Below are 144,179 nucleotides of genomic sequence, written 5' to 3' on the forward strand. Positions count from 1 at the left end.
GTAATAAATGAGAGAAATAATTTTTGGCTAGTAAAATGTTTATATTTATTAATATTATACGGTACAATATGTAAAAAAATACAATAGTTCATTTCATATTATGAACAAATATTATTTTTTATTCATTCGTGAAAAAAAATTCTACACTCAGACTTAAATAAAAGTATAGATATTCGAGTTATGTCATCGCTAGTAAAAATAATTATTCAACCATTAGCTGAACGTGAAGATGTATAATGTGTTACGTTATTCGATTAATAAAAAATTAAAAAGTAACTTCTATTAGATAAAATAAAGTGTTATTTAGATATATCATGTTATATTTATTTTTTTGCTAAAAAAGCCGCGGATGTTAAATTAATACTATCGTGGCTTATATACTATTAATATACTGTCGGTATTATTACTGATAATACCAATTATTATTATACAGCAGTTTAATATAGTACTATGGCGGCAGAATAATATTCATTACAATTATTTTAAACTATAATACCCAATAAAAAATAAAAATAAATATTTATGAAAAAAAATTTCAGCATGTACTTTAAGCATATTTGACTTTTGAGTGAAAACGAAAGGATATGGAAAAAATATTATTTTCTTTTTTTTACTAAAATACAGTAAACAATTATATGATTAAGTTGCAGTTAAATTTATTAGAACTAAATTATCGGACATACGTAAACTGCGCTCAAATTACTTTTTTTTGTATACTGTGCCTGAATTGTTATTTATGTTAAAATATAAACTGCGCCCAATAACTTAAACTGTGTCCTGTTTGTAAAATATACAAAACTTTTAACTTTTTAAACATTTAAACTCTCTATGATCATGCACTCTTTCAATTATATCACAGAAATTTTATTTTTGTCTAGAAATACCAACACGTTATTGAATAATTATTGAATTTTAAAACAAAAAAAAAAAAAAAAAAAAAAAAAAAAAAAAAAAAAAAAACGAGAAAAGTTACAAAATTTAATTACTAAATATAATAGTGGTCAAACTCCAATTGATGAATATCTAACAACAATATGTTATTATTTGTAATATTTGTAATTACTTTACTTTTTAAAATCATATATATTTTTTTAATTCTTAATTTAATATTGATTTTAATTATTCATATTATATGGTTATAATTTATAACCATATAATATTTAATATTTATTATAACTTATAATGAATATTAAATATACAGTAAAAATAATTTTTCAAAAATATAGCTATTGATTTTTAAAATTTTTCCCAGACGTAGTTTGCATGTCACCTTTTTACATTTGATAAAAACTCGAGCGCAGTTTACATATGTTATTTTGGGTTTATCTGTATTTTGGACTCAGTTTACAATCGCCGAAATTATCTATAATTTAAAATTAACAGTAACTAAAAAAATATTTTTTAATAATTTAATAAAAATAAATATAATTATAGACAATCATTGAGTTTTTTATAGATTATACGATAAAGTTCACTGACTAGTTAGTGGCGTTAATCTCACATATTCTAATTATATTTATTTTAACATCGATTGTAAATACGACATTAATTATATTAACGCATTTAATTGATATCTATAATTTATTGAAATCTATAAATTCCGTATTAAAAGTTTACTTATAATTGTTATTCGTTATAAACGTTGATCATTTATATTTTTTTTCGGTCATTACTCTGTTACCATTACACTACGATTGATGATTTATATAATATAAAGTAAACGCTACCAATATGATAATATTTCAATTTTAAGCTTGTACGTATAATATTGAATCTCGTTAATAAAATGATTTGAATGAGCGTTTTTGCGAGAAATTTTACCATATTGGAGATATAATTTTCATAAATTAATATCATATATGACATTCCATAAGGCACAGAGAAGATCGACGACGCGAAACCATTTGATACATAAAATATTATAAAGCCGTAATGAAAATATCGCAATGGTACACTAGTAAATAAAAAGATGTAATAAGACTTACCGATCGGAGTAAAGATGGAACTGTAATGTCTGTATGTAATGGATATACGTGGTATGTAGTTCACGTCGGCGTAGACCGTTGACCGGGGGTTGCAGATACCTAAAGATCGTAGCACTGTTCGATCAAATCGATCGTCACTGGAATACTACTGCAATGTGTAGCACCACCGATATGCTGCAAATAATAATGGCAATCGGACCTTTCAACAGTAGATGAGGAAGCATGAAGAGTAGAAGGGACTGCAGTGGCGTCGCCAGCGGCGAACAACAGTGATGGTCATTGGTCGTATCGGTCGAGATTTGTTATACACTTATATGTAGGTTCATGTCTAGGTAGACCGAACATGTTTCAAAACTCCAAACTCCCCTCTCCGAACACCCCCAAACCAACCCTACGCGGGACCGACGGGTCTCGTTAAGACTGACGGAGACGGTGCATTATGTATACAAACAATACGTATGTATGCCGTGCACGTTTTAGTATAGATGATTAAAATTTTTTGACTGGAATAATAAGTTTTTTTTTTGCAGGCTGGGCCGGACACCACTGCAGTATCTCTAGCTATAGTAGAATAATGGTTGGTATATCTATTGTCATTTTCAAATTTTCGATAGGAAATCGTTTCGGCGAAAAACCCGTGTCGACCTGAAAATTCCCATCCCATCAATTCCCACCAGATCGGAAGACACCATTTAAGATATTATTGTTATAGTGCTATTGTCATTATTGTAATAATTATATTGTGTTGAATGGGCAAAGGGATACAACGCAGACGCAAATCATATCCAGAGTTTATTAAAAGTTAACAATAAGGTGCAATAATAAGAACCATGAGAAATCGAAAAAAGAGCTGTGGAATGGTGTTAGAATAACATTTGAACGCATATATAATACATATTTAAAATTGTTGACCAAAGGATTAGTTTTGGAATAAAATAATTATGTGAACACCAAAAATACTGTTCAACGATTAATTCAAACATTAATCGACTAACTATTCGTGTGCAAAAACTTTTCTAGGACTTTCGTGTGGGGATACGACGACAATGAATAAAAGACGTTATTCATTGTTTAGATAGCAAAACGATTTATAAGATTAAATTTTTGTTTAACAATCGTGGTGGTCGTATGATAACTATAATATTCATAATAGGTAAAAGGACCAAGCAAACTGCGTTAACATGAGATGTTTATGTTGAAATAAATTAATAATATACGTACATTATTATTGTTCCGGTTGCTTATTGATTTTGAAGCCGCTATAAAATTATGTCTGTGTCTGATCGATTTAATTTTGTTTGGTTTAAACAACAATACTATTATTACCAAATAAAATAATATAATCAGTCGATTGTTAATAATAATAATGAATAGGCTATAAAAAATCTATATGAAAAAAATCCATTTTTTTATTATTACCATTTACCAGCGACCAGTGTGCAGGTGGAAATGTAGGAACGTTTGAGTGTTTGATAATCACAGAGTCGTCGAATGATCAAAATGCATTTTTTCACATTGATCATAAAATATTACAACGATTTTGATTATATTTTGTTTGCATAAGGTATAGAGACACTCAATACAATATTAATACAGTGGCTATTGAACGTATAATTGTTATTATATTATACTGATTATACTGACAAATTGTATTATTATTATACAAATGGACAAAATAAACACGTGCACAAAGATAATTCGTTACAAATTATGCAAGTGAGTTTATTTTTTTCTGTGTATGGATTAATTTTATTATGGTTGGTATTATTGACATTTAATTTATATAATGGTCATCAGCTGTAGTGTGTGTTGTTAACATTGTGAATTGTTGTAATACTGTATCGTAATAAAACAAATAAAATAATAATTAATCAGATTTTATGTTTTATTATCATATATTATTCTTCATCAAAAATTTGTTTTTAATTAAACATTTTACAATTTTGTTTTTCGGTAAAATATGAAAATACATAAAAAAAATGTCTGTTTTGGAAATAATAATAATATAATAAACAAATACAAATCTATACAGTTCATGAGATATTATGATAAAGGTTGAAAACACTAAGTCAATTAAAAAAAAATTAAAAAAAATATGTTCTACTAACTGAAATTATAAATAATAAGTAAATATGTATATTATACAGTTAAAAAATTGATACTAGATAGTACATTGCGTGACGCATTGAAATAATAAATAACAAAATAAATTATAGTCATAATAATATTATGGAATGGAAAATTAACAACGTTGGTATTAAAAGAAAAAAAACCCAATTAATTTTATTAATATTACTAAGTCTATAATAGTATATATCATATATTATTATTACTATAACATAATATATCATAATATTTTTTTCACGTGAAATCGAACTATTTCCGTATGGTATAATATTATTAAGTGCACTGCGAAAATATTGAATATTTTGATTAATTGACATGCCATTTATTAAACGTGGGATAAAAACTAGACTTTTTTTATTTTTATGAAACAATCTTCTTTGCGTTACTTACAAATCGTATTATAATGCGTATATTCAAAAAACGAACATATCGAATTATTTTCTAAAATTTGACTAGATTTAACGCTACAACCTTATAATAATGATAATAATAATAATAATAATAAAAAAAGAAACAATAAAAACAATAATTATAATAATAAAAACACGTAGTTACTAATAATTCTCGACGGGTACGACGATATTGTGTTGTTTAACACGGGCGACTTACCCGAAACGACGGTACCGCGATCCCGGATGCCCTATTTCATGAAATTATAATTGGTCTTGGAAATCCAACGAACGGATTGAGCGTGCATAAATACACATTTTGTGTACATATTTATTGTTCGATGTAACGATCGACAGTACAGAGGAGATAACGACGAATGACTATGTAATTTCGTCATCGTAAATTGGGCACATGTACGACGATCATATTATTATATAATAATATAATAATATTTCGCGCTATTTCACCTAATACGTAACCTATATAATATTGTTAATAATAATATATTTAACATTATAATATTATATATCGTAATTAAAACGATTTTTTGGCTCCGACTTAACGTTAAAAAAAAAAAAAAATAATAATAATAATAATGATAAAACAAAACAAACAAACTTGAGGCTTCGTCCTATACACTCTTACCTAATAATTATTTGTACATTAAAAATAAATCGATAGGTTTTATTTCCTCTTCCGTTTTCCGGTTGGTTTTCTGCCAACGGAACACGTCGGTCGACGCTCGCCGACACCTAGTCGGGACCCGCGGACTCGACCGATATTCGTCGTCATGGCGAGAACACCCGGAGGCTGCGCAACAGTTTCGCTAACACATTGGCCAGCCCTTCGGCGTGTCTGGTGAGCGTTTCTGTGCACACGTCTGTGTCCACTAACAGGCCGTGGAACGTGCGCAGCACGTCGGCCACCTTGAGTATGAGGTTGCGGGTCTGCAGCGGCGACGATGTGTGCCTGGTCATGTTGCCGCTGAGCACGGTCATCCGGCGCAGTTGCGTCACGCACTGTGACAAGTTCGTCTGGAATTCGGCGCTTTTCGGGTTCATGTAGCACCGTATCAGGATCTTCGAGGACGTCACCAGCTGCCTGGCTTCTTGGCACAGTATGTCCTTAGCTTCCTGAATTTGGGCCGCGCGCAAAATAAAACAAATTAATGCCATGCCACATTACGTATATATCGTGTTGTACAAGTTAGTGTCGGAGAGGAGTACCAATCCAGACAACACCCGTTCCACCCGTCCTCCACATATATAACTCTGGCGATAGCGTGTAAATGCCTCACCACCCATATTCTGCTAATACCTGCTCGAGAGCTTGCCTCGATAATAACGTTTTGGCGAACGTCCACAAACGCTTTTAGACCCCGAGACACTTAATACATATTTTTGCTCTATTTTGGTCTATATAATATTAACACGTAAAGATTAGACTGTACATCGTTTATTGTACACAATGACATTTAATTAATATTAATAAACCTATGTTGATGCGTATTTGTATAAAATATTATTAAAAATGATTTTGTTCGATAAATTGTGCATCTGTACTTAAGGGTTTACAACTTATAATATGTATTTAATTAATTAAATAACTCGTCCGTTACGCAAGTTTAGAGATGAAAACATACTATTAATTATCATAAATCAAAAGCGGGCTAAAAAATATTGCAGTTATTACTGTTTCGGTACCAAGACACGTCGAGTCCGGAAATAAATGATAAAATGTCTGCAGATTAAATTATTTCATCAGCATCATATTTCACACACACAAAAAAAAAAAAATGCGTGAATCCAAGTGATATTACTCGATTACAATTACAACCTTTTTGCCCACTAAATAATGAAGTAAACTATTCTGTGTTGTTAATGGTGTCAACATTTAAATATAGTGGACGAATTAGAATAGCGCAATGAACGGAGACATTAATATTATATATGTGGAGTAAGTTTAAAAATTGCTTAAAAAATTAAAAAAACTCACAAATACGTCATGAGTATAATAAACTTTCGAGCGGAATAACATAATATTTTAATGATGTTATCATTTTATAATAATATGTGTATACGCAGAAAATGCTTGGCGACACATCCACTTACACATTGTGTGTAATATGAATAATATTATATATACAATAAGTAACCTCCCCCCCCTTATACTTTATACACAACTTATTATTAACCAATAATCGAATACCTCATAGACATTTTCCATCAGCTCTTAAACAAAAAACATATTATGGAAGACGAAAACAACACTCAAAACTTAGATCTAACCAAATAACTATAATTAGTTTAAAAATGATTTTTTTTAAAATTTTTTTTTTATGAACAACTTTTTGACTAGGTATTTTTTTAGGAGATTGTTCCAATTGGTAAATTATTAACAATTTTTAGAAGAACATTTTATTTGATTGAAACTTTTATGAGGACATTAGCGATAAATGCGTAGCCAAATAACCTATAAAAAAAATGATGAAAAATATGATTTTGAATAAATCGATTTTTGTTATCTTTTAGAAATTCTTAAAATAAATGATTTTTGAATTTTTAAATTTACACAGAATACGTGATTTAGTATTTTATTTATGGTGTTAGAATGTTTTATTGAAATTTGAGTGTTTTATTCACTAAATAATATTTATTTCTACATTTGCGATGTTATATTACATAATTATATTTAATACATTACTAACATTAAAAATTATGTATATTACATTGAAGCCATGCTAAAAATCGTTTTATTGAATATAATAAAATATCAATGTTCTAAACAAATCGTAATACACCTATTATACAGTGACCACCTAGTCAATAGTGAGGTATATTTTTTTGAAATTTACAAAAGTGAAATATCTCCGGTTTTTTATTTTCAGAATAATTGGTGATGATAATTTTTAAAAACAATTTATTAACTAAGTCTAAGAAATAAATATTGACGGAAACAAGTAAGGTTGAAATTTAGTAAACACCTACATCTTAAACACGCGCATAATAATATCATTCGTTACCTGAAACTTGGTCTCGTCTAGATGCGTACCGCCGCCTTGAGCTTGGGCTACATTACACTGTTCGCCGAACTCGTTCAGTCTGCCCGTCAGTTCGTTGATAACAGCCACTGCTTCCCTGTTGGTCGAATAGCAACCATTCCGCATTAGCGTTTCCTGTATCACGTCATATAAACCAATTCAAGTCAAAGGCATTTTAATTAACATTTAAAGGGATTCGGGATGAACTGTTTCTTGTGGAAAAAAGACTTATTTTCATTCCGACGATATAGATATTGGAAATACATTTGGATTCCTTACAGTTTCATATTACAAATAAAACTGATTAGCGGCGATTGATCTACATTCAAAATCATAGATCGTACACACAATGATTTTGTTACACATAACTACATACCTGTGACGGCATCGGCGGCAACGGCGGTTTCGTCGACAGCGTCGAGTCCACCCTAGGCGGGACCTTGGGTTTGACGCGAGGCAGCGTCATGTTCTGAGCCCGGGTGGGCAGGCACGGCGGTTGAGAGTCCGACCTGCTGTCTGGGCCTCGAACAGCACGAGAAACCGGGAAGCGTCTTTTCGCTGGTGGCAGCGCACGGGCCGTCCGGCGTGGTAGCCGCGCTGGCAGACGCCCCAGCCGCGACGGTCCTCGTCTGGCCGACGCTCCGGCGACGGCGGTCATCCGTCTCGTCGCCGGAGTCCGACTGTCGGTGTTGGTGATGGTGTTGTTGCTGGTTTTCGGTGACGCTGTCCGAAGCTGTCGACGTCATGATCGACGACGATGCCACCGATTTTGGAGGGGGTGGTGGTATTATGAACGAAGATATCTCTTCGGACGTCAACACCGCGTTGGACCGTTTCTCTTCCAGCCGCCCGTCACCGGAAGTCTGTTGCGCAGGCGGTGGAGGCGGTATGGTCATCGTGGCCAGAAACGACTCTAAGTCCAAACTCATGAGATTCGTGTGGTTTTTGAACCCGTTATCCAGTACAGAGTCTATATTACAAATAAATGCCGCTCAGTATGAAATTAAATCCAGAGATATACTTATACATATTATATATCAGTATATACATAAACGAGATTGTCTTGAGTGACTAATTCGTATTCAACGCAAAGCCGAACCTATTAGAGCTATCGATTTGAAATGTTGAGGGTAGAATAACATTAAAAATTTAAGAAAGGATTTTTCAAAATTTTGATTTTAAGGAGCTGATATCGGCAAAAACCAAAATTTTACGTGTAATTTGTATACCTATTTACATTGATGAGTTAGCGTTTATAAGCTGTGAGCCTCTAGTTTACATTTTTAGACTCGCTTTTTCATATGGAAAATTGTATGTGGCATACTCCAGAGTCAGTATGCCCACAAGTTATGTAATTTTGGCACCAAATGAAAATATACCAAGTGTAGTTTATAGATAATTTTATAATAAAATTATTGCCATAAATTACTTCTTTTTATTATATAACAATTAAAATTTTGCGGATTAAGTCGCGACGGGTAACCCACTAGTTTATATATATATCTATATATAAAGTAATGATGCAATGTGATCTTTATTTGTTGTATAGATAAAAAATAATACAATTGAATTTAAATTAACAAAATAAAATAATATTTATTTATTAATTTTAAATTGTAAAAAAATTAAAATTGTATCATAAAAATAAAAATGTGTACTAAACGTGTGCTGTTAATAAAAGAATATGATATAACAAACTGTAGTAGGCATACCTAGATATACATATAGAAATACGTAAAAAAGTTTTTATGTATACTATTAGTACAATTTTCATAGTATACGCTAATATACAGTTTAAATTATATAAAAGTTGTTTTTGTCTTCAACAGTAAAAACAAATTTGCAAGTCTAAAAAAATAAATATTTTTTTAAATTTTGTGGACACATTATTTTTAGAAATCTTGAAGTTAATTATCACTGATTATTAAGCGTATAACTTGTTTTATAAATCTACACGTACCTAGAAACCTGTCCGCGTTCTGTTGGTGGTCATAGTCGGCGAATAGCGTAGGCGGTAGACTGCATTGGCTACCTGCGTTGGAACCGTTTATCTGATTGATTTTCGTCTCTTCAATAGGTGGCGGTATCAAAGTCAAATCTATCAAGTCTGGTTCTAAGTACAGACTGCTTCTAGGTAACGACCGGTTGTCCTCTTGCAGGTTCTTCCACAGTTCCTGCGGTCGATACACAATTATATTATACATATAGATATATACACGTCTAAAAGCGCGTCCCGTTCATCGCCAACCTATCACTAACCTGCAGTGCTTCGTGTCCCGAACTCGCGGCCAACCCTTCCGGACTGTGCAATCCGAAACTTATGTCCGAGTCCCTGTTGCGATTCCGTTCTTGGTGCGAAGGACTGGTTGAGGGTGTATTTATTGACTCAGTGTCGCTCTCGAGATCCCCCAAGTTCAACGCTTGGACCGCGGCAGTTATGCTATCTTCGGTGCCCTTCTATACATATGCACAAATATATATTAAAAATAGGCCAATGGTTATTACATTTCGACTAGCCAAAAGATATTACGCACTTGAGCTAACAACAGTAGCGAATCGCTGTGTTTAAGTTGACCCAGGTTGGTCGGAGGCGGTGGCAACGATACCGAACCGTCGGAAGATATATGAGAACCATCCGAGTCGCTGGATTCGCGTTGATGTCTATTCAGATATTGCTCAGAGTTTTCCACTAATTCTTGCATCTCGGCCACTCTTCTTAGTACTTCTTCGTTATGAGTATCCACAAAGCTATTTTCACTTTCCAATATTTCTATGGAAACTACGCTTTGAACATCGATTCCTGATTTATCTTTTATATCACCGTTCGATTTATACCCTAAATTACCGTTTTCATGTTTTTTCAAAGACCTACAAAAATTATATTATTATACTAAGATTACATGTTAATCTTTAAATTAATTTTAAAACATAGGTAATACAAAAAAAACACTTACATTGTATTCATATTGTTGTCTACATTTCCATTTTGCATACCAGTTAATATTGTCCTGTTTAAAGATCCGTAGTCATTTGGTTTGAGCTAAAAATAATTACAGTTATAAATTTTATAATTTTTTTTTTTTTTTTTGTTTATTTATTTATACCGACCATTTCGTGTTTGAATGGAGTGTACATTGGACAAAAAGCAAAATTAGTTAATTTTTCTTGTTCTTTGGCGTACATAGCTGATGGGCCATAACTCCAAAGTGTCGGTTTCACAATATGATGAGAATAATATTGTGGTGCTAAAATAACAAAAAACATAATTTAGTCAATTTTATTGGCATGTGGTTATAGTAATTCGCTATTTAAGGTGTGTATACTATTAGTTCTATTTAATATTTTATTATAATATATAGACGTTTAAAAAAAAAAAAAAAATATACTAAGTTTTTGTGTCATCAAGTAATATACTTTCAAAGTGAAAAATGATAAAGGTACAAAATAGATACTAGTAAATAAGTATTACTAATCATATTAATAAAATTTATGTTTTATCTGAATGTATATAGTTATAGTGATACTGATACACGATTTATGTTATTTTTTATAAGTTAATAACACAGTAAAATACATTTTATTTTATTCAAATATCAATTGTTATTTACCACTGTCAGTGTGTAATAAATCACCTTCCCGATCGATAGGCAAATTCATAGACATCAAAAGTTTAAAATAGCCTTTTAAAACAAGTATAAATTCATCAGTATCGCGGTCTTCCATACAAAAACTGACTTCCTAAAAGAATATTCATTGAACATTAATACTAAAATGATAAAGTTTTTCAATAGCTATTGTGTTTACCTTTTGTACTGTGTTTTGTAAATACAACGTCACCGTACTTGAAATTTGATCGTCTTTTTGTACTTTTACCATCGTTACTTGTTCAATATCTGCCAAAGGCACTGGCTGCAAAGAAAATCAATAATATTCAGTAAATAAAGGCGATAATTTTGTAAAAGTTTATAAACTAATCCTTATTTCCACTTAACATTGATAGAACAATACGTAGAAATAAATTAAATTTTGTTCATATTGAGCGAACTGTTCCGGAACTCTATCGAGTATAACAATATAACTTTATCATATTAACGCGTAGGTATATCAGTTTATGTTTTATACCGACATGTATAAAATTGCCAAACGAAGCGATAATACTTTTTTATAGCCGACATATTTTTTTGTACGCAAACTATATAAGTGAAATTATAAGATGCTTACCATACTGTTACGTAGTCCCACGATCTGACTAATTCCCATTTTAGGACTAACTAGGATCACCGTTTCTAAGTTGCAATCCTATAGACACACAATATCATTATCATTAATTTTATATTAAAATTGAATTTACCCGATCTGTTGTTAATGCACTTACCCGGACATTGGTGGAGAAACATTTTGCACCGTAACTGGGCAATTCAGAAATGATGGTCAAGTAGTAAAGTTTTGCTTGTAACGCTGTAAGTGTTTTGTAATTGGTACCCGTCATTGTTTGGTTAAGTTTCAATAAATGTGTTAGTAACTTCCGCAATTCCTTCCGTTTCATCGACTCCATGAGCGATATGGGTACAAACTTTTCTAAACCGAACTCCCGTCTATTTAATAAATAAAATAATATTAATTAACAATTATTATTGATACGATGTATTTAATTTAACTTTTTTAATAATTTTATTAATCTATAACACCGTGAGTAGTACTTACTCGATAGCTTTGACCGTGACTTTACAATAGGGAATATTATTAGCCATAGCATGTTGATGGATATGTAACGCAGCTAATCGTAGAGCTATGTCATACTTGAGTTCCGGGGCATATCGTTCTTGAACTACGTCATTACAACACTTCAGAAAAAAAAGAATGGCGTCAGTCAGGGGAGTAATCTCGAGTATTAACAATTGGGCTGCGTAAAACTTACTTGTAAGTACAAGTACTCAAATGCGTTCAAATCTTTTTGAGCCAAGTCGCAAGCATCTCTAGGCACGAATGCCACTCGGAATAAACATCTAAGATTATGGGAGCCTGGCCTCGACGCAACCTTTTGGCATGAAATTATCTATGTATTAAAATTAATATATTAAAATAATTTTATCGAGAGACGCTTACCCTAGCTAAAGTGTGTTCGGGGTCCAGTAACGTGAGTTTATGTCTACGAAGGCTTTTGACTTGTTCGAGAACTAACGCAAAGTGTTCTCCGGCTTTAATACACAATTTGTTTTGCAACGAAGCCACGACATCTTTTACTTTGGTCGTTGAGTCGTATTTAAATGATTTGGTTTGTCCATTTTCCAGGAACACTTTGAGCACATTGGGTAACAATGCTATGTTCGGGTCACCTCCACTGAACGCCGACACCTACATAATAACGATACAATGTTGTATATACATAAATATTATTAAATTATTTATAAATGATTCTCTACGTTTTCGAAAATATCACTGCGATGCTCTTACATAATACATAATTTTTGTACTTAATCATGCTTATAAATCATTTTAAATCATTCTCGTAAGTAATGCTATTAAATTATATTATTGTCGATCGATTTATTTAAAACGACCTAACTGGATTGGAATTATAATCTTTGTGTATAAACTTTATATTAAATTATGCTATCAAAGTAATATAACTCACCGGACATAATGGAGAACCATTTACGAGAACTCCTTCTGCAAAACGCACTCTAGACGGATTAGATTTGAGCTTAGCTTTTTTTGCTGAACTCAGTAAAGCCGACTTCCTAGCTGACTGCAATCAAATATAAAACGATTATCAATTAACAACAATATAAATAGTGAAAAAAAACTTACATTATCGAGGGGAGGTTGACACACAAGTAAAGTGATTGTCTCGTTACAAGATCTCACTAGTTGTATTACATAATCCCTAAGACCATTTTGAACATCTTCATCGTTAATCTGAAGAATTTGATCACCGGGTAAAAGTTTAGTGTCACTAGGTCCTCCCTCGGTAACGAACCTGTAACCAAAAAAAAAATAAATAAATACTTTTAAGTACAAATAATTTAATCAGTATTCAAATTTATTGTTGAATAAAATTGAACACAACAAAAATATAGAAGTTTTACATAAAATTTAACTGCAATTATTAATTAATAAAAGGTCAAATTGAATAGGTATTTTATAATGCTTTCTCTATTAATATGTATGCGATTTCATTTTAATTTTAGTACCCAAATGATGAACTGCGTGTGTTTTTATTATAATAATATTTATATCGATGTACAATTTACTTGTTCAAATATTATTCTGATTATGAATCAATATTTTTATCTTCGGTATCCTCGAATAGTATAAAAGACGAAAGTAATCATATTATATTTGATTTATTAATATTTTCATATTAAAAGTCGTGTTTGTTGAAAAGTTAGTATATATATACCAAATAAGATTTCACACATTAAAATTCCGTACAGCTATCGTAAAAAAAAATAAAAGTAAAATAATTAAACGAAATTCGAGCTATATATTTAAATTTGAGTTGTCTCATAAATAATGTATATGCACGTTTTCCCGTATTAATAAATATTTTTAAATGGAATACGTTTTTAAAATTAAAATCTTCCGATCGGACTTGCTGAAATTTACTGTACAGAAACAAATGCATGAATAGGCAACAATATTATACGAATTACCAAGTCGACGTAAGGATAAAACGTAAAACACCTACAACAATAAGTCATGTATACATACAATAAATGTCACATAGACCTTCGTATTATAGGTGCGAATATTATTAATTATTATCACATTATGAGTAACGCACGGCCCTCAGAATACGCACATTTGGACGTCACATAATATATTATGTTCTAGTCCATTTGCCGATCCTAGCGAGTTATAATATTTGATAATTTGATATTCACAGAACACAATCGGCCGGCGAGCAGCAATTTCTATGGCAAAGAAAACGACCATATGGTAATAACCAAAATAATAATGGTAATGATAATCAAAATAAAATCATGACATATACCGCATTTGTTGTTCTGAGTATTTTAATGATTGGATTCATAACGTAAATATAGAATTTCGCCACAACCATAAACGGTCGGGTGTCTGTTTGTACGTGTTTAAATGGAAAACGTCACTGCTAATACCTATTATCGTTCTTCGGTTGAGAGCTTTTTCGCTTATGTCGTGTTAGCGTTTAGTAAATTAACTGTTATTCTTGTAACTATCGTGGATTCCCAACAATTCTGGCGAAAACGATTCCAAAAATTGTTCTCTATTGGATATTTATTAAAACGCACGTACTTCTATAATTTAGTATTACATTATTACAGTTGGGCGTTTGTGCGAAAAGCGGCGAGCGGGACAATCAACCCTTTAGACTGGAAAACTTTTTTATTTTATGAATATTTATATATTTTATCATTATTTTCGGCCAATTTATAGTTTTTGCATGAAAGTTTATTGAGCTGTTAATTAATATACGCATCGACCTTTAGACATATTCTAAATATTCCTATCTGCGAACGACAAGTTTTAATACATTTTCCAGAAACAAAAATATTGATTTAATTTAGCTGAATTTGTTAAAAATATTAACCTATACAAAAATAAAATTATGTCCGCAATAAATACGATTTTTGGTTTTTTAACACCAATCAACTATTTCTAATATTGTTAATAACTGTGAAATTTTTTCGCGGAAAGACAAGGTTTTTTCTTATGGAAATTATTTTTACTGAATGATGTCTACTGGTGTATAATATAGGTATTAATTTAATGTGCCGATTTAATTATGTCGATTACTTTTTAATATATGCCATGTGATAGTATTTAATGTGATTTACTATAGTATAGTGATAAAACGAAATGCAAATATTTAAATATGACCTATCACCTATTTATTCACATTATAAATTATTATTATTATACTTACAATGCTGTCATATATTTTTCTGTCTAACTATTATAAAAATAATAAATGTTATATTATTATAATCTGCCGCACACCTAATTAAGTAAATAGCTGGTAATTAGTTAGTAAAAATTAATTTTGAACACAAAAAATATATTTAATGAAAATATGATAAATTGGATAAAGTATAATATCATTTTTTTTTTATACGTTTTGCTTATTTTATTACTCTATAGTGGGTAATTTACGTTGAAATTAATTGAATAGATAGTCAGTTTTAACCACCCTTAATAAATTTTTTTCGAAATTTTAATGAAGTTTTATAATTAAACTGCATAGTCAATTACAGTTTTTATTATTTATTATTTGGTATATATCACGGTAATCTATGTATATTACGTGGTTTTCAAAAATGCTGTTTCTTAATTTGAAAAAAAAAACCGAAACAGCAAACGTATTAATTTTATATATGTTTTATTATGCAGGAGATTGATTAACGGGCAACAAACAACAATAATAAACAAACAAAAATAATAATAAAAAATGAACCTATTCAAAATGACAACATCAATTGCAATTGCAAAGTCAAAAATGCGATATTTACAACTATTAAAATGGTGAGATGCCTAATTACGCGATAAATCATAAGTCTATATATATATACAATGGAACAAAATACTAGATAACTAAAAAGATTATAACATATTGGAATAGTATTCATTTGGTTTTTTGCACGTATTGGAATAGGTACTTATATAATACATGATTGACATTAATTATGAGGGTAGCAACGTAATTATTATACAGACATATAGTTATACAGATACAGAAATAAATGTATATATTGCGTATTAATATATAATATACAAAATATGTACTGCTATTCAATCACGAAAATAACGACTAGCCGGTAGACGGGGAAAAAAACCCAAAAGACAAATCAGAGGAAAAAACTCCCCAAAACATCTAGCGGAAATAAAAGTCCATGCTATTGCCATATATAATTATTCTATTTAATATTTTGTCAATTATAGGTACCTACTGTAACATAATATAGAAAACTGATAATAACCATAGTCATTACAACAATAATAAATAATATTAATAAAATAGTAATATTTGATTTGTCACTCATTAATCAATTTTCGATAATTCATAAAATAATTAAATAATTAAATGATCAAAAATTGAATAATTACAATTCTGTCATTATCTCTTAGAATAAATATCATTGGATTTTGATTCGGAGTTTTTTTTTTTTTAAGATCGGTGTATAATTCTTCCATGCATTTCATCGTGGACTTCTTTCAATGTACTTTGATATCACTATTGTATCATAATTTTTCACAACTTTTATTTGATTTAATAATTTCCATAGTGTGTATAAAAAAAACAGATTTTTTAACTCTAGATTTACTGTATCGTAGGACGTGTAGTTACTACCTCAACAACCATGGGTAAACTAATGGAGAACTACATACTTTCAAGTACTGGAATACCCATTTGAATGGATAAAATACAGTCTACTTAATTTATACTGGTTAGTACCTACCCAACAATATAAATTAAATAAAACGTCAAAATATTTATCAATAGTCGGGTAATAAAAAGAAAAACTAACAAATATTAACGCAAATGAAATGTAAAGCTCATATAATTTAAATTTATTTTTCATGGGTTTTTTTCCTCAATTTCGATGCGAGCGAATAACCACAGTAGTAAACGAAAACGGTTTATATTACGTATAAGGCCGTCAGAATGAATTTGAAAACATCTCTACTTTCGTCGCGTTAAATGTGTAAAGCGAACCAAGTAAACGATACAAATCCTATTAAACTTTTGTAATATTATGATCGTGTTATTTTCCATCATAATAGTTGTGTTGTTATTATTACTATTAATATATTATTATATTTTACGAGTATTTTGTTGAACGATGCAAGTCTTCGGTGAATTATCACTACTTGCGATATTGTATTTAACCTGTCATCCACCCGGTGTTATCAATTTGTTTTATAATATTTACGGTATAGTTTATCATTAATAATGATTTTATTTTTGACAGAAAACAGCTGCTAATCGATTATAGAAATTAATTGATAGACACGGGCACCCATTGGAGAGGAGCAAGACAGGGCACTTGCCTCCGCTGAAAAATATGATAGAGGAATCTAATATTTGGTATCAGTATTTAGTATTGGATTGATAAAAGTTTGGTCTAATCCTAGTGTGATGAAATTTTGTTTATTGGTTTACTGGCTCATTGTGAATATTACCCTTTGATTTTTTAAATACACAAAGTTTTTATATCATTGTCTCTAACAACATGCACATTAGAAAGATCAGTCAGTGCATTAAAAAGAGTAAAAAGTGACTTAGGTCGACTTTTTGTGAAGATCGTTGAAATGGGTTGTGTATGATGAGCCTTCATTACGAAAAAGTGAACATAAATAAGGATATTTTTATTTAGGGTATCATTAATGTGTTTGGGATGAAACGAAAAAAAATTGCAGTTCTTATTAGACTACTGTTCTCGAAAAATAGATTTGATTGTATTATTTGATTTTCTATTTTTTTTTCTATACTAATTAAAATGTATTTTAACTAATTATACGTATATTGTATATATAACAGTACAAATATCAATTATTATTTCATTAATAGTTATACTTAGCATAACTGCATATTTACATTTATATGTTAAAATAACATTAAATCCTTATTATTTTACATTTGAGAATTTTTTTCATTTTGCCCTTCTCTAAAATTTTACGTATGGGTATAGGAAAGTATGTAACAAAGTACTCACTTGTAACAAAATGGAAAATTGGGTTTATCAAAACATTAACGATTATATTAATAAAATAATATCTCTAATAAGTTATTCATTTTTCTTGCACTTAATTGATTTACAAGAAATACAAACATGTAAATAAAGTAAAATAAAATGATTATTTTTTTCATACTTAAATAAAATTCATTTTTATCTTGGCAAGTCTATAATTCTAATAAATCGTCATTTGTTTTCTCGTTCGTTAAGAATCAAAACAAAACGAGCATCGATTTGTATTCTACTAAGTAAGAATCTAATAAATACCTTAATAATCGTAGTATTTGCCTTTTGGTGACACATCGAATTTATTTACCAATTTCGTTGATTTCGGTATATAGGTTTATATATTACCTACTCTACATTAGATTACTTTTCGATACCTACGTTTAAAATGATGACATATACCAATTAAAGTGACCAAACGTCACTATACGAGTATATCCAATTTAAATTGTATGCACAATGTAAATGTCGATTAAAATTTACAACATTTGAATATCGTATTATATTTTAGGTCTCACGATGCACGTGATCATAATATGTTTACAGCAGATTTAAAAACAAGCATTATTTTTGTATCATATATATATTATAGACTAAATATGGTTTTCTACCTATACATTTTCAATAATATTCTAAACAATCAATAATTTAATTTGTTGCGAAGAATAAGTATGGTTACAGTTCTTGCCGTTGCCATAAAAACGTCAAAACTAATGACGATATATATATATATATATATATACGACGCGCGCGTTTAATACTTTCCGAACTGGGTCAATCACAAATTGACATTCAGTTATTTACGGCCGTGTAATCTATTATTTTGTCTGCGAAATGTATATACTAACACTCGCACACACACATTAACGTGTATAAAAATAATATAGATCCTTTTCTGCAAATCGAATTGGACACGGGGTATGTATAGGAAAAAAAATCCAAATGCGTATACAAGGCAGAAGAATTTTTTTGACAGCCGAGTGTGCTGGACCGTGTGTGTTTTCCAATTTTTTTTCCATTATTATTATACTTGGTAGAAACCATATATAATAGCAATAATGGGGAATCTCGCATGTTTTGTAGACGACTACCTGCGCCAGTGTGATCATCTTAGGGGCGGGGAGGAGGGAGAAGAGGATCCCATTGAAAACATACACACAAACGACTTAAATATATTCTTCTTATTATTATTAGTATTATATTATAGTAACTCCAACTGAATATAATAACAACACGCCGAGAAGAAATATATTATATCTTCGGCGGATTAGCTGCACGATACAAGCATAAATATATTCCGTAGGCAAAAAAAATTAAACTATTATCATTATGATAGATATTATATATTAATTTATAGAAAAAAAATATTATATTGTGTTCTATAATATTATTTCAATCATAAATCACGTCATATTTATACAAAAATACGATTTTATTGAATAAATTAAATAATACTGTATAAAAACCCAAAGGACAACAAAACGTACAATTATTATTATATTATATAATTAAAATTAAGTGTGTGTGTGTATATATGTGTATAGAATGTAGTATTTACTATACAATTACTTATAAGCAACTACACTAACTTCGATAAGGTATTTTTCTATTTATATTGTTATTATAAAATAGATTTTGAGCATAGGATAATTACCTTAAAACCTTAGAGGGATGGAGATTATGCTAAAAATTTGGCAATTTACTGGGTTTATTTGTTTGCTATGATATATAAGTATAATTATTGTATCTATTAATAAATTCATATTCATACAATTTATGACTTGAATATGAAAGCCATTCTTATTTTTTTCTGGTTAAATTTATAGTAAAATAGTAGATAAAAAAAAGTAATTAATACAAAAAAAATTGAGACTAAAAAATAAGTTAAAACGTATTATAGTCTCGGGTAATATTTTAGTTTTAAATTTTAATTAATATTTTTGAGAAATTAAATATTTGTTACATAATATAATTCATTATATTATTTACTCCAAACTGTGTATTATAATTTATAATCCTTCTGTATAGTATTTTGTTATGCAATTATCATAAAAAAAAAAAGAATATATGGGTTAGTGAGTACTTATCATGGTTAGATTAGAGATTACCGTGTATTTCTACCCGGGGAGATTATACTCTATTTTACACATAATCTGTCTAGAGCCAGTTGTATTCATGTAAACCGCAGGCATAACTCGCTAGTTAAATTATAATAAATAATAATATATCGCGCCAACACATTTTGACGCGTGTGCGTGCTTGTATAATAATATGTATTCTAAATAGATCGAATACTCCGTCATCGAAAGATCCAAAATATAGGTGGACAGTAAGACACTACGAATAGAAATATATAGGTATTACAAAACGGTGGGTAATATTGGTGGAGATGGTGGTTGAACGGCATATTATATAAGCGGAAAAATACATTATTAATACTTCGTGAGACGTTTACAAAAACTACTTACGATTTTTTACGGGGAAAATCAAAAACTACAAATTCTGGCATCGTGTCGAATTGGTGTCAGTCGTTTTTGATTTTATACGTGATTGATGTAGGTATGTACAAGATAGGTATTGACAGTATGGTAGGTAGATATAGAGTTGACAGTCGATTCAGCGGATATTAACGAACAGCGTTTTGATAAAATAATAATAGAATACTTAGTATACGGTATAATATAGGCAAGTACTTCATGCTTTAATATTTCATATAATTATAATAGGTACTCATAATATGTACGTCGGCGTGTCGTGCGATCCTCTAATTATCCGTGAATTGAATACTAAAACAATATAATATGTGCTTCCGTATATTTGATATATTATGATATAATATCGTACTACACTAATTTGACGTATCTACACCAATATGCATGAATATGTTGACGTCATACATAATATTATTGATTGTAAGGGTAATTAAATCCGTATCCTGGTATCAGCTGTTATAAACCTACTGCAGGCTACAGCTATAATATTATATAGCTGACAAGCGACCACCTACTATAAATAATAATATAATAAAATAATCAATAAACGTATCGAAATTTAGACCGAATTGATATTATAAATAATTATTGTAATTTCCATATTAAACGCAAAATCAATTAAGTATAATATTATTACCGCTGGAGAGCTAAAATTACGTTAAAATTTTAGGTTAATAATTCGTGATTTTTTCCATTCAACTATATCGAATTTATCTAATATACACTTCTCCTTTTCCTTCGGAAAGAAATATCCTAAGTTGTTACTCATTTTAAAAATCAGAATAATTCTTTTGCCGTTCGAAAACATTAGAAGTATCAGCCACTGTACGATCACATAATCAAGATTCAGATCCATACATACAGAATTTTAACCATGATAGCAATCATAACTTAAAACATTACTGTCTATATCACTTTAAACTTTTTGGTAAAAATCGCAATCAAAACAAAACATAAAGAATATATAAGCAAAGTAGGTAATTCAATAATGACGAATACACTGCACATACGTTATCTCATGCATATTACGGTTTGAAAGAACAATCGACTCTTGTTTATGACTTTAGAACAGTGTTTTAAAATAATTGTTATAAACATATTTTTTATGTTTCTGCTCATTTGCCCATTAAATAATTATTTTTAGATAATTCTTAGATATAATATTGATTTCATACTAATAATTAAAGTTATAGGTTAGGCAATACGTATTTTTCTTATAATATATACATTAATTTTTGTATTAATTCTATACAAATTGCAAAATATATTCGTCTTATATAATAATAAAAAAGTATTCAAAGTTTAGATGAGTGGAGTAGTGAACCTGCATTTTGCGTGGTATGCCTGTGCCAATCCACTCCACTTATTTAAACTTTAAAAACTTATAAGTCAGAAGTTTATAACTTTATTCACTACTCGTTTGAATTTTTATCATAATAATTCTCAGAAAAAAATTATACTCTATAGTAGGAAATTAAAAATGTATTTTGTTTTTTAAAAAAGTAAAAACATAAAAAAAAAATAATAACGGTAGAAAGAGATAAACATTATTTTTATTATTTATTTATTTATTTTTTTTGAGAATTTTAGTGTTGTGTGTTGTAATAATGACTTCAATCATGTAAATAACATAATTTCATAAACGATGGTTAATAATCTATATTCATTTTATTCATTTTTTATCTTCACAAGATTATATATAAATAATTTAATTTAGAATATTCTTGTGTATACACAATATGTACTCATTTGTTATAAGTCTACGTGAAATATAAAATAGTTCAAAAGCTGAGCTAAAAAACCTAGAAAAAAATGACTTCAAAGTAATATTATATTAAATGTACATACTTCAGAATTAAATTAATAAAAACGAGTGTATTTATATATTGTGTTTATGGTTAAGAAACGTATTATTTTTTAAATAAAGTTAATATGCAATATTATAATATATTATTTTACAATAACTATGGGTAAACATGTAAATTATTGTTATTCAACATTAGATTTTTTTTTTTCATATTTTAAATAGAAAAGACCATTTTATAAAAAGGAGTAAATGAGATAAAATAATAATCTCTAAAATAAATATACTCGTAAAAAACATGAATTAATGCTTTATAATTTATATAAATATATAGGTAGTACCTTTTAATGCAAAAATGTACACTAAAAGTATAATGTATATATTATACAATACCGAATGAATAAATTATATACGAAGCGCAAGATATAAAAGGATAATGAAGGTATATGTTTAATATTAATTATTAATTGCTTTATATTTAAACATATATATATATAAAGTATATAATATATATATGTATAAATAAATGTAGGTATTGGATAATTGTTATAATAAAAATCTAGTACCACGCTGTTGGACGTGTATACTTAAGTGATTAATACGCTTTATCTCTCTCTCTCTCTCGCACACACATACATATACATATACACACCATAAACCTCAGTATTATACTGACGATAGTAATTAGAAGCAAGTCTCCATTATATCATTGCATAAATGCAATTATTACTCTAGTAGATCAGTACGTTATAATGTAATAATATATAATATATTATAAGTAGTAATTGATATGTGTAAACAACACCGATCGTGCAGTAGCGTCTACAATATAAAATAGATAAGTTGATGTAGGTACCTACCACACATATCATTACAACATGATTTTACGTAATTATTTTATCTACTACAGTCATTGATGATATAAATTCAAAATCGAATTATAGTCTGTAGTGCAAGATTTGAAATTTTAAAAGTGCAATACCTTCTTTGTCAGTTGAAAATGGAAAATGTTTGAATTTCCCTTGAGTAACCGTCAAAATATTGCACTTAACAAATAGACGCTCGTTACATTCATATATACGTATTATATACATATAACTTGAAGAAAAATCGTTTCAAGCTAATATGTATGATGTCGAAATACTAGCATATAATATACACACACACACACATATATATACATAGATAAGTCAACGAATAATTCAAAATATAATTTTCTTCAATATTATTCTTGGACGCAATACATAGCTACAATCATGATGATTATAATTTATTTTGTATAATAATATGTGCATCTAATCAACTATACTGAATTTATTCAAGTGTACGTTCAGACGGACTTCGTGCACTATATGTTATTGCAGTTACATCGATTTTTAAGTTATTATTATTACATGAACGTAAAAGAGAAATACAAGAAATTACAAGAAATAAAAATAAATAAAACAAATTATTATGTATTATATAAAATATGACTATTAGAGATCGGTTGTGTTTATTCCTTAAAAAAAAAAATTGGTTTTAAAATAAAATATTGTTTTTGTATATCCGAGAGTAAGTACTTAAAATTGTTTTTCCTACGGTCAATTTTTATTTTTCCGTATGCGAGAAACGTGATTGTAGTATTTACTTTTTATTTGTACAGACTTGTACACCTACCATTTTTATTCATTTTTTTTTAAATTATGCAGAATTTAATGCTACTTTTGAAAAATAAAACGTAATAATTCAATAAGCAATCAAATATATAACTTTAAAAATTGTAATTAATTTTATTTTTATATATTTATTTGAAAAACATTATGTACGGCCCAGGTGGCCAAGTTTAAAGTTTGTACAGACGAAATGAGCGATGACAAGTGAGCACGAAAGTAAAATATAATTTTCTCAGAGTGCATTAACTAAGGAAAAAACGTATTTAATTTGAGATTTTATATATTACTGCAGGACTCTTTGTTCGCTTTTCAAAAAATTGTGTTCGAATTGTTTGCTGTAGATTTAGGCGTTCAAATAATACTATAAGATCTTAGTAAAAATTAAAAAAAAAAAAATACCATTTCAGTAGATTTCATTAAATTTCCTCAAGAAATAACGAATAACAAAATTCAGAAGAATGATCTTTAATGTAAAAAGTAAACGTATAAATCCTTTAAGCCTAATCTCCTCGTTGCTGTGTAATGTGTACGGTTGACATAAATAACGTAATTTATAGACCAAAGTATTTTATATTATACCAATGACGTTTCTGAAACGATACAAATTAAAGTTATCCATGATATATTATATTATAGCTTTTGTTTAAATTATATTATAATATGATATAAAATAATACGTTTATCATATATTATACAAATGCACTATGCGCAATAAGAGTATTCAAATAATGATAAAACGAAATGACGGCAAACTAAATTTTGTTATCTTGTTTAATATTTTACACAATATTGAGCATTATATATGGACGTTTAGTTTATATATTATATTTATGAAAACTTTCACGCTTCATGGTATATAGTGTTATTTAGTATAAAAATTGGTGATAGGTACGCACTTCTACTTCTTAATCGTGTTTATATATATATATATGTGTGTGTGTGTGTATATAATATATATACTGTATATACTGTATATATAAAAACATATTTATATATATAAATGTGTGTACTGGTATCGAGTATTTGACATTCGTTTTTTTTTTTTTTTTGTTAAGTGACGTTTTCAATGAAAATAACTGGAATACACAAAGGAGAAAAAGTAACAAGAAAAGTCAGTAAACCAATCACAAAGTAATCATATAATCTCGAAAAATTGTAAAGGACCATTCAACGTCTGTTGTTGATAGTCATAAACAAGTATAGGTACCTAAGTTCAAATAAAATCGTTATTAAAGAAATGGTATAGAAATGTGGAATAGTACTTATATAGTATTGGTCATTGGGATTTTATATTTTATTTTTTCCTCAGATAAAACATGTTACAAAACCATTGATTGTATTGAACCCAGACATTTTTAAATATTATAATTAACGTATCATAAAGATAATAAAGCACAAAGATATATAGTTAAGTACATTATTAAATTAAATTTAGTTTTAATTCATACTCCTGTGGTGGAAGACGCAGGTTTATAAATGAAAACTAACTTCAATCCTCTTTTTGAATTTTCGCAATTAATTTATTTGTTTGAATAAATGTCATTGTAATTGATTATCAGAAAAAACAATTTAATACCTATAATATACCTATACTAAATTATTAAACATAGTTAAGGTCGTCTTTTGTTTTACCATAAAGTGATGACGATAATAATTTTAATGATTGTGTTTAATATTTTATGAAAGTAAATTTAATGAGTTCAACTATATTAAAATTATGTCTTTATTAACAGTGGGTATATTATATATCACGTGAGTTATATAAAATACACTTTCATATCAATAATTATTATATTCACTTCGTTAAAGATTATTTAGAAACGTTTCTTAAAATGTTTAGTAATGTTTTATTAATAAAAAATAATATAATTGGTGCAAGAGATTTATCTTTGAAAGAAAAGTTTTGCGAAAAATTCACGGATCTGTTCAAAATTATATAATGGAGAATAAGAAACGAAAAAAAATTATCTAAAGAGGTTACACAACTATAAAATAAATATCAGTTTGTTTTCAAAAAGCAAAACGACGGGAGTGGACTGAGAAAAGTCTAATATTAAATGTCCTGATCAGAAATCTAACAAAAAAGGAACCAATAAGGGGAATAGATATCTCGCCAACGGTGATTAGACAGGGCGAGTAAAAAAATCTCAAGTATAAACACAAATACAAACAATACAAACATATAACACAAATGGAGAAGTTTAGTGAAAACGTGCAAAAGGCTACAATGGCTTGTTTAATATTAAATAATATATACATACATAACTAGTTTAATTGTCTATTTTCATATACTAAATACGTTTATAATAGATTTAAGATAAAATAAACCTTATTCATAAAAAGCAACTCGAGGTTAGCTTAGATAAAATTAATTATAAAGTAAAAAAGTACTTTGTACATAGAATAACTTTGTATAATAATTTAAAGTACGTCAACAGATACAGTATATTGTATTTGTTCATCTAGGTAGCTATTTATTTTTTTTGACTTAAATCCTTATACACGATTTAAATTATGAGTTTATGACATATATCTCATAATTTGTATAACGTATAATATGCATTTTTTTTTATCATTTTATAAACGACCATTGCAAATATTGTACAAAGTTAATCTGTAACCAATTATGGGTCGTAAATCATAAACGGGTCTATACACGTCAACAACTTGCTGCCTAGGAATATTTTCCGTCGAATATTTTTGTTTTCGACAAATTATCTCTGGCAAAATATATTATTCACTTTCGTGTCTTGAGTGCTTCATGATAGCATTTAAACATATGTATTATGCATACTAAAAATAAAAAAAAAAATAAAAAATCTGGTAAGGTTGATTGGTTTAAAATAAAAAAATAAAATATAATTACATAATCAAACTATAATATCGTTTACGACAATTTTATACGTTTTAAGTTTTGCAAGTCTTTAAAGTACTTCATTTAACCGTTTAATAAAATACGAGTTTAAAATTACTAACAACAGCTGCTGCTGTTAAAAAAGAAATAAATGGAGCAAGCAAACTTAATGATTCACAAAAAGCTTAACGAAGTGGAAATATAATATCTATAGGTACTATACATAATATTTTATTTTTTTATTATATTTTATTCTATCGTTCAGTTATTATTTTTCAATAATAAACAATGAAAATAGTGTGCGCCCATTGAGATGGGGGGGGGGATTCGGGAAACTTGTCCTTCTCTCCTGGAAAATGATATGAACTAATAATTTAATAAATATTATGAAATAACATTATAAATATTTGAGAACATTTTTTATTTTGCCATCCTTTCTAAAATGCTACTTATATGGATAATTTGATTTTTGAACACCTTAATTTATATTTGTAAACATACATGATGCATGAATGATAAATGTAATGTATATAATATTTTAACTTGTATAATATAGTAATTGAAGCGTCACTTTAGTCGGTAACCACAAATGAGTGATTGTTTTTCTTAAATATTGTTATAGATTGTGTATAATACATATTTAAATATATATATATCATATATTATGGTTCTAACCAATATTAGCAAACTTAAAAGCGGACAGACTTAAAATAATAAATTATTATGATCTTAGTATTTATTGGAAATTTTATATTATGTACCTATATGGCAATATACTGAAATTATTAATTTAAAAACAACGGTAACAATGACTAACATTCTATTTAATACCTAAAAATAACTATTAAAAATAAAACTGTATAATAAAATATTATATTATGTAATATGTACGTTATATTATTTTTATACATAATAACAATATATAAAATCATAAACACGTTGTAATGAATTTCAATAGAGTAACACTACGGTATGGTTTGCATAAGTGCAATTTGGGGGGAGGAGATTTTCTTCCATGAAACTTTTTTGCAGGCGCAAATATATATTCTATTTTAAGTTTTAATTTATTATAAATTACAACATGTTTTCTTTAAAATTATGATTTTTTGTTTGCGTTTGATGAAATTACGTATATACTATTAATAGTTATTAGAATATTTATCAAAGTGGGAAAATATCTTGCGTAAATAAAGTTATGTTAACGTTATAAAAAATATTGAGGTATAACTTAATAAAATGATCAAGGAATATGCTAAATTCTTAAAGTTTTAAGTTAATGTAGTAAAGATATAAACTTTGCACAGTTAAAATAAAATAATTTTTTTTTAAATTTAAATTTAAATTTATCATTTACAGCACACATTAATATATTGCGTCAGACGTTGCTCAATTCTAATTTTTTTTAAATAAATAACTATTTTGAATTAATTTATCTTATTATTCCTTCTTATTATTATTGAACATTGCATTAATGGTTTAAGAGGTTATACGTTTGCGCTTGTTAAACTATTGAATTGAATATATATTTGTTTAGTTTTGTTTAAAATTATTATCAACAGTGTGAACAAATAAAAAATATAAAATTAATTTAAATGTTTCACAGTATTTATCAATTTTTAAAGATAAATTTTTTAAAAATATTTTTGATGGTGATTTTAAGACTAAAATAATCTTTAGAGCATTATCTCTTCTTTCTTTATGCTTTTACACACAATAAATAAAAAGTATTTTTTATATTTTGTTTTCTTAAAGAATTAACACAAATTAGTTGGTATGAAATACATTATCGAAGACATTTGTTAGTGTTTTTATTTTCACTATTAGGCTCCTACTACAAGAAAAATGGTACTGCTATGGTGCTGAATAGTGAATATAATATATTCGTGGAATTTAGATGTAAAGGAAATCATACAAATTGAAATTGTTATACAGACATTACATTTTAGACTCTGAGTACTAGTGGAACCCGGAAATCGTTATGAAATGCACGTAACTATAGAGTATAGGTTAAAAAAAACGGAGCGTCGAGATAGGAATATAGTCAATGATTATTATTATAAAAGACATTGCGAAAATAATGGCTAAACTCATTAGGGTAAATAAAATGTTACCAATAAAATTGTTTAATAATATACTAATGAATAGTATTTTCTTTAATTTTAACGTGTTACAAAATTCTCCAAGTGTTTAAAGGGTTCGTGTTAATAACAGACATATTTTGGAGCCCTCTTTTTTAAAATCAAAATTAATGCATAATGGAATTACATTTTTTATTTTATTTAACAGATTGTTTTTTGTCGTTGTTGTTGTTTTGAGCGTTACTCGAGACATTATGTCAAGTGTCTTGTAAAAAAAAAAAATAATATACAAATTCTAACACAAGTACCTATGGTTTTGTATATTTAACAAGATAGAACAGTGTAGACGCGCCACGAATGTACTCGAAATCGAAATTCTTGTGGAAACTAAAGTCATTACTCTCCAGTGAGAAAATGTCGATGTATACACTACATATATATATACAAATACATATTATATATAGGTAGGCGGTAACGTGCTTTGAAATATATATATATATATGCGTTGTAGATAAAGCCGAACAAATGTATTCAAAACCTTTGAGACTTTTACAAACCATTACCGTGTACCGACGTTTTTCATTTAAAAAATATAAATTATTTACATTCAACATGAACAATAATATTCTCCGATGACATACACCGGATACGTGTACTTCCATTCGCGTTCCTATATTAGAGCACACCGGACGACAAATAATGTATGAATAAAAGACTTAAGTCGCCCCATGAAGTAGGTACTTTGCCTAAAAACGCCGGACACGAATTTGAGTGTTGACTGGTGTGGTGATGTGATTGGGTGAAGGGTTGCCAAACGCATCCGTAGCACAGGAAAATCGAATTGACGACAATTTTTATTATTCGAAATTTATATTTATATTTAACTCGCGCCTAACCACATCAATAGCGATTGAAAACGGCTAACTGATTATTACACACACAATGTGTCTGTAATTTTGTGTTTAGGTTTAATCGCAAGCGATTTACAATAGCCTCGCCTATCAAATGTTAATGCGTGATGTAATTTAGATATGTGCGCCGAAATAATTTATACGTCGTTTATTTATCATGGTAGACTATAATATTATAATATAGTAGGTAATGTAATAATTATTATATGGTTTGCGAGTTTACGAGAGCCCGTCGGCCGTCCGCAATAACTCCACCCTGACCACTCTGTAGTTGAAATCTCATAAAATATACATGGAAATATTTTTCAAATATTGTTTACACAGTAAATAACATCTCTGTGCGCACAATACTGTACACTGTACAGCTTATTATAGTTATAACCGTCAGTATTATATACCTAATATACGTTTATTGTTATTTGTATAACGCTAAAGTTGCACAACTACATTACTTAGAATATTATTATACGTTTACACAAAGCAGGTAAATTCACTGAAAATGTCTGTATAAAATATCCATGTTTTAAATTTAATTAGACTTTAATATTATTAATATAAATGTAAGTTTTGCTTTATTTAATTTATTAGAGTTTTTAATTTAAAATTTTAGTGAAGCACGTATACCAATATACGTATTATATACCTCGTAAAACAGTATATAATAGTTTTTAACTTTTGAACAAATTATATTTTGATTTTATAACCACATTTAATCATATTATAATATATATAATATGTCGTTACCAAAATTATATATAGATAAAAGTAGTTTTAATTAAGTATTTATTTCACTTTGGTAAATTAAACAAGTTGAAAATAATGTTAATATGATTTTGAAAATTAAATTAAACACAGTTTATTGTTTCTTAATAACTTTTTCGGTTTATAAAATGTTATTCTGTAGGTGTAGGTACATCAAGTCAATAATTTTGTTATTTGCAGAAAATGTGTATGGGTGCATGTCTTACTTTATATATTTTTAAACAGCAATAACACGATTCTGGAATGTGTCTAACTGTCCGAGACATACATGTACGAATAATACAATTTAGGTATTTATATAAAACAATCAACTTAAAGTCTCATTTAATGAGATTTATATACATAAAGAATGATCTCCGTCATCTGATTATTGTAGTTTTTTTCGGTTTTTATAAGACTATTCAAAGATAGTATAGAAAACGTATACATAATATTTATTTATTATACTCTTTCGGTTTAATCCGTCCATTACACGCCTTAATGTATAAGAGATTTGAAAAGATAATATTATTATAAAAGACGCAGAGTGGAATAGAACGCGCTCAAATCCTTTTGTTTTGAGTATTATACGTTTCCATGAAAATGATGATAATAATAATAATAATAATAAAAATAATAATAACAAGAGGTCTTTGCTGCAGTATGTAATATGTATGGCCGTTTTTGTACAGACCGTCTCGATAAAATTGTATTACATCGACGAACGATGATGTATCTACGCGAAATCAATCGTAACACGATATCATCTGTAATCTGTCTGTTCTATTCATTCATGACGCCTACTATAATACCATTATCCTACACGAGTATATATAATAAACCTAGTTATGTACGTGACTAAACATTTCGCGGTCTTTGCGTGATTTTTCGACTGGGATTTCGGAGCAGCATTATTCAATAATAATAAATAATGATAATATTAATTATAATATTGACACACATTTTCTTCTACTATTCCACTCACTGGGTTTACCATTATAATAGCCGCTTCAAAGTAGATTGATTTGTCGTTTACATATTTATGCTCTTCATTTATTTTCGATTTAACGTAAATACTAATTATTTGTTATAATCCTATATATTATGTCCGTTTAATTCGCTCGCGATCACAGTGACCCCTCGGGACGATCATCAATGTACGATCACGTGCGTGTATTATATTATTATTTTATTACATTTTAAGTACAGGCATATACAAGAGAAAGAGAGAGAGAGAGAGAGAGAGAGAGAGAGTCTGGATTAATGTATAGCAGATAATCGGGTAGTGTGTAAAACACGGAACGTCGTGGAAAGGAAAAATATAAATCAGTCTTCGGGGATACTGTCAGAGCAGGCGGATAACGTGGTTCTTTCACTAAGAATGTCTGCAGCGTCGAGATAATGAAAGTAGGTAGGTAGACAGGTAGTAAGGTAGGTCGGAATATAATAATACGCTCGTGTATAATAATTTGTGAGTGCGTGTGAGTAAGTTGTAGAGGGGGTGACGACGGCTGTCGTAGTGGGGTGTGGGGTGACAAATCGAGTCGGAAAGAAAACCCGAGAAAAACGCGGAGACACGCGACCTTTATGGAAAAATTATGTTCTGCTTTCGATATGATAAAAAATAAAAATAAATAAACCATACTTGACGTACGTTTTAGACGTGATGTGATAGAGCCCAATCTGTATATTATATTATTTATATTATATAGATCCTATATGGCAATATAAACCTTCATCCATCGTATATAAATCGCTGAATAGACCTCATTCTTTATTTTTATTTTTATATATATTTATATTTTTTTTGAGTCAATTATATCTACATATATACACACGAGCGAGTATGAGGTAAATGCATGGTATGGCTGGTAGACGACGATTCGTGATTGTATTGTGGAGTGAAATGTCTATGAAAAAACCATGTGTATTGTCGGTTATTGAGCTATATACAACTCACACACACGATAGAACTGTATTTATATTTTACACTACACGACACACACACACACGAATGTACGATACAACGACGCTACGCGAATCTTATATTTTGTCGTTGTTGGAAACAGTCAGATGGATTTTTCGGTATACAAAACTCGCGTGCATACCTACGTACTAAACACATGACGGTGAATATACGTTGTATTTCGCGTAGGAGGAGGTAAATATAATATACTCGGCAATACGATGGGACTAGAAAACGCATTAGGACTGATATGACTGGTTATTTGTATGCGACAGGCGAGAGAGGAAAATCGTGTGTCAGTAAGAAAACCGAAGATGAATTGAACGTCCCTGAGACTATTCAAGAGCAAAAAAACTCCAGGGATCTCATTCTGCTGTATAGTAAGATGCCGAGTTTATCTAGTCATTGTGATGGACGTGTGAAATTTGAATTTAATGATAAACAGTTGTATACGAAACAACAGTGCTAAACGATGAAGGCGGATGGGTCACCATCTATTTCTATGGATAGTTTATTAATATTTTATTGATTAGGTATGTTAAACAAATTGTTGGCGAATATCGATTATTACTCAAAAGTTAATAAACAACTTGTTTATAGAATGGTGAGAATAATGATAAAATATCTTAAAACTAGGTTTACTAAATATTTCAGCATACCGACTATTATATGTAGAAAATGATAATACATTATAAGACATTGTGGAAACTAGAAAGTTTCAACTGTTTCAAGTTTATATGATTAAAATGTTTTGAATAATAACAAAACATCTAAAATAGTTTGAGAATAAATCGCAATTATTTATTTAAATAACTAATTTTATAATAAGTTAAACACTAAAAGTGTTTACATAAAAATTACACTTAAATATTTACAAAAAATACTAATATACATATTTGACGTATTATCATATTGAATGTATTATAATAAATAATACATATAAAATAATAATAATTTTAATACATAAAATATATTTGTATTCTATATTTAATATATAATAGTGCATATACAATATATAGGTATGTATCAATTAACTATCTAACAATAATAATATAATATAAATTGACTTACCTAACTATGACGGGTTTTTCACTGCCAGCTACAAATCCAAATCCTAGTTCGGAATGCCTTTTTAAAGTAACCAGCCTAGGTTTTGGACTTTCCTCCACCAAATCATTTCTGGGATCTTCGTAGCTGGTAGTTTTTGTGATATGGCTGTAAATAAAAAAAGTGATTTATTAGTACAATAGTAAAGTTAAATTTATGTTATTATTTGGTCTGGTGAATAAAAAATTGATAAAATAGTAAGTCAAAAAGGTCAAGGTATTTAATGAATTAATCGACGAAAATTAAAAAATAAATATATAATACATTAATTATTATCTACATATTATATTATATACAAATATAGATTTGTTTGAGGAATAAATACAAAACTAATGCTCATGTCAGATATTTTAGATTCATATTTGATTTTCTATATTGTAGTTCTAACGAAACAATGCGTTAACATAACTGCTAGTCATAAATAATAATTTTAATATATATATATATATTAATGAGCTATTAATGAAAGATAAATATTTTTCATTTGTATTTAAATTACAACTTGGCTTTTTTATTATATAAAACGATAAGTACCAAAAAGAAAAAAATATAACTTAATAGTTTTAATGACTTTTTAGTTGTTATAAAATAAAAGCTAAGTAAAAACATCGATTTTAGAATAAAAAATGTTTTATAAAATCAAAAGTAAAAATAAATGAAGTTTAAAATAATATTTAATTTAAAAATCATAAAAAAATAGTATTATAATTATTTAGCTATTTAGATTGGTTTTTGATAACTTAACTAAATGGATTTAAAATCTAAGTAAAATTTAATTTATGAGTGAAGAAGTAAATTTAAAAGAATTTAAATGCAAATTCAAGTATTATAAAAGTAATAAATGACGAAGGAAAAATAAAATGAATTTTTATGTAAACATTTTAACAATTTTATAAGTCAATATAAATTATCATATATAATTCCGGGTTTTTTTTTAGCCGTCAATATTTATGTACTAACTGTTAAGTTCTCCAAAATATAGTACAATAATTAATAATATAATACAAAGAATTTCCAAAATCATTTAAAAGTACTGTGAAAGTTATTGCTGCAATAATATTTTGAGAAAAAATCTGTCGGAGTAAAGATTGATTTAATATGTTTTATTTAAATTTATTTGACAGTATGAGCGACAAAAACATAGTTCAAGAATAATGCAAAAAAAAAAAAATATAAAAAAATGAAAAAGAATGATAGCTACGTACAAATCATTTTGCAAAAGTGTTAGCTGGGACTCGGGAGTGTACAATAATGGAATCAAGATTTTTGTGTAAAAGCTTCTAGTCTAAGAAAAATGTATACGATTTTTCTTAAACATTTTCCCCACATTTTGAGCATTATTTCAAATGTTATGAAGAAAGTCGCAAGCTCTTTATTTTCTAACTCTTTGAATGTCTAACGTCATATAACTATTGCAGTGCAAGCGTGTTACACTGCTGTACTATCTGTAAAAGATAAATGGTTCTATTTTTTTTTATTCTATTAAGACATCGCCTTACATGTAAATCAATGGATTTCAATTTTTTATGGAATTATTCATATTCATTACAAAAAAGGTCATGTTTTGTTTCATATTTTTTTTCAATTAATAATTGATTTAGTTAAGAACGCATTTTTGTCTTAAACTAGTTTTTTGTTTAAAATTTAAAACTATATTATATAGTATGATTTTTCTTGAGTATATTTCACAACACGTTTTTTAATACTACTGTTAAAGTAATTTATTTCACTATTAATATGACGGTAGCCGGTAGATTAATTTAATTTTAATACTTTAATATTATAATAGACAATATAGTATATTATTTGTATTAACTTTTGAGTCATCATCACATTACGGTACCGTATAATAGTGTATATAAGTTCATAGTATAAATAAATATCTAAGTACCAAAGTATTAACTAAATTCAATTTTCTACCAGAAACCACTCCAAAGTTGAAAATAAAAGCATTTTTACTGTCTTAGAAGGTGATGACAGACAAAAAAATAAAAAAAATAAACACATTGTAAAATCAATACATTCACTGTTTTTTACAGAATCTAAAAATGTTTTTCACAATTATTATTCTTTGAGAATTTATACAACCATAGATGCGTTAAAAAAAAAAAAAAAAAAAAAACTCAAATTTTAAAATTTACTTTAAGAAATGAGGTGAATAATAATAAGTGGGAATATCGTTATCCAAACTTGGAAAACTTTCTGAATTAAAACGCATTACTAATAATATTAAAACCAAACTATGATTATACATCATTATACGATATTAAAATATGAGTATAAAATTATGTACAAACTACTCAGCACTCGTTGAATTCTCGATAAAGTATAATTAGAATGTTTAATTAATTCCGAATAACTTTTTTCTGATAATATTTTTATTTATTTTTAAACGAATAAAATACATTCCAGTAAATATAATATTATTCAATAATTTCCATTCATAATGAAGCCTATAGATATTAATCTAATATTGATTAAATAATGAAGCGCGATAAAACCAATCAACCTAACCAACTAACCCATATATATTATATTATACCTAACCGATAGGTATATACTATATAAAGAACTCGTATAAGCATAACATAGGTATATCTATTTTGAATTCGATGATTCCATGCAACGAGACTTGTAACGAAGTGAATTCGATTTGGTAATTATTATTTTTGACACATTCATCTTGGTATATAAATTTACAATGGTGTCTAAGTATCTATTCAGCGTCTATTATACATTATTCTTAATTCAAAGCTGTCTACAATCTATACAATAATAAATTATGTTTAAATAACAATAATAAAAGTGTTGTATGAGATACCTTCGATTCATGAGTATTTTCCGTTCAGGTCGTATACATCTCGTTCCAATACTGAAAACGTGAAGGTACTTAAGGTACTAACTAGGTGCCTAATTATATTAATTATTACTTTAATATAAGTTTCGAATTTATATTTGCATATATTTTGCAAATTGTGGACATTGGTTGTAGACATGTAAATGCATAAAGAATCCGAGTTTTATCGTGCTATTATAATATTTTTTACAAAAAATTAAAAGATAATAAACGGTTTTAAATTATTTGAACATTTCTATTAATATTTTTGATATTAATATTTAATACAACAGTCCTATATAACTATGTTTTGTTATTTATTTACTTTTTATTATTAAAAGCTACACAATGTAGGTAATTCGAGTTTTCCGGGTTTACCTTTTTTTTTTCAATTGGTCTTCCTTCAGAAACTATGGCTATTAGCTTTATACATTATATTTTACTTATTTATGGTAGCAGTTTAATTACAATAATATAGGGATGAGGACCTAGGTTTTATAATTAATTGTTTGTGTTTTTCTTAAATGTATTTATCCATTTCGACGATTCTGTAGTACATTCCATTGGTGGTTAATTTTTCATGAGGTATCCATATGCGAGTTGGGTGTGACCAATTCTCAGTCGGTTTATTATTATTTTTGTCCAGGCTGGATTTAAAGGTACCACGATGGCTAGGCGTAATCAGGTTTTGTGTATAGGATTTATTGTTTTTAAAGCTTTCGTCTCTTACTGAGGAGTATATTTTTGCGTTGTATTCCAATTCTGATCAGATAAGTATTTCATGTAATTTTATTAGTAGTTTGCTTTTGGAACCTCAAGATATGTGAGTTGGTATTTTAATGATGTTTATTTTTTGAGATTTCTTTTTATATGCGTTTTAAAAGTGGTACTCATGATGTGAGTAGTTTTGTGTCGAACGAAGCCTAGAATTTTGATTGTGCCTTTGTTTGGTATTATTGGCTTATTTATTTTGAAAATGGGTGGTTATTGATTTTTTTTTTTCGCAAAACAGATGCTTTGTAATTTATTTGGTGAAAACTTGAACCCGGTTTCCGTGGCATAATATATTGTGCTTAGTTTTGAGATAATTCTATGTTTCTATATGCCGTCAAAGGCTTTTTACATGTCAAGGCTTAAGAGGCTCATAGATTGATTTTCGGAAAATGCTTTGTTTATTTTAGTTTAAATGTACCCTAAGCTGTTGATTGAAGATTTATTTTTTTGAAATCCGCTTAAGAATATTGATTAGTAATTTGTTTTTTTATTTAGCATATTAGCTTTGAATTTGCTATTTTTTTTTTAGTATTTTATTAATAATATTGTTTATTTAAAAAATTGGTCTGTAGCCATTGAAATTTATTTTTATTTGGTTTCGAAAGCGGGATTATTATGTTGCTTTGCCAGCTTTCGAGGATGTAGTTATTTTTTCTAGATATTGTAGTAGATATGACATTAGAGGAGTTTTCCGTTGAATGAAAGATGATAGATAAATTAATATAGTATTTCTTCTGGACTAGTGCTTTATACTTTTGAACTTGGATAAGACACGAAATATTTCATCTATTGAAATGTCTTCGTTAAATTGTATTTGTAAGGGATTATTTGGATTGACTTTGGATTGGATCGGTGTATTTTCAGCATTGAGTTTTTTATTTCTAAATTCGATGGTACAATTTGAATTGCTATTTACTATTCTTTTGAAAGTATACACTTAGTGTATACTAGGAAGGTATACAAATTAGTGTATGTTCCTTCTAATTATACGATGATGGTTTTGTTGTTAATTATGCTAATTCTATTGTTTCGTTGTAGTTATTTTAATGATTTAATTATATTCTAGACACTGGGTGAGTCCACTTTAAAATTTAGATTTGATGTAAAATCGTGCCAAAAGTTTATTTTGCTATTTTTGATTAAATATTATTTATGTGTCCAAAGTTTTAAAAAATAATAAAACGGTTGAGAGTTTTGGTCTTTTTTTAATGGTTTTATTGCTGCTTTTATCTTTTTGTTTTACCGTGACACTTTTGATTTATAATTATTTGTGAATTTGCCGATTGTTATTTTTGGTGGTATTTAAAATTCAATTTATAAAGAATTCGACTAGTTGTTTGGGTGTTGAATTTTTGATTATTGAATTTTACATTTATATTCTATTTTCTATTATGTCTGTATAAAGAGACCAATTTAAATGCTTTAAATTCTATTTTATACCGGGGTTGTTTTTATTGGGTCACATTTCCTTAGTATAACTAAGATAAAAATTGGTATGTGGTCACTGCTATAGATTTCGGTGTCGAACTGTCGACTGTCCAAAAAATTCGATGGGCTAATGCTGCATTAGGGAATGATAAATCGATTGCTGAGAAGTTTCCATTATGTGGATTTAGTCGTGTGTTATATCTTGTATTTAAAAGGGTTAAATTATCGTCATTTAATATTCATTCTATTGTTTTACCGCATTTGTTTGAATTTATCTTTCTTTACCTTATATATTTATTAAACTATAGTTGTTATACTCTGCAGTTGTTTTAAATCATTGAAATACTAAATATTAAATATGTACATTAAGCGTTTAAAACTGCTATTTTCAGCACAGACGTTTGATTGTTTGATCCAATCTTATTGCTTATGATAATATTAATGTAAATACTATAAAGTCAATATCAATTATTGAATAATTGGTAAGTTGTTCAACAGTTATAGTTTGTACTTTTATTTGTTTATGTACGAACATCCTAGATTCCTTGTCGTTCATCAAACTACAATAATTATTAGTTAAACTAATTTCTATAAAAAATACGTAACATATGTGAGTTACCGTAAATAGTATACAGTTAGACATCATAAACTAATAATGTTAGCAAGTATATTGTATGTATAATTAATTTATGCCTTTATTAATATAATATATTACATATATTTAATTTCTTAATTTATATTTATTATTAATAGATATACCTACATTGAGATGTTATTCATAATTCATTAGCAATTTTTTGTTACAAATCAAAGTTTTAAGTCAACATAGTATACTTTTGTATATTATAATAGAAAAAATACGTATTCAGCTAATTTGAAATTACCTATTTAAAACATTTTATACATTTAAAAGTTTTTTTTTTATTAACTTCGACCTTTATAAATTAATATTAAGTCAAGTATAATTAATATTTAATATAGTTAATTCTGTATAATTATGAAGGCGATAGAGTCTATAGAAATAAATAATTATTTATATTAATGAAAAATTTAAATTCAGTAATAATTAAAACTTAAATATAGGTGTTATAAAAACATTATAATATACAAGATGATATAAACAGCATGCTCATCTCCATTTTTTTAAAGGTACCTATGTATTGTTTGTTTAAATTTCGTGTAATTTTTTAATATACTTTAGAATTTAGACTTAAACATAAGACTTAAATATTTATATATGTTTTGTAATGTAAGGAATATAAACTTATTTTTTTCAAATGAGAAATCTTTCTTTACTTTAAAGTATAAATAGATTATTTTTTTTTTTAATAACTGATGGATGTATAACATAAATTGAAATTTGAGCGAGTTCATTCTGGATTATCAAACTTTATGTATTAAGATAATGGTATATATAGTCATAAGTTTAATGATATAGGAGTTATATGTTAATTTCAAAACTATACAATTTATATTTAACATTAATATATTAGGGTTTTAAGTTTGTGAAAATTGTCTCAGTACAACAACAATAATATTCGTTGATATAGTATTATTAGTAGTTAAATAGTAATTTTTTAATTTTTTTATTATTGTTTTTAAAAATAAAAAATTAAATAGTTAAAATTTTTCTTATTAACGTTTTTATAAATATATTGTATATGTGATTTTTAAATTACTATTGTACATATCTTTGTATATTATTTTAGTTAAAAAATTTTAAAACTTAGATATTAAACTTAAATATACATATTAGGTACATACGTAACAGTAAGTAGTATACTGTATTATGCTAACTTTTTTTTGACTAGCGAGAAATGATTTCAGAAATAAATCCATTTATATAAAACCATTTTTTAATTTGAGTTTTTAATAGTATCCACCGAAAATGGCAATGAAAAAATAATAATAATAATAATACAAATTTTTTCTATTAACCAAATATATCACAACGTATATAAAAGGTACTTCTAAATATAATGACAAGTTTTTACACGACTTATTTTGAAGATTAGTCGAAGAAAAGAAAAATAGTTACTACCTACCAACAAGTAATGAAATCGTTTATAACTAGACATATAATTGGAAGTTTTATTTAATATAAAACTAGGTCACAAGGAAATCACATTTGGTTTCCACGAACCACATATAAAGAATATCGTTGATAAAAAAGAGATTCTTTTACCAATCCAAACTCGTTTACTGACGATCGGCTGCGTAAGACTTTTAGGTTCTCAAAGTTAACCACGATTTGTAAAAGAGTTTGAAAAAGTATATAAAAGGTCTTCAATTCCCAAAGTTTAAATTTTTCAAAATATAAGTTACTTTTATATTTTAGATTGGCTGAAGATAATATTTTAAGATTAAATTTGTAAGAAAAGCATTATTAGATTAAAAAAAAAAAAAAAATTGATATTACCTATTTAAATTGATACATTTGAAAAACTCCGATAGAGGCGTTATATTTACCCGTCAAACCTTTTACGAATAAAACACTCTTCCCGTAAAGTTTTCTTAATTTATATTATTTAAGTTAAGATACAATACAATGAGTATTTATATTCCTGGACATTTTTTTGTATTATGGTATAAAGTTTTATAATTAAAAATGTAAACCATAACTATATTCTCTACTATTGGCGACGTGAAGTATTTAAATTTATTATTATGATATTTTAGAATCTAAGTTATCTAATTATTTTGTAACAAAGTTTAAATAAGAATAATAATAAATAAATATATGTACATTTATATTTATAAACTCACAGTTGATATTTAAATGTACCAGTTGAATTATGAATTAACGAATAACAATCTCTTTTACATCACAAATTCACAAATGTATGTAAAACTACAAAAATTCGTTTTAAATCACATTTCAGAATATTATACGTATTTTAACATACCATTCGAATTGTGTTGTATTCGTACACAATATGCCACAACGGTAGCGTATACGCGTGGTACACTCAACATATTAGGTATAATGTATCTACCTATATACTATCGGTGGGCGACCTAGTTTTTGTTAATACAATTATAACTGTTGTATTACATACGAATACAAATCATAAGAACATTGTATGGATACCATTGTAAATATTTAACGAACAAAAACATTTGAAATCCCGACGGCGGTAACCGGTGCGCGGGTAGCTCACGAATGAGAAATACAATTATTTGTCGGATCACTTTTGTTTTATTCATTTAAATATACTTTTCAGCCAGTTCTCAAATTCATATAAGTACTGCGTTCATATATGCAACAATACGCACAAATAATGACTATTGCGTCTCTTCGTATAAATGCGATATGATAATAATAATTATATTATTGATATTTGTATTAACACATACATCATAGCATTATAATTTATAGGTATCAACAGACATCCACAGTTTCATGTGCATTATTATCCCTTGTATTTTAGACCGTAATCTGTTTTATTCCAACCGAGTCAGCAGTTTGTGACCTGCGCACTTAATTTAATCTATGTATTGTAATTTTGTCAATTTTCACACGTAATTATTAATATTTCTGAATAGTATATATTATAGTGTTTTATACTTACTGATACGTCATTATATGCGAGTGTTATGCCATTAATTAAAATTAAAACATTGAATATAAAATATTTAATACGGTGTTTAAAATATAATACCCGCCTAAATTCATAAATAAAAATAATTTTTGACAATTTATATAATATTATATAGCAATAAAATTTACTTGTCACGGAAAATCAATAATTGGCAATAATTAATAAACTAATATAAATTAATAAGGTATTATTTAACTCGATCCGAAACTTCAAAATATGCGAGTAAGCATTATACGTAGTCCAATAGTAAAGTACAATAAATACAGTAGGTACCTATCTATCATGGTAAAATGCATTATCTGAATTTCTCAATTCATAATACCAATGTAATACCATAGCAGTACTGTGGAACATCGATAACTCGAAAACATTGAAAAGTCGAAATAAATACCTATATTCTTCAAAAAACATCGGTTAATCGAAAAATATATTACATAGCAAAATATTATTCTAACAGTTATAACATATAATTATAATACTCATATTATCTTGGAAAAATTAACGTTTGTGAAAATATTTTTTTCATAAAATGTAATTCATCACATAAAAACATATTAGAAGAATAATTACACCGTTATTTTTAAAGATACAATTACTTAGGTATTTAAGTTTTTTATGACAAACATATATTTATATTTTATGTTCCGAAACAGAATATTTTTTTTGAATTTTGATGATGTATCGAAATCGAACTTAGTTCGTCTAGCGAATTCGTTATATGTATATATTTTAAGTTAAAAGTTACATAAATTTTGAGATACGAGTAATGAGTGTTTACTGTTCAAATAATCACCCGAGTATAGTTGTGTAGTAAATGTACCTACATATAATGGTGTGTGGAAGTGTGTAAAAAGTTTATCGCGCGTATAGGACTAGTCCTGCAGGACTTCCACAAGCGAGAAATGTACCACCCTCATAATAAAATTCACTGTTCTTAAAATTATTATTATAAAATTTTTACCAATCATTTTTCGACAATATAAATACGGCCATTCTGGTGTTCTGGTTTCCTGTCATACGCAAATCCTCGATTACTGTTAAATGTCATTTTGTTTAACATGCATAAATCCACGTCCATCACAGCAGTATGATATTAGTGTTGGAGTTTAAACTATATTGTGAATACCCGCGCACCTGTGTGACATACATACATACATACTCATACTAAAGTACATAATATACGTGCAATATGTGCACTGAAAAAAATTCGTCCCTCTACAAAAACGTTTATAAATACACGAGTACATTAAAAAAAAAAAAAAAAAATGTAAATATTCCGGTGTTGCTTTTATTTTTTTGAATAACTTCCGTTTCCAAATTTAAATTAAACCATTCCCGGTGCACCGTAGTCCTTTACAGTTTGTACGCGGGTCTACCACTCGTATCTTTATAGATTATGATGGTAGTTTTCGTAAAATAATTTACGCGCACACGTGTAAGGATCGAGCCAGAAACAGTAAAATAGAAAGAGAGAATGGGCACGCGCGTGTGTTCAGTGTAGGTACAAGAGTGAGGGAGCAAAATGAAACTCATTAAAAAAAAAACCCCACCGCTCGTACCTATACGCTATTATGACAAAGTGGACGGAAAAATGTTCCCAGCTGCATGTGGCATCATGAATGTTTGATTACGCGAGGTGCACTGTATATACATGCGGCGTATACATACATGGTGGAACTATATAATAATATTGTATAGTTAACGTTGACTGTCTCGTAAGAAATTAATGAACGATTATGAAACTATATATATATATATATGCATCGGTAGGGGATAAAAAAAGGGCAATGAAAGTTTGGAGAGCGTGATGCTTTTTCTCTCTTGTTTTTTACGGTTGACTATGTCATTGTTATTATATTATTATTATTATTATTATTATTACTAGGTATATAATATTTATACAAATTATGTTTTATTGTATGATATAATAATATAACACGTTATTATGATATTGTTTAATGCGTATAATGTATACCATTCCACGACGACGACCAAACTATAATCGATAGTTTACGATTTCAAAACACATTAAGAGGGTATGATGAATCGTTTAGCAAAAAATAACCTTATACGATCCAATACGCGATAATTAAAACTGAAAAGGATAAAGGTTCTTAACTAATGTAAAAAGCTTTAATTTTTACAGAGTATTACGGGTAACACACGCCCAAAATAGTAGGTATAGGTACATAATTAAATATGACATACAGGACACTTATTATATTTTAAATAAATAGACCGATTAACTAGGCGAGCTACATTAATAAGAGCTTTTTTTTCACTAGTCTATGTTGAAATGTTTTGAACATATTTTCGAACTCTATCGTATGTTTTTATGTGATAGATTTTTTTTCACAGGATAACAAGTTTTAAATCCGCACCGTCGTTCTACCCGAAATGGGCTATTTATGAAATGGAAATTATTCTTTTATAAACCGTCTGAAGTTTTTGGGAAAATCTTAGACGACTCGTTCATCCGTTTTAGCCAGTTGTTGGTCAAAAGATTTATAAACTATGATTTCTGATCACGGTAAGTTGAGTGGATATAATTCCGATTGATCAAATTTCTCGGGCTGCGAATAATGATAAAAGCCATTAGGCTTGTAATAAAATTATTATCTACGTATATTATACAAAAAAAATATTTATATAAGACTATATATTGATTGTTTGATGTATTTGAATAAAATAATTATAATATAACATATCTGAAGCCAATTCTTTTTATTTGTCACTCATTAACTAATTTTTTTTTCATAAATTTACATATATAAAATCAAATTCAACTCGAATGGAAAACAAAGTTTGACCACAAAAACAATAACCTGTATAGTCCATTATATAGCGTGTATAATAGCTAGCCAACACGCGTGTAGTACCAATCGATATTTTACTCGTACACCTAGGTTTGTAATTTTACATTTGATTTTTTTTTTCATTATACAATGAAGATCGTAACTTTTTTCAGACTGGCGAAAATCGTAAAATCCTATACACGTCACACCTCCCACTCATATCCAGCAACGTACGTTATGCTCGATAATGTATTATCGTTATAACGCCGAGCATGTCACGTCGCCGTTTTTTCAATAAAAATATGCAATATATATGTGGGTGGCACGAGTATTTCGGACCGATATATTTGTCTGCGGCTGCAATATTGGTGAATCAATAACGACGACAATGGTGATAATAATAATAGTGAATAATAATAAAAATATTATCTATTTATCTAAGTGTCAGAGTTCGTAAAATAATAATGATAATTCGATTTTTATTTATAGGTTCTGTTTGCTTGGAAACAATTGTGTATACTTATAATCTATATACTAATACTTAATGTTACATATATGTCACTATATTCTATGTTAAGATTTGGATAGTAAAACGGAACGTGTATACGTCCTAACTCACCTAACCCCTTTTTAAGTAATATTCCAACAACAACAGCAACGGTTACTAAACATAAAATATATTATAATATACACTTAATAATAATAAAATTAATGTTTTATTTTTGTTTGAATAGGTCACAAATGTTATTGATGATTGCAAAACCAGTTTATTATATATAATGTAGGCATTTATCAAAGACGCTAAATAAAATCAAGTATGAAATAGTATACCAAAAAAATAATTTTATTATTGTGAATTAAAAAAAACCTTTCATTTACAATTTATAATATTACGTAAAAAGAGCGCTATACTTTCTATTATATGATAATCTCTGTAAATAAATTGTTATAGATCAAAAGCTAAAAGTATAATGTGAAATAATAAAAAACGAAATTAAAATTAATCATACTTAATTCCACATAGTGCTCATTGACATTTAATAAATTCATTAAAAACGTTCCTGCATTCACTTGATGGCTGTGTAGTAAATTATTATTTTTATTTTGTTTTGCTGACTATTATATTGTGTACCTACCTCTTATTCTGAAAATAATATATATATAATTTGAACTTTTTTTTGTATTATTGAATAAATAAGAATCATATATAGTAAAGTTCAGTTAAGGCGGAAAGAGAGGCGAACAGCTTACTTGCCCATTACAAAGACATCGATTGATAAAAATATTTAATAATATATATTGTATAAATATTTATATTATGTATTTTTGTTTTGCAGTAAGTTTAATAATTATTTTTAAAAGTTAATTAATCAAATAAGAAAACATTATCTATAAAATAAAGTGCTATATGTGTTTTTAAGATATAAGAATTTTAGTATAACTAATTGATCTATCTACCTTTATTAGCTGAGCAAGCAGTTTTTTATACCAGTACAAAACATAATACAATATACTCGTACACGCAAGATTTGTTGTCTGATGAGTGGTGTACTGACCTATAATATAATATATAATGTACATTATACGGGCAATATATATAGCACCCGTAACATATAATCAATACTGGTTTGTTGTTTTTTTTATATGTAACAGTAAAATTGATCTGTTATTGAAGCATCAAATTTAAAAAAAATTAGATGTTTTATTTTAATATTTGAAATACTTTTGCCACCACTAAGTGCACATGAATCATAAACATTATAATATGAGTTATATTAAAAAGCACTGATGGCTGTAATACATATATAATAATATATAAATAATAATATATAAATTTGATCACTAGTGTAGTTGAAAAAATAAAAATAATGTGAACTATTATGAGATCAGTATGAGCACGACGGGAAAATCAGAGTTACTTCAATATTTTTAGCGAGAGTTTTTTTTAAATTTTAAATGTTCAATTTAATTCCCAGCAAAGTGTCACCAATGGGTGATTTCTTAATTCAAGATATTCATGTTATTATTATAATATCATTTATACTTATTGTGCTATGTTGTATAGATTGTGTATTTCAAATTGTAAAATAAAAAAAAAAAAAAATGTTCAAATGAAATCAAGAATTCAAAAATTTAAATAGGTAATGATGTAATAAATTGAATAAACGTAATCGTGTAATAAAATATGCAACGATTTTTAGTTTTTACACTACTTACATTATATAAACTATAACACAAGCGTTAGTATTGTAAAGGATTTGTTTTGAACTTAAATGTAGGTACACTATTACATAATGCATTGTCCATACGTTACACAACTATTTATATACAACGCGTACGTAGGGACATGTACGGAAATGTACCTAATTTAATTCGCCCTAAGCACATTATTGCTAAATGAGCTTTGTCTACATTTCAATGACTCTGTAAAATATGCCGGAACTTGGTAAGTCACCCGGTAAATATATACTCGTAAATTTAACTTTTCGTATTTTTCTGTGTTTCAATGCTGACTATTGATCAATTTGAATATTGTTATATTATTATGATTAGAAATTCTAGTTTATTTCAATATCTTGTTTATGTAAACGTTGAATAATACATTACTTTGCAACGTTTAAGTAAACAAACTCTGTAGATATATTATACACTATATTATGAGATAGTTCAGGGTTATTATGTTTTGTATTTGTACAAAATACAGTATTGTGCTTCTTCAACAATGCGGGGAAGAAATATTAAGCATCTAACAGGTTATTTCATATTAAATGCTACCCCACAAAAATAAAATGCATATAAATATATGATTTACCGATGAAAAAACCACTTAATATACTCGTATTATTAGGTATGTGTTTCAGCGTTATTTACAATAGTTGAAAAAACTAATAAAATTGCCTTATAGAACGTAGTCGTTACTTGCTAATATATTGACTATATAATATATACGGACATATTGATTTACAATAATTATTCTTAAACATAGAAATATAATATATACTTAAATGGTTAACTATATTATTTTATTTAAAATTTAGTATAATATATTACCAATATATCTGATTGTTTTTATCATTCAGAATAATATTACCTTTGGCTCGAAACAAAAATATGATTCAATAATAATATAATTGTATTTATATTTTGTATAAGTAGTATCTGAAGATAATGGAGGATATATGCCAGTAAACTTGTCAAATGAAAAAATTACTTTGACCTTTGATGAATAAATAGCACTTTAATCTATTCAACGGAACGAGGGTAAAATATTACACTTAATTATTTGTTTTCCATACTATATACATAATACATATTATATAGGTTAATTTTATATAGCGTGTCTCAAATTATGCAATTTTAATTGCATCTGAATTCATAAGCGATTTCACGAGAATCCACTAACTGAATTCAATTAAAACAGATTTCAACGATTAAATGCAGACAAAAATTGATGAATAAAAGAAAATATTATATTCTTTCAACTCCTTTACAGTTCATTATTTACTATTTAATTCACATTATTTAACATTTTTTATTAATAAAATACATTACTACCTAGGTATAAAAATTATAAAATTTTAAGAGAAATATTTATAATGGGTAATTTAATAAAAACGATTCGGGAAAAAACCAAATGGTGTAACTCCGTACTTGATATACTAGCTGACTATAGAGAAAAAAGCTTAAAATATATGTAACAATTAGAGTTATTAAAAACTCGTTTTATACGAATTGTAAATTGTAATTATGCAACTGTTTCAATTAACAATTAACTTTTTTCCAACATATATGCTCAAGGGCGGTTGACTAGAAATCTTCTAAAATTACTAAAATAATAAATCATTGTAACATAATATCTATAATAGTAGAGAAAAATAAAAAAAACTTTTAAATTATTTACTATTTTTGTCATATGACTCTACATAAATAGTATGCATGATGCATATATGTATCAGACTTAGTAGAAAATTCTCACACCAGGTATATAATTAATAAATATACATTTATAAATACACATTTAGTTATAGAAAAACACGCACACGCTCTTTTTGTTATGTGTTAAAATATTAGTACATAACGTATAATCACAATAATAATATTATATTATTATGGATGTACACGTAGAGAAGGCGCGTTAGATAGACAATTCAACGACATTATGGTATTGGGAACATAACAACATGGTTGAAAGGAAACGACTGAATGAACAGTTGTTGTTAATGTTATAGTGCTATGTTTACTGTTATTTCTATTAGTCCATCACTCGGAAAATTACATTAAAACAATTTCATACCTTCGATTGAATTGGCTTTTAAACGGATTACACAAGATATCTGGAAAACGATTACAAGTGTATATAATATATTGTAACGATAATAACATGAATTCTGTACGTGTGTAGATATCCCATAAATCACGTATTTTATTTCGATACATGGAGTTTTCAATCTTTGGTTTTTCAAGGAATGCACAGTAATCATTTGAATATAACTTATGTGCATACATTTAATTCGGAATTTTAGTTAAAATTTAATACGTAATAACTCCACAATGACTATTATGATTGTAGGCGCATCATATTATTATAAGCACATTTTAAAATAGTTATAATATGCTATGCATATTATTTTACAAACCCTCGGAATAAATAGAACGTGGAAACTTACCCGTGTAGACTCATTTAATATCTATTTATACTTTTGAAAATTAGATTTATTGTTACTGACTAAATTTATAAATTTGTAAAGATTTATATCAATTAACGTTGGGAAACATGTCGGACCGTCGGGTATGAATATTTAGAATGTGATATATCGACTTGACGAATAAACACCTCCGCAAACATCACCTGACCTGAATATTAGTAAGACAAATGTGTTAATGTTCTCAAATATTTTCTCTGTCTATCAACCACTGCATGGATAAATATTAATGGAGAATATATTTTTCATTTTTATTTTGAAAATTAGTCTAAACGGTGCATAATTGTTGTAAATTTTAATAATTTTTTTGAAACATTAAAACAATTGTGTTATTAAATAATATCTAATATCTATTTATTTATAATTAAAAAATTATTATATATTATAATATCTCAAACTTCACGTAAATATTTCTAAAAAAACATAATTGTTGACAAAAAATTAAAAAAAATTATTCAAATTGCGTGCTTAGTTATGCATAATATTATATATATATAAAAATAAATAAATATTAAAAAAAATAAATCATACGCTTATGAAAATATTACAAGATAACAAGCACATGGCACAAAATGTTGGTACTTTTTTATAATTTGTTGATAATATCATATATTATTTGAATATGATTATTTATAATTATATTATTTTTTATTGATATAATATAAAAAATATAATATTATTATCAAAGAATTGTACATGATCAATACACTTTTAATGTATTGACATTATTAGTTGAGTTTTTAATTTTAATATTATAATTTATAATAGAATTGATAAATAATATGGAAATAATATGTATAGGTAAGTTAAAACATTAGATATTAATAATATAATACGCATCATAAATATTATAACAATAATATTCTATATAATACTATAAATAAACTATGCAAAAATGCACAATTGTTGGTAAGAAACCTAATAAAATATGATTATTTATAAAAAAATTTAAATATGAAACGATCGTTACTATTTTTTGTCGGTGAAAAATTATTTATTTTTTTTTTATACATGTACTTTTTATTGATTTTATTAGGGCACGACCTCGTAATAATTTAGGACAGCGATACCATATATATATATATATACATATTATAATATAATAATAAATAATAATATATCGAGCAAAGCGTATACATTGTTTTCAACGATATTTATAGTTTATACGCAAAATTAACGCGTTCGATGCGTAGCAATTATTCCGTAACGATTTTTATTTTATACTATAATAATAATATGAATAGGAATTAGAATAAAAAAAAAAAATTACACTGTCGACTTTTCGCTGGAAGATAAATTTCGGTCACTAATTATTATCGAACCGTTTAAATGACCTCATGATTTATGAACGCTGTAGCAGATTGATTGCAGTTTATTATTTTCGATGTGCTTTCGTTTAGTTTAACATTTACAATGTGTATATTATTTTGTATACGCTTTGAACAGATAAAAAACGATTAGTAGTAGATGAGTAGACGCAAGGATTTTGTTTATATATATTAAATAAAATGGTCACTAAAAAAGTTTCACTAAGTTTCGGTTTATTCGGTTCAGTAACTATTAAGATTGTTTAACCAGCTGAAAAAATTTTCGAGTGATTGAGTTGTCAATAAAATTTCTTATCAATTTTTATCGTATTTAATCACATAAAATATTATTTCAAAACATGATTTAAAAAAAAAAAAAAATATGATTAACTTCACTGTGCACGAAACGTGAAGTTCGTTGCCCATAATCAGTCTGTATCTACTAAATTAAAAGGAGAATACAGACTTGGAGTCTGGGATTTAATTACAGTATTATATATCTGGAGGGTCAAAGGAGTAAAGGACTGATATTATACAATACAGTATAGCCCCAAAAAATCCTGCCCAATGAAAAGAGTTTTTTCATACTTGTTACCTATCCGGCTTGTAATAACAGGTCAACGATAATTTATTTTTACGCTCGTGGGTTGTTAAAAAAGGTAATATTTTTTTTAGCGCTTATGAGTATTGTTTACATTTGTTCATTTGATGGGTTTGCGATTGAATCACCTTTTTCGTCCATAGTGCGGACTTCCGGAGCTATATATATCTAACATAAGTATTATTATTATAGTCGGGAATTTTGGCCAACAACGGACAAATGTTTCGCTATAATAATATAGTACGTGGGTTGTAATGCTCACTTGATAAAATAAGGTCTTCCATCGCTGTCTAGCGCCTGCTCCCAGCCGTACGGCAAAGATTTGGCACCAGGATCTTTGGGCCACGCTTCTACAGGCGGTAACCAAGAAGCCGTTTGTGTGACGTGACTGTAAAAACGAAAAGAAAAATCAAATTAAAATAATTACATTCTACTATTGAGTTTTGGTTAGAAATTTCAATTTCCTTTCAGAATTCTGCACGCCTTCGAATAGTACCTAAATTGTTACAGAATGCGCGCACGAAATATATTACTATTATATGGATCAAAACTATACGTATACTATGGCGTAGTGTAGTATAATATTCAAATATTGTATGGGTATATAATATGAACTTAACGGTGTATTATATCATTTGAATATTATATATTAATGTGTAGTTGTATAATGCATTTATAACCGTCGTCTTGTTTAATTTCGGTGAAACATTCACGAATCCGAGTGATCACTCTAGAAGTTCAATGCAATTATGTGTATTTACTTTAAATTAATAACTGGGTTATCCAATTTACTTGGCTGTTTAAAAAGTTGACTGATAATAATGTACGTTTAATTTTAATATATGCATTCTACTGTTCTATATTATTTTTATACAATATACATATTTTATAGGGTTTTTATGAGATAATTTTTTGAAAGTCGTAGTTAAACATTAATAACAAGTTTAAATAAAACGTATATAATTTAACAAAATAAACACTAATGTTTAATTTTATTGTAAATAAAAACTATTAACTTTGTTTACTTAGCAATGCCCGGCTATAAGTCCATAACTTAAGTTTGGTCGGTGTTTCATAATTTAGTACTAAGAGTCAAAACATCGAGTTAACGTCTCAGATAGCAGAACAGTTATAACTGTTGTAACTTATTTATTTAGTAAATAGGTCAGAGAAAATTATAATGTATATTTGAAGTATAAGTTTGGATAAATATAGAAGGAGATAACAACAAATTGTAGACAACGTATAATAATATTAATCAAGGAAAAACGAAAAATATAAAAGTACCTATTATTATAATGATAGACAAACGCATTATCCTCTACAATTATTATACACCAAAATGTAGATTAATATTAATTATTAATTTAAAATTGAATTACATTATTTTCACAATATTTTCTTTTATATACGTATAAATAATATCGAACTATTAACTAATTAAATCACTGTTTTCATTAAATATAACATAGTTACGTTAATAATTAATATATAATATATTTTTTTTTTAATACGAACTATAAATTATATAGAATCAGTACCTATATAATGTACATTGAATATAATATAAATATGTTTTTATGAATATTATAGAAAGACCAAGGATTTTCCATGCATTATTTTAAATTATGATAAACAAAAGTACAAACATAACGCGCCTCGACTCTTGATTTAAACAGTCTTATTGATATTTTCAGAAATATTAAATGTGTAATTAGAAGTGTTATAATAAATTATCGCAATGACGTGCTGACAAAAATTTTAATTAAATGTTTGACATCAAACGTGTTGACAAGATAATACTTTTAAATAGTCAACTCAAAGCACGTACATTTTAGAAAATATACGTTTGTCAAAAAACATTTTCATTTCGACTTTTCTGCCAAATGAATAATACCTATAGCGTCGTATGTTAAATAAACATAAGGAGTATTTTTTTATTTTATTTTGTTTTATTTTTTACTACCTACTGTAAATTGTATAATTTACATACCTCTATATCGTAGTAATCATAAAAAAACTAGTTAACAATTTTGTTATGTAATTTGCTTATTATTATGGTGTATAATTCAAAACCGGAATCGTTTGCGGGTTTCACAATCGCTGTTTAACAAAAGTTTCGAAATCGCGTAAATACTAACAACGATTTTGGTCAATTGAGGTTCAAGATCGTCGATTAATATTTAATGCCATTTTGCTAGTATTATTATGAGACAATATTGAGTATGCGTTTTCAGAGAGAGTTCAAAAATGCAGAAAAAAAATCATATAAAAATTTTAATTATAATATATATTATGATTACGTGTATTACGTATTTTGTCATATGCATCATATTAGATAAGTGCCAACCGTGTAGTCGACCCTGTTGTTTAAGCTCGAGGAAAAACTTTAAAGCGATGCACAACAACGTTTTATTGATCGCACGCACTATGGTGACATTACTATGCAAATGTGTGCAATTTACCTTTGAAAATTATTATTAAAATGTCGTTATGCACGAGAGGAGATGGCCGCCAACATGTGAATATCATAATATACGTAGTACAGACACATCTGCAAGAGTGCCGACGACGTATTATACGTCTATAATATAGGCTAACCTAATCGGAAGAAAAAGGGTAAAAATAATAATTGAGTATAGACGTCTAGGTAGAGATCTACACATAAGCTCGTCGATAGATACATTACAATATAATATAAAAATTCGGATCTTCGTGAGATATACGTATATAAATTAATTTACGAATCAGCGTAAATATCATACACATTTGATGTCTTCTTTAGTTTCAATATTTCTTTAAATATAATTATTTTATAAATTAACAATATCTAATATTATAATATGTAGTTGATCACTATAGATCGGATTTTTATGATTTTATATATTTGTTTTTAGTGTATGCAGTTAAATGAGATTAAGATATTAACGATTCATAAATCACGGGATTCGTAGAAACAATTTTATTTTTCATAAAAAAGCATATTTTAAGGATTAGAGAATATTCAATTTGTTGGAGAATAATAGAGAATATTTGTGAATAAAAACAATATTTTTAGTTTTGTAAATATTTTTCAAATAAAATAATTTATAATTTATTATTATATTGCATATCATTTTTATGTACTATTTATGCACTGATTAATTTTTATAATTAAAAAAAAGCAATAAGATAAATTTAAACTTTTATTTTAAACCAAATTAATTAAATATATTTAAATTGAACTACTTTAATAATTTTTTTTTTAAAAAATATTTATAGAATACGTATTTTGCGTTTTTAAGAACATAAAACATCATATATCTGACATTTAAAAAAAATATATTGCTTATATTTTTAATGACATAAAATAATGATATTTAAAGGATTTTAAGAGAATTTAAATTCGACTACTAATGATCACGATTCCAAAAATATAATGCTTTCGGCTACAAGTCATATAACTCATATAACTCAATAAATTTACAAAAAAAAAAATATTAAAGATTTTTTTTTAAATTATAATATTTCGATATTAAATAAAATCGACAAATTTATCTTACAAAAACCGTTGTACCTACAATAAATTTTATATAAGTGCATTAATGTAATTTCCCATTAATGCGCAGAGTCATGTTTTTTTTTTTTATTGCATTATAATATCTAATATATAGTTAATTTGAAAATTATTTCACGTTGAGCTGTATATAAAGAGCCTATTTTCCTTTCGGATAATATTTAATCGTTTTTTCCGCAGTCAAAGTTATTAAATACGAATAATAGCTTTTATGTTCTTTGGCTGATCATTTATGCCAACGTTTATAAGATTACATATGATACTATATATCTTCTTCTTCCTCCTGAATAATTATTGTTACCCCGTGTTCCGTTTTATCACCATCCGGATTTGTATAATAAAACATTGTTACACCATGTCAAATTAAACGAACAATTGTATAATTTATTTAACTTTCTCTAAATATTAGTAACAAGTAAACATTTTATGTATCAGACTTGTATGGAATATAATAATATAATAAACACATAATAAAATTAATACATGCGATTTATTATATATAATGTTAGTATGTTACTCACGTACAATCCTACTGCGATAATATTAAACATAGTGCCGGGGTGACTATTATTGTCACTTTATTATAAACGATGTACATCGTATAAAATCTCGATTGACATGTCAAAATTGAAAAATTCCTATTATTTTTCAAGACAATTGCAAAAGAAAAAGAGGGAAAGTAGGTAATCGTTCTGCTGTACAGTGTAGGAGTCAGTTGTACCTCGTCATTGATTAAGCATTATAATGGATGTGTTGAATTTTAATTCAATGAAAAACGTTAATGAGTGAAGACTGCATAATTTTTAGTACCCAAGGTTGCCAAACAATTATTTTAATAATAATTTTAAAATTTTAACAAATTATCATGTTTTGTTTTATATTTTCCCGATTATTTTAAAAAGTATTAACTAAATCTAATTTGCAACAAAAAACCTTCATTTTAGTTGTAATCAGAATATTTTTTCTAGTAGACGTTTTTTAACCAGACGTAAAAGTAAAAACCACATAACTATAAAATTCATATTTAATACTCTTATTGCTATACTTAGTATCTAATATATATATATATATATATTATAATTTATTCTACAAAAAAAAAATAGCATTATTCCATAACGCGTACATGTCTTAGGATACATCAGTATTAAGTTTAAAAATACACTACTCCTATTCAATTTTAACATACGTACTTTACCCTAAATATGACCTATGCAAAATGTAATACCTCTAAAACGCAAAACTAAACTATTACAGAATCCAAGTAACACTAATTTAACTATAGATTTTAAGCGGAACAATATATTGATTTTATAATGATAAATGTGATTTTTTAATATTCAAAGACACTTTTTAAAGTAGAAAAATAATTTAATTTTTAACTTCAATAATGTCTTTTTTGGTAGAAAAGTAAATCTAGTTGGTACTTTTGGAGGTTAAAATTAAATATTTTCCAGTGCTTTTCTTAATAACTGGGTAAAACAAAAAACAAAAAAAAACAAAAAAATTAGGGTAAAACGGGAATTTGTAAACAAAATTATTATTAATTTAATAATAATTATGATTTTGATAATCAACGAATAATTCAATCAGTGGTACCATTTAATTAAATATTAAAAACAATATAGGATATACGTATATTATTATATTAACAGAAAAAAAATCGTGTGTATTTTAATTAATTTTAAAAACTATATCAACACAAAAGATTTCCATAAACAAATGAACATGTTAGTTATTCAAAACTGAAAACCAAGTAAATTATTTAACAGTTTTTAAATTAAAACACCATATAATTTGTTTAAAAAATGTTAATGATGTAATAAGTTTTAAAACAAAATTTATTCAATGCACTTTTGATTACAAATGTCTAGAATTCTACATTATAAGTAAAGCTTTAATTTTGGTGTTTTGTTTTAGTCAGCAAATTGAGTGGAAATCTTTTTCACGGTGAACCAAAAGTCCAACAATATAAAGGTACATTTCACTCTAATATCGTTGAGTCTAACTAACCATAAAACAATCTTAATTATTGTTGTTTAACGTCAAACTCTTATTTAAATCGATGAATATATGCCATTTGTTAGTAGTTTTAATTTAATTTTTAATGGGGTATTTAAAATTGCGTCACGTTTAAAACCAAAATATATTCCGATCTGGAGATCCGATGGATCTTTGCCAAATAGACCTTTCGTTATTATTATTTCTGTTTGTTTTTTAATTTTTTCAGACAAGGCGCCAATTTCCACACAGGCCTTTATTTACGGTCAGTTTATCCGTCTACTGCTTAATAATAATTTATTACCACTAGTTGCTATTTTTTTCAATCTTTCTCCTCGGCAGTAAAAAAATAATTGGTTCGTTTCCAGATGATCTAAATATTTCGTTTTATTAACCATACTGCAGTAGTTACTGGAATAATGAGTATGAGTAGCGACGGTAGTGAGCAGGCATGGTCTAAACCAAAAAAATTGGCACAGTCAAATAAAGCGAAAACCTATTGGTAACGACGTATTCATTTGTTATGGTAATTATTATTATAAAAAGAAAATATTTTGACAGCAGTTGGACTTTTTTCAATCGTCTAAAGTTATGGTGGTTTAGTTTTTTATGAATTTATTGAATCTAATGTTGTTGTTTTTATGTTGTTGGATATTTAACTTAATTTTAAAGATAATACAGAAAGATCAATTAAATTAATTTATGGTGTTTAAATTATCTGTCACAACTACAGCAAACACACTTAATAATTACTCAGCTGTATGTTTATTTGATGTATATTATAATTTATACTGCATAAAAAGAAACCTTTAAGTCCAATCTAATTTATAATTTTAACACTTGAATTTTAAAATACAAATTATTTCCATAAATAATTAAAATATAACTCAATAGCTTATGTGTATTTAGAAATGTAAAATATAATACTTAAAATAATATAATATACGATTATTATGAATTTCAAAACTAGCGTTAACATACTTTTCACAATACTTTCTAGGCATAATTGGTACGTAAATAAAAATAATGAAACAATTTTTATGACAAATGTATAAATGTAATAACAAATTTGACTGTAAAAAATTATCTTAACTATTAACTTAATAATTTAAATCATTGAAAGGTATATTATAGTTACTATTATGTATATCATATTCGAATAGGTGATGATGTCCATACCGTACACGTTCAAAACTTAAAAACGAGTTAGACCAAACAAATCTCAGGGACTGATTTGTGTTGTAACACTGCGCAAGAAAGTAAGCAAACCAACACGTGGATTAAGGATTATCGTTTCATATTTCGATATTTTGTCGCTCGAATGCGTTATTTGATTTTCGTATGTCACACGAGTACTATACACATACACACACACGCACACACGCACTATATAACCACTAAAGGTATTTATATTCACGGAGAGTGCGAGAGAGAATTAATTATTTGTGGTGCCTTGGAGGTATCATATTATTATATTATTATAATATTATACATGGTAGGTATTTTAGTTTGCCGGGAATTTTAGAACTGTATGGTTACAGCACATACGCGTCGTCTCCCCTCTCTCTCTCTCTTCTAACTCTCTCTTTCGTGTATGTCTGTAGTGTGTGTACCCACAGAAGACTTACAGTCAAAAAGCATTCCGCAGACAACGAAGTCGTATAAAATCACGCAGCATACGCATTCCAACCGTAACAAAATAAACGTAGAGAGGAACGAGGGGGTGAAAAAAACCACGACCGCGTGCAAATATCAACACGTCATATAGTATTATTTATAAGTATATGTTTGTTTTAATTATATTTTATACGGAGTTTAAATTCGATATCGCTTCGACTCGCGTCTCGTCAACAACTACTGTTGAAACTATTCATTGCGTCGGCATCAATTAGGGGTGCAAATAACGTTTTCGCCGCGTTTCTCACAAAGACTACCGCGGTAGTGGCAGCGGAACAGCTCATCCGGTCGCCATGGTAACCAGAGCTTTAGCGTCATCGTCAGAGGGGAAAACGCGTCTACCATTATATACACATATTTCTCTCGCGTAGCGATATCGGAAGAACTGTGACGGCGATTTTCCGAGGAGAATTGCGGGTGAATTTAACCATCTGCGGTATTTTAACCTAACCGTTCATGGTATGACATTTAAACGATGAACACAAAGATTTGACGGATTATAGAGTTGTAATAATCATGAGAAAATAACATTTCAGAACCGATTGACTTGTTATTATCATTAATGCAGTAGACGATACTAAGTAGAGTGAAAATATAATAACGGTTATTATATCGAATATTAATTTTTTCACGAGTTATAACAATCCTATTAGATTTAAATTTGTAATTTCATACAACACATTTAGGTTTTTTTTTGCACAGTTAACATTGTTGTTCATATTATGCGGATGCAAGACACTCCGATAATTTTTGTTAACGGTCTTTAAAATTCTGAAGTAACTGTGATATTGGCGCTCTATTGGCCGATACGATTGTCCGTCGCTGCCAAGTGGGTACACTGTTAGAAGTTAAATCGATGAGCTATATACTTCCATGTAAGAAATATACAATCCACTTTTTCGAATATAACCATAGACCTTAAGGTATAAGGTCTACGAATATAACGAGCGTGTATTATAGTGATATATTATTTATAATCGATAGACACGATTTTTGACACACAGAAGTTTTTTTTTTATACGAAATTATGTACTACGTACCTATTTATTAATATGAATGTGATTTGATAATTATACCTATAATTCAATTTTATTATTTGACAACTACCTACAATTATCCTTTATGCATATATAAATTCATCACATCTATGATAACATTATAATTAGACATAATAATTATAAATTATAAAATAAAAAGTGATTCATTTAAATGTCTACATAAATTATTTCGAAGTCTTAACATTTTTTTAATATTATTTTTACACACTTAATTTAATAAAATTGCTAAATAACATTTTGGAAAAAAAAATTGTATTATTTATCATTATTATTTCTTATATTTTAATTTGTGTACTTTTTTAAATGACAGCAAACATGTTCATTTTTTGAAGTAAACTATGCCATTGTGTCACTTTACTCTGCTTAACAAAACTTTAAATACATTTAACATGTAACTAATTAATTCTGCTCGTCAGAAATTTGTTTTTTGTATTAAGATACTCAAAAAAATATTCTGCTTCTTAAATGATATAAATGTAAGTTATTGTTCAAAAAAAGAAAAACTTGAAAAATTATGAAAAATATTATTTAAATTAAATCTGAACGAAAATCTCAAAGAGATCAACTTTTATGAGAGTAGGGTGTAGAATTTACCTATGTAATAAACCTAACCTTTGAAAACTCTATAATAATATACATAGCACTTATATCTATATTACAGGATTCCAACCGGGTTAAAATTAATTTATCTAACTATAGTTTTTTTTTTTTTTTTACTTCAGATGAAATATAAAATACAAACACTGAAATTACAATGAATAAATTTAAGATTTTTCATTTATTAATTCTGGAATTTTTTTTATGTAAACGCTAACAAAATTGAGACAGATCCAACGAATGCTTATAAGCTGATCTAAATCTAAAATTATTAATTTGGTATTCGTTAGTATATTATATTTATAAAAAAAGTATATCTAAAATTAAGAAAGCAAGTCATAATTTTATTGTAAATCATAAAATTAAAACCATTCAAATTAACAAAATAATATTAGATTTTCGTGAGCCAAACCCAATTTATATATGAGCTACTCTATAACAACCTGTAGTTAAAAAAATAAGCTATGAGTACTCTCCAATCCTTGAAAATACTATATTAATATAAAATGTATTAAAAATTGTCCAGTCGTTTAGAAGTTACACTATTATAATTCATAACAAACGAAAAGAAGAATTATATAATAGTTTTTTTCTTGGATAATTTAAAAAATAACTTATGGCAATGTGTAAATTTTTTTTTTGCATTCATTGCTTACATTCGTCTTATACACTAACTATAAATACATATTAAATGAAATTCTGATTTGTAAAAATGTTAAAAAATATTTATTTTAAATATTAAAATAAAATAGCGTTTTCATAAAAAAGATTCAAAAGAAATGATTTCAATTGTTTTTAATGTAATCTAATTCACAAAAAAGAGATTGACATAACTATAAAAATAGAGATGCAACTCTTGAAAAGTCTGTTATTTATAAGCCAAAAATTAAAAATAAATTATAAATACGACTAAATTTATGTAAATTTTAAAAATCAATAATCCATGCTGACTTGAAATGTATTCTTTCATTAATATCGAGAATTTTCAATTAAAAGAGCTTTGAATTTTTTTTTTATAACAACATGTACCCAAAAGTCAAAAATTTTTATAGTTTTATATTGTTTACTGCGTACATCGTTATTCGTTTTAATTTAATTGAAATAATAAACCAATCAAATATAAGTTTTAATTATATTTATTGACAAATTAAATATTTACAAAGATTTAAGCAAAAATATTGAATAATAATTGATTTTATACAAACTATAAAAAACTTTAAAATCAGTATAGGTTAATTTATTTATTTAATATGAATCAATACTTTCAAGGGAAAAAATAAAGAACTTATAAAGAAGAAAATTTAATATTTTGCTATAACTATTTAAAATAAATGTTACAATTTTATTTATAGTATGGGGAGAAAACCATACATTCAAAATAGTATTGCATTTTCAGTAAACGTATCACTTAATTTTAATAAATTGAATTCTGGATCAAATAATATAATATTACAAATCAATCTTTTAATTTGATAGAATAGTTTAACTGAGATATTCCTAAAAAACTATATATAAAATGAAATATTTATTTACTAAGTGATTGTTTCATCGACAACACTCATTATTTTATAATCTTTTAACTTTTTTAAAAATATTATTACATATAATTTCCAGAAAAAAATAAACAACATTAAAAAAAAAAATTAATATATTTTATCATTATTATTTTTTAAGTTTTTACTTTTTTGAATGATATTCTAAAGTTGAATGTTTTTCAAGATATTTAAGTACGTTAAAATCGAAATTTGGACGAGTAATTTATGACTTATGAATATTTAAAATATAGAGGAGCGAAGTACAAGAATAACATTTTGCAGGTTTCCCTATATTACACCATCTATTCACCAAACTATAAATATTTTAATATAAATTTTTATTGTTTTGATTATTGTTTCATTTCGATTATAAATTATGTATATAAAAAAAAATAGTTTTAAAAACATTAAAATATTTTGAAATAATGAGTGTTGTTTGATAAAAGAATCACTCTGTATATATTTAATTTTAATGTATTTTTTTTTAAATTAATTTTATGGAATACAATAACAGGATTGATAGAATGATAGAAGGCAGATAAAAAACCACGGAAGTAAAACCCCCAAAAATAATCTGTCGAAAAAAAGAATCCAAAAAAATAATCATATCCCAGAAAAAAACCCACGGAAATAAAAGTCCACGCGAGTAACATATAATTGTTTTATTTAATATGTTGTTGATTATAGATACTATAACATAAAAAAAAAATAGCAAAGGACGTGTATTAAGCAACCAATTTTACGCTAATGGAGTACTGCATACCTATTTACAAGTACCTACTGAAATATCCATTTGAATGAATAAGTACATTTACAATATTTTCTACTTTTATTTAACAGCGATATAAGATAAATGCTGAACTAGATTTGTTACATGAATTACTTCATAAATATTTTATAGTTTTATTAAACAAATCATCTAAAAGACTTAACCACTTGAGTAGACAATAATAAACAAAAAGGTTGTTAGGTTTTAATTTCTTTTTGCGAAGTATTTATCTTATTGATTGTGAATTTTTAAAAATACAATTTATTAAAAGAACAACTATGAAAGGTTTTAATTTTCGAGCACTAGAATTTGTAGAGTTGTATATTTCATATATTTTTTTTTCATTAAAATCGATTTATTTAAACTTATGTGACAACAATAAACATATAATAAATAACAATTAACAAAATATCTATAACATTTACATTAAAGTAAAATATTACGTCATTATGATGGAAAATCTCACATATTTTATATAATAAACAATTTAAGTAATATTACTAAAATTTGAATTTTATAAACTGTATAAAATTTCAATAATTTTATACAAGAGTACTTATTGAAAATAATACCACAGTAATATTTAATACAATTACTGTTAATTATTATGTACATTAAATATACAAATAAAATTTAATATTTTTTTATTTTATTTTTACGCAATCGTATCTAGAAAATATTCTTTAAAAAATATCATATAACTCCATTAACATCAAATTATCGAGATGAGAAAAATATATTACAAATGTGTTACTTTTAAATTATTAATTTATTGTCTAATTTAGAAAATTTTACGTATTTTTACATTTTTACAACTCATGTATGAGAAAATGGGAAATGTGTAAACCAATTGAGACCTTTATGCTTACGTACAAACTTAATTGATCACACTCAAGGACGTCGACGGTAAATGATCGACAGTGCTATATAACGTTGCCATGTCGACCAGTAACGGCGAAACACAATCTCACAAAACAAAGCAAAACCTTCTGGATAATATTATGTCCATAGCAAAAAGAAAGGCCTCTTTTTTAACTTTTGCAAGAAAATTTATTTTTTACCATAATTTATTATACCCAAAAACTATTGTTCCAAATGCTTTACCACGGTTTCTTTTCACTCTTTTTCTGCTGTCTCTTACACGTTTTTATATGAGTATAGTATACTACATCCTTTCCAAAAAACCATTGTTGAGATTATTTCATTAACACTAATGCACTGATAACAAGAGTAAAATTCCTTTTTTATTTTCCATCCAGCTGATAAAGTATATGACACGTCCTTTACAATTCATAAGAATAGTGATAAACATTTTCGTGAACTACCTACTTCAAAATCAATGAAACTGAGTATTTAAATTAAAACTAGTTAATTTTTATTTAGATAAAAGGTCTATTATTGTAACAATAATAACAAAAAAACAATAACAGTAATAATAAAATTATTTTAAAAAGTAACACGCCTAAATATTGTAAACTAAAATTTGATTTAAATTTGCTTTAATAACCCTTTGATACATATAATAAAAAGCTTTTTTTACTATAATAAGTCTTAAACCTAATCTAACCAATCCTGTCTAAGTTATAAAATACAAACATTTTATATCAGCTGATTTAATTAATGTATTATCTGCTGTGCCCTAAAGTTATCACGTATCTCCTTTACTTTTTTCCTTATTCATTAATAATATCAGTACAATTCTAAATTACCTACTTGAAATGTGTTATTCGCTGATAACATAAAAATATTGAAAACAATTGAATGTATTAAAAATTAATTGGAACTTCAAGCTGATTTAAATACTTTGTATAAATAGTGCAACAATGAATATCGTTAAATGTAGATAAATGCTCCATTATATCGTATTCTTTTAAAAAAAATAAACTCCTTATTTCAATTACGCTGTTTGTAATACAATTCTTGTACGTATAAATATTAATTAAGAACAGGAAATGTATCGGACATAAAACTATCTTTCAGCAATCATGTATATAATATTTGTAGTAAATCTTTAATGCATCTGAGAATAACTTATGTGTAATAATTGTAATGATAGTTCAGCAGTCAACATATTATATTATTATTATTTAATATGTTTCCATATTGATTACGCTTTTTAAACTTAGAGTTTATCTAGTGTCCAAAATATTTTGTAAGATATTTATCTTTTAAATATAAATTTGAAAAACGTCCTCAATTCAGAATATAATAATATTAGTATTTTTTTTTTAATAGTTTCAATAAATAAAAGATTTAAAATGTTAACCTACCCTTTAAACTACTACATAATTTAATTAATTTTCCTGAGCTAAGAATGAATAAACTTTAAAGTAAATTTAATTAATTTTAAAAGTTAATATAAATACAAACTATATATCGTATTATCTCACTACTGTTTAAATGTAAATTAGAAAATCTATCAATAACTATCAGTAACCTATTTAATATAACCCTGAATTAGTTAAATAATTATTTTTTAAATTATTACATGATTATTAATTTTATTTTAATCAGTTATTCCATTGTTCATTTATATTTCTACTTAGCACGTTTTTGAATTTTTATTAATGTAACACATTATACATGTACTATATAATATAATATATTATAAATTATAATATATAAAATTATTATACATTCATAAATTAGAATTTTATCATACCTTTAATAAATATTATTATTATTATACATATCATTCTAATAATTTTGATTTTTGGAGTGGAAATCGATTAGATTTTTTTTAAATTAGATAAGCTTATAGTTACATATTTCTGTATCATTTTTTTTCTTTTTATTTATTGCTTTTTTCTTACTCATCATTGACAATTTTTTCTCACATTTTTTAAGTATGTACTTTCTGTGTTTAATACATAGGTAGATGCTTCATGAAACTTTTTGAACTTAATTAATTATATACTACTAAAACTTACCAAAAAAATAATCTCTATCAATAAATTAAAAAAGTAAAAAAATGTTTATTATTTCTAAAATAAAGTAATAGTCTGATAGATACTGAAGTTTTATAACACATTTGAATATTTTATTATCTCCAATATTATTTTTAAGAACCAATAATATAGTTTAAAAGTCATACATGTTTTAATGTCTGAGATAAATAGAAGCCTAAAATATAACTCTAAAAGATGTTTAATGATGTGTTTATTAATTTTAAGCAATATAATACTATCTATGCAGTATACTGTACTAAAAAAAATTAACTTTGTTTAATATCTGAAGTAAATATAATATTTTAAATGGACTGTACTACTAACTATAAAACACATTTTTGTAAAAGTCATTTTCATTTACCTCCTATATTTTTACTCGACAGTTATTATAACAATATCAGTTTTATTTTCCTGCGTACAAGCGTCAACACATACCAACAGACCGGAACTAGCGGTAAAATAATATTAATATATATATAATACATACTCGTAGTACATAGACACACTTATTGTACACGTATGCACGGTATACATGTGCACAGTTTTATGTCCGTATGTCGTTTGTCACTATGTTTAGACAACTTCCCGTCACTATACAATCGTTGTATGTTCAAAAATAATGACTTAAAAAAAAACTGATGATCAGAAGCACACGTTTAAATTATTAGATGCTATTTATGGGACGCAATGTTGCAGATTGTTGACCATCATGACATATAAAAACCTAGAATATTTATATAACAATGCGGTTGACAACTTCCAAAGTTTGAAGTTACCTATGACATGTATTTTTAAAATAATAAAAAAAAATATACTTCTATAGAATATAAACTTCGTATAACGGAAATCCAAAAAAAAAACACAAAAAAACAATTTTTAAATATTCAAATGATATGTTGTTTATACGTTCAGCTGGGAAATATAATCAGAAGACTTCTAAATAAAATTTAAACATTGTACAAATATTTTATGGGAGTGTTACTAAACTTATTTTTAAATAAATTTATTTTTGTTTAATTATCAACAACAATCATATTTAATTTAAATAAATTATAAAATTTTGGAATTTAACCATAACAATTTACTATTGAACTTGTATTTTTGTAAATACACAATATTTATACTAAAGTGAAATTATGGATATATAAAAACTCATAATAATCTCTAATAAGTTTAAATTATCATAGATTATATGTATAAATGAATAGATTATTTATAGATAATAGAAACATTATATACTTCATATGTATTTCATACATTTTTAATTCTACTTTGAATTATGTTAAAGTTGTAAAAGAAATACACATGGAACCTAATAAATAATATTGTAGTCATATTATGCAAATTATCCAATATTTATAAATAAAAATCAATAATAAATATTCATAACTATGTATGACAATTGTATTGTGTTATTAAGTTTACATTCCACATTACTATGTAATTATAATAATCTCAAATAATTATTACATTGAGGTATTATTTAAAATATGAAGTATGTTTGATGGACTCATAGAAGCAGTTATGATGTAATTTGAATTAAATTATATATATAATAATTAATAACCACCAGTAAGTTTTTAATTAAAAGATTAAGTCAAACATAACTTTTAAAGCATTTAAACTACTTTAAAAAGCATTACAATTGAAAAAAATCATTATGAAACCATTAACCATTATTTTTTACATACAATAATCTAAACTTAGTAATAATAATTTAATTTTTTTTTTTTTTTTTCATAAAATTGTGTATTTATTTTCAAAGTAGGTACACAATTTGTACCATAATAATAAAAATCAATTTTATTCTATGTTTTTATTTGTCTGTTATAGTAGTTTATAACTGAAACTTACTCCTGAGTTTATTATCTTATTTATTTTATTTTAACTTATACTTAAATGTCTCAATAATGTTATTTCACCTATTACAAACATTAATTCGAACATAACTATTGAATATTATATTTAAATGATACAAAAATTATTTTTATTTTTATTTCATGATGAAACCATTGGAAAAAGTTTATTAAATTCATATTTTTGAAATATATAATAAATCATAATATTTATAAGCAGTATATTATTATTTTGATTTATGTATTTAATGTTATATTAGAAAAAGTGTTTTTTTATTCATAAATTTTTAATAGTATAGGTAAATAATATTGACAGACAAAATATACATATATTAATGTTTGTGTTTGGTCAATAATAGCGGCTTGAAATCGAACTATGTTTACAGTCATGTCCATAATACTACACTAACAAATTAACATAATTTATACAGGGCATTTGGCAAGTATTACGTCCAAAATAAATATTTTTTTCGTTGAAATTTCAACAGTCATGTAATAACAAATCACTATAGTGTACTCTTCAACCTTTCTTTTATGTAGGTAGTTTTGAATTATTTTAGTATGAGAAATAATTTTTTTTTAAGTGTCTTCTATAACGATCGTTTTCCCGTTGTCCGTGACCCGTCGCAATGCTTCAATAGCGCACAAAAGTAACTATTTATTTGTCCCCTGAGCCGTCATGCCTAGCTGTTCGGATGATTTGAATTTTGAGAGAGTATAAAAAATACGAATTTAGAATCTGCTGTATATCAAACGGCATTTTTAGTACGTCATATATGGAAAACCGTTGATAATCTACAAAATTAGGGGAACAAAAAAACATAAAGGAAAAAAGCATTTAATTTGATTGTTATGATCATTGATGTAAAACAAACAACGGCAATTTTCAAAATTTCTATTAAGTTCAATATAGCTCCCTTGGAAATGTTTATACAGTGAAATGGTATTATTCCGGTTGACCAGATTGTGTCTAATATGGAATATAATCTCTTAACCGTTCATATAAATCACTGCATTTGATTTTTTTATGAAAATTAGATTACCGATCTATATTTATATTTTATCCATTTCGAGTGGTATTAGTATTCTTTATAAGACAGTTAAACATATCTAAAATCTCTAAACTTCAGGATAATAAATGTAAAAAAAGTTTCAAAGAAGATAATCACTTGAGAAAAAATACTTTTTTTTATAGGTCATAGATCATGGTAGGTACACGTTAATATAATTTTAATAAGTATCACTCTTCTTCCAGTTAAGTAATAGAATCTAAAATAATATTTTATTTAGAATGAATTTGAATTGCATTTTTAAATTTATAAATTTTTAATAAATATTAAATATGTTTGATATACAAAATTTTTTTTCATTTGTAACAATCAATATTCAATACATAAATTCATATTTTACTACCAATCATAAGTTAAATCACATTAAATTATTTGGAAATGTTAGTAAAATATATTTTAATTTTATTGTCTATAAGTACCTATCACATTAAATTATTTTATATTGAAAATTTAAATAAAATTATTCTCATTAACGCGAGTTCAAAATTAAATAAATTTATAGAAATTTATAAATAATAAGTAAGTAATAATGTTCATGGTTAATAATAAAGTTATTCTTAATAGTTATAAATCTTAGAATATATCAACTTTTTATTTGAAATATATTTTATTTTTATTTTTTTGACATACTTTATTATTATCGTAATGATTAATTTTTAATTATCTAAATAACTAACATATTTAAAAACCAATTATTTCTTTATCTTAAATACCAGAATGTAAATGAATACTTTAATTAACCTTGGATATAACTTTTTTATGTATATTTTTATTTTATTTATACATTGCACAAAATTTATAAATTATAACAATATGGTAAACAAATATTGCAAGTGTTATTAATGTTTTAAATTACTCTAAAACTGAATATATAAAATTCAATAATCAATTTTTATCAATTCTATTAGCAGTGGCATCTATAGTGACAAAAAAAAAAATAACAAATACTTAATGGTATATTAAGTATTAAATAATAAATTTAACGTAACTCTAATTTAAATAATATAAACTATAATAATAAAATTTTTAATATTAACCAAAATAACGAAATAATCAAACAATAATGTATAATATGAAATCGGAGTTATTTATAAATATATAAAAATATCTTAATGAATCACCTAACTCCGATATAAATCATAAAAGACTAATCATTCAATCCTTAGTGTCTAATTTCCACGATAACATCGAAAATATAAAAAAATTCTATAAATTGTTCATAGGCTAATGGGAATTTTGACACAAAATAATACTACATAATATATGTTTTAAACTCGGCATACCTTATAGGTTCGATTCTACCTTTCAGCAGAGGACTCCTTTGATTGTTGACAGCCACACAAGCGATCGCACCGAACATCACCACAAAACATAACAAAATAAACGCTCGATATTTTTTATTTGAAAACAATTAATTTTTAGGCTTTACGAACGCCGAAATTTACGAACAAGTGACCGCGACGCGAACGAATGGACGACTAGCAAACCCGGTAGTAGTGGGAAACTGATGGGAAAACGGTAGCCGTGTCGAGTCCCGTTGCACAGCGACCGAGTGATGTAGAGAAGGAAGAACTCGTCAAACACTCGTTGCGTTTCTTCAGAATCCCTAAAATGGACTTATCGATACCGAGCTGGTTTTTTTCAATACATCCTTGTGCTAAGGCCGTTGTACTGTCATTGAATGTTGGGCACATATCTTTCTCGAAACTCTCTTTAGAAAGCCATTCAATTGTCTCGCGGCTTCCTTTCTTTTTGTCCATCAGTTTCTGGCAGTACTTAACGAACCGAAATCACACGATTTTAAGTCCTTCTACAAATAGACTGTAAGTCAAAATTATCGAAGGTCATTTTTTCAATTTAAATCTCTAAAGTACCTAATTATGGATAGATATTTAAAACACCTAAAAATAAGATAAAAACCAGGTGATTTAAAAACAAACAACCCGGTACTAAAAGATAATTATGTCATTAACATTATAATACAAACTTACAATTTGTAAATAGTTCTAACGGTATTTAAGATTCATTAATTAGTTTTAATTAAAATGTTAGCACTGTAAAGAAGTGCATAATATATGTAGTTACTGTTATATTTTTAATATTTAATATATTGATCAATTTTATAAACATAATATTTTCATTATATTTATACATTTAAACATATATTCATTTTTCATACTTAAATTAAAATAATCAATTGTTTCAACTACTTCCAAGTGTTTAAACAAATGAGTTACTAAAATACCAAGTTAAGCAATTTTAAATTAAAATAAATTCATAATTGATTTTAATTAAATCTAGTATTTTATACTCGTCAATTGTGTTACAAATAATCTAATCATTAGTTTTGTTACTTAAGTGTTTTTGTATTAATACAGCTACTAGATTTAACACTGGGTGTACTCCAAATTGATCCAAAATTTGTTTGCAATATATCGACTTCAAGTTTAAAAATAGTAATTCTTAAGTTCAAAGAGCAGTAACCTTTGTTTTTATAATGAGTGTTACTTAGTCTGGTTATACAAAAGGTATACATCTTTTAGAAGCCAAAACCAATATCACATTCTAAAATCTGATTACTTGCCAAAGCTACTTTCACCATAAGTTTATAATTCACTTAACAGTTGCCTTTATAAATCAACGGAACTTATGATTTTTGACTGAAATGAAGTCAAAATTACTAATGAAGTGTTAACAATAGTTAAAAACAAATAAACATAAACTACAGTAATACAGTATATTGGTATATAATCACTCAAAGCAATGAGTTTTTGGTTATTAATTTGTACAAAAACTGTATTTAACAATATTTAAACAAAACAGCGCTGATAAACTAGATTAGTATATGGTTTTAAAATTACTAATTCTTACTTAAATTACACGAGTATCTGTTTAAAAGTTTACAAGTAAAATTATAACTTAAAAATCAAAAATCAAAATAATAATGTAAGTTTTTAATGAGAACTTACGTAATTTATTAAATCAATTAATTCATATTAATACATAAAACAAGTGCTGGAAAAATATTAAAAGACAAAATTATAACCGAAAAAAAAGTTTTAAAAAAAAACTCGATAATAAATTATAATTAATTCTAATAAACATACGAAATAAATTCATCTGTTAAAATAAAACCACAACATTGTCATTTAACCGCAGTTGAAAATCTTTATTTATTAAAAATAGTGCGTATTTAACTCCAATTTCAATATGCACATTAAACACGCCTTGCTGTACACACGTATAATTGTGTATTTCTTCGTACGTAACCATATATAGCTACCAAAATTACTGACCACGCACCTTACGCGATTTCCAATTTAAAACAGTACTCTATTCAAAACCGCTAATGTAACCCCATCACATGTATTATGCCATTGCTATGCGACTACAAAACCGTGATCAATGAATGTTTGGTACATTCAACGGTCGTGTTATGGTTAATTCCTACTGCTCTCGGGGGTCGTACGCAGAAAACGCACTCGTGTCTCATATAATTAAACACGCAGGTCAATACTACGCGGTGTTATGATATTTGAGTGTAGTATAATAGTAGTGTTGCCGTTGAACGAACGAGTAACCTTCCGGCTGCCACACATTCATACAAACAAGTCTGAGCACACACCGATAAACACTAGTAGATGGTGCCAGTTTTCTTTTAAATTGATTTCAATAATATTAAATTTATACTTTAATATGTTAACACCTAAACCTATCATATTATTTTTATAGGAGCATGCAATTTAATCAATCGTATTACATTTTGCGATAAGTTAATTATTACGAATAAAATTCTTAAGTAAAAAAAAATGAAGTATAATTTAAAAAAATAAAATAGATAATTACTACGGATATATATTTGACGAATAACGGGAGATTAGTTTAGAATATACTATTATATTCACTGTTCAGAATTTAGATTTTAAATAATTTGAGTATTTTGATGTATGAAAATCAATTTTTGAACGAGTTAAAAGTTATAAGTATTGATGGATTGAGTAGTGTGAAACTAATTGTATAAACTACTTGTTCGAAATTATATTTTTACACATTACAATTCTTATTCTGCTTCGAAACTTGAAATACAAGTGTTTGCTGTCATTCAAAAAAAAAAAAAAAATTTAAAAAAATAATAACAATACAAAAATAACAAAAATTCATAAATGTTTATATAGATGTATATATTTTTAATATTGTTTGTTAATAATTTCAAACTATCTAAAAAAAAAAAAATATATTTCAAAAAACATTAAGACTTTTCAAAAAAGTGAGTGATTACTTTTAAAAACATTTAATACAACAAATACTGGCTTTATAAATTATAATTTATATTTAATAAAAATAAAAATTGATTGTTTTTGTATTATAATAGCTTCACATATATCCAAGTATCGAGAATATTAAACACTACTAGAAGTTAATTTCACAAATATATAATAAAATATATTACAGTTATTAGTATCAGCCATAATAATTATGGCTCATGATTATCAGATTTCTTAAGTATGTATCAGTATTGTGAGTATTTAGTTTAAATAAAAATGAATTAGAACTGAAATCTATATTTATTATTTAATTAAATAATAAAATAAATAATAATTTAAAATTTAAATATATTTTAATGTAACTAATTATTTTTAAATTAAAATATTTAAGTTTTTATCATAATATAAAAGATTTAATTCTTAGAGATTTTAGGAAAAGTGTGTTAATGATATATATATCATTCATTTATACATACTAAATACCAACGACTTTACTATCTCTACTAACAAAAACTGAATATTTGTCTCACATATTAAATTTTATATTATATAATATTTAGTCTAACGAAGTTCACCTAATGTTAAATATAAATTATACATTCAATTTTTAGAAGAAAAAAAAATAGTTTTTAAATTAAATTTATCAACTACCATAGTGTTAAAATGAAACGAATTTATGCTATTTATTATATTAAGAGTACAAATAATAAATAACATGTAAGTATAAATCACAAGCTGTGTTAAAATGCATTCACAAAACTACTAAAAACAATACTTTGAATATTAGAAAGCAAAATACTAGTAGGTGTAATAAACATGAGTACAATTAAAAATTATTAGTTTAATCCTATTTAAAATGTATATATATTTTTATGTTAAAATAATAACTGTTATGAATGAATAATTGTCTACTTATAATGTAAGTAGATCAATACGTATTAATTTAATTTAATACTATATAGCAGGGATGGGCAACTCAAAGTTACTATAGGGCCAATTTTTAGAAATTTAAAATATAGCGGGCCAGAACATAGATAGCAAAAAAAGGTCATTCAAAATATACATTTTGAATAGCATTATTTTGTATATAAAATGAAATAGGACATAGGTTAAAATTCTATACCTATACCTAATGCAATTTGAAAATTTAGTGCGGGCCAGATAAAAAAGGCTCGCGGGCCGCCAGTTGCCCACCCCTGCTATATAGTATTAATTATAAATTATTATTTAAAGTATCAATTATTGGTTATTTATAATATTATAAAGAAATTAAATAACTAATATATGATACTACATTCATGTTAATTTTTTAAAAGATTATATTAAAATACGAGTATTTTTTTGGTATTTAAAATATTTTAAAAATACTTTTCATTCGTAATTTTTTTTTCCAGGATACTAAATACTTTTTTTTATTTCATCATTGTTTTTTAATTTCTAAGACCAATATTTTTGTAATTTATTATTTTAAATTTTGTTTCTAAAATAATATTTTATAATGGTTCTAAGAATTAATAATAAGATTTCATCAAATAAGCAAATGACAAATAACCAACATTTACATATCTGAAGTTAACCTTGATCTTAATAACTAGTAACTATATTATAATATGTGACATCTAAACTTCTTGAAATAATTAAAGTATATATCTAATACCTTTTTTATTTAAATATTTATAAATAAGTTTAAGTATCTATTTATTATTAACGTACAAATAGTTAACTATCAAATTTATTGATTTAAAAAAAAATTGTTTTAATATAAGTTATACTAAATATTTAAAAGTGTATCCTGAATGTATTTGTAAAATATTTTTAGTAAGACTAGATGATAGAAGTTAAGATTTATTACTGTCTTTAGTTTAGTAACCTAAATGCCTAAAACAAGGAAAATAAAAATCCCACATCGAGCCAAAATATGTTTTATTTGTATTTTTAATTTTACCTTAATAACAAAAAATAATAAAGGTATTTTACATTAAAATTAAAATAGTAAAATATTATGCTAACAAAAAGTCTACCAAGTTTTAGGTACATCAACTTCAAAATATGAACAATACAAATATATTAATGAAAAAAATGTTAAACATTTAATTATTTTAGTATTTTATGAAAATATAAAATTAAAATTAACTTGAAGTAATCGTAATATAATGTCATAATTATTTTTAAACAAACTTCTAATTTGTTTTTAAGGATATACTATAATATGCAGATAAATATAAATATAATACCACTGTCACTTCCCACTAAAATAATAATTGTTATGAGTCTTGTTTTTATGGGATAACTTAGGCATGACTTAACTTAATGATCAAGATTTGGAGAAATAATTATATCTATTTAAAATATGCATTATTTGTATGAAACTATAATGTAATGGATTAACTATTTTTCATTTTTATTTTTTAACGTAAAACTATCAACTTGAAAAAATTAATAATTTAAAATACACTTTTATTTCAATCTTATTGAGTAAATAAATAAAAAATAACTAGACGAGCCATGTCCGAATAATTATTATAGTTCTCTTAATAAAGAATAATAAATTGCCGTTGATTTCGTTTAGTCATACTCATACGTCACGGTGATGCTTCTCAGTTAAATTCAATAAAACACGGTATCACGATTGATAGACTATATTTTTAACTATAGCGTCTCCAAAAAATAACTTAAAAATACGATTAATATTCTATAAGAAAATTCTAAAACCATCATAACTCTTTTTAACTGTAGCTATTAATATTAAAAAAATACAGAAAAATATTGAAAATTTATTTATCTTATTAATTGTTTATACACATTATACTCGTACCTATTAAATTTTTATTCAATCTAAGCAAATTAATTTATAGGATTTTAACATATTCATCTTTTTTAATACAGTTTAACAAAATATTTGCATTTTACATGCCTCTATTTGACTTTAAATAGTTTTTTTGGTTCAGCTAGATAAACATATCCTTAAGCTTCTCAGTAAAATAAAATTCCATATGCGTTATTAAATAATTTTACTGTACCTACTCATTTTTTTTTTTTCAAATTATACGTAAGATATTATAGATTTTAGTTTCCATTGTTATTATCAAAACTTAAAATAATTTATATTTTCTTCATACATAATATTATACAATTACAATGTCCAATTTGTAGTTTTGCTAAATAGTGTGTGTAAAACTGACAATGACATAAAACATTTTGTGCATTGAGATTAATATATATATTATATATTTATCATTATTTAAAGCATAGCATATAGTTATAATAGGAGAAGCTTTGTGTGACTACCAATTGTAACACTTACTTAACATTATTAACATAACATCACTTTATTATAAGTTTTTTTTTTTTTTTTTTGGCCCAATTTCAATGTCGGTGGCGAGTAAAATGACAACAGAAAAAAACCGTTACAGCAATATGTTTATCAATTATTCATTAACATAATGAACATTGACTAAATAAACTTATACTTAAATAATTTTAAATTAGCAAAGAATTATAAATCGTGGGTCATGATAATATTATATTATATACATCAAATAAATAGAATTAAAGATATTAAATCGTATCATTATATAATATTTTACTATTTTGAACTTAGTATTTTAAACTAAAAAAATAAATTACCGAAAAAAAATTCGAAATACTTTAAACAAATTAAGTTTTAATTAAAAAAACAAAAGTTAATTTTTAGTACATGATCAAACTGGTAATTTCAAGAAAATATATCTATTTAGATTCCGAGTAATTAATAATAATCTAAAAAAGTATTTTAAAAAAAAAACTTAAAAACTTAACCACAGAAATTATTTGGATAGAAAATTAAATTAAAAATTGTTTCAACTTCAAACTCGCAATTTATTCAGTCTCTGAGTAGTTTTTTAGTAATAGGAAAAAAATACAAAATTTAATACAAAATCAACAATAGGTAACACAAATATTACATAATCTGGCTGTCAAAAATAAATTAATAAAATCAAGTTTGTAGATAATAATATTAATAACAAGAATTGTGCTTTTAAAGAAATCAGAATTTTAATAAAACAATTATACGAAATTATTGCTTACTATTTTAAGTAATTACCCATTATGTTTTATTGTTATAAATTTGTTGCTACTTAGATGTTTTATAATTTTTCGATATGTTCTAAGATAATTATTTAAGCAAAGGTAACATGTAATGTTTTTCATTAATATTCATAATGTTATAAAATTGAATAGAAATGACTTTTTTATTTAAAAGTTCAAAATATACGAGATTTCTTTTTAATTTGCCCATAATAATATCTGATTATGGACCGAATCAGAATCTGGTGGAAAGGAAGTTACAAGACAAACATAAATGTTTATATGTGTCGTGTAAGTGGAGCCCGCCGTATCCTAGTCTACCATTAGATTCCGTATTAGGACGCATGGAATGTCACCTTGTTAGGAATGCAGATCGCGTTTCATCGTCGCATTATTATTCTCCGGGGTTCGCAATTGAACGCTCAGGTCTTATCCGGCCAAGCGGCAATTGACAGATATCGGACGGTCAGCCCAAAACTAATTGTCAATCTGACTACATACCAATTTCAACATTTTTTTTTTTATTTAAACGCAGAATTTGTAAAGGTAAAAGTCTAACGATAATTATTGAAGTAGGTTACGCAAAATATTTAATATATAAAACATATATGTATATAACACAACAGTAATTCTATAATAATATAAATTAACTCTTTTATTTTAATCCCTTCCTCAAAATTATATCAGCCAAACACTATAAATTATACAATGATTTCAACACACTTTTCACAATAACAAGTAACTGCACATATAATGTAATCTTATAACATTTGAAACTATATTTAAAACTATGCTAAAAACAATTTCAAAAAGCTATAAAAATCACTTATGTCTTTAAGACATTATAAATATTATTCAGATATTTTAATTGAAAGAAAATTAAACAAAGAAAACGTATAGTATGTGAAAGAAAATACATCAGAATGTGAAATAGAACTAAATAAGTTAGATAATTTTTGATGAATAATATATAATTGGTATTAAGGAACAGGTTTATTGAACAATGCAATATAAACTATACAAAATTTAGGTTTGGAAAATTTCAATAAAAGGTATACTTCTGACTGAGAGATATACATGATAAGCATCTCAACTTTTAAGTTTGAGTCATAACTTTGTAAGCTAAAAATGAAAAACCGTGAAAATCGCTCTACTGTATATACTGTTTCGATTGTACTTCAACATTGAGTAAATCCCTGAAATGAATATTTTAAATTAACTATAGATATTTGCATACAAAAAACAACCCTGAGTGGCATCTGACACGCCTCTATTTCTATTTTCTATGGATATGTTTAAATTTATTGTTATTACTATTACTAGAAGGTGTTACCCGGTCTTTAGTCAGATTGTGATCTAGTTTTTTTTAGTTTAGTTTATTTTTCTTCAGTAGCAAAAAAAAAAAAAGATTTCCAAAAATAATAATTTTGTGTCATTTATCATTGGTTTTCCATATTTAAAAGCACTTTCACACACTTTGAAAAATCATGTATAAAATTCCCATTTAAATAAACCACACACAAATAAAAAAAATATAAAATTATAAGACATAAAAATAAAAAATTTTAACAGTCAAAAAATTATCAATTATAAAAGAAAAAAATTAAGGATATTATTGAAAAGCTGCTTCTGAACACTTTAAAATAGTTAACACTATAATCCTATTTGGACGAATAATTCTGTTCATAACGGGCACGGAAGAAAATGGAAAAATCCTATGGGTTTTTCCAACACACCTGATATTCCAGGAAGTCATTTTAAGTGTAGTATAAGTAGAATTCGACTTTATCAAAGATTCGGCAAATGGCTATGAATTTCAAGTGAATCAATTGAACAGTTCAAAAGAACCATTCATTTTCCATAAAAAAGTGAACATTAAATTTTATTACATAGATTAATTTATTATTCTATTAGTAACACAGTAAGTTAAATTAATTGTTGATAAAAACGCTGTATACATTGTTATATAATAATTACTAACTTATAAGTCAATATATTGACGTACCGTGATATACGACAAAAATATCACGGTTAAAAAAATAGCTTAAAATTAGTATAAATATTTTGAAAATTTCTTTTTCAGTAGAAAATAATAATTCCTATATAAGTGATGTTAAAAAGTCCCAAATATTTTTTAAATTACTACAAAAAACATTACATTACGTTTAAATATCCAATTTCGTTGGAATTTGAACTTCAAACACATATAAAAAAATGTGTATCTAGATTTTTAATATTTTTAAATTTCTGTAAGAAAAACTTAAGAAGAACCTGTTATTAAATATTAAAGCTTTTTGCCTAAAAAAATTTAAATGTTTACAAACAGTTAAAGAGCTAAAATATTAAATATTTTTTAAATTATATTATATCTACAAAATTCTAGTGAAAATGTTCTCTGAAGTTTTTCTTTTATGAATTACTCTACAATTACTCATCAACAAAATATTTAATATCATTTTGAAAAAACACGGATTTTTCAACTTTTGACAAAGTATACCAACTAAATTAAATTTACTAACAAAAAACCACACTCAATGTTGAAGATTGAAACAATTTTACTCCTTCAAAATTTAACGTGATGAGAGACACAAAAAAAAAACATAGGAACTTTCATTGTTCTGCTCAGAATCTAAAATATTGATTCAAACTAATAATAATAATTATAATTATAGTTATAATTATGTATAATTTATTTTTTAATTTTTCTATCAGAATTAAAAACAATAAATTCCATATTATTATCTATAAAAAATTTATAAAATGTTTTAAATCAATTTTCTTGAGAATATTTTACTATTAAAATATATAGATTGAAAAGTATAAATCATGAATTCATATATTATTATTTATAGGATAAAAGATATTGCATAAAAAATTCTTATTTTATTATACTCAAGAAAAAAATAGAACAAAATAATCTTATAGACCTCTAGATCTCAATTCAAGGTTATATCTAGTATAATATCGGCTATAAACATATTGGGGTTAAGATAGTTTCTGTATCTTTTTACAAAATAAGAGTAAAATTTTAACCAGATCTACTAATGAATACTTCAATAATTGAAATATAATTATTGATTACTAGTTTAGAACTAGGAATAAGGATGGATAATTCTTTATTCAATAGTCTTTACGCATGCAATTTTCCATATCATATTATATTATTCATATTAAAAATAATATAAAAAAACATTAATTTTTATTTAGATATTTTTGTACTCAAAATATGGTAATAAAACATTTCGATAATTTATTTAAATCTTTCATAATTTTATGATATGAATAATTTTATTTCTTACTATACATATCTAGTTTGTATAACAATATTTACATTAAAAGTATTAGTAAGAATTCATCAGTTATTTACATATAATAAAACTAGTTATTATTTTAATTCTATTTAATTTTTACATCAAAATTATTATTAACATAAAAAAGTATTAAATTTATACTATATCAACAATCAAAGGCAATAATAAAATCAATACTCATTCATCAAGATTTATAAATGTAATGTACTGTATTATATAATTTAGAGACATAATTAAGTTTACACCACAATTATTAATTAATAAATAATGTTTTTAATAGATTATCTAATTGTTTGAATTATTATGCTCCTCCCATATATCCAATAAATATTTAATTATCCAACAAGGTCGTCATATAATTAACCCCTTGGTCGTTTTTATTATTCCACAATAAATATTATATACAACATTTATTTTACTTTTTATAATTTTATTATTCCTCATATTTCAATATTATCTGTTTAATTATTGTTTACACTCATTCAATAAAGAAATATTCCTTAAAAATTAGCTACAAGACAAATAATAATGCTATTTATTATTTTATAATGTTTACTTTTTACCAAATGCGTTCAAGAATGCAGTATTTATAGGAAATCATAAAAATTAAACAGTTTTATTAAATATTTTATTATTATTAAAAATGATAGCCTCAAAGATATTTTACGTTGAAATAATATTTATTTAATAAACTATAAAAAAAGTAAAAATATATTTCTACAAGTTCAATGTAAATATAGAATAATTTAAAACAACTTATCGTAGAACCTACGTCAAAGAGAAAACCATTCACCTTGGTTTCGGTGAGTTCAGTTCCCTTAATGTATAGTGGTAAATTGGGAATTTGAAACCATGGAATTAGACGAATATTATTATTGGATTACTAAATATTAGAAAGAAACAGCAAAGTTTTAAAAATTTAAATACACATTTTCTTAATGTTTTTTTCGTAATATTTAATAACATTTAAGGGTCGAGGTATCATAATTTATACACAATTTTAGAGTAGGCCAGTTTAATACAGTCTATTTTTAAGGGTGCTCAAGAAGTGAAGGGGTAAAGAGAGGGCAATGGCAGGCAAGACATTTCCCAGGAAAATTATGACTCACCTTCTTGGTACATCCTTGGCGCTTGTGCTTGTGTTTGCTTAATACATAAAATAAAAATTGTTTAATATAATATTCTACCATAATTTGTTATAATATAATATAATATAACCTTTTTAAAGTATAAAATTATATAATTAAAATAAACATGACCTAAAAACAATATTGTTTGTTTTAAATTTTTATGATTAATATAAATATATATAAATTTTACATTATAATATTATATGGACACATTTTAATAATAAAATACCTAAAGACAATTTTAAATTGTTCTTAATAATATAATATTTTAGGAACTTTTACGACCCTAGTAAGTTCATGTATTGTGATATTACTTATAGAAATTATTATCTTTTGACTTGAAGTATTTACATGTGATTTCTGCAATAAAAAATTATATTCAAACATCATGTATTTTGATTCACTATTCATTCATTCAATAATGCAAGCTTCTATATCATTATAATTTGTTTACACCACACCTATACCAATTATTAACGGCCAAAATTATTTTAAAGTATATTACAAAACCTGTTGTTTCTAATATTTTTATCAATTTTTTTTTTTTTTTTTTGATGCATATAAATTTAGCCTATTTAACAGAAAAATAACGATAAATTTAATAAAATAAATGGTCTTGGAATTAATAATAAAATTACTAACAATGATTCACTAAATTAATGTACAATATACGGGAATTAGATTATATGTTCCAAATTTATTACTTTAAACCACTTATCATTATTTTAAATATGTATATGACATATCATAATAAAAAATGTAAAACTTCTATAAAAACTAGACTTTCATAGTAAAATAACAAAACGTAATGCAAATATCAGGCAAATAAAAATACAAAACATTAACCGTAAATTGTAACATAATATGAATATATTATACACAGAAAACACATTGTGTAAAAAAGTTTGAGTCTTTTAATTAACATAAATATAATTTATTTAAATTTCACTCATAAAAATTTTAAATTTTATATTACATTATTTTAAATTAATTTTATAATATTATCAATAAAAAAAATAAATAATTTTCTACATCTTTAATTTTTCTAAATAATTTACCTCGGTATTAAGTATTTACAAAAATATAAAATAAATTATCTATTATGTTTTCAATTAGTGTCAGATGAAACACAAAAGTAATTAAATATATATTTGATAGATTTTTAATTCTTGTAATTTAATTATATACCTACATTATATTAAAATATTTATTTTATTTATAAAATGATAAAATGCAGGATTATTAACGATCATATTATTCAAATTTTTTAAGTGAATTTTATTTATTAGTTATACTTTATGCATAATATTCTAAGTACCTACCATATTTTTACCTACCAATCATATTGTAAAATATTTAAGGTATTAATTAATTTTATAATATAGTTTTAGGTACAGAAAATATATAATCTACAAAACCTTTTAAAATAATAATAATAATATTTATTTAATCAATTTAAATTTATATTATACGTATGATAACACTCTCTTATGAGTGATGTTCAAAAAATAATATAAAAATGTATTTCTTTAAAAACTAAAAAATTTTATCAGTAGATACTGTATTAAATATTTGTCCTAATAATTAAATATTTTATAGATCAAAATAACTAAAAATCTTACAACAGGAACTTAAACCATTTACTAAATAAATGAAGAGAGAAAAATAAAGCGTACTTAGACATGGCATACTCTACCTATAGAACTAATGAAAATACGCAAGATTAATGATCTTGTCCTCCGTTTGTTTATTTTAGATAGTATAATTTAGTAATTCTTCTATGGCATATACGTACTACCTATATAAATAATGACAAGTTTTATTGAAAATTATTTATTATTTTTATTATTCATTTAAAGGTATATACAAACTGTTCCAAAAGAACAATAAGAATATGTGATAATATAATTAATATTTTACATAATATGCATAATAGAAGAAGTCACTCAGTAGTAACATCATCCTAACTTGTTATTATTATTTTTTTTTTTTTTTGTTAATTTAAATATTTAAACATTAAATCTTAAAAAGATCATAACACCAGTTATTTTTTAGCCTTCTTAAGATATTTCCGGGAATTGTGAGATTAGCAAAGTTATATGTGAGAGAGTGGGTTGATATGAGACGAGAGTCTGGAGTCTTAAATAAAAGGTTTTAATTTTTCATGGATGATTTAGATTTTTAGATCGGTATATAATGTTAGATTTGAGACATAAAGTGGTAAATTGATGATTTTACGAAGGATATTTGTTTGGGAGGTTTAAATTTTGTTAGTGATTGATTTTTTTAGCATTTACCCAAAGCTGGAGAACTTAGGTTCATATTAGCTATTAATTATTTCGTATTTAATTAAGTGTGTTTGATATTGATCATAAGAGTTTTAAGTAAGTGAAGACGTGCATTAAATTTTTGATGTGGTGTGATCAAGTGAACAGATGATCAATAATTAAACCTAAGTATTCAGTCGATTGAGATTTAAGAATTTAATATTAACTAGAAACATCACAGGACAACAAGGAATGCGAAGAATGAATGTAAGGTGTAGTGATTTGGATTAGTTGACTTTGAACGCCAATTTTTATATCAAGATAGTTTTAGAGATTGAGCCGATTAAGGAAAACAGTATGATAATCTTTATGAATAGAAATAATAACCTTATTTTCTACAAACTCAGTAGGTTAGATGAGGTGGGTTAATCAGCAACGTAGATATTGTATAATATAGGAAAGACACGCTGTAGAACTCTGCACTTATCTCAGCTATACCCGAATATGACGAGTTAATTTTGATTTGAAAATAACGGTCGGAAAAAAAAGACTTGATTAGCAAATAGTAAGTTGAGGAGGGGGTATAAGGTTTTAATTTGTAAAGCAAACCTTTGTACCATACCCTATCAAACGGGAGCTTACTAATTGCATTCAAAACATTTTAAAAGACCTGGTGAAAACTTATTAATTATAGCTATATTTATATAATAAATGAATACACTAATCGATTTTTTTGCGAGTATATATACATGATATAATATGAATAAATAAATATAATCAATTATTCAAAATTAAAGTTATATCAGTTACATAATAATTCACATTTAAGCATTTTTACAATTCAAACTAATACTAAACAACAAGATATAAGTAACGGCTATCATAAATGTGTTATCCTATATAGTATTACTATAGTTTAGTACAGTATAAATTGTGCAATCAAAAAATTAGGATGATAAGTATCCAACGATAATGAAAACTTATTTCCATCTATTACTCAAATTCATACTTGCATAGGCGCAACTAGACCACTAAAACGTGGGGTGCTAAATATGTGAATGCATCATAAACCCGTAGGGGGCAAAGCCCCCCACACTCCCCTACACATAACCCACATCAATCAATACCTCAAAACTTAAAACACATATTAAAACATTTAACAAAAACAATAAACAAAATTTATAATTTTTTTTAACCTTTTTTTTTACTACAATATCAATAGGTAACATATTGGAATATTTTAACTTCTTAATCTTATTAAATAAATAATAATTTACACATTTTAAATCAGCATAAGTTTTCTGGGTTTCATGCAATATTTATTCAAAATAGTTTCCGTGTTTATCTGATTGAATAAATCTTTTTCAATATTCAATAAAGATAAATTGGTAAATCGTTGCTGAAGCATGCTTGATCTTAACCAGTTTTTTTTTCGTCGCATTGTTGAAAAACTTCGCTCGCATGTAGCAGAGCTTACCGGAATTGTGATAGCAATTTGCATTAGTTTATATAAAGAATCTTTTTTTTTCTCTTTCATATCTTCTAGTGTAAAGTTTGGTGCTAGGCAATTATTAACAACCATCATTTCGGCTTTTAATACATCAAGCTTTACACTTAAAATACCCTATACAATTATAAATCATTAACGCCTATGATATTTTTTGACGTGCCCGACGAACATGGCACACCTGGGTCATCTAAGTCTACGTTTGTAGTTTTTTTAAATAAACTGAAGATTTTAAAATAATAATAAATGTAAACGTGTTAACCGAATAACGCAAAAAATAGACAAAATGTCTGACTAGTGACTTGACGTCTTGACAGTTGACGGTCAACAAGATTTGATATTAATTATTAATCATTAATGTATTATGATTAAAGATTTACCCAATAAAATGTTATTATAAAATTCATGCGGGTTTACAGTAATATTGCAATCCACTGCAGTGTACGAAATATTATATAATATTATATACAAGGGATTTTGATACAATCTATTGGCTAAAAATAGCTCGTATGCAATATATCCGTAATACTTTATCGTTAATTGTCAAACAATTATAGAAATATCGGAATATGGAATTAATTATAAGTTATAACGAATTATATTATACGACCAAAATAGTTATACATTTAACCAGGAAATTGTCTATCATTTAAAAACAAAAATTCATAGTATTTCACTAAAACAATAATAGTTAGATATAAAAAAACAGGGGGTGCTAAATTTTAACTTGGGGGTGCTAAAGACCTTCTTGCACCCCCCTAGTTGCGCCACTGCATACTTGTATGATCAAATGTGTAAAATAATAATTTTTCAAAAAATTCCCGATATTATTATAAAATATATTATAACCAGTCACTTAAACCAGTAAACAATTGATCAATATATAAGTTTTTAATTTTTAAGCATTTTTGTATGTAGATTGTTTATGAAATTAGATTGAACAACAATATTCTCATACCTGAAGATAGGAAAATTTAAATACATTAAATACATTTAAATACTGACCCTAAACAAAAACTTTGTATTAGGCAAAAAATGGTATAAAATGGCTCTTTTTGTAAGGGATTGAAAATCATGATAACATTAAACTAAAAATTAATTTAATTTTAATAATAATGTTCGTGTTACTTAAACAATATGCGAATCAAATATTTAACAATAATATATTTTTTTAATATCGCTAAGAAATGTAATGAGCAATATTCCAAATATGTAATACAATACAAATACTCGTACTATTGTATTATTTTTTTATTATTTAGATTTCACTCCACCTTTATGTGTGTGTGTTTATATATATATATATATATATAATATAAATGAAAAAAAAATGTTATCGCTTTTAATTATTATTTATTACCATAAGTTATTCTACGGTATTTAATTTACCTACTTTAGTATATAAATGAAAAGCCTTATATATAGTATTTTGAAAAAATTGAAACGAATTTTCTAAAACAAAAATTCAAATGTACCTAATAATACTTGGTTTTTGATAGGTGCACAATATTTTCATCTCAAAACCCTTTCATTAAATATATATACAATATTATTTTTCTTCCCAAATCAAAAATTCAAAATGAAAACCGATATCTTTTAAGTATACACTTGTCACCGCCAATCTATAACCCCTTTTTTATCATGGTAAGCTACAACAAAGACATTTTTATCGTAGTACGTGTTCGTAGACATAAATCCTTAAACTGATATTCAAAAGTTCTTAGTAGTTAATGAGATTTTGAATATTACAAGAACAATTAAAGCATATATACATTATACTTTATATAGAATCTACTAAGAACAATCAATAAATAAATTAAAAATGAAATAATAAAACATATAGTACTATAGTAGATATTTAAAGTTTATACAATAAAAATATAAGATTATAAAATTCAATTGTTGCAAGCGATTTAACTTTCTAACATAATGTACGTTGACAAGGTTGACGAAACGGAAAAAAACAAGAAACCTGATATTTCTTTGTACTACCTATAGAGATATGTACGTATATAGAAGCCACAGAATATTATACTACAGTATATTTAAGTACTAAATTTTAGAACATATTATTAAAACGCAAAAAACATTTTTATTTAAAATCATTCAACTAATAATGGAATTCCTACCCATGCGATTTTACCTCTTATTATTTGAATAATAATATAACTCATAATATATTATAATGTATGTTTACAGCCTTATCAACTTATAATTCTAATAAATTGAAATAGTTTAAATTTTAATTATTTCTTGAATTTTTAAATTGTTTAAATACATTTTAAAATACTATTCCAAAAATACTTTTCCAATATAAAATATTTAAATTTTCCGAATAATGAATAATTATAATAAAATATAAATATTTGTACGTAAAAACGTACAAAAAACGTACGTAATTTTTATAAAAATTAAAAATAATCACTATACCTTCACAGAATAAGATAAACTTTTATAGTAAAAAAAGAAAACATTTTTTTTTTAAATTAATTAATTAAGAAAAATAGAAATCCAAAAATATTTTAATAATTCATACATTTAAAAAATATTTTATAGATAAAGGCCAGTTATAGACGAAGTCTAACAGGTAAAGAAGAGTTGTCGTAAAGGGTGACGTCGCAATCGTGCTGGTATTCATAATAAATTATCTACAAAATATAATACATGTCTCATGCTTATCGCTGATAATATTTTTCATCACCACTCGACGGTCATTCCAAGAAAACTGTATTTTATAGCTTTGGTTTCAATATTAAACAGTAAAAACATTTTTTGTATTTATTTTGTTTAGAGATTTTTTTCTTCTATGCACAAATTATTATAAGAAGATAATAGTAATAAAACGAGACAAGAAGAGTTATGTTTGTAGTTAAGCAGAAAAACAGGATATGGTACTCAAAAAAAGTACAATCTCATTTAAAGAAGACGTATCAAAAACTTGTGAAAATAACTAGGTTTTAAGTTTTTACTAAGCGTATTTACGTATCAAATAATATACTTATTATAGTAATTATTAGTTTACTAAATATTAATTTATATTCATGAATTTATCAATTTGAAATGTAGGTAGGTACGTAGAACTATATAAATACAATAGTCAATTTAAAATTTTCAATTTACTTACTTGGCAAGTACAGATATATATATATATTAATTCAATAAGTATTTTTTTTAAAACTAGAAGTTATATTTTAAAACAATGATGAATATAATTTGGAAGGATGATATAAGTATATAAAAACGTTATTTATTTATTACGTTAAGGTTCAATTTATGATCTATCTCTTATCCCCGAGAACATTGAAAGTCATCAATATTTCTACCGCTAATGCCAATAAAATTATAATATAGTTCACTACATGATCTATCTACTCCCTCTAAGAGTTTTTAAACTCCGTTCACAATGTTTTGACTTAGATTTTTAGACATATTTAAAACCCTGTGTTTTACTTCAAGAAATACCCATTCTTTAAAAATGTATCAAAAATAAATTAGATAAGTATAAAATAATGGTATATTGAGTACCTACCGATTTTATTAAAAATTAAAGTAAAAACGATTGAAAAAATATTACGTAACCACTAACCAGTACTAAAAATCACCAATAAAAATATACAGTTAAGTATTTCTTCGTAAAAAAATATCAAAGCATCAAAGAATAATAAAATATTTGTTTGATGATATTAATGTTTGATTTTTTTTAAGTGTAATTAAATCAATAAAATTACAAAAACATTGTTATGTAAATATTCCTATAGCAATAAAAACGATAAGAAATAAAAAAATCAGAAATTATAAATAAATATTAAAACCAATAAAAAAATATATATATAACTTAAATTATATTATAATAGTGATTTTAACTTTTAAAATGTTGTGCTAATTGTATAAATTGTTTATGTCAAATAAAAAAAAAACTTTTAAAATTTAATAATGGGTATCTTAACGATTAATAACACTAGAATATTACTATTCAAATTGAAATGCTGAATATTATAATTTATAGTTAGATATTAAATATTAAATGTATTATTATTAACAATTTAAAATAAATGTTTATTATATTATAAAATAGTTCAGTTTTAGCAGCTCTATATTTTTTTGGAAAACATCCCATTTGAAATTTTAATTTGATTTTTAACTGAAAAGTTTATAAAAGTTGAAACATTGGTACATAATTCATTCAACAAAGCTGCTAAATAATGATAATTAAAACTTTATTTTAAGTCATAATTAGTGAAATAATATAATTTGAACTCGTATAACTTATGTGCAAATTTCAAGACCACGAGCCAAAAGTTTGATTATTGTATTATTATTAATATAGGTACTAATAAAAGTACTAAATTAATTTTAAAATTTGTAATTAGTATTGTTCACTTTTAGAGGCCTAGAGATATATTTTCTAAACAACTACGGTGAATCACAGTATTTTCGAAATGTCTTCAATCGTGGAAATATATTTCCATAAAATGTCCCTTTCTTTTGATATAACTATTGAATGTAATTTCGAGAAAATTATTATTAGAACAGCCCCCTCCGAAAAAAATCTTGTTATATAATATACACTTCAATACTTGTTTGTAGGTACTCGATTTAAAAATAACTCAACTTGTAAATTTTTGTATTGATAAAATATTTTTCAAAAATTATAATATATTCAAGTCGATACATCGTATTTATTAAGATAAAAATATAAATTGGTATTAAATATATATACAAAATTATGTGATCCATAAGTAAATAGGTGCATAAGACTTATTTCAGCTCTAAAATATAGTAAAAAAATTATAATTTTTTTCGTTTTTAAATGGCAATATACATTTTTAAATCAGACTATAAATGTAGAATACTTCGATACATATAAATCACATTTTGAACACTATTTGATCAATTTACAATGATATAAAATTACTAAAAAAAAAATATTTTCAAAAAATTTAAAACTTTTCTAAATAGCAACAATTATTGTAATATTAAATGAATACACTGTCATATTGTATTATGTGTACGTGTATCTTTGTATTGCTTTTCACTACGGAAACGAATTTATAGGTAAGTATATTTTGTATGTATGAGTGCGTGTGCGTAGAACATTAAGTCGTGTAGTGGAATTGACAGCAGAGAAACGACCTACGTGGATATACCGAATGTAGTGAAAACGAGCATATTACTTTTTTGATGGTCGCTCTTCGTTCGCCCGCTATACACTGCCGCTACCCCAGTATAACACCGGAAACTGATTCCCGGACTTAAAGGGTGCGCGACATTTTCAGATATTTCGAATTTTTTTCCTGTCCCCGATATATACCGCCATAGTGACGAGACACAATTTATATACGCATATATATATATAATATACATGTGTCATAAGAGTCGGATGCTGTTGCTGCTGCTACAGTGGCGGCAGCCAAGGTGTCACGCGTGTGATCTATATATAGGAACCATATGGTTGACACGTGCACGGCGTTGTAGTATACGATAATAATATGTATGTAATAATGTTACGCACAGAAAGATTATTTGAAACAGTCGAAACATGGCGAAAGAGACACGACGCATACGGGCCGCACCTTGCGACGGATTTTCGTCCGGACGCAACACTGCGGCACACTTCCGTGTTGGCCATGTATGGACGCCCGCGCGTCGCTCTACGTTTCTATCATACACGTCTCCTCCACAAACTCTCATACTCTCTCACTCTCTCACACACTCTCTCTCTCTCACCCTCTCTCTTTCTCTATCTCACTATCCTCTTCACCCAACCCACTAAAACATGAGCACCGCCAACACACGCGCTCACACGTGTGTTTTTCCTCTCGTTTACTGTTGTTATTATTATTAATATCTACTGGACCGTCATAAGAGTAAAACAATAAATATAATATTAATTATAATATTTCTATTGCGAATTTTCAAGCGTTGCGTTCGGCGATCATTTATATTATATGATTTCCGTTTATACATACACCTTCGTAAAATATACGCAAAGCGTTTGTTTTGTAATCGCGTGATAGAACAGCTGGGCGGTCACGTGGGTGTTTACTTTCACGATTGCGGATTGATGAAACAAAACGACGAGGCGCAGAAATAATAGTTTGTATACATACCTATGTACGTGTACATTTGAAAAAATATAAAACTTTATGAAAAGACCTATATATTATATTACTGGGAATTTTCTACGATGTACGTATTTGCTACGTAAAATGTAGAATATACGAAAACAAAATCTTGGCGTTATAATTTTTGTCATTCATCATAGTTTAATATTTTATTTTTCACTATACTTTAACGCTACACAAACCACGCAATTTTCCCTATCTTCGACATCAAAAGAGTAATGATTTTAGTTCTCAAACTTTTGTTGAAAAATATTTTCTTTATGACTTTACACTCATATTGAAGTTTAATGAAAAATTATTTTTTTTTATACAGATTACCAGATTTTTTGATTTATTTATACTTTTATTTTTCATTGTACATGAAGTACATACACACGATCTGATATTTTATTTATTCTTTTATAACTCGTTACTATTGATTCGAATATGGACAAAAAAAAAACTTTAAAATATGTTTAAAGTTATTTTGTTTATGGTGCAAATGTTAATTAAATAAATTAAAAATATATTTTCAGTTATACAAAAGAAATTTAAATAAAATCTCAATCCCATTTTCGTTAATTATAAGAAGAATCGTATGGATACTTTTTAACGGTGTAATTATGATAGACATTTTTAAGAAATTGATAATAATACTTGACATATCTTTAATATGTACCTACTTCTCAACACGAAATAAAAAATGCTACTATTCTTATATTTTTTTTAAAAAGAATCTTATAACTCTAAATATATTATATTTAATGCTTGTTAAATTTTATTTTTGATGATTTTATATTAGGTTATATAGGTTATAATAATATAGATACCTAATAATGAAGATCAAAATAAAAATAAAAAATACTGTTTAAACCGTTGATATAATAATTGTATAGATAATTATAACGATAAAATATAAATACTAATTTTATGAAAATACACGTTGAAACAAACTTTCAATGTCAGTTTTCAGATTTTTTTGTCAATTTTGTATACAAACATGTTTAATTATTATAATTACATTACTTATATTAGAACTCATAAAACACCTCTGATTTTATTGAAATCTAAATTAGTCAATACTGGTTATAGTTATAGTAATTATTTATCTTTCGACCTAAAATAATTGTAAAATGGATAATTGCTTGTAGCAGAACCTTTGACAACATTTGTTAACAATAAAATTTTAATTTTATTAAAATAACAATAAAATTTTAATTTTATTGTTTGATCGTTTATAAGTTAATAAGTTACAACTATTTTTTAATATTCAGTTAACTAAGTTAGTATAATTAACTATAGTTTTTACAAAACTATATATTTTACACTATACCCTCTAAAATAAATCATTTTTTTCTCTTATAATCTATACTAAATAATACAAAAAGTAAATTTGATGAAAAGAGAAAAAAAATTACAAGTGGAAGACACGAGTAGAGATAATATCCATTGATCTCTATAAATAAAAAATATGTATGCATAAGTAATAATAACATTAATAAATTATCTAAAATCTAAGTTCGATCATCGATTTTCTTTTTTTGTATAAACTTGAGTAAAAGTAATAATTAAGTTAAAAGACCTCTGAACCATTTTTTTTTCGGTCGACGTATTTATTTGTATTTATTTTATCGTATCGGATAGATCTAGAGAAGATAAATTTTATACGAGAGAATTTAAATGATTATATAGTTTATCATGGAATCATTTGTAAAATACAGATACTAGAATAATAATGGTCAAAATAAATCATAGATAGTAATATTTCTTTTAAAAAATCCTTTCAGTAATTCGTAACCACATTACTTCAACACAAAAAAAATTCGTTATATTACCTTGATTTTATAAAAACATAACTTATTCTGATTTAAAATACTTAATTATGTTATTTTCATTTTTACTAATGGTATTTATTTAATATTGTAATGTATTATACATGTGTACTTTGTACTTATATAGATACCGGGTACATACTCGTATAATATCATTAGTACTTAATATAAGTAAAAACCATAGTTTTGACATGTAAATTATGTACCAGTATAATAACGTTAACCAAAACTTAACATTTACATTTACAGAAAAGATTAATTATATATGTATACGTTGTAGACAGTAGCATAAATAAATACAGATTACAAGCAGGATGTGTAGTTTACAATTTACACCGTAAAACCAATATGAGTTAATACAATAGAAACATTAAAAAAAATTCATTGGATAATGATTTACTTTAAATAATTTATAAAATTATTAAATATACAGAAAATAGATTCATCAACTAAAAACTACAACTTAAAAGAAGAAAACTACCTACATACATGATAATTAGGGCTCGGAAGTTGATGACCTTGAAAATATTAAAAAATTATCTAAAAAAAATGCAAATATGACTTAAAAATGACTTAAAAATGACAAAAAATAACCTAAAAAATTATAATTATTTGTTTAAAATTAGTAAAGATATATTTTTTTTTAAAAGGAATATTAATAATAATAAAAATTATTCAAAATTATTACATTGGTTTTGTACTATTAAAGCATATTTTATATTGTCAAAAGTAAAAATGACAGCAAGCAATTGCCTTATTCTATCGAATCTTTGTCTTTATCTAACCAATATACAACTTGTGTAAAATATAAATTTGATGTATGCACTTAAATACAGTCTATGTAAAACAAAAACTATGCGTATAAAGATGTTAATTGATAAAATCTAATTATAAATACAATAAATTGAACTAAAAAGGAAAATAGGACCTAAAAATGACAAAAAATGACTTTAAAAGTAAAAAAAGCCAAAAAATGTAAGAAATGCAAAATAAAAATTAATAATTTAGATTCACGTGTTTAGAAAACACATATGTGACCAGGAAAACATCGTCTAATAAGTTTTAAAAAAAAAATGCAAAATGCATCAACTTCCAAGCCATAATTTTAATAAAGTAACCCCTTACAAAAACCAATGGATACTTCTCTCATTCAGTATCAATTGATATATTTGATGTATAGTTAAAATATTAAACATACTTTATTGGTTAACGGTTATTTTCTTTAAATAAGAGTTAACTTGTAAACATACAACTATCAACTATCTAACTATATATTTAAAATTCAGTAAATTTTATTAACGATATTATAAATTTTACTGTTCATTTTTCCTACATACACAAGTCATTTTTAACAAAATCAATAAGATTATGATCTAATATTTTTTATTTATATATTTATTTATTTATTTTTTTTTTTGTTATATGGTTATATATCACATATATATGTTTTTGTTAAAATATATAAAATGGGTCTCGCAGTTGGTGGTTTTATTAATCATTGAAAAGTCGGTAGACATGACAAATGATTACCACGGACAAGACTATAATTCAAAGTTTGAGTAAAAAAAAAGTATTATAAAAACGTAGAGATTCATTAAAACGAAATGAATGTCCGACAGTTGAAGTTCAATTTTTCATTGACATTCTACTTTTATGGAATAAAAAAATTGTTTAATTCAATTTGTATTATACAATATAATATATATATATATATATTACGGATAATGGAAAAACTTTAAATAAAACAGTAACGTATGGTTTCAAAATATATTAAAATAACTTTAATTGTATGTAAGTAGTCTTAAACATAACAATCTCTTTATATTTTTATCAGATCAGTATTTAAAACCCAATGGCCACAGTATTTAAAAATAAACACTTCTAATATTATTAATCAAATATTACGTTTGAAATAATAACTAAAGAAATAAGAAATATGTTTCAAATATGTCTTATTATTTTACAAACATAATTTATACATACTAATATAACATTTTTAACTTGATAGTATTATATTATTGTTAGAAAAAAGTAAAATAATAGATATGTGTGTTTTTAAAAGTTTAAAACATTAAATTCACAAAAATAACATTTAATTTCAAGTACTCCTAGTAATTATTATAGATATTATGGTAGAGCTGGTGGTTGCGTACTGGTACAACATTAGAATAAATCAAATTTATGTCCGTGTCAAAAGCAAAACAATCAAAAGATGTCCGCCTACTCAATAATTTCTTGGTCCTTATAATTTATCTTTACACCATATTTATACATCATCACTCATCATTATACATTTAGTATTGATAATACTTATCATGAATAAACAAAACTATAAAATTGTTTAAAAGCAAAACATAACATAACATTATTACTGTAAAGCTGTTTCATGTACATAAGGAAATATTTAATGATATTCATATATATACATATATATATATACACTGAAATTAAGACGTTTCTACGAAAGATTTGAAAGATTTAACACATTTTTAATAAACAGGGGGATATTTATTTTTATTTTTTTAATAGGTAATATTAAAATAGTACTACTGTATGATAGTATAAGTATTCCATAAATTTTTCATTAAAGTCATTGTAATGGTTCAATGCTTAAATTTAAATTCAATGATAAATCATTTAAAGTAAGTTATGATGGTGAAAAACTCATAGATTTTAAAGAATATTTTATTAAGTTATATTTTTTATTCTGGTATTTAAGTAATTTATTTTACTATAATTAATACATATTATATTTTCAACCAATTTTTACAAAAACATGGCATATATTTTATATTATTAATTATTACTACATTATTTTTATTAAATTGATTTACAAAATCAATACCAACGTACCATAATGCGATGTAGATACAAGTATGTGTAGCATAAATAACTTAAAAATATTTTAATATTTTAATAATGTTATTTTATGTAGAGAATAAAATTATACCTACGTAATAACAAGAAATACTGAATTCCTACGTATAATATTTTTTTAAATTACAGTAAAATAACTAAAAACGTTATTTATTTTTAAATTTATAATTTCGTAAAAAATTAACTTGAATTGCCTATAAAAATAAATTATGCATTTGTATTTTTATACATTTAGGTTTCTATAAAAAAATTAGGTGGGATCTTGTATTAAAATTTTGAGCTTTTTATCCAATCATAAAAATTACTGTTATAAATACTTGAAAAAAAATTTGAAAATGTTTATAAACACCTTAAATTGGTCTAAATATTATTTTTTTAATTTGAGTAATAGTTGAATGTTTAAGTTTCTTCGATTGAAGTTCAACAAAGTAACAGATATCATTATTAAGTACGTTTTTATTCAATATTGTCTAAATCAAAACTTTAATCACTCATGCAAATATTTTATGACTTTACGCTAATTTTTTTTCTTTTAATTTAAACTTGAAACTAATATGAAAAATTTTGAATTTAATTTTTAAGTTTTAGGTGTTGAAATTAAAAATACTAAGAATTTTTAACAACAAAATAATTTCAGTTCACATGTTTAAAATTTTGATAAATTTCGTAAAAAGTTTAAAGTAAATGCTATTATGTATTATATAAAAAAAAAAAAAAATGTTACAATGTTTATATTTTTAATATTTTTCAATATTAATAAAAACAAATTGATCTTTTTCAGAAAACAATGGCTATCGCTGTTGGATAAGATAAGAAAAGATCAAAACTCGTTTCACCGCTGCACAATTTTAAAATATTATGTCTTTATAATATACACTCGCAAAAACAGTCGGTTTTCACTAATAAATTATTGTGTATTACAGATTTCTATGTATCAAGATTCGCAGCTGGAAATTTATCACATTGCATATCTAACAGTTTTAGATTAACACAATATAAATTTGCCACTGCACAACATTAATTCAATACATATTCATAGTTGCTAATACAAATAAAAACGTAATCAAGAATAGAACGACCAAGACGGAGGTTAGAAAAAGTTTAGACAAAATAACCAAAACAATCGCTTTGTAGAGTATAAGCAAAGGAAAATATTTCAGTAATCTATTTACTATACAAGTTTAGAACTATACTGAATATCACCAATAAATGTTTCAGCGAAAACTTTCCGAACACACCAGTCCATTCTATAATGAGGCTTTTTAAACCCTAGGCACAGATCCAGAACATATTTATGTATTTTTATTTTTATAAAGAGAAATTTTTTCAAATACTACCAGAGATCAGATTTAAATTTTATCAAAACATTAGTATTCATTAACCTTCTCGTTAGATTATATAAAAAAAAAAAATTAACGTTTAAAATTTCATAAATAAATTATAATAAATTTAAAAAAAAAAATTGTTTTAAAAATAATAAGACTTATTAAATTAAAAAAATATATTTTCCTTACATAATCTAGAAAAAAGCTAATAAATTCATAAAAACATTCAAAACACTAAACGAACACCGAGACGTATATAAATTAACCTTCCACTTAATATGATCTAAATAAAATTAAAAATGATATTGAGTATTTTAACAGCTTAAATACAATTGTTTTAGACCTTCATAGTATACAGAAAATATTTAAATTTAAATCAATCGATAAATGTATATCTACCATATAATAAAAAAAAAAATTGATAGAGTAACATAGATACATTTTTTTTTATATTAATAATTGTAATTAAATAATTTCAAATTTGGCACTTCATATGTTTTATTACACCTAAATATCACGTAACAATATTATTTGGTACATAAATTATTACCTACAAAAATAAAAATAAATTTAAAAAAATAATTTTTTTAGTTTATTGTAATATTTTCAAGTAGGTCCAAATGTACATTGCCTATTTTCAATAATGCCGACGGACATGTACAATGGTTGAATGGTATAGATTATAGAATATGAATATTGTAGTTATACAAAGTTTATATAGTAATGTATAATTCGTGTTGAATAATTTGTTGGCCAAACCACCTAAGGGAATAGTTTAGTAATCTTGTATATTACATATATTTTATTACAATAATTGGTAGAATTAAAATATTGCTTTAATTCGTGACTAAAATATAAATACTGTAAGTAACTATTGATAACACTCGATGACCAAATACAATGTAATAAAAATAATCAGTTTATATGTGCAAAAATTAATCAACGGAATAATAATTTTATGAAACAACAAATTTTTCAAAACATGTTTCTGGACTTACAACATTATAAAATAATATATCAGATTAAACTATTGTAAAGGAATTCATAAATAACGACAAAGAATTATGAAAGCTTATGTATTTAATATATTATACAATTTTAAAACTCGAAAATGTATTATTAAATTTTAGTACTTTAAAATTACTCAATGGATGTTAAGCAATATAATTTATCTTAAATATTTAAATACATTTTAACGAACTTTAATCAGTTACTAAACTTTATTAAGCTTAATGATATGTAATTTTACTTTGAGGAAACTTTATTTCATTTCTTTTTAAAAACAACAATAATTCTACCTACACATAAACTTTAATTTAAATGTCAAAAATATTTATTAAGATGCAAACATAACCAATTACTAATTTCAATTACCTATCTTTATAAAATGCATAAATCACATTTCTTTGTTAACCATTTTAAAAATGCAAATAAATAATTCATATTTAATAAAATAAATATTTAATCTTAACCGTCAAATACATACATAAAACTATAAGAGGATGATAAATAAATAAAACAAATAACAATATTATCAAATGTTTCGTCCGATACCATTTAAGATTATTAATTATTGTATGAAGGGTGTACCTATACTTAACGTGGAATAAACTCAAAGCTGCAATGTGTAAATTGTTTTTTACTCAAAAATGTGTAATCATAACAAAACGTTATCAAAAGAATAAGTTTACACCGTTATTGTATGTTGAAATTACCCGTTTAAGAGTTTGATAAATATAATATTATTTTTTTTTAAATACACTGCAAAGATTTTGTTGACAGTCGTCTCCACACTTTCGTAGTGTTTATTTATTTTTAACAGAATAAGGCTTTCAGAGAATCTATCTACAGTAAAACGCAAAAATGCAAAACAAAACTAACCATTAAATATGCAAATCCTGGTCTTACATTTAGGGGTCAGCAATTGTTTCATATATAATACGTCTGCATTTTTCAAAATATTCGTTTATGTACTATCCGATCAATTTAAAGTCATAATAAACGATTTAAAGTCGACCAAAAAATCGACAAACGAAAACGATGATACAAACCGTTTAAGTTTAAATGGTTTTGAAAATTCTACTATACTATTATATTCGCTAATCAACAGTTGAGACTTATTAACATATGATAATATAGAGTATTATGTACGGATGTATCACTCACTTGCAATAGAAGAGTCTATTGTCGTTGGCCAGATGCACGCTCCATCCTGGTATCAGCCTATTCTGTATGGACTGTAGGAGATGTGACGTGTTCTTCTGGCCGTGCGCACCTTGTCCCTGCTGGAGCAACATGAGTAAGTAGAGTCCACTGTCGTCAACATGTCAACATCGAGCTAGAGAACCGCCCGTCCGGCAGGACCGTTGCGGTGGTGATCGTTGCCACCGCAGTAGCCACCACCGGCATATCGCGTATCGTCGTGCAGCAATTTTTTTTTTTTTTGTTGTTGTTCTTAATCGGACGAGATTAGTAAAACAACGATGTAATAACAGTTAATTTACTCGCCAGGTAAACAAACCGGTAAAACGAATAATTATCACTCGCACGGTTTAAAATGCGCCCACAACTGATATTATTATTAAAAAATTATTTTGCGATTTCGAGCGATTGCGAACCGTATACCTGGTTATCGTCGCGGGATCGGTATCGGCGAAACGGCGAAAACGGCGACGGCAACGATAACGACAACGATAATATTAATAGTAATATTTATGTTGTTATTATAAATACGCGACGACGGCGGCGGTGGCGGGACACGACGAACAATGCTTGAGCGGATAATGAGCACTACTATCACGGGGGACACACGCCGCGCACGACGAGGAGTCGGAATCGCGTACGCTCACGCACAAGCGCCGGTGCCAAGGGTCAGTGCAGACCGGGGCGTGACTATACGGTGGGCAACGTGCGCGCAGTGCGGCCAAATCGTCGGCGAAACACTGATGAAAAGCTCGGAAGCGCCACGCCGCCACCGCCCCGGATGGAATATAAAGTTCCGCCGACCCCGTCCCTACCGTGCAGACCGAAGCTGACTTGTTTTGTTACGCCAACGTTAACCCCGCTGCCGACCCGACCCGACCCGAGCATACAATCGCCACTACCGCTGCTGATGTATTTTTGACGGAGGAATTAACTTAATAATGTTTCACAACGTTCGTTCGTTAAATATTTAAAATTATTATAATTTTGTTCAATCATTTATAATAATGCATCCAATACATTTCTTAAGTCCCAGTTACTTTCACCTCCAGAAGTGAAAAAAAAACAAACAACGTCTCCTCGTTATTCTGAAAAACAAAAAAAAAAAAAACTCTTAAAGATTTTGCAACGACTGTGAATTTTTATTTTTCATTTTGAATTCCTTCATTAAATTTTAAAACTATACCTACATGCTTTATTAACAGACGAGTAAACATTAAAAAATAACTTTTATGTAAGAAAACATTCTTTGACAATTGTGCATTAGTAAGATTTTTTTTTTTGTCTTATAAGCACATTACAAATGATAATAAGCAGTAAACACATATTATATGTAATAAATATTTAATAGGTACTAAATAATGCAATGCCATGTTCATTAAATAGATATTTTCTAAGCAAATATAGAATTATAAAATCTAAATTTTAGGTAAAGTTATTTATTGTCTACCGGAATATACTATTATATTATATTAACACTACAATAAATAAAATCATTTAATACAATTTTAAATAAAATATTAATAATAACTATACAACGTATTAATATACTAATATACATATTAACAAAACAATGTATACAACGATATATAATATAAGTTTATAAATATATTTATGTTATACATGATACATCTCATAATAAACCTGGAAATAGTATAGACCATGAACTGTTTAGAGAAATACTTTCAAACAAAAAATACTAAACATTCTCAAAACTTATGGCCTCAACTTCCAATATATCAAAAAGTACAAAGTAAATATTGTTATATTAAAACTTTCAGATTTTAATTTAGGGAAACAAAGTTTTTAAAATAACATGCATTGTTTTTAAATCTCCTATACTCTTAATTCCTTAACTTTTAATCTACTCTAAGTTTGCGTATATTCTAGACTATCAACATATTAAGTTTACATAATAATATTATAATTTATAACTAAAACATGAAGTATAGTTTATAAATTAAAACTCAACACGATATGGTATTAATATTAAGCCAATTAAGACAATGTTTATTACGAGTATATGTAATTTTTGTTTAGATATTAGAATTTTACAGTATCAATTTTAACATTCTTTAATTATTCTAAATTCTGATATTAAAATTAATACGAAGGTATATCGCTTCAAAATACTGATAAAATCTTAAGAGTAAAAAATTAATAACTATTAGTATTTGGTTTTAATAAACCCCACTCTCTATGATGTAGCTCCTATAAACTCCAACATTAAAGTCCTAAATTGTTTTTTGGTAAATAAAATCTAATAAATTATTCAAGCTAATATCAGGATTGTATTTTTTTTCAAATATAATTTAAATTTTAATCTTTTAAATTTTAAATTTAACATAAATTACTTTAAAATTTGTGTTTTTTTTATTATTATTATTTACTAGTTAAGATTATATCAATCAATTTAAAACCTACAGAAACAAATAAGAACATAAAACATTAATTTTTAAACAAATATGATCATTTATTAGGCAAACTAAAATCGTTTTAGAAAGATTTGATTCAAATTTAAACATTCTTGGCCCAACATCCAATGACCTACTCAAATTGTATATAGCATAATATTATGGCAGGGTTTTAATTTGTATAAGCTTAATTTGTATGTGATTATATTTAAATATAAGGAATTAGTACTGTACCATTATCCCTATAAAGGATGTACAGAGTAAGAGAAAATGTGAATACTGATTTATTAATAATATATTATTAGAACACGTTCTTATATAATATAATGTATACTGTATAATTATATGATAATATATAATATGCTGTGTAATACCAATATTTTATTTAACTAAATAAACTTGATAATTTTTGAAATTTCAACGTATTTATTGTTTTAGGAACGCATTTTTTTTTTTTTATAATAATAAAAAAACTAAGTCAACCTTGACCGAGTTAAAACATACCAAACTGCCTATAACTATACCTAACTAATATTTGGGCGTGCCATTGAATTTAAAATCTGAATTAAGCAAAGTAAATAAGTGCTAATATTTTTTCGTAAAAGTAACTGTAAAGAATGACATTTTATTTAGTCGAGTACATAGTATAGGAAGTTTATAGGAGTTGAATAATCTTTAAATTAAAATAATCTAATCAAAAATTTTCAAATAAAAATAATTCTAAGTAGTGAACAATGAATAAATGTTGCTTGATAATTAATTGTTATTCTACACTAATTAAAATATAAAAACGGCTTGTATTATTCGATAAACATTTCAAAAACATAAATGAAATTTATTTTATTTTAAATTATTTTAATGTTAAATTCATAAATCATAATTTCCATTTGCCAATAAATTTTAGGATATTAACACAACTATAAATAAATAATATTTTGCACAGAACATTAGTTACATTTTATTTAGTTTATCAAATGTTGAATAGTAATAATTAATAAATGTGTAGGTACAACTAAAATATGTCATCGCGATATATTTGCAATATTTTTAACTTTTAATAAATAAAAATGTTAATCACACTATTTTATTAACGCAAGTACTTAAAATTTAAAGACCAATACAACAAATATATATTTTTTTTTTAATGTACTCTACGTTATAAATATAATGAACATATTATGATAATCGAAATATTTTAAAGCCATAAATTATTTTTAAAATAAAAAACAGTGCAATATTGATTCATAAACAAAGTACCAATAACTAACTTTACTTCAATTTATTATATGTCACGTGTTTTATTGATATATCGTTATACATTAGTCCAGATAAATGTGCGTAACCCACTGCTAAATTACTATCTACCCAATGATTAAACATTGTATTGTAATTTTTAAGTATATAAAAATCCATACATATTTATGTTTATTATATTATTGCTATAATATTCAATATAAAATCAGAGATAAATTTAATGACCAATAAACCAAAAAATGTATTATTAAACAAGATTTATTAAATAAAATATCATGTGATTTTATTGATCATAGTTCATATAATTAAATTTAAATCTTGAGCGGAGTAATTATTTTCTGCTTGTCATAAGTTTTTGGAGCAGCAAAAATGCTAAGTACTTTTACTTTAAAAATTATTTTTATTAGCAAATTCGATTTAGTTGGTACCATAAAAGGTTAAAAGTAAAAAATTTCCTGTACTTCGAAATAACAGGTAAAAACAAAAAAGGGGTGGTAATCAATTTGCTGTATAATCACGAGCTGAAAGTAGGTACCTCATAATTTAAAGTAAATCACTTAAATGTGTGTTAAATTTTAACTCAATGATAACTCATGAAATACGAAAAAACAATTCTGAACGAATACAATCTGTTTTAATGAAGTCTAAATTACTAAATGCATTTTATCATATGATCATATTTTTGTCAAAGTAATTTATTTTACTGATAGTTACACAGGGGGTTGAATTAATTTTTGCCAAATATATTTCATATGAAACTGCCATGACGTGAATAAAATATAATTACACGTTATATAAATGGGTACATTTGTGATTATAACCTAATTATCATAATAATATATTATGATATAATAAAAGGATGCTAAGTGACTGGAATGATCAAGAAAAACATTTATAACATTAGATATCAAATATTTTGTTAATTCAATTTATAGCATATCAAAGTTCAAAATCGGTACACCTATATAACAAAATATCATTACATTAAAATCATTGTTTTAAATTTAACATCCCATCTAAATATCATATAGCCATAAAGTTTCCTTTATTTTTATTTTTATACTCTGCAGTATTTATAATTCCTGAACGTGTATATAATATAATATAAGAGAAAAAAATTATAATCACTATATTTAATCCAAGATTAAAGCCTAGAGGAAACAAAGAGGAGCCAAGAGAAACCCCTAGAGCTCACATAAATATAACGGTTTTGCCGTCAGTCTAAATTTAAATCACGTGGTTTATACCCTTTCCAATATAAAAATCATTAAAATAGTTGTAATATTATTATTATTTAACAACTTATTTTAAAAATCTATTGAAAAATAAATATAAATAATTTAATATTATAAGTACTAAATACTATTCATAGATAAACTAATTGTATTGATTAAAATTCATTATTATGTTAAATTTAAGTTAAGTATAATTAATTTCAAAGATTTTCATTGTATTTGTATATTTACTTATTTAGGTATATAAGAACCTACTTATAAGTTTTAATACTTCATAATGCTTATAATTAATAAACAATTTTTATTTGATTTCGTATGTAATATTAAGTTAATTACTTAAGTATATAGATATTAGCTACTGGTCAGTTGTACATACATTTTACAATGTTCAAAACGTTGATAAAAAGTAATACAAATTAGATATTTTTCATCAAAGAGATATCACAACCAAGTTTGGGTTTAAAAAGAACTTAATACGGTCTTAGTCAACTTGCCTATGTTTAATATAGTTATAGATACTAACGGTATTATATATTTAACATTATACTATTAAAGTCTAGGGGTTTGAAAAAGTATAGACAATATAGTCTTTCTTCAATCTAACAAGCAATAAGTATACTTCTGTAACTATTGTAAGTAAAGAAAATAATAACGGTTTATAATTTTATATTTATATTTTAGAAAATGATGTATACAATAAAGCGTGATAAAAAACAAAAACGCTTACCTTTGGTCGAAGTAGTAATTCAAATTACGTTCTTAATACAAAAAACCAAAAAGTTAAAATTTGTTCTATTAATCGTGTTAAACAATAAAATTACTTCAACATGACTAATAAATCGCAACAATATGTTTGATAAAGAACCATAAAAGAATAGTCTGAGAAAAACTGATGATCTATAATATATTCTGTAACATAAAAATATATTTTCTTATTACATAATAAATAGTAAGATAGTACTGCACTATCGCACTGGTGAATTTTATTAAAGAAATAAATAGACTTAATTAATTATATTAATTAAAAATATATATTTAATACCTATATGGTTACCAGTAATTGGATCGTAACGCGGACCTCAAATCTCAATAAGTATATTTTATTTTCTCGTTGTAAGCGCGTTTGGACCTTAGATTGTATTTATTATAATCTATAATCTATCTATCCTATAACTACGGTTAATAGTTTGTACATCAAACAGCAGAACGTATGATGATTGATGACGACAATGAGTAAAACAAGCAGCGTCAACATTAGTGTCGTAATAATTGTACAGTCCACGGTAATGCAGTATTATACACGTATAATATTATTATTATTATTATTATCTATAAAATATATTATTTATTATTATAATAGTCGTTATAATTTATCCAGTGCACAAAAATATGTTAAATAACGTTACTCGTGTTCCTACAACAGATTATAACCTATTGGTTATTCAGCTATTGGTACCTATATACTACCTATATTATGATATATTAAATGTATAGGTACCTACTACCTACATATATTATACTAATAGTTATAACTAACTTATAATACAGGTGTGTCGGAAGTCTAAGCCACATGTTTGCCTGTGTAATAGCTGTATGCCCTTAATTTCCATTAAAATATTACTTACTTTAAAATAGAATGTTAGAAAATAATTACTTTTTTATAGATGTCCACAGTACAATAATAATGTTACAATGTAGAATACTTGCTAATTAACAAAAACATATAAAAAAAAATATTAAATTGTTGTTTCATGTTTTTTGTTATAATATGAAATAAAAACTTTTTAATGAAATTGATTTATGTAAATATTTAAAAATTCTAATAGCAACACCTAACATGGAGACTTATGTCCATAATATTATTTTAGATTCGGAGCCGAGCAATGAAATTATTGATTTTGCAATTATCTGTGTGTGTTTGAATACATGATAAATAGTTAAAAAAAACTTTAATATTGAAAGTAGTTTTGGGTAGCAAATTGAATGTAATTTTTACTTAAAAAATTACCATCCTTTCTCAAAATTAAAAAAAAAAACAAACAAAAAAATTAAAGAGAAAGGAAATTTTTACATCCATTTTACGACGAAATCAATTTTGTTTTATTGGTGACTCAACAACGAATAACTGTAGAGTGTAGATATTTAAAATTTTCATCAAACGTTTATACTATTATTTCCTATTTATAAAAAAAAATTTCAAAATATTTTAACTTTTTGAGCTATTTATAGACATTTTAAATTTTCTAGTTTTTAGTTTTTTTTTAAATTCCAATAACAAAAATTTACATTAGATAAAAATGCTTAAAAATTAAATATAAGATTTAACATAGGAATAAGTTGATAATTTACCATTTACAAAATATCGAAAATGTCTAATTTCAAAAGTTATTATATTTTAATATAATATAAGAACGTTTAAATTTAGAATTTCAACAAAATATTAAAAATTTTGAACATTTTCAAATTATTTTGTAGTAAAAATTCATAAAATTTGTTATTTTATAAGTTATAACTAACATTTAAAAATGTAAAGTATATTCTTTTTAAAATTTTTAACTTACATTAAAAAAATCTGCCAGTCAGATTAATATTTTATGATCGTCTGAAGTTCAAATTTTTATAACGTTGCATATTCATCCGTAACATAAATTATTTCTCCTCAAATAATTTTCGAAATTTTATTATTATTCAATAATTATTAGATATTATGATTATGTGTGAGATATAAGCTCTGGTGTAAGCTTGGTCTGTTGCCCCTCCCAGAATCTGTCACTGGGTAACACATAAACAATTGTTTTAGAAATGTTGAGTTTTCAATAGTTTTTGTTTAATCGGTTGTACATAATGATTTATTAATTACCATAATACATAACATATAATATATGTAGTTAAAGTAATTATTATAATAATTTATATGCTATTATGCTATCATTGCTCTCAATAAAATATATTAACGGAATGCCAACGATTTTAACATAATCGAGTAGCTCTCTAAATCTTGGTATAGTATACACTAATACACTCGTTTCAATATTTATACCTTCGGTCCAAAACTCCAAACCTTGAACAAAACAAGCAAATTTTTACTTTTTATAATTAAATAATCTTATCAACATAATATACATATAGTATAATATATAACTATAATTATTATAATGAACTCGATCTATTGTAAATACTATAACAGTGTAACTAATAATAATTATAGTAGTATATTATCTAAGGAATTGTAACTAATGGGCAATGGCCTTTGCAAACTTGTAATAAAGACCAATAAAAAAAATAACAAAATATTTATACATTGTTTATATTAATAGATACCAATATTAGTGATTATCCAGGTACAAATATAACACCAATAATATAAACTACCTACTTAAAACAATTTTAAGTTAAAACTATTATTAGGTGCCTATTTATTTATTTATACCTAAATTATTAGGTAGGTATGTTCATATAAATAATTAATTAAGCTACCAAAAACATAATGTATATGAAATCATGGTTTAATCATTATACCCCAGTGGCGGATTTAAAGGTTCAAATAAAGTCGGCAAATCCATAAGAGGTGCCTCGTAAACTATTTCAGTAACATACTTACCCCTATTTTACCAAATCGCTCGCGAAAACAATGCCCAACCAAAATTTTTTTTTTATAAAAGTAATAGAAAATGTTTTTTATTTTTATTTTATAAAATATAAACTGTACACAAAAAATGTTTATTTACTTTTTATTAAAGGATAAAAAAGTACATATGTTTAGGTATAATTTGATTCTTTAAGTTAATCGATCAATTAATAATAAAATAAAAAGTAAAGCATGAACGCCGCAGTGTAGCAATCGTGTTAGGTACAAACTATAATATATGAACCAACGACGAGTTAATGGTATACAATGTAGAAATACAAATAAATACCAATTGGTGTTATGGAGGTAACTACTCACTGCCTCTATTTATAATAATATCAACAAAAACTTTATATTTATTCTGCGGCGAAAACAATGTCCTAACCCGTTAAATGGTTACCTAATGTATAAACATATGCAATATGCAATTTTTACACGGCTCTGTTTATCATATTTTTCAATATTATATACTTTGCAACTTGGCGAATTTATCGCGAAAACGGTATTCAATAAATCATAATTTACGTGACAGGGCCGCTGATTAAGTAATGAAAATATTATTATACTTACAAAATTGTTATTTTTATTTGCCATTCAATCTTGATTGCGTCTTCACGCGACTTGTTGTTACCTACGTCGAATTAGAATCAAACGATTAAAATAATAGATTTTACTATTTTAGTAGTCACAAACACAAACGACTGTTGATACTTAATGGTTATTTTAGTTTACACGATAACAAAGTAGCTACCTACTTTGTATTGGTGTATTTTAATTTGTATTATATGGGAAGACCGCATCCGAAATGCAGCGTAATTGATTACGTTATAACATCGATTATAGTTATTATAAATAATATTATTTGTGATCAATGCCCATTAGCTACTACGAAGAAATGTAGAATGTTGAATTACTTAAATTTACGTATATACTGAAGTAATTCTAAATAATTGAATTATTTTATTAATAAAACAATAGTAAATTATATTATTCTAGTTTAAAATATACAATTTTTTTTTTTTTTGGTCAAAATTAAAAAAAAAATCAATTACATAAGTTAGGTGGGCCTCAGTACACAATGAAGGAGGGGGCCTCATCGGCATTTGCCGATTAAACGACCCTTAAATCCGCCACTAATTATACCTATAGGTACCATCAATTTTATTATAAGCAGATTAGTCATGGTAGAGAATAATTATCCACTATCCAAGTAGATATACGATACCTAACTAAAATAATATTAAAGTTATTTATCAAAAGTTAACATTGTATAGTACTTATGGGTAAAACTATTATCATTGAAATTACAATTTTCTATTTTTATTATCTATAACAGAGTAAAATATTTTGTGTTATGTATTTTTTTTTCACAACATTGTTATATTGTACAAGAAATTTAATAGCCTAGAAAAATATAAAAATAATTAATTTTAATTTCATTCTTAGTCTTTAGACAAATTGTAATACAAACATGGATTTTAAATTAAATATTTTAATTTGAAAGGCAATCGATTAAAAATTAAACCATTTATAAATTATAACTTATGTCTTGTTATTCAATTATTGTTAATTTTTAAGAAAAATATTAATTAAAGCTTATAGTTATAAATAGGTAGGTACCTATTATTATCCGTTTATAAAATATAAGAACTAAAAGCTTATAATAATTTGGAATAACCATAAAACTTTATAATTTTGATTATTCATCCAAGGACAATTATTTAATAAATCTGAAAACCATTATTGTTGTAAATAAGCTAAAATTCAAGAATGATAAAAAAAATTCTTTTGTAGTTACTTACCCTTTGAATAAGCCCAATGTGAACTATTATAAAGTATAATGAAAACTACTTTAATAATTACCCAATAGGCATAGGCAATAAACATCGATTATCTTCAATTATTTAAGAATTTTTATTTTTCATTTAGTGCATTGCCTAATTGCCTTCATTAGATTATTAGAATTATACTTATTCAATTTGAAAATATGATGTTTAATATTTTAGATAGCTTTTACCAAATTAAAAATATAGATTATGTTTAAAAGCTGAAAAATTATTAATTTCAATGAGACATAAAAAAATAATTTTAAAATAATACATAGGTAATGATTAATAATTTCAATGTTAAAATGGAATTCAAATATTTTAAAATTACATAAAATAATAAATTATCTATTGACTAACAATAAAATCAATATTGTATCCATTATTATTAATAAAAAATATAAATCCATTACCATAAATACCTATTATTAGTTATAGATACTTTTTAGTTTTTTTATTAAATACCTATTTACAAATTATTTCATAATTTTAATACCATTTATTACCAATTATGAAATTGACACTAAATTTTATTGGTTGATGTTGTAAGGCTGTATTATAAATACAGCGTGTTTAATAAATTATTTGTTATTTGTTTTGAAAGTTAATAAAGTTTATAATGCAATAAATTAGAAAATTAATAAAACTATCAACACTTTTTGTACTATATATATATATTAATATTATGTTTAATAAAACTAAACTTAAATAATTAGTTTTTACTTTTGCCTAAATATAAAGTTGGTTCCATGTATTTTTTTTTTCTGCTTTTCCAGTCTAAATATGTCTTACGAATAATTTATAGGTACTTAATTCTATATGTTTAAATTTTCCAGTAGTTCTACAGTAAATATATTTTTTTTTACTATTTTTAGTCATTACATTTCAATTATTTGATCATAAGGATTTACCTATATTAATAGGTAAATAAAATGCATAGTTTTGTTGTATCAAATATTGTGCTATTAAAATATCTTAAAAGAATAATTAAAATAAAGAGAATTAATTTATACAAGTACCAACTATGGATTCATTTAATTTTTCCGTTATATCTCAAATTTTTAATAAAGCAAAGACATATTATCTAATATAATATAACACTGAAAAATATTTATAATTTTAAATATGTAGTAACAAAATGTTCATTAAATTTAATATGTACAATAAAATCTACTAAAATTCCATAATCATTAAGTTATAAGTTATAAATTATAACTTATAACGAATCAATATGAAAAATTAAAATATTATTATAATATGGTTAGAAAAAAAACTGCAATTCGTTTCTTTTGAATTTACTAACTGCAAAATATGTGTCTTACAATGTTTTATTATTATTTTTAATAAATAATAATTATTATCACATACCTAAAATTTATAAGAATAAATACAAAAAATTTTCAAAATGTATTTATCCCAATATCAACATATTATTTGCTAACCTATTTCTTGACCTATTTTTTTTATAAATAACTTCTATTTAAAATTGTTTTCTTTTTTTTGTTTTCATTCCAATTGTTAAAACTAAATTATTTTCCAAATACTCAGTACTCATAACATAATCATCAATTGAATATTAATATAACTATTTTAAATTTATTCAAATTATATTATTGTTTCTATTAAATAATACCGACAGAATCAATAATCCATTAAAACATACTATTTTACATTTTAATCATCATTCATAGTTTTCTTATTTTTGTAGTATTACTCATATATTTTTTTAATAAAATAGTTTAAATAGTTGTAACAGATAAATAATTGATAAATAAAAAAATTTATACTTTCAATAAACTAGTTAATTTATTGTATGAAAATTATTTATAAAACTAATACAAACTACTTGATCTCATATTCAGTACCATTCATATAAAAAGATAAAAAATGTTTGAATACTTCTGGATTGTAATCTTCAAGGACTGGAACACCTTCATCAAACAAACAATTCTTATATAAATTTAACAATGGTGTTTGCCAATAAATATTTTTTATTCCATCTTCTTCAGGACCAGCCAAACTATTCAATTGGAAAACAGAAAAATGGAACCATTGCGAATTTGTATGTATACATTGTAATGTAATAGGTTCTGGTAACTCTTTAACATCTTCCCCATATTTAGATTTGGCATTGGCAACAGCAAAAGCATAACATTTCATCAAAGATCGTGCAATTATTTGTGTATTTAAAACAGGAGTTTCATACAAATTCTTAACCTCTGTCTCATTAAAATGTATAAATGCTGTATGAATGTTGTTAAATTTACCTGTAATAGGTGAAATAAACTCATCTTTATTATAAATATTAATTTCATCTAATGATATCTTGTAATCCAATGGAAATAAATCTGGCAATTCTCCTTGAGCATCATCCATGTGAGCAGTTAAAGGAGTATCAGATAGTAGCAACAGATCAGCCCTTAAATTAAGGCTTATATTTGCATTTCTTTGCAAAGGCACTTTAAAAAAAACATCTTTAGCAATTATTTTATTGGAACTCATATTTCCAACACTTGATTCACATAATTGTAACATCCTACTGATAATTAGATTATTACGTCTTTTGTCTGGGATACCATAATCCCTAGGAAATTTCCAGGCCGGTCTTTTTGGATCTTTTCTAATCGGTAATTTCTCTTGGACAGCATCATATAAAATTGATGCTATGATGATTCGTTGGATGTGTTCATCTTGATTAGGTAATCTATATGCTTCATAAAGCTCTTTAAAGTACTTCGGTAACCCAGGTTCAGGTTCTATAGCATTGGTAAAAACTTTAGCTTGTTCCAGTCCATGAACCAACACGTTATGGTCACCATACACAAGACATGGATCATCATTCCATTGTGGATGTGTATTGTTTAGTTTGGGTTCCAATTTCACGGGTCCAACAATATTGTTAAATATTTCTTGGACATCTTGTTTTTGAGCTTCAAATAACGGCTCGTGTAAAAACTGCTTTGCATCAATGATAGGTATATTACGAGATGTAAGAACTTTTTCGGCATTTGTTTCAATTAACGTCTTCTTGCGCTGAACACGCCATTGCCATTTAATGAGACGACCGATGTTTTGTTTGTACAGCACCTGAGTGATTTTCATCACGAAAACGATACAAACTGTTAACAGTTTATATTATTTTAGTTAATTAATACTCATAAATAATAAACAGAGATTTAACATTTATTACACTTAAATTGAATTAAAAAAAACAATGAATATAAATTATATACAAGTCATATGAAATTACAAACCTAACCTTATCAGTTATCATTGATATACCACAATAATCTTTCGAATTATCATTAATGGCGATAACACAGATATTCATGGAATAAAAAGCTGAAGTTGAAATATAAATCTAAGACAATAATAATATTATAATATTTATAGGGTTCTGAATTTGAAAATTTCATACAATTCACAAATATTTCGATGAAATATTGAAAAATATTATTACTTCTTCTAAACGTGTATGGTTATAAATGATTAGAAATAATATTTCATGAAATTTTAAAACCTTAAATATTTATAATGCATGGTTGGTTACCATAGTTTAGTAACTTAAGTTTAGTATACAAAATTTTTCATTTTTCAAACGAATCAATAACATTTTATCACAAATGATATAATAACTATAATGAATGATATGTAACCTATAAAAGTATCTAAGTAAGCTATAATATCAAATAGAAATTCTGTAGAGTATCTAAATTTGATTGGAATTTTTTATTTTAATATTAGCATTCAAAGAAATTGCATAAAATAATAAATAGATATAAAGATAGTTAATACCCTGCAATGGCCTATTTATTATAATAATTAATACATTTTTATTGTATTATTGGAATTATTAACTATACCTTTTCTTTATTTTTTATCATATTATGTAATTATATATTAAAAATCATTGATATATACTACTATTTTTATACTATATTTGGTTAACAAAAATGTCTTTTATAGATGATATACAAATCATTTCATAATTGCAATGCAAATAAATTATAAGTTAAGTTATTTCTATACATGTATTAAAGTACTTAGTATCAATACTTATCTGCTTTTATATAATAAGAATGACATCAATCAAAATGTCATAACTGTGAGAATTTGAAGGAATATGTATCTACATTTTAACGTATTGATGATATGAAATTATTTAAACAACGATTTTAACATTTTTAGAATCATCTCTAATAATTTTTATCATATAATTTTATTATTATTATTTATTTATTTTTTTTTTTGTTGTTGTATAAATCATAATAAAATTACATAATGCATTATTTTAAATACAATTATATGTTTATCTTTCAAAAAGCTTGTATTACGAGACAAAATCATAAAATTATTATAAAAAAAAAAACAAATATTTAAGAACAGCTGAGTAAAAAAAAAAAAATACAATAAATTAAGTGAAAAAAAAATTATTTTTTTAAAGTTTGTAAATAATAGAGTTATTACAAAACAGATTATAAATTATTCTAAATCTGAAAATAAATAATTATGAATATTTTTTTCACATTATTTTGAATTAAAGTATTTTTTTTTTTATTATAATATAGTAAGTAATGAAAATCCAAAATCTGTATGGGTCCTAAATAAAAACAATACATATTGGTTAAATGATGCAAAAGTATACTTCACAGAACTAGAATATTATAAACTCTAGTCACTCTTTTGTTTTCAAAAATTGTTCACTACTATCTTTGATAAAACGTTAGAAAATAAACATAAAAGCAATTTTTTAATAAGATATATTTTCACTGGCAACACACTAAAATTCCTATTGTTCAACGTAAAAGATATTAAGATTTTGTAATTAATGCTTCAACCGATTCAACAATTATTTATTAACAAAATTATAAATTTTAAATTTTCACAGTTTGCCCCATGTTTTATTATCACACACAATAATATATAAAAATGTTATATTAGTTGCCTATATATATGATAAACAAAATAAAATGCATCACAAATTTGAAAATAAAAGTATAAATATTTAAAACATCCATTATGAATTATTTATTTATATTTACATTTTCTAAAAAATCTGAAGATTTTTCTAACTTGTACGACTTACTAAAAATCTCTTATTCTGGTTAATAATCAACACGGAAGGCGGAAGCTACCTATTTGAAACAATTTATTCGTGTATTGTACTAAATTTCACGTGAACTTCATCGTAATCTGTTAAAAGAATATATTAGAAAATAGTAAAACTATAATTTTTGTAAAAAAACGCTTAACTTTAATAGTCATATTACAAAATATTATATAAAATCAATAAAAACTAGTTACATTGTAATTATAAACAATATTTAACTATAGCTCGTGTTGAGCCATTATTTCAAACTATGTTTTACTACAACAACGCATATATTCTTCGGATAAAAATATACATTTTAATATATTATATATATATAATAATCCACCGAGCATGTTTAATTTTTATTAAATTTTAAACTAAACGATGAATATTTAATACATTGATATTATGTGAGTTTTTGGACCTATTGTCTCCTTTTTAAGCCGTAAAGATACTTTTTTTTTATGTTGAGGATGGTTTCTGATAGTAAATTACACCTAGTTGGTTTTAAGTTTGGTTATTTTTATTAAATAAATACTCTTATTAATAACGAAAAAAAAAAGGTAAAACATATAATTTTACACCAAAACAATTTTCTATAAAATCGATATCTTTCTTTTACTATAATTCAAAAATGAATAATTGTAGAAACTTTAAAACTTAACCAAGTGTTTAAAATATGTTATCATTTTGTATACATGATAGGTCTTTTTGAACTATTTATAAGCATGAGAAATTTTCAATTTTTTTAGTATTTTTAATTGTTGATAAAAATTTTTTGCTGAATTAAAAAAAAAATAAAATTGAATAAAAGGTCCTTGATGAAAATTCATATTTATAGAAACAAAAAAAATGTTGAATATAAACCTACAAAAAAATGTTACAAGCATTTAAAGTTACAATTTTTCGAAATTACATTATTACCCGTAAAATAACTACATTTCTCCTCAAACAATTTTTGTTATTTTGTTGTAATTCAAAAATAAAAACCGTAGATACTTGAAAATTGTATATTGCTGTATAATTTTTTATAAATAGTATTATTTTCAAAATATTTTGATTATTTTTTAACTTTTTGTAGGCATCAGAAGTTTTTAATGCTACTGTAATATTTATAGTAAAATAAATTACTTTAATAGCAATATTAAAATATATATAATGTGCACTTAGTGATGTAGACTGACAGATCATTTTTGCTTAGAATTATTTTGTATGCAACAAGATATTCTTAAAGTACTAAAAAATTTCAAGAATATGAAAATATGGTCAATATACATAAAAAAATTGAAAAAAAAAAAAATTAATACATTTATTATTATAGGAAAAATAGAGATGAGCATACTTGGTAAATCACTCTATACATATTTAATATTTCTATATTTCTTAACGTTACCATAAAACAAAATAATTTTACTATGCATAATTTATGTATTATATACTTAAAACGTATACACCGTATTTGTAACTAATAACTATAATGTATGTGACTCAAAACAACTTTGCTGTGCAAAACATTGATTTTTTAGCGGTTGTATTAATACTCGTATATAGTAATATTATTAATAATATTTTGTTAAAGAAGTAAGAACTGAACGATGAAGAACTGTATCTACCGATGAACCAGTTGAAACAACATAATAAAAAATATTATGTACGAGTCAATTTTATGTTTATTATAAACTTTTATCGTTTTTTTTTATTGTCTTTCATGAAAAATAAAGTTTTTCAATAGAAAAAAAAACAATAATGATAAGTATACCTATGTTTAGAGAGGCCAGGGTGGTGTGTTTTACGCTCGATCATCCTGTCATTGTACTTATATGCATAGTGCCTACAAACCATTTATATATGAGTGTTTATAAATACCGTTGAGACGTTGACAACCATAACACTGATACCAGCGATTCATAAGCACATCATTGTACATTCACTGTATTATACATTATAACTTAAAATATTTTATCGTAGTTCGTCCTTATGTGTCATAAAACATAAGTATAAATTAGTATAATATTAAGTAAGCAAATTGTGTACATTTTTTTGTGTTGCTGTTTATTATCGTTTACGTTATTCTAATCAAACAAGTGATGGAACTGATGGAAGGGATAATAATGCTATAGAAAAGTTTTTAATTATGAGGATCAAGATTAAATTCACAAATATTTAAATATAATTTTTTTATTCATTACACTTTATTTCCACGTTTTATTATTCTGAGTTAGAAAAAGAGTTCTCTAAAAATTGTACCGTTTTATGCGAAACACAACACTAATAATATTATCAATACTATAATATAAATTTAGAAAAATGTATGATTTTTATCAACGTGCTAAAATATTATTATTATTTTTTATCAATTTATAGTATTAATTTGGAAAATATTTAAATAAATTAATATACATACAAGATAAATACTACAACAATTAAATTACATAAACTGTAGATTTAAATAATAATAAGATAGGGAATATGATTTTTTGATAAGCGGAGAACATATTATGAATACTAAAGGGGATGTACAATTTAAAAAGGATTTATTTAAAGAAATTTATTAATTTGTGGACCGCGGGCGCGTTGAGATAATAATTTAGATCAGTTAAAGATGGGATAGAGAATCTCACAAATCACTAAGTTGTTGTGAAGTATGCTCATTTATTTTGTATTATAAGTTATTGTGTAGTAAATTATTTTTGCTTATATGTAATAATATAGTTGTTGGTATTGCTGCTGCCACGGTTCTGATCGCTACTACAAATCGCTATTTACCCATCGTTGTACACTCTTCTTCGACGTTAAATCTATCCGCATCAATATGAACTACAAATATTGTGAACCATCCCTAACAAGATTCCAAAATTTACTCCTTGAAAATATATAATATAACAATAGAACCATAATGTTATTAATTAAATACTACACATACACAGTTTTTTATCATATTATATTTTTGTAAGATCTCTCAGGTTTGATTTTAATAATTAATATCTTCAATCAACACATATATAATAAATACAGACATAATGTTATTATTTATTGCTAATTATATTATTTATATTTGAAAAAAAACATGTTTGGTATATGGTTATGTATAATCGTTGGTATAATTTATATTCAAAAATTCTATGTATATAAACATAATAAACAATATACATTTATATGTGTCTTGTTATTATTATACTTCTTGCTACAAGAAGTAGAAATAATTACTATACTCGCATAAATATTGAGTAGATAATGTTTACTATTGTTATATATATTATATGTGTTGTGTATACATTATTGCAAGACTGATAAATTCTATCGGTATAATAATTAACGACGTCGAATGAAAAAAGGTGCTTGGTATGATAGGGCTCAAATCGTTAACCCCTCCCCTCAAACACACACACACACACACACACAAATTTAAATATTAAGTGAATTTTAGGATCGATTCTCTGTTGCTTGAATACATTTGTATATAAATGTTTTTTTGATTTCTATATATATACAAATTTTTTTTTATGAAAGGTAAATACTTTATAATTAATTATACAGTTATGTACAGGTTCCAACAAATATTATATTTATCTAGAAAAAACTTTAATTAACCAATGTTGAAGTTTAAAGCAAGAAGTGGTACACAAAGTATAACCTAACGAACGACCTCATCTTGGAAATTCTAGGCTAGATGCTTAGATATATGATGAGAAGTGTTTTAAACAAAAAAGTAGAATTAATTATATGCATTCAATTTATTATTATTATTATTATTATTATTATTATTATCATATAACTATAAATATTATGAATTATGATTTATGAGACTTGCACTGGTTATCTATTTCTCTAGACCGTCTTATATGATTTCAATTTCCACACGCTAAAATAAAGTGAACTAAAACAATTCATTCAATTATAAATAAAATGTTAGTTATTCATGTAACCAGCTCGTCAGTGAAATCAATCATTTAAAATTTATCACGTGGCTTTTCCACTTTTATCATTCGATATAATTATTGAATACTAGAGTTAAGTATAAATCTATAAAATTATGTATAAATTATAATTTATTTATCGAGATTTTTAACTTAATAGCTTTTATATACAATTTTTACAACAAGGAATAGTTATCGGAAAAAGAATAAAACACTTTTAATGTGTATTTGTTGTATTTTCAGTAACGTTTCTACTTTTAAATCTACAGCTATACTTAAAATTTAATTTTTATGAATTTTAATATAGTCTAATTGAGTTTTTATACATTCATTTTAATGATTATTATTAATTATAATAATTCATTATAGGTAAACGATTTATATAATTTTGTAAATTAAATGAATATATTTTTATTTTTAATAAAAAAAACAATAGGCATGAGCCAAAATGGTAAACAATAGTTTTATCAAATAATAGAAGTGTAAAATACACGCGATAGAAGATATATTTTAAGCAATAGATTATGACCGATTAATTTTAAGGTCTTAAAATATTATCGCAATGATATTTATAGTTACTTTAATCACATTAATGCACTTTAACATAAGTAATAATTAAGAAAACAAAATAGTTTACATCAGTGGCAGTGGTAGTGGCGGTGGCTCGGTAGTCTTGGTGGTATTTCAAACTAGCTACCAAAGTGTATATTTTCCAGCCAACACATTGAATGTAAGCAATACTGATTTCATGACTACGTTCATGTAAGAATAATTTATCTAATATAAATTTTCTAATATTATGTAATACAGATTGAAATTTTTTTAATATTTACTATTAAGTTGTATGCTTTCTGCACATAATTTACAAGTATACCAAACAACGAGAAGAACAAAATAGATAATATATATATATATTTATGATAACAAATACGAAATGTTTTCCGTTAGGGAATAAATTATTTACTAGGTATATTACCTAGTTTTAAAACACGATATATTAAGAAGATTTTCTCTACATCGTGCAATAAAAACTTAACACATTAAACTGTAAGTCAATTATTATTTATTATACCTAGGTACTAAAGTTAATTATACAATTATTGAATGCTAACAACACACGTCAAATTAGTCCAATTAAGTAATAATTTCTCAAACGTCACTTATAAGTTACACACATTGTTGCTGTGGACAATACCCATATACTAATAACGATTTGACTTCAGTCTTTTCAGTTTTCAACACTATTAACTAGGTATTGCAATTTGTAATATTGCCCAGTGAAAAAAAGTGGATTAACTTTAAAATGTATGTATTTATATACTGATTATAAAGTTCATGAGATTATGGCGTATTTTTACTCAACTATGCGTGCTTTATCATTTTAAAAATTAATAATAATACAATTTCATCGTCCACAATGTTTTGTAGAATCATTTTAAGTCATTACCTATTTATATCATGAACCTATTTACACCATTTACGGTAAGATAGTATTAACTGACATTTTTAACAATGTTATAATATTATAGTATGGTATAAATTATATTTATTGTTAATAATATACAAAGCGAGGACTTTTATGCGCTAAAAAAATCATTAAATAAGTAGTTAAATATACCTAAAAAAAAAATTACTCACCTATATTAAATCTTTAAATATTTAATTAATTTTAATTATTTTACTTTATTTAATTTTTTATGTACTTATATGTAAAAATAAACTATTATACAATTAATACAGATCTAATCTAATCTACCTACTGACCATTAAAATAAAAATTGGTCACTATCGTTTTTATGACCAATTCATGTTTAATATAATTGTTGACCTTGATTTGTAAAAAATATTTACCGAAGTGCTTGATTCTCGATTAACTATCAAAGCATGCACTAAAAACTTAAAATATACTCTTATCATAAAAAATATATCTTTTAAACATAAAAACGTCAAAATATGCAAAAATATACATTAAATACTTTAAACACAAACGTTTTGAAATGTATTATATTGTTATTAAACATACGATAAAGTTAATCAGAAAAAATAAACAAATTCATAAAAGTCCTTGTTCTAAAAATATTATAGATGCAATGTTTTCAGAAAAAATTTAATTAACCTACTGTAAAACTAATAGTAAAATTAATTACTTTAATAGCAATATCAAAAAACATATTATCACTCATCATTGATTATAAATACTAGTAATTTTAAATATTCATTATTAATACTAATAATATTTATATTTTATAATAAATTATACCATGTAATTTACTTAGAGCTATATAAAGTAACAGACCATCTTTGCTCAAAATTATTTTTAGTATACAATGATAATTTATTTGAATACAAATTTAATACATCAATTACAATGACCCACTTGACAACAAGAACGGTACTCACTGCCTACCTTAATAACTATTACTGTTAACATCCGTAATGTTATTTGAAAAATTTATTTTTCGTTAAACCAAGTAGGTAATTGGGTTAGGTATTACTGGACTATGGCTTTTAAAGTTCAAAATTATCTCTGGCAAGATATATATTACAGCCGCTGTATCAACAGTGTTCTCATCTATTTTATTATTCTGCACTATTGTCATGAGGAAAACAATAAAAAAAACAGCGTAAATTAGTGCTTTAAATTCTTTTTTTTTTTAATCACAAAGCATAAATTAAAATAAGATGATTTAAAATTCAAATATTTTATAAGAGCAATTTTTTTTTTTATAAAGAATATGTTATAGAAAATGCTTGTATTTCACATTTTATGTGATTATAATATCATATAAAATGCTGATGCTGAGACAAAATTGCATGAAAAATCTCGCTCGTTTATGATAAATTATTAAATAAATGTTCAGATAGCCTATCAAAAGATAAGAAATTGATTAAAATTTTAATCACAGTAAGAAAATGAGTTGATCAACAAATTTACGAACAATATATATATTATATACTCATTAAAAACATTCAAAGAACATAAATTTAAACCGCACTTTTTCCTCTTTATGAAATGCGAATTTTATCATTTCTCATTATGTAGCTATTATAGTGTCTATATAAGATTACATAGATTCATACATTTTTAACATTTTAATAAAATTAAATCATTAAAAATATTTAAAAATATAAAACATAAAATAATAAAAAAATTTTTTTTGAATTTGAAAAGAAAATTTTGAGTTTACAATCATATTTATTTTTATAGTAAATAAACACTGTTTTGTGTTTAAATACTATTTCGTAAAGAAAACTTTAAATTCATGTCTCTCTTTATTAATTATTATTATTCTTAAGATTTAAAATTATTACTAATTATTTGTTTCATTATTTATTCAACTTTATAATCATGAATTATTAAAAATATTTTGAACCTTTTTTTTATTTTACAAGCTACAGCCAACTCGTGGTAAAGCGAAGTTCAATAAAACGAAAATCTCAATATAACGTATAAAACTGTCGATCTCTTGGAAGTCTCATGATGTAACGAAAAATTAAATGTGTTATTAAATATTATTAAATGTATTATATCACCGTCATAAATATAAGAAACACGTCTACTGGCATATACGGACTACAAAACGTTTGTTGCTATCGACAACGAGTTGGCTGGCTATGGTTCTCATAATGACGATGAGATTTTGAAAAATTCTGATGACGAAGAAGAATATTCTGAAGAACTCTCTGTATCTTCAAAAGAAGCAAAATCAGATCTCCATGATCTCTCTTAAATTATTTACATAGACATGAAGTTGACAACAATGTGTTTTGTAACATTTTGAATTTGAACACTATTGACCGGGTAAGCGCAAGTGATAAACACACACACACACACAAAATAAATATCTGATTTAAAAATATATATATATTTATGTACATAACAATCATTAAGTATAAGCTTATTAATAAATAATTACTCATGTAGGTATGTATGTTGATTAATAAAATAATTATATCTAATATGTATTTTTTATAATAATCTAATAAAATCTAAATTTTGAATTTTCTTTTAAATTATGTTAAACGAATTTTGTTAATATATGGTTTTAATTAGCGAATTTCTGTGTCACAAACTTTTGATATACCGACATTTTTGCTCGGTTCCTTGAAATTCGTTATATTGACTGTATAATATGTCATATGCAATAAATATACAATTTATAAAACATACTTTCTACACTTGGTCAGGTGAATTTTAAAATCGTTTTCCAATCCAATTATTTGCCACTGTTGAATTAATGATAATAATCATTACTATCCTACGCCGAGATGAGAAAAGTATTGAGATAAATTCTCTAAAACATTAGATACAAGTGAATTCGATTTTTTACTCAGTTATAAAATAATGTTTTAAATTAATAATTATGATAGCATAACACGGCGTATTGTATAGGCAATATAGGTACATTATTACATAAACGAACAACATTGAATAGTACCATAGATTAAATGTTCTAAGTAATATAATTAATATATTTAATCTATGATAGTACTTACAACGATCTTACCTCCATATAGCATATTATACTACATTATATTCCTATATATTTTTCACGCAAATAATTCTTATTAAAACACAATAATTTATAGTTTTAGATATACTAATTTACTCTCACATTATTTATAGACTATATAAGTTATGACAAATGATTTTTAAGAATTAAATTTTATATGTTTATAATATTTATTAATTATTCATAATTTATTACTATTTGTATTATTTATATTTATATACCATCTTTTAACCTTTTTTTTTTTTTTTGTTTATTAAATTTACTTTTAATAAACTATTATATATTCTTGTCGAATTATTAAGTATCTTGTTGGTTTAATATTTATAATAAACAAATAAATAAATAAAAATATACTGTAATATATAGATTATTTTAAAGGTGTAAAACTTGTAGTTTATTAATATAGTTCAATTTAATTAATGTGAATTCTCGATGTATGTAATTTAATTTTTGAAATTTTTAAAATGAATTTTTAATTTTATTCATACAATTTGCAAAAAAATTAAAAGATTACAAATCATCATAACAAAACAAGTCAAAAAAATGCTATTTAAAGAACAATAAAATTGCTTATCAGGATGTAGGATAAAGTACTAAAATATAAAAGAACAGGCTAATCATAACAGCGCCTAAATAACATAATATTATTATGATATAAGTGTTAAACCTCAAATTGTTCTAGCAAATAAAAAATGATTGATATTAATGTTTTGACTCCTGATTGATGGATTGGAATTGTTTAAGTTCAACTTTGAAGTGTCCATACTTTTATCCACCTTATAATTCGTTGGCATGGTGACCAGCAATGTTAATATTGATAAATTATTTGTACCTATTTAATTTAATATACTTAGGAATTTTATATTATAAATAGTGAAATGATTATAAAATATTATTTTTTTCATTGTGAATATAGAAACCAGATCTAAATGTATTATAATCGGAGATTGTATTGTACCTAAATGACGGTTTCTAATAAAAATTGTATGGTTTCATTGTTTCAATTTGAATAATATATCTTATCTTAGCGCCGAGTTGTCGCATTTAAAAAGTTTTTGTTAATATTTAAATATTTTAAATTTGTATCAATAATTACTTTTGGATTAAACCATTATTTTAATATAGCTGGAGCAGAAAATATTTTAAGGAGTAGTGTTTAATAATTTCATATGACATATTGACATGTACATATTATGGGCTCAGGGCTGTATCAATGGGTGAAAAATAAACTTACGTTAGTGTTTCCTAGTATATATATCTGTTATCGCTTTTTTAACGATAACAAAATACAAATTTCCTAAATTACAGATTACAGTAATATTCCATCTGTCCGTCCGTATAATAGTATGCGATAATAGAGATCCATGGTCCATGACTATACTTTATATATTAAATAGCGGGGTTAAGTTTCTAAAAAATATTAAGAGTCCTTACTTTATTCAGTCACTCGCCAGTTACCAGACGCAGCTACAGAAACACAATATTGGGCGAGGCTGTTTTCGGATAGGCGATAATGGTAGCGCCATCACTCGGAGTAGTATGAAACTGTCCTACTATACTTGGTGAAAAATCGATGATATCCGCCGTTAGACTACGATAGACATATCTAATTCGTATTTCGTGCGCTAGACAGCCCTTCTGAGTACGATTTTTAAATATGACTTTTTTTAAGTTAAATTTTTTTCCGTGTCTTCACATACAAGCTTTTTTAAGATATTCTGCTCTCACCATGTCCTTTTTTCATAATTCCAAACAATTCTGCTTAACACATTATGCTTTTGACAAAAAGTGCTATAACATTTTCGTGTACCTACTTACAACTTACTGTAAGTGGAATACTATGAATTTTGTTATGATTGATGAATGTTTAATCAATGTCTATTTCCTTTTTATTTTGTATTGATTAAACCTAACTATTTGAAAAACCACAGCAAACTTTTCAATTGTTTTATCCTTTTTCATTAAAAAATCTTAAAAACGACACTCCTTGGTGATTATGTCGACTGGCCACTATGCACTATTTACCAGAGTGCGGACTGTGAGCGTCCTTTAATTTTAAAAACTATTCTATTAGGTCTTAAATATCTTTATTCCTCAACATTTTGTTTCTAAGTACCGTCGCCTAATGTCCATCGTCATCGACACCGGATTCCACTGATATATCTCTGCCGACTAAAGTGACCAGTTTAAGGATAAGAATGAAAGTTTTGTTTTTTATTAGTTTTTATTTTATAAATATTTTGTATACAATATAAAAAATTATTATAATATAGAGAATACTGGTGTTTCCCGGCTCTGTTGGCCGCACTGTAAAAGGACCGGCCGACAGACCGAGATGGACGCTGCTGAATTCATCGGCTGCCCGGCGTTCGCCGCCCGGTAGCGTTTTGTCGCTTTGTCTCATTGTCTAATATATCTATACTACACCGTTGTTTCATCTTTTCTTTACTATCCTGAGTTAGGAATCTGCGTCAATTAGTCATGATACAAAATTAAAAATTAAAAATGTTGTTTTAAAACGCTGTGTTCCTGTTTAAACCTTTATTTCAGTTTATAACTTTTAGATTTCTCCACATCCAAATATTTTATGAACACAATGTAAGCAGTGTCAATGGTGTGAACAAATTATTTAGTACACAATTTATGAACATGGATCGATTTCCAAATGTCATTTTAACGGTACGTGTAACAACTAGAGTTGTCTTTTTTTTTTTAAACTAGGTTCTTAAATAATAATTTAAAATCACGAATGACCACGCGATGCCGCTTGTCCTTATTATTGATTTTTATGTTGTTCAATCCACATGTTATTTATGAAATAATAACTTTTTGGTCTATTTCAAAATAATAATCTTTATTCAATAGTAATGATTTGAAATTTAGATATATTAAAACTCGAAAACACTGTTAATTATTAATATATTGTATGTACTACTTAATGGTGATAAAATAATGAATATTATTTAGTATATTTTTATTTTTTTAACAGCATTACAATTAAAATGACTTTGTGTTTATAGTAAATATTATGGTTTACTAATTTATTAAATAATTTAAAAAAATAATATTGTTGAATTATTAAATATAATATTGACTAGAGAAGATTATCATTTTTTTTTTTTCTAATGAACATATTGTAGTTACTTAAATCTATTAATGCGTGTGTAAATATTTTAAATTACGTTTACTGAACAAGCTAGCTCCAACATGCAATCAAAGTAATATTATGATATTGTCTTATCCCATAACTCAGTACCTAGTCAGTTTTTTTCCAAAAATAAAATCACTAATTCCACAACCACTTTACCTACTTCAAACAATTGTTGACATTAAACAAAATTAGAAATGAATCTTAGGGGCATTCAAACATTGTCCTTTAATGTCTACCAGGAAGTTATACCATGAAAAAAATGAGACATTATAAAAGTGGGAAAGAATGTGACAGCAAGAATTCTTTCTTAGGGAAGTTACTTTTAAGATAATTTATAGACTAGTTATAAATTATGTTATACTTCATTAGTCATATTTAACAATAGAATTAAGTGTTTTTCATGATTGATTATAATAACACATTTTTCCTCATAAAAATTATATTGTTAATGTACTAACTTGAATGATAAGTTTCAAGTATTATATCACTAATAAGTAATATGAACTTGTTACATTAAAATACATTGTTAAAATTTTGTTTATCAGTTAAATAAGTTAGTCTTATAAGATTTTAAATAATTAATTATATGTATACTACCTATTGTAATTGAAAATATATAAACAAATTGTAAAGTCAGTTCAAAAAGTTGCTGAATTTTTATAGTAATATCATGTAATTATTGAACATAGATAATCTGCTATTAATTTACTATTTTATTGATGGCGTGTAATTAAAGTAATCATGATAATAAATACTTAATTTATTATAGGTAGATTTGTATTTTGTTTTGTTGAATATAGTTTTACTTTATAATTTTAATACAAAAATTTTCAAAATAACTATCTCTATTGAATCACCTAATTAGTCATATTATTTTATAAATTTGAATAGTTTTTAATTAAATAATTAATGCATTTTTGATTTATCGTTAATAATTTTATTTTTTTTTATTTTTTATTTGAAAGCGTACAATCTGTAAATAAATTATTACAATAAGTACGCATGTGAAAATATATAATATAGCTTGACATCAATGTGATAAAAGCAGCCACCCAATGGTGACACTTTATGACATGATTAGGTTGAATTTAAATTAATAATTTAATGATTTAATGTAATTCAAAATATTAATTATATATTGACATAGGTAAACCTAAAATTATTATTATTTAATTATAAATCATTATATTTGCATGATAATAAGATAAGTTTTTGATAAGATTTAAGCTGTTGTTTTAATGTGTTTATAGCATTATCTTTTCAAAAAAAAAATTTATTACATATTATGAAAGTATTGGTTTTTATTTTATTTTTCTATAATTTTTCACTAATGATGTATTTTAAACCCCTTGGACGGCTTGAACATTTGAATATATTATGACATTAATTTTGGAAAATGTCTAGGAAATTTTAATTAATGAAAAATAGACATTATTCTTTAATTACTATTGTAATAATATCAAGATATAGTGGTTTTTTTTTTTTTATTTAATTGAATATGTGTACTTTGATACATTATCAATATTTTGAGGTAAAATCAATTAGTTAATATTATTTTGTATTTATTACAATACATAATTACTAATAATAATTTATAATTAATTTTGATAATAAATTTGAAATTTGTTTTGCTTATACCTATTTCAGTATGGAAATTATTTAGTTGATATTCTTAAATAACTGATATTGTAAAACAAAAGTTGTTTACTTGTACCTTGTATGATTTATTGAATAAGTACTTAAATAAATAAAGTAAATATCACTAACTAATTATTTTTGTATTTTTAGATAAATCAACAAATTACTGAAAATTATATCTTCATACAAAAAATAAAATGTTCAAAAAATTACAAAGGTAACATTATTACATATTGATAAATTATTAATTTACTGTATCTTTATTATATATATTTTTATTGAATTCTCCAATTTTTTTTTCCAAAAAATAGTTTTATTTTTTATGTTTAATATTTATATATAATATGTCTATATTTATCTTTTAAAGCGCATTATGATATTATTTTATTGTTTTATATTTGTTTTAATACTTCAAAATTAATTTAACAATTATTGTATATTATTTAAATATGAAACAAATTCACTTTATCAGGGGTCTAGCCGACAGATGTTATAGTTCCCCTAAATTCAGACCTAACCAAAAATTATACATATATAATTAATAATTATGTTACTTACAATGCTAAATATTTTATGATTGAATCAATTGAATAACTCAGTAACTTGGATAAGTTCCAACAACAAAAAAGTATAATAATGTTTTTTTTTTTCAGTCTAAAATTTAATACTTATAATATATACTTAATTAGAATATTGACTAAATATGCATCATATTAAGAAATTAATTTAGTGCATGTGTAATGTATATAATATAATTTTTTTTTTATTATTTTGCAAAATATTAAATTAATTTTTTTTTTCAGTATAAAGAAACAATGGATATATTTTAATGGGAAGATTTCTTTGATATAGTTTTAATACTTGTCACTTAAGGTATGTTTCTACTTAATAATTTCTCTAATTTCTATTTGATATATTGAAGTATAAATGAAAATATCTGATTTACTTGACTTAGTAATATTCATACAAAAATATATTAATGTGTTAATGATATATAGATTTGTTCTTATAAATATTGTATATATATTTTAAATCATTTTTATATTGATAAATTTAATGTAATAAATATTTAATCCTATTTAAAAAATAATGCATATTTTGTAGGGGCTATGGTTCTATAATGTTAACTACCACCACTTTTTTTATTTCAGTATGCTATTTAATGTGACATTTATATCGACCATATATTTGTGTTATTAAATTAAATTAAATACAAATTAATATTAGAAAATTGTGTATAATATTTTACACATGTATATTTAAATTCTTATAAAATTCAATAATAAAATTATAATAATTAAAATATTTTAAAATAGCCAAAACTCTCCAAGACTTCTAAACACAATTTCAATAATTTTGATTTTAAAAATGTTGAAATTAATATTAAATTGCTAAGTCTACTTTGAAGTACTGGATTTATAATGTGTAAGATTTGATATAAAATTGGTTCATGATTGTTCCATTTTGGTAAAAAATTTTATAGTAAGAAATAAATAACTAAAGAAAAAATAATAAGGAAGACAATCGTCATTTTAAAATATGGTATTTGATCATTTATTATATTATATATGTGATTTTAATTAAATTAGGTTAGCCAGATTAAATTTTAAATAATCCGAGATACCAAAATTATAAATTATTTTATATAATTTTAAAATATTAATGGAAACTTGTACACTGTAAATAAAAATCAGTTGGTTTAAGTTTTTTTAGTAAATGAAAAATTTTGCAATTTCTCATTAAAATGATAGTCTTTTAGGCGACATAATCACCAGATTACTATGTAAATAACTTATAAAATTACGATACTATTAAGTTTAAAACTAGATTTCACACTAGCATACCACTCGGTACTCGTACTGTCGGTAAATAGATGCGTACCGATTACTGATGTTTAAGACCCTTACACACTAGGCGAATAGTTCGCATGCAAACGCGATTTTAAATCGTCGCGAACGTTTGCTTAAAATTAAACAGCTTGTATTAAATTAAATCATACACACTGTTAAACGAGCGAATAAAATTCGCCGTCGTCTGCGATCGATCGCACATGCTTAATTTTGGGCGAACTAGCCTAGTGTGTAAGGGCCTTTAAAAATACATCGTACCCGCTTTTATTGTGTCCGTCTTACACACGTACGACATGGTAAATTTTCGTTCACCAGTTTCAATAGTATGCTTTTAGTTTTAGATATTAGAGTGAATTAGAGTTATTATCAAACTTTTAGTTAAAAACATCTGTGTTCTTTCATTGATTTTTTACAATATTTTAATTTTTAAGTAAATTATGAGTATGAAAAATATAAATATTTTAAAATGCCAATAACTTAGACGGAGACAACCTTTTAAGCTAATAAACTGTACATTATATTATTATTAAATACGTATTTATATTATCTTTCTTAATAGTAGTTCTTGAAATTCAAAAGTCGTAACATGGTTTTTTCCCGTCTATAAATTAATGTAGTTAAATGTTAAAAGCAGTAGGTTGTCTAAATTAAGAAAGCGATTATTATTATTGTCATACGTTCCTTATCAAATATTGTTATAAAAACTAATATTATTTACTAATTAGGTTTTGTTCAAAATTCCACCGAAAACCAAGTAAGTCAAATCATTTTTTAAACAATTTTATAAAGTCCTAGATAATATTACGCATTATGCAATAACCCTAAATTAAATACATTTTGACATTGTAATAACAATTTATTGCATAAAAATACACCTTAAAAATTTAATTTATTACCAACTTATTATATAATCATTAAAAGAAGTTATAAAATTATTAGTTGCGTAACAAATGCTATATATTTTAAAACTAAAAACTCGTGATTGAATAAAGTTGATTTTTAGAAATACAATTTTATAGTTCTATATTAATCAACTTTATTTATCTGAAATTTAAGAATATTTTTATTTATTAACTGAAGTTTATTTTGTCCCTTGAATGTAGGAAAATCTCCGTGATGTAAGATATCTAGTCGCACTATTGTAAGTGTATTATAAACAAGTGTAGGCAACAATAATAGCTTCTTTCATTACTAAGTTGCCTATTTATTTTTTTCAATAAGAATCAAATTAATCAAGTATGATAAAGTGAATTAAGATTTATAACTGTTTATCTACTTATTAATTAAATTAAGTTTTAAATATTTGAAATATCTTATTTAAATTTTCCTTCTGTTTTTAAAAATAAAAATGTATTTTCTTTAAAAGAATTAAATTTTTGAATTTATTAGATTCGTACATTTGGTTGCTTATAATTTATAAATTATTGATCTTAAAGTTAAAATAAAAGATAAAATTCCTTAAATTTATCACAAATTACTATAATTCCTAACTTGTGCTATTCACATAGTTAACTAAGAAAAATAAAAAATATATTTTATTTTACTAAATGAAATCAAAAAATATACGTAATAATAATAATTTACTATTTATTTATTTCTGGAGTTAGAAACATGATTATTTGATAGTTTACTATAACTTATAATATTAGTCATATACCATAGGTAATTAGAATTTAAAATGTTATTTTATTCTATAACATCAGCTATGTTTATAATTACTTACAGTACTCATAATATGTCAATACACAATTTCAATATTTAATAATATTCAATTATTTATGTTCCCTAAAAATTTAAAAAATATATTTTCGACATTTATTCGGTTATCTTTTTTAAGATTTTTTCTCATTATTACATTAATATGACTTAAACACATTTTTATACTTCACATGAACGCGTAATGTAATAAAATTTAGAGGCAAATAACCTTGATGTAAGAGTGCAACGATCTTTACGATGCTAAAACACGAAAATCAAACCAGTTCTTTTATTTAATTTTGATTTTATTAATTACATTTTATTTAAAATGTATTTTCATTATATTAAAAATATTATAAGACGTAAATCGTATTTTTAATAGAATTCACCTAGATATTTTATATCAAAATTAATAGATTTATTAATTTAATTTCTTGAAATAAATACAGTTTAACTTAATTTAGATTAATTAAGATTATCTGGAATAGAAATTCGTCGTGTTACATGTAGATAATCTAGTCAATTAACGATTGAAGCGTACTTAATGATTTCGTTACCTTTGTTATTAATGTTTTATAAAAATTGACTCGCTCATAAAACTTAGTATTTACTATACACTATTTTAGCACATATCGACAAAATGACTAATAAATCTTAACATTATTAATCTTAAGACTATTATTTGTATTATTATCGAATTATAATATGTCGATTGGTATGTGTGTACTTAAATGAAGACTAATTAATAAACAAACCGAATATAAATTCAACTAAAATTATTTTCAACCAATATTTTTGAGCGATACGTTTGTTAAGTCATAGAATCGATTTGATTATGTGTGCGTGTGATATTATTTCCTTAAGCTTTCGAATGTGTGCTTTCTTACTTCTCAGGCACGGGCCATTTACGTCGACTACCGGTCGGCTGACCGCTGTCGTGCGCGCGTGTGAGCCTCGCGGCGGAAACCGGTTTTCCGGCACGGTGGATTTTCTTTTGGTTCGTTAACCTTTTTGCAAGAAGAAAAAAAGATTGGAAAAAAATTGCATAATAATAAACGAATGGTAGCCGCACGACATCGATGACGATGGCCGCTAGTGATTGCAATGTAATCGCAATTTTAGTAATTCGCCATTTTAATTTTTTTCTTCGAAAATTATACTTCGTGCGCCGCGTACACGTTGGTACCTACCTACCTATAATGTCTCGTCTTACTCATAATGGCATGAGGGGTGGCGGTTAGCGGGGGCATCTCTATTCGTATGTATGTATATATATATATATATATATATATAATAGTAGTATATATGTGTACGTATGTCAGTATGTGTGAAGTAGGAGGGGTGGTCCGTCGTGCTTGGCGGGTGGGCAGTGGCAGCGGCGGCGGTTGAAGACGTTGACGAGCGTCGTACTCCGGACGTTCAACTTGGCCGATGTCAAGGGCACACGCTGGTGGTTCGGCTACACGAATCACTGAACTCCTTCGGATCGTTTCTTACACAATCTCGGCTGCGAATAGCTGGAACATAAATACAAGTTGCACACATATTAAATGCGTGTATATTGCATTTATAAACTGTACCTACGTTGTTTTACGTGTTCATTTTCCCGTATACGCTACGTTATTATTTTGATTAACGCTGAAGAGGTTTTATGCATTCTTTTCGTAATTTTCTGTATAAAATACACGTATAAGCTATAGCATACAGCCATACGATCATAAAGATATTTTCAATTGTTCAATGTATAATAGTTAATGAGTAACCTATAAAATTAAAATTTTTCTCTTTTGGAAAACAATTTAATATTTTGTGGATGTACATTGATTCATTCAATAATTACGTTTGGATTTTTGTAAAATATTTTGTAATTTTTTTTAAATAGTAGTACTAGTTGAATTTTTAATCGATTTTTTTTAATTTTCTAGTTGTAAAAACTTATAACTGATATTTTATTGAATAATATGTAAGTAATTCTTTATTTCTGAAATCTAAATTAGAACACTTTAAATTTCAAGGTATTTATTTTGTTTTTACTAGTCCATTATATTATCAGAATATTTGATTAGAATTTTCGTTTTATCAAGTGCAAAATTATTTTTGTTTTTGTGTACGTCTGTATATTTTCACTGGTTTGTTAAAGATAGATTTTAAAAATGAAATTCAAGGTTTTTTTTTTTTTTTTGGACAGAAATCGTTTTAGATATTCTTGATAATAGTGTACATATTTTATTATTTGACTAATAGTAGGTAAATTAAGTGTAAAGTATTCAGAAAAAAATTAAAACGAGCAGTATCTTTGATTTTGTCATTATTCATAAAAAAAATTTATTATTTAGAATATTAACAAAATATAATTATTTGAATTTTAAACCAGATATTATGTATAATTGAACAAAAATATACTTCTGTATAATAATATTATAATACTACTTAAGTTTTTAATAGGTTTTAAACCATAGTTAAATTTTAATTAATTTTAAAGGTTTTCATGTTTACTTATTATAACATGTAATTAACAACTCGAACGAGTTCAACGAACACTTGGTAAAAATCTAGCATTATTTGGCGTTTGGGCCAATTTAACAAATTAATTAATGTATAATTTAATATAATTAGAATTATTGTATACAACCATCAAATATTGATGAGAAAATGTAAAATACATATTATGAAATTACCTTCAATTGTATATTATTTTTAAATATACCTATGAATTATTATATAAATATTAATATTGGCTTAAAATCTTTGTATATATTTTCGAAGTCTTTGAACAAAAATAACCTTATAGTAGTTCTGTTTCTAAAGGCAATATGATATCCCAAAAATAGGTATTAGAAAATATAAATTTTGGGAATTGTATGTAGTTAGATGTCCAGGTGTTATGATTTAATCCCTTGTGCATTTCTACTGAAACGTTTCAAAATCGATGCAAACTGGCGGCTGAAAAAATACCTTTGTCAACGATCAAATTTGTTCTTTTGTGATAGTTTCAGGTAAAAATTCCATCAATTGTAGAAAGAGACCTTAGAATCGGGGCATTCGACAGTGGTGAACACTGAACATGTGTATAAGCCCGGATAAAAACGGAAATGTTAAGGATACTTCTTATTTCTTCATAATCGTTAAAATTGTTTGAGTTCAAAATCTCTTGCATTGTATATTTAACCGTGTGGGCAAGTTACTAGAAGATGCTTTGTCATTAAAATTATAATATTATATAAACATTATGAACTCCTATAGAAAAAAAAAAAAAAAAAAATAGAATTATTTCTTTGTAATTCTTTTTAGATTTTCATAAGTATTCTTATATGCATTAAAATTGTATACACTACACATAATATTTACATTCTGTATAGTTGACCATTTATATAATCGTATTTAGATAGTGGGTTTCTATTTTTCTTTATATGAAATATTTAAAGATTTTAATATAACTATATTTTGTTCATTGTTTCTCTAATCAGTTACACCCGACTAACTCATACATGGTTACGAGCTTTTAATAACTAATCAGTAATCACTAAAAACTATTATGTATGGAAAGTACAAAATAATATTTAAACTCAATTGAAATGAATGATTTGTTTATTTGTTAATATATTCTTGTTTAAAATAGTCATGCTTAATTATATTAAATTGTCTTACAGTTTATTTAAAATTATAATTCAAAATAATAAAATAGGGAAAACAAAACATTGGACTTATTATTATATATTATATTTATTAATAAGCTACTCATTAAAACTTAAAAATTAATAAGTTATTTCCATTTTATTTTTAATAATTAAAAAAATTTGTACCATGTTATAAATTAAATTAAACAAAAGTATCATATTACATAATATATTCGTTTCTATATATATTATACATCGATTATTGTTATTGTATACAGTATATATATAGTATACAAACTCTTAAAGGTTTATAATATAACTATTATTTTTCCTAGAAAATAAGTATGTTTCATCGTTTACAACTTACTTGAATGTTTTTGCTATAATCAGTTTGAAATATTTAACAAACATGTATCACATAATGTTTTTATGACATATTTTGTAGTGTTTGCTTGTTTTAGGTGTATAGTATTGACTATTGTATTTGTTGTACCTATTTGATTTTAATGTAAAATTCATATTTAATTTTTATTGTTGTTGCAAGTTCTTAGAATCTGATTCTACACGACTAAAAATAATAATATTTAAATTACATGTTTTAATATTACACATTTATACGTCAAAGGGTTTATTCGAAAATTATTATTTTTTTTATATTTTCTATTTTTTTTTTTGTAGATCTATAGATACGTAAGTCAGAAGATCGGTTAAGTTTTCATCGTCAAACATATAAACTAGACGAAGTCCGTGACGTAATTTTCTTCTACAATATTGGCCGTGGTGGTCAAGAAGAGTGAGATACTGCTCGATTGCATCGTGTACGAGTCGTTATCGCACGCCCGTATGAAACAAATGTTCGCGAAGTATTCGAAATAGAATAATTAATAATCATGTTTTATCATTCTGTTCGTTCATCCGTCTGTCTCGCGTCAATCCCTGGAGGCCTGGAATCATCGTCGCTGCTGCTGCTGCTGCTGCCGCCGCCGCCGCCGTCGTCGTCGTCGTTGTTGTCCGTTCGATTCCAGTCCGCGATCGTCGGTTGTGGCAACACTGCGATCGCGACGCGTCTGTATTGTGCGTTCCCTCGCGCGCGAGCCTGCCGCGCCGTTCGTCGTGTTGTGTTGTTACCTGGTACATGTGTGCGTGTGCGCGCCGTGTGTTGCGGGGCGAGACCGGTTTGGCGTCATTCGCGAACACCGCAGACAAGGAGCATTTGACCATGATTTGTGCCGGGCTGAGGTCGTTTCTTCTCACCCATTGTCTTCGTAGACCTTCAAGGACTCTGCAACCACCTGTCCGTCATAATATTGAACACGGTATATTTCTTTTATTAGTATTTACTATTTTTGTTACGTTTCTCCGTACTCCATGTATCGGTATATGTTAAAATAGTATTGTATGGTATTTTTATTTTTTTCCGAATTCTTCGGGTCACTGAAAAAAAAAAAATTTCAAATTACCTACAAGTTAGTGCACGTCAACAACATTAATAATTTTATCATTTCAACCCCTTCTGAGAGCTCGTCTCGTCATAGGGTAAGTATTACTTCTGCGATTGTACAGCGTCAATATTTTCGTCCACCTCGAAAATTATAATATTATGTACCTTAATACATTTTTTTTTTACTGATTTAATTACGTGTTTCCCGTTGTGTTACGACCAAAGAAACCTTACGGTGTCCGAACGGTTTGTTATTGCTTATTATGTAACTGCAACGGCTCAGAAATTTTTCCTCTCAAGGTCTCCTGCGATCTAGTCGGTAATTCAGGAAAAAAATTCTATGTTTAAAAATAATCGTGTATACATTTTTCTATGTGAAATCTTCAAGGCTTTAGTATCTTTATCTCTAAAGGCCCAAGTGTCTAAAAATAATTTAATTACTTTTTCGATTATACATACTTCTTATGATAGTTGCTATTATTTACTACCTGCAGTTCGATTAATTTAACATTATAGTCTTATTATATACGTCAATTTATTGTTGATAACATTCAGTCAGATTTTAATAAGTAATAGTTGATAGGTAAAATATATTTTTTGTCTTCATATAAAATTAATCTGCAGTTTTTCATACTGTATAACTTAGGGCTGTTTCCTTTTAGAAAATACATATTAAAGACTCATGTGTTTATCTTTCGAATTTAGTGGTCATTTTGTAAAGCAATTTATTTTTATATTAACCAAGTTATATATTTAACAAATTCTAATAAAATTAAACGCGCTCATTTTGGGTTTATTTGGGTAAAATAATTTTATTTTATATATTATGAAAGAATTAATTAAGATATAATCTAATATTATTAAATAATTTTATAGATAATTTTTATTATTATTATTTAATACAAATTTTTGTTGGATATTATTTATATTATTGGTATAATTTGTTATATAATTTTATCTTACACTTGGTATTGAACGTTTCTGGCATTCAATTTATTGATCAAAATTCATATTATCAATATGAAATTCAAAAACATTGTTAAATAATAATTTAATTACTTTTTAAAACTATAAATATTATTTCCATTATTTATACGTTTGATGTTGTAGATATATGTAATTTATATTAATTTTTTTTGTTATTTAACGTGTTGGTTTTAAAATGAATTTAATTTTAACATGTTACACCTCTGTATGTTTATTTTCTAAATGTCTAATTTGTTTGTCATATTTTGCGTGCAAAATATGGCATAATAATGTGGTATGATGCATTAATTATAAAAAAATACTTGTGTTAGTAAATAAAATCGATTTTAGAATAGTTTATTAATTTTATTTTAAAATAAATAGCTCAAATCTTGGTATACAAACGGATAATTAATTAAAAACTTACAAGTTATATGACGTATAATTTAATCATTTTTCCGAAGTCATTTTAAAATTTCTGTTGTTTAATATTATTTTACTGACTATTTTTAGAAATTAAATTACTTGACTCACAATGATTAATATAATTGTGAAGTTTATAATACTTGGTGTTAAATAGCTGTTATTTTCATGAATACAACATTATAATAATAATAGTATTGTAGTGTTGTACCGATTTTGGAAATATATCATCTTAAGATTCTCGAATCCCGTAATTCAATATTTTCGTAATATGTATTAGGTAGATATACATATTCTATTTTAACCGCTATTCTAAAGCCGCTTCTTAATGTATTATTTTCAATGTATTCAATTTACGTTTGAATTTTTTTCCGATCGACGAAGAGTAGAAGCCCCTTCTATGTATTATAATATAATATTGTTATACTCGCATGCCCCCAAATTTCGTTAAAATTTCAATGTGAATATTGTGTTTTCACACTGCCGGGGCGCATGTTCATAGTATTGTTGTCACCCCTGATGAAAAAAAACGGTTAATCATATAATGGATATTAGCCCGTATGAGGAGTATCGGCGGCGGATAGGACTGAAAACGACCTACACCACCGCCACTGACTACCGTGTGTACACGCGGTGACCATTGTTAAAATTCTTACCCTAGGTTAGTTGTTCACCCTTACTCATGGGCGTTGGCGCCGTATGGTATAATATTGTGCTTGTCGTCGAGAGGGGGTGTCCCTTCGGCCTCTACGGTTCCCTCTCCACCCCTTTACGTTGTCGTTCGTTGCCGGCTAGCAACGCCTCACATCGGTACGTACCGCGCACACGCATCGGTATACTCGCGGCTTTCGGATCTCAGTTGCCGGCAGTTCGGTTTTCGTTTCGGTCTACGTCCCTTGCGATCTCACACGATGGATTTAACGTTTATTTGTTTTAATAATTTTGATATTTCTCCATCAGTGACCAATTAGTTTTGTGTGTTGTTTTACATTTTTATCTGTCAACCATCTGCGTTGTAGTGTTTAAACTATTCGTCAAGGTAAGGATGAGTTTTCGTTTATTTTGGAACTCATGTTGGTGGTTACTGTTTGTTATTTGGCTAATGACACGTGGATAATTTTTAAGTGTTTTAAAGTTGTTGTACGACACTCTGTGTCTTTTTGAAAACTTAATTCGTTAAAATACCTAGATGCCCATTCTAATGCCTATACTATCAAAATTTATATGTTTTAATCACTCTCGATTCAATATAAGGTCTTTGTGCTTTAATAGTCGTTATTATTTGTATTTTTGATGTAGATCTGAATGTATAGAAAATAATGTACTAAACAAAAATGTTCCTAATCGAGTATATCTTTAAGTTCAATACCACAGTGTATAAAACTATTCGGTAAAAACAGATGGCAAGCCTGTGTATGTGTGTGTTTGCTGTTTGAAGGTCATAGCCGGCTTCGGCTTCCTACGCGACCCTCGCCCATCCCCCACAAGTCACCCTAATCGAATGAACAGTCTGTTTTATAATATATATACGTATATTACCTACACACAAAATCATCAATATATATATAATTTTGTCCTTCTAACCCCCGAAGTCGCGGTATTTTACGCCAACTCATTTTTCTTACACTCTTACCAATTCACATTTTAACTTTTTACTCTTCAGTATATCTGCATTAACTAACGAAACAAAATAATATTTTTCTTTTTAACTTCAAAACGTGGTAATTTATCATCAGACATATTCCACTTCATACAAGTATAACAAACGGAAGAATCGATTTATATTGTTTTTGTTATTCCCTTCATCCCTTTTGCGTGACCTATAGCATTTGTGCTCTTCCCTTTTATACATCCAAACATCTGCCTTAAAACCCTCGTGATAGAAATATATATTATGTTGAAACGTTCAGTTTTTTTCTTTTGTACAATAAATCTATCAGGGAATATTAATAATCATAATGACATTGGTTATTTATTTTATCTACCCGTTTATTTTTGAAATCCAATATAATATAGCAATCATTGAAACTGCTTAGATTTTTTTTTATTATTATTAAAGAAGCTTTTACTCTTATATTTTATACTAAATCTTTTTTCGTTTTATTTACCTTGAGTGAGTTAAAATTGTTTATTTTTTTATTGATCTTACGATAACGTCAAATAAGTAGTATACTAATTAAATCTATTATTATGTTAAGTAATTTTTAAAAATAGTTCACCTAAGACTAATTTATTATTTAGAATTATAAAATATTTTTTAAATTTTGATTGTATATCTTTCTTTCATTATTTGTTAATGTTTGATTATCTGTTAACCCCCATGAGTTAGTGACTTCTTCTAACGATCTACTATAATTCTATAAAATTAATTGTTTTTAACTAGAACTACTACAACTACAATATTAAAACAATCGTTAAAAGTTTGGTAAATAAAATGTATACTCCTTTTTTTATCTCGTAAATTCTAAAATAATATTCGTTGTAAAGATTGTTACTGTTACTACTATAATAGTTGTAAGTCAATTATGATTGGCTGCTGGCGTGTACAGGTTACCAAGAGTTATTGAACCTGACAAGACAACCTTGAATCGTCGCTGAATTTGGCATAGCGGTATTCACTAAACATCGTCTCTCCTGAGTAATAGTAATGATCATATTATAAAAAAAATTTACCGCAGAGAGGGGATGACTAGAAACGCTGGAAAAAATCGTGATTCAAGCTGTGGTAACTCCAAACCATTGCCGGCGTTATTTATTTTGTATCCCGCAATGGTTGGAAGTTCCTCATTTTGGTCACGCAAACCTACTGATTTTACTTCAAATTTACATCGCTGTGAACCCAGTCTTCATTTCGACTACCTATGGATGTTTTTTTTTTTGTAATGGGTTTTGGTAACTCCACCACCGATTGCGTTTTTAATTTTGTTCCGCAGCCGGTGGTGACTGTTTCCATACGCTGTTACAATATTATCTTCAGCTTCTCCGTGATTAGGATTTAGGAATAACAATAATTAATGACTGTTTTTTAAAATATTATTTATTATTAGTGTCTAATATAATATTTATGGTTTATATTTATAATAACTAATAACATTGATATTTTCATAATCAATAGTTATTTTCAAATAGGTATTGTATTTAAACTATATATTTTTAATTTATATCAAATTTTTACTTAGCCATTAATCATCATACATTGTAATTATTTAATGTTAAGTAATATTAATAAAGTATTTAAGTGTAATCCTAACAACTGGTAAAGCTATTAATGTTTTGATACCCAATATTTGTTTGGTATATAAAAAGATTCAAGTGTCCAGGAGGGCAATCTTTTTTTGGAATCTTATAAAACACGTTTTATAATGACTCATGATTGTTGTTGTGATGGATTAACCTTATATAACTACTAAAATAATTCATGAATTTTATTTTGTGTCAAGTTTTTTTTTTTAGGGATCTTCTATATTTTAATGTACTAAAATTAAATTATTGAATTGTTTATGATTTGGAATTTGTAATAAAATTAAATAACAAATAATTACTTACATATTATATAAAACGGCTTAATTTTATTTATAGATAACTCGATTTTTTTTGTTTTATGTGGAATGTTAATTATTAAATCTTACTCGTTTGGTCATACTGTGGATTAGTTAAGCGGTGGTGAATATTTGTCTAAAACTGGTTTATTGAAAAAAAAAAGTATATTATTTTTGTCTCCTCACGAAGAATAATGAATATTTTTCAGACGAGCCACTCTATATATAGCTGCTCGAACTCGTTATATATCCCTCGACTGTCGAGACACTCTGTAATGTCAAAATTAGTTACACGCGTCTTTATAAAAATGGTGTACACATATTATTCACACAGTATTTTTATTTTAAGTACTTATCTTGAAGAATATATATAATTATTGTTCCTATTAAAAAGTTTTCCAGGTTTTTTCTTTTGCGATTTTGATTTTTTTTTTACGATATTCTATAGTGTTTGTTTTTAAAGATTGCAATCGACATTGTCAAAAGAAAATGTAATGATAAATACTCGCTATGGTATTTAATCATGGTTAGTTTTAATATTATTTACTATTTGCGGCTGTGGGAAATGAAACTTGGATAGGGTATTGTGTTACATGTATCCTTGGTCAATGATATATTACTTATTATTGTGTATGTATGAAATCTTAACTACATACGTGTATATATAAATATATATAATTGCACGGACATGAATTGCGATGATTTGATGACAAGAGGAGGTGGAGGAGTGCAGGTTTTGTTCAGGTGAATGGATGGTTCTTAGACCGATGGCCGGACATTCAACTCTTCTCCACGGTACATGAACTCGTGCGGTAGTTGTGGATAGGACCATCTGGGAAAATTATTTTTTGTTGTTTCTAAGTCAATTCACGTGCTAAACTTGCAATTTTTTCATGAAATATACAATATTAAAAAAAAATTGCAATATTGACGGTAAAACACTTCGTTTATAAATCTATAATTTTGTTTAAAATGAAATAATGAATATCACACTGTACCGAGTAGGATGAACTATTGGTGCCAATGACCATGGTCCAAGGATAACTGTTGGCCGTTTTTTATTATTAATATATCATTATCCATGGTAAGACTACGCCCATTTCGTATAATATGAACGTTATTATTATAGTGTTTGTGTGGAAAAATGCTCGTATTAAATATATATCTGTATCTTTTATAGTTGACCGATAGAACTGCCCAACCTACTGAAGGTCAAGAGCCAGCCTCTTTCAAACAAAAGTTCCTATACTTCCTGACTTTTTTTTATTATTTAATTTTAATTCTAATACATAATAATATGGTGTTTTGCAGAATTTATTATTTATTTTTAAAGTTAAATTTACAACAAAATCGATTATAAGTAATAATGATATTAGTTTTCATTATGTTTTTTAATTCATACTCAGAAATAAATTTATGTCTAACAATAAGTATAGAAGATAAAAATATTAATATATTTTGTTATTTCAGGTTTGAAGAAAGTACAAATAATTTATACTAGTATAGTTAATGAGAGATATTGAGATACCTAGTAGTAATATTAGATATATATTATATTTTTATCATTATTCTATATTACATTTAAATAAGTATACAGAGTGATTCTTTAATAAATAATCAATTGTCACAAGTGTTTACTAGTAATATAAGAATCTTTTACATAATAATATTACTTAAAACTAGAACAAATATTTATTTTATTATTGTGACATTATATTATATATTTTATTTTTATTTTTTTCAGGAAACACAAAAAGCAGTATAAGCTATACCAATCATTGATAAGAGAATTAATAGTTCAATTAAACCAATACAGTATTTGTGAATGGTTATATTGATTCTTTTCATACATTTTATACATTATAAAATATGTATACCAACAAAATAAATGTTGGTATTGAGATTGACTATCTACCATTAATGTAAATTTTGCATGTTATTTTATAAATCAAAACTAATTTAAGGCATGCAGTAAACCACTATATTTGTGGTCAAATATGTATATGTCAATATTTATCTAAAAACTATTTTTTAAATTATGTTCTATGTTTAATAGTTTTAATATTTGTGTACAATGTGCATATGCCATTATTGTCTTTCAAAA

General features: G+C 25.5%; 3 protein-coding genes and 1 long non-coding RNA gene across 4 annotated transcripts in view; 1 reads left to right on the top strand and 3 right to left on the bottom strand.

The window, feature by feature from the left end:
* The window catches only part of LOC112596872 (DNA N6-methyl adenine demethylase-like), an 8,854-nt gene extending 6,627 nt beyond the window's left edge, over window positions 1-2,227 (bottom strand). Inside the window, exon 1 of the mRNA XM_025342696.1 lies at window positions 1,986-2,227. The gene's annotated coding sequence lies outside the window, so the exon portion shown is untranslated. The remainder of the gene's footprint in view (window positions 1-1,985) is intronic.
* Window positions 2,228-5,056: 2,829 nt separating this feature from the next.
* Window positions 5,057-100,504, bottom strand: LOC112598825 (FERM and PDZ domain-containing protein 4). The gene is given in 21 exon segments (XM_025345496.1): window positions 5,057-5,635; window positions 7,525-7,677; window positions 7,919-8,051; window positions 8,053-8,512; window positions 9,503-9,716; window positions 9,802-9,999; window positions 10,077-10,410; window positions 10,497-10,582; window positions 10,651-10,787; window positions 11,151-11,280; window positions 11,347-11,451; window positions 11,764-11,841; window positions 11,918-12,137; window positions 12,247-12,386; window positions 12,461-12,580; window positions 12,649-12,897; window positions 13,178-13,291; window positions 13,354-13,522; window positions 33,839-33,982; window positions 52,183-52,308; window positions 99,837-100,504. Coding segments are annotated over 21 exon segments (3,786 nt in total). The 5' UTR covers window positions 99,968-100,504; the 3' UTR covers window positions 5,057-5,290.
* An 11,509-nt stretch (window positions 100,505-112,013) lies between these two features.
* LOC112593175 (39S ribosomal protein L37, mitochondrial) lies at window positions 112,014-113,446 on the bottom strand. Its single transcript, XM_025337514.1, has one exon. It carries the CDS (start codon window positions 113,329-113,331, stop codon window positions 112,072-112,074), a length of 1,260 nt encoding a protein of 419 aa, XP_025193299.1. The 5' UTR covers window positions 113,332-113,446; the 3' UTR covers window positions 112,014-112,071.
* A 15,930-nt stretch (window positions 113,447-129,376) lies between these two features.
* LOC112600019 lies at window positions 129,377-144,066 on the top strand. Its single transcript, XR_003114980.1, has 3 exons — window positions 129,377-129,414; window positions 136,385-137,022; window positions 143,820-144,066. It is a non-coding gene; the product is annotated as an uncharacterized LOC112600019 (long non-coding RNA).
* The last annotated feature ends 113 nt before the right edge of the window (window positions 144,067-144,179 follow it).

This window comes from Melanaphis sacchari, unplaced genomic scaffold, assembly GCF_002803265.2.
Source record: "Melanaphis sacchari strain LSU unplaced genomic scaffold, SCAv2.0 Contig0_pilon_pilon, whole genome shotgun sequence".
NCBI classification, from domain to species: domain Eukaryota; kingdom Metazoa; phylum Arthropoda; class Insecta; order Hemiptera; family Aphididae; genus Melanaphis; species Melanaphis sacchari.

What these genes read in the sequence shown, in the direction of transcription:
- LOC112593175 (XM_025337514.1), bottom strand. Translation starts at nt 113,331, where the DNA reads ATGAAAATCACTCAGGTGCTGTACAAACAAAACATCGGTCGTCTCATT.